This window comes from Taurulus bubalis (assembly GCF_910589615.1).
Source record: "Taurulus bubalis genome assembly, chromosome: 20".
Classification (NCBI taxonomy): domain Eukaryota; kingdom Metazoa; phylum Chordata; class Actinopteri; order Perciformes; family Cottidae; genus Taurulus; species Taurulus bubalis.
Genome location: NC_136608.1, coordinates 6,795,021 through 6,939,199, shown reverse-complemented (window position 1 = coordinate 6,939,199; position 144,179 = coordinate 6,795,021).

The window sequence follows — 144,179 nt, the reverse complement described above, 5'->3', positions numbered from 1 at the left end:
TGCCACCCTTCAAATATAATTCCAATATTTTCTCTCCTTTCAGCTCTGTTTGTCTCCACCAACTCCAGTTATTTAGCCGCGTTATGCACTTCCTGCTAACTTGGTCTGTCTCTGGGCAGTGCTGCACAGAAAGCACTGAACAAGTCCAGCAAGTCAGTTTGGATTCTAGCCGAAATATCATTTCCTTTTCCGGCAAAATATCCTTGTCTTGACGTGTGAAGGTGAGTCATTGTGGAAGTTTTGCTTTGTTTGTTGCCATTAAGTCAGAGTGTTACTCCAGTTCTCTGCAGACACACAATATCTGCCTTTTTGTTTGCTACCGCTGGCAATCAGAAAGCCGGAAGCTACTGAAACATGAAATGCGGGATCAAATCAAACTCCTCTTGTAGTTGTTAGTGAGTGAGCGGTCCTGTAATCATACTTTTCCCCATCTTTTTTCTCCTTTTCTTCTTGGGGAAGACACCTCTTGGAGGCTTTTTTTGTTTGTTTTCTAGACAGGGAAGACGGCTGAGTTTAGGTGGGCTGCCAATGCAGAAGATTACACTGCTTTTGTTTCCCTCTTTGCATCGTTGCTATGGTTTCAGCACTGACTTGAGTTATAAAAATATATACTAGTGAATATTGCAGCAAAGCTCTCCTGCTCTCGATTAGCCGGCTTATCTTGTTTGTAGCTGGATCCCTGTCGCGTGGAGTGGATGTTCTTTTTTTTCTTCCCGTCCGGTACTTATTGTTTACGAGAGACGTGCTTTAAGACGATCAAATTCAGGACATCGCAAACGGGGGTACGCATGTGCAGAGGCAAGCGGGCACTTGTACAGCGCACACACACACACACACACACACCTACACACTGGATTACGACTGGCCCCAGGGGCTGAATAAAAAGATGAATACACTCGACTGGAGCAAAGAATACAGAGCTCTTCTTTTTGTCCTATCACAGAGTACAATGCAGCATAGCACATCCACTATAGAATAGTGTATAGTTCAGATCAGTCTTTTCCATTTAAACACCCAGAGGTGCTGTCAGCCCTGCTCCCAATGGGTGATTTGATGGGTTGTCATAGGAACATACACTGTTGAATGTCACAGAGCTGTTGAATGTTGTGTGTGTGTGTGTGTGTGTGTGTGTGTGTGTGTGTGTGTGTGTGTGTGTGTGTGTGTAAGTGGCTGTGGGAGAGAAGGCAGGCAGAGGGAATGTTAACCACTCGACAGAGTAAGTGAGGCACTTCATGGTTAAATATAACTTCTTTTTTTTTTCTTCTCACCCCGCCCCCTCCCGCCCCTCAAAGCGATCAATATCCCATTTGTGGGTTTTAGGGCCTGTGTGTTCCCCAGGCTTTGTACTCCTCGGTCCCACACTGCATCAATAAATTACATTTGGTTTCTGTGTCCAATTGCTCTCCAAGCTTTGGCAACCATAACAGAGGATTTCTCTATTCCTTGCATTCAAACGGCATTGACGTTCGCTTGATGACATACCGTTGTTAGAATTAATTGTAAAAAAACACTTTTTCCGTTATCAGTTTTCTCGTTATCTGGTCTTTGTGCTGCGCCAACTCACTTAGTGCACCCGGGACAGCCAGGTGAGGATTGTGCGCCTTGAAAAAAGATCCTGTACAAAAAAAAAGGTTTAAAATAAGAACTTAACTTGCTTTCACGTGTATCATTTGACGAAACGCACGACAAAACGCTCATCTCCTGCATCAGTTGTCACGTAGCCGGTGCACTTCAGCTGCAGTCGGGAACAACTTAGGTATCCGGTATAGAGAGATTACCTAACAAGACGACGTGGCGGCGCAACGCTAAGATGACGGCCGTGAATAGACCTGCTTTTATGTTCTCTCTGCAGTCGGCGGTGCACACCGGAGGGTAAATAATATCCCTTTCCGCGGCACATAAAAGCACATCTAAGGCGGTGGTAATTGGTGCTGGTGGGTGAGGTAAAGCAGAAGAATTGTCGTATCATGCAGCAAAAGCGAGAGCAGAACGCACAGCATTAGACTTGAGTGGGCAACAAATACATAGTTTGCTCTGTTCAGGAGGAAGGAGCGCGGCATCGGTGGTTTATGGTGATTATACCGCAGAGTGGGCTAATGGACTGCGGCCGGCTCGCGCTTCCCGTCTGAACCTTCGTGGCTCATTATAGATATGTGCTGGTATATGTGTGATTGCCACGAGCGGTGCCATTAAAAGAGCAACTCCACCAGTGTCTTCTCTTACTCAAAGCTGCTTAGTTCATCACAAAGAAAGGTCTTCTGTCAGGGTGGGAGGACCTGGAGCACCACTTCCAAAAGCTGCCTTCGCAAGTGCCTTGAAGAACTTTTTTCGGAATGTTGTTATTTCTGACCTGACATGGACCCGCATGTCGCAGTCGCCCCTCTCGGCGGCTTCCCTGTCTCTCTCAATTTCGGTGCCAGCAGTCCGGAGTATCAGATATCATTTGGATCAGACCGAGTATTTATTTCCACTGCGGCCATTGCAAGCAACCAGCCTGCCTCCTCGAAACCAAACAAACACCGGCCTCCCCCGCCAAGCGCACCCCTCTCCGTGATTAGCAACAAAAAAAAGATGCGCCGTTGAGACCGGCCTATTATTTCCAATTTCTCCTGGAGAAAGTTAATCTAATGAGCATTATCGGCAGCTAATGGGAATTATAATTAGTCAGATGCAGCAGATTATCTGCGCATAATTAGCTGTGTCTGTCAGCTCCAATTAGCATGACAGGAATTAGGAGACTTTGGAGTCTGTAGCGGGAGAGCCGGAGAGGGAGAGGGGAGGGGCTAGGAGACGAAGGGAGAGAGAGAGAGAGAGAGAGAGAGAGAGAGAGAGAAGGTGGTTGGGAGAGCCAGGTTTTTGTCTCTGAGCTCAGCCGTGTGCTAAGGAGAGGGGTTGTGCATAGAAAGTAGGGCAGAAATGATTCTCAGCGTGCACGATAGCATGGCGTCGATGGGTTCCAGGCAGTGGGGAGACTTTGGCGGCGACGTCTCCAGTTTAAGACACATTTGGGACCTTTCTGATGGCCCACGAGCAGGACACCGAACCCAAATCACTGGAAATCCCTCAGGACGAGTGTGACAGCTGAATGCTGGAAGTGGAAAGGCCGGATGGAAAAATGTGACAAGGTTGTTGTTCAATCCAAAGCTCAACTGTATCACCCCATCTGTCTGTTCTTGTCTTTCTGTGGCATAAAACACTGAGCAAAGAGTTTCGATCACTGGATGAAGTTGCATTGAGTCAAAAAAGTGCTAAAATCCACAGCAACTGTGAGCAATGTGTTATTAAAATCAGCTGATTAAATATAACGCTGTGGTAAAACACTGATCTGGTCTTTATCAGCCCCCAAGGGCAATATCTGGCTTTTTTTATTGTTGTTAAATGTTCTTCTGTGTTCACCAGCTAGTGAACACAGAAGCTAACAGAAGCTAACAGTAGCTAACTTGGTCTGGCTGCTGTTTGGTGCCGTGTCATAGTGTACAATGTGTTTATCGGAGCTTTTTAGTGCCTGCTGCTGGAGACACAGTTGATGAGAGCTGTGGCGGTAAACCTCAGCTGAAAGACGCTATAAAGCCGCCTTGGCTGTCAGTGCGTCGGTTTCACGGAATAATCTGCAATGTCGCCTAAAAATCCAAACAGCCATACATCTTTGTAACTTCAATAGGCGTTCTCTGGGATTTCTTTCACTGAGCCTGTACTTCGTTCACTGTTTGTCTGTTTTATTTATCGAGTCCGTCTGTTCCCGTTATTTTTTTTGGGGGGGGTGGGTTTCTTTTGTTCTGCTAAACTGTAAACATGGCGTTGCTCAACCACCTCTAAATCAGATCAAAAAACAGAGTTCTGTGAAACTGAGGAGACCTGCAGAAGCGGGTGACACTTCTTTGTGGCTTCATCACTATACGAGCGGCACCTTTCCCATTGCACAGCAGTCTGTACCGCCGTTGATATGAACATATCGATTTGGAGCAGCTTTAACCAAACAAATGGAGAAACGAGCTCCACACATCGGCGCGATACCGCATTCGGCGCGCATTAAAAGAACACAAATTTGTCTGGCGTTCTCGCATGCTAAACAAACTACTTTGCAATGTTTTTAATCAGTCTCCTATCAGCACGCCGGCACCACTGGAGGCCCTCCGGGAGCCGCCCCGATGAACACATGCGGGAAGACGCACAGGCAGCTAAACAGCTTTTGATTGAGGAAACAGTGTGTTACATCGGCATAGATTATCTCCAGCTATTTGACCAGGCTGCATGTGTCAGTCAGGCACAAGTCGGTAAATAGCTGCAGTCAACAGAAGGACAGCGCCCCGACAGCGTATGTTGAAGAACACACACACACACACACACACACGGACACAGCTAAGCAAACCTGCCTCTCCGGCCTGCTCACACAGACATGTTTGTGCACATAAAGCATGCAGCAAGCACACACGCTGGAAACAGGGAGGAAGGTGTGGGGACAATAGATTTTGACAGCTGAGAGTTAATGTGGTAAAACCTTAAGCTTCTCTTCGCCTGGGATTATTGATCAGGCTCAGCTCATATTTACCGAAGGATACACGAGTCGTCTACACACACACACACACACACGCCACAATCAAGTCAGGCACACATGCACGCGCAGGCTCTTTGATACACAAACGCGGCGCTCCAATCAGCGCTCGCGGCTGCTTGCCTCCCCATCGACTCTCGCCGCGTCAGCTCGCTTCCTGTTGTCCCCATCTGGCGGTTTTGACGTCTCGCTTCTTTGACAGGCGCACTGATACTGACAGCGCGACGCGTACTCCGGCGCAAACATCGGCGGTGACGTGGATTCCCGTGGCGCGGCCCGGGAAACGCCTGGGAACGCCTGCGACTGTGCGTCTCGCACTTTGAGGTTGAACTGCGGAGCCGGTGAGCCGCCACGAGTTCAACGGCTCACTCAAGAGCGTTTTGTTGAGTGTCGATGATTGTTGTTTTCTACAGTTGCCAAAGGGGGCTCCCGGTGCTCGAGTGCCATTTTATTTTTGGAGCGTCTTGAAGATGACAGTTGAGCATTGGTGGGATCAGTTTTGAGATGGTGTGCGTCTGAAATCCGAATGTTTTTCGGCAGTTTACAGAAGTGGATCCCAACCTTTTCCCTCACAGCCCGGCCGGATGATCTCTCAATTGACACACACTGCCATGTTAATTTGATCACGTTTGAATTCATATAATTGTTCTTGCATTCATTATATCAAAGTGTATGTTCCAATAAATAAGTCGATGTTTAGTTCAATTGTTTTTTTTTTGCATTTTTCCTACTAAACTGAAGATTTCAATTATTCATCGATTGCTTTTAACGAACAATTTCAATCATTTAAGCATGAACTTCAACAATTTATCTGCTTGCCATCTAGTTTGAACAAGAATTCAATCACATCACGTGGTTTAGGTGTTATATTGACTCAGGCTGTCGGGCAGTTTAATTCTTTCAGCTAGTTTAACCCCTAAACACAAGTATATCTATACTTTTTTCAGATTAGATGAGCTACTCCACAATTTTTTCCACGTACCCCACATCAACTGCAGAAGTACCCCCTAGGGTCCATGTGCCACTGGTTGGGAACCACTGGTTTACAAGGGCCTCTTGCAATTAACACAGCTCAGAACATCTTGCAGATATACAAAGTAAGCAGTGAAATGTGGAGGGAATACAAATGAGCTGCTAATTATCCACCTGAATCCCTCCCAGTAAGCAAGAAAAGTGTTTTTTAAATGTGTTTTTTTGTTTTCATTATTGATCTTTTGAAAAGAATCAGATTTACCTGATTTTAGTGTTTAAAATAAACACAGATACTTTCCCAAATAATAAGCCCGAATCATGTGTAATATATAGATTAAGAGCTTAGTCCATCTTAACTGGATGAACAATCCTGATCCACGTTTGTTTTTTCACATCCCATTTCATTTTTTTAAATGACAGATCGGGAGCTTTAAGTCCTTTGGCCTTTGAAACAAATTTACAAAATGAGCCTCTAGGTACTGTAAAGGGGGGATTTGTATCACCAGTCCCAATGTTTAGGCATTTTGATTGGTAGGCGGGAGAGAGCTCGCTGCAAATCGATTGGCGCCTGCAAGGGTGGGCCTGGTTCAAGCTGCACTGAGCCTCCCGGAGTCGAGTGTGTGTCTTCTGGGCAAAATCTGTGGATTAAGGGAGGCCTGAACTTGAAACAGGAAAGGACAGAGCAGTCAATAACACACTGATTAATGATAATGGCATGCAAGCCAGGGGGATAATCTTTCTAAGCTCTTTTTATCTAAGGACCGATTGACTGAAAACATGGAGGACAGAAAGAAAATGCAGCAACCCCCAAGCAAACCAGGGGGCTTCCAGGGGTAAATGTTTGTTTATGTCTTCAGTTTTCATAAGCATGATTAGAAACGCATCCGCTGTCATGGCAGGCCATGGTAATGAGTCGACTGCGAACACTGAACATTTTCACCTGTGACACCTTTTCTTTTGGAAAAATCAAAAGAAAAACAATTGTTGCATTACCTTTTTTATTTATATGCCATCATATGCTCTCTCCAATGTTTTCCTCCACCAACTGTCCTTATTATTCCGCAATCACATCACCCATTTAAGCATCCATCAGCGCAATTTTCTGTCACCTTGCTACAAAGTATGAGCATAAAAGCCCCACTTATTCTAATAACAAATTCCCTCCTCCCATTTTACCCCCCGTTATCAAATGCTTATTGACAGGGATGAAATGGAAATGATGGTTTATCCGGGCCTCTTTCCATCAATCTGGCCCATCTAAGACTTGGAAGCTCTGCTCAGAAATCTAAGAGGCGCTGATCCTCACGCTCAGCCCTCATCCACTTGCCTATGGTTTTTGCCATAACTGCCGGCTAATTTATGCAGTCTCATGGATGCAATTATTTCCTATGTCCAAAGTCGCGAAGCGGCGTGGGGACTCTGACAGTCTCAAGACGGATTGGATGCCGCTTCTAGTGTTTATCTGAGGAGCTTGTCATCAGTATGTGGATTGGAGATGGATGTTCCGCTCTCGCCTTGGCGGGAGAACCCTGCTGAGCTTTGTGAACTCGGGCCCTGTGGGAGGCGCCGCTTTCCATCCCTTCATCTCTTTTTCTACCATTTCTTTTTCATTTCCCACCCTTTTGTGTGGCTTTTCTCAGATCTTGCTGAGAGTTGAGGCTAGTTGCCCCCACATCCTCCTCTTTTAGCCTCCCGAACCACGTGTTTCATCTCTCCCTCCCTCAATTCTTTACCTTCCCTCTTCCGCTCTCCCAATCCTCCGTCCTTCCCAGTCTTCCATTTAAGGGGCCGAGCACCGGCTCTAGTGGGCCCCACGCTTCCCGTTCGATCGGCCCGATAGTTTATTCACTTCACCCAGACACAAAAGACATCAAGCTGACTGATCAGCGGGCAGGAGCCAGGGCACGGCTGATCAATGAGGCCTTGGGCTGAAGGGAGGGAGGTGGGGGGAGCGAGGATGGATGGAGGGAGGAGAGGGTGGGTGTGGGTGTGGGGGGCGGACAGGTAGGCTGACAGACGCACAATCAAAGGGCCAATCGATGGGAACTTTTGCTGAGCTCAGATAAGAGGGTGCAGCCCGTTCAGGACTCACAACCAGATCCTCACTGACAGGAGCTTTTGTTTCCCATGCTCATGAGCTTTATGCTGCTCGAGGTGACACCACTGCAAAAAAAAAAAAAAAGAATGAAACAGCAAGATAACGTCTGATTTGTTTATTTAGGTGTTGGCTCTTCAGATCCTGCATTCCCTGACACAAGTGTCTGGGATCTACTAATGTGGCTTGATAAATGCCCTCTACAGAGTGAAACGGTGTGTATGAGTGTGTGTTGGGGAGGAATGAGGGGGGCATCGATTGGGCTCCATTCATGCCTTTTGTTTGTCTGTCCATCGCAGTAATAGGGCAAACGATATTGATTCGATATATTGGAAGACAATGGAGGCACCTGAGTGTTTTGCTGTTGTCTTATTTGTCCACTTTCAAATTTGACAAATAACGAATCTCATAATTTCAGTAGTATCTGCCTTTTCTCTGTGTTCTGGTGAACCATGTCGACAGAGAGAAATATGGCAAAATGAAAGACATTCGCGGAGAGGGCACAGAGAGAGATTAGAGACTTCACTCCCCGTCCTCCACAGTGCAATGGGGTCATCAGCACAATCACTTTTTTTTTCATCACTGGGGCTTTAACCCTCCCTCTCTCTCCTGCCCTGTCACTCATAGGTGCAGACACACATTCACACACAAACCAGCTGGGAGCTGATGGAGGAATTGTTGTTCATATTGTGAGATTCATTTTAAAAGAAAAATCCCAGAGACACCAGTGGATAAGAATCCTCAAAAAGCAATTGTGTTGCATCTGATATTTTCTGTTGTCGTCCAAAAAATGTATTCAGCGAAAGCCAGGAAGAACATGGAAGTAGCAGTGCCTTCATATAGAAGAAATCCTCACACTCGGCTCATGATCACATCAACCTTGAGCTGTCGCTGTCGTCCATCTCAAAGCAACCTACTTTAAAGATTACGTTTTATTTTCTCCTCTTGAAAATACATTTTCCTTGAATGCATATATGACAGTTGTTTGCCCACGTCTCAATGTAAAAGTCAGGTAATAATGGATGTAACGCACATCAAGGCCAGATTAAACTGAATGCCATCCCAGTATACCTGGATGGTTTCCCAGGCAAGCGTGTCCACCCCCGCTGTGCGGCGAAATCTCAACACTACTTGGACAGAAAGTGGCTTCAAGCCCAGTCGGTGAAAGGCACAGCGCGCCAAGAGGCTTGCAAGCTGATCGATAGCGAGCTAATTGGAAAATAGCCGCAGGAAATGTGATAATGTGGCTGTTCACTCTTATTCCAGCTGCACTGCCCTCCCCCACACACACACACACACACTCTTTTCCCGCTCTTGGGGTCGGGTCTGGGTCCTTCAATCTAGCGGTTCTCTAATATGACTGGAGCCACTGGTCGACCTGAATGAACATCACAGCCGCTCAAACCGAGGCGCACAAAGACGCGTGGAGTGCCGCCGCACGCTTACGAGCACATTCGTTCACACGTTTGTGCGCAAGACGCAGCGAGACAAGCTGGTGGGGTCGGTGGTCGGCCGTTCTGACGGGTCAGGCCGCGAGCGCCAACATGCGGGAAGGGAACCAATCAGACTGGTGGACAGGACTGGACAGCACAAAAAGCAAGGAGAAAGGAAAGCAAGGGCGTCACACCAGCGAGTGACACAGTGGAACTCATTCTAGGGTCCTGGATGAAATAGGTGTTGCTGGAAGCTTTGCGATGCCGTGACTACTCGCACTGACGGCCACTAATGGAACAGGGGAGTTAACTCAGTCAGGAGTTTGCAACTTAAATGGCAGGCCCTTTTCCTCAAAGATCAAGTTGGTTTGCAATTGGTCAAAAGCGCAAAAGTAAATGTCCAGAAATGTTGCTTTTTGTAAAGATTGGGGCCGGTCCTCAGGAGAAGAGTGTTGAATGAGGTGGACAGGAGTTGGGATGATGATGAAACAGAAGGGCTTAGGAGAACAGACGAGGGGACTGGAAGCGGTGTGGGAGGGAAAAGGGGGAGGAAAGAAAGGGTCTCTTGTCCCATTTCGGACTCAGGGGATCTCCACATGTCACCAGAATCCGCTGTACTGCCAGCCATGAGTGACAGTGATGGGCACTGTGGGCTTGGGATCCAGCGTCTTCCACTCCCCCCAATTCCCCCAGCCAAGCCTCTCTATCCCCGTGACAAGATGAGGAGACGCCATGTCAGCTGAAGTACGTCAGTCTTACTCTCTTTTCCTCTTACTCCATTTCCTTGAGTTTTGTGTACATTTCTTTTCTTTTTTTGTTAATGCCTAATTCATTCATGGATTCTTTCAGCCTCAAGGTTTCTTCCTCATTCTTGTCTCGGCTCTCGTAAAACCTCTTTTGTGTTATTCCTTTTATTCTGTCCCTCTTTCTCTCATCCGGTGCTCTTTCGGCATTCCTTAGAGCGGGTGGTCAACACCTGTCTGGTTTCCTAGATTCTGGGGCCGTCTCTTTGATAAGCCACCATTTGTCTGAACCAAAGGCACTGCTTCAGAGACAGGGCAGCCGTGCTGTCACCTTTCCATTCTGCTGTCAACGCCTTCCGCTTTAACTCTGGGTCACGACAGTTCTACATGATTCCAAATGGCACCTTTTTGATGTCTTCAAAAGCAAAAAACGGCTGGTGGAGAGTTTCATCAGATGAATGAATCTTGTGCACGTCCAGGGAGGGATGCCGGGATGCAAGATCCTGACGTATCATCAACTACCGAGACTGGTTTTAAACAGAAAGGCCTGCACAAGAGTTGTTCAGCACTCTGCACTTTGCTGACGTGCATGGGAGGTGGTGTTGTCGGACCACGTCTGAAGGCAAAAGTCTTGAGTTAGTTTTTCAAACTGCCACACTTCAAGACGTGAGTTTTGCATGCCAAGGGCAGCGTTAAGTTAGAAATGAACCGGTCCGAGCCTGTCTGAAGACCATTCAACCATCTGACGGGCAGTTCTAATGGAGTATACTGCCTTTTTAAGTAGACTTGATGAAGAAATGTGGACAAGAGCTCACACCCACAGAGCCTGTACAAGAGGGGAGGCATGCAGACTAAACTGGTGGAAAAGGCGCATGAGAAGCAACAGAGGGGATTATTATGGCAATAAACTCCATCCGAGACTATAAACTCATTGAGCTGATGCAACAAAGGAGAATCTTTGGTTTTCTTCCTTCAACACGCTACATGAAATGTGCTTTTTGAAAAGTGTACAACGTCATTAACGGCTCAGGGCTCAGATGGGTCTTTGCATGTGAAATATCCCAGACTATGTCTTTGCATTTCTATGTCCCGACATGAGCTATAAAGCAATTGCTCATACAGTTTGTGTTTGATCATACTATATGAGATAAAGTATTTGTTGCTGATTGGTTTGTTGCAAAATTGTGCGCATGAATGTACACAACGTAAACTAAAACTATTAATGTATTTTCGGCTATGAGTGATCGTTTTTGCAATTTCAATTTCTATGAGAAAATGACTCGACTTCTCACTTGATTTATTCCCTCAGTAAACATTGTGAAGATAGATTTATGATCTCAATCACTCAATTTAAATTCTTCTTCAATACATCATGATGTTCATTTGGTAAATGATGGTCCCATTTAGAGTAAAATAGATGATGAAGCAGGGTAAGCTTAAGGGAGGGGCTACCTTGTGATTGACGGTTCGCTTCTGGGAGTTGTCCATGTTTTTACCCTTTCAGTGTGTTTTCAGTACATGAAAGTTAATTGTAACATGTTTGTCACCTAAAAATGTCTTCAGCGTTCAGTTGTACTTAGCTCCACCCTATTTTGACACAACAACAAAAACAAACAAGATGGCAACGGCCAATAACCAAATCTTTGATGGCCGAAATCCAAGATGGCTTCAAAATTGTAGTCTACAAACCAACGGGTGATGTCACCGTGACTACGTCCACTTCTTATATACATTGTAGATAACAGACCATCCCAGCACAATTAAAAAACTGCAACCGACGACGATAAATGGCGTATTCCAGATCAATTATCTGTCAACCATGAACAAGACAAACCAATAAATATTTTCAGAACTCTAATATATATACCTCAAACACTTTCTGCTCACAAGTATTCTCCCGTACACCGTGTTAACATGTTTTCAATTACTGAGCATACAACTGCAGGAACCTGACAGTTTTCCATCAGTGAGAGCTGCATTAAGCTCTGCGTTTCCCTTTTTTTAATCACACTGGAGCCCTTATCAAGTGGGCTGCACCTTAAAAGCAGTCTCCCCTTTTCTTCTTTGACTATCTCAGCTCCAACAACACCATTTATTTTGCGGTGAAGACAAGCCAATCTTGTTTTGTGTGTGTGTTCCCTTCCTCAAAAGCTGCCTGGCTTACCTGTATCTTCAGCTTCATCAACCTCCTGATGAAACCCATACTGGCCCTTCTGCTGATAAGGTAAGCCAGGCAACGAGATATATCCATCATTCACCTACTTAACGCTCACACAGACACGAGTGCACACATGCTTACCTGTGAGTGTGTCTGTGTGTGTGGTGGTGTCGGTGGGGGTGGGGTTATAGTCTATCAAGATTAGGATTAGAAATGTGAATGAAATCACACCCTCTGCTGCCACCCAAGTAATCAAACGGCCTCAAACAAAAGAGAAGTTCTTTTAGTGCCACTAATTCCTGCTTGGTGGCTTCACAGCACTGCAGTCTCATTATTTTTTTAACCCATCCCCACACACACACGCACAAAACCTCATAAATTGGGTTGTGGGACTGCTGCCAAAGCGGAGCCTGGGTTCAGCTGGGTAGTTAATCATCTCCTGTAGCATGTAATTCTTGTAAACAATGTTTGTTAGAGCACCAAGAGAGAGCAAAGCCACCGCCCCCACCCTCTCCCTCCCATGCTCTAGTTAGCTGTGATGTGGCGGCGTACCTGTGAATAGTTCGCGTGCGAAAGGGCTCAAAGATCGCAAGGTGTTCATAATTGACTCCCGGCCCCAAGTAGGAGTGGAAGCGTGGCAAATAACTCGCCGGGGTGGACTCGGCCGTCATGGCGGTGCTCCTGGGGGCTTCGGAGTGGCGTGGAGCGTGAATATGTACGGAAATAATTACGCTCAGGAGAAGAGTGTTGGCGCTTGTGTGGGCAGGTGTAAATGTGGACTGTTGCTCGTTTGCCCGTCTGTTTGTGTTGCTGCGGCCCATCTGTGCTTACAAAGCTGTGCAACGCAGCGGACCTTTGGACCACGTGTACGCCGCTTCATCGCAACGCCGCCATGTTAAACCCGCCGAGACCTCCGAATGATGCAATTTCTTCTGCATCTCCCGGTCGGTTTTTCCACCGGTCACCGTGTACACAAGGTCATTTAGCTCCTGATCGATAGCTTGTATCGAGCATACACTCCCCCACACCCTCCCCCATTTCTGAAATGGCCGTTAAATCGATGGGAACAAATGAAATTAAGCTCCTGGGCGACTCGGAGGAGCAAATGATCTTTCTGTGATTAATAACACGCTGTAAACGCATCTGTGCTGGGCACATCACATCAGAGAGTATTTCCCAGCCTCGGCTTGTTTCCTCGGGGTAAGACTGAGAGAATAAAGCTGTGGTAATGGTGTTTATCCGGGGAAGCACCATTTGGTAGGACATTGAAACGAGAACAAATGGTTTTGTTTGTACAGATGTAAGTATGTTACTTTTAGAGACAAAATTAAAAAGGGATTATGAAGTTTGAGTTTTAGAATTAAGTCATATCAGTGGCTAGGATTCACACAACTTGAAGATTTCAGGGGAAGATTTAAATGTTAATGTCAGGGAGTTAAGGAGTCCAATGTTGGATAGCACGATCAGTGCAAAGTTATCTATAAAACAAAACATGAATTGTGCCAATTACATTATGACTGTCATTCATGTAGGTCGGACAACAACTAATAATAAATTGTTTTCATGTTTGGCAACATTCTGTATTATAATAATAATAAAGCCATTTATTCATGATATTGAATAGTGCAGTCCAGTGCTTGCTATGTCCTCAGCAGTTGGCACACAATAATAATACATCGATGGTGCCGAGGCGTGTTTGTGCCAACCGTGAGAATTTCCTGCCAAGGCTGAATCATGCAGAGCCTAGTCAAGCTATGTTGGATTGCTTTTTAGGAAAATTGCCTGCGGCGTGATTAGCGTTCTTTATCATCATAAACCATTCTCCTCTATGCTTTCGTTATAGTGCTTAGGAAACAAGAACTGAACAAGGCATTAGTTGCTCTGTCTTCCTCCGTGGTGGAAGATGTACAATTTGGGGCGTCTGTCCATGGAGCCCACTTATTGTTCCCACTGCAAGGCCGGTTTCAAAGGCATTGGTTAAAAAAAAAAAAAAGAGTACAGGGAGAGCGAGAAAATAGCATGGCGACAGCAGTGAGTCCAGCATTTAATACTCGGACAATACTTGTATTGATACAAACTTAACCAGGACATGGTACATGTGGTATGCAACCATTTCCAGAAGTGATACCTCGTTAGTGATGCAGCCTGTACTTGAACCTTAAAAAAACTAAAATACTCAATCTGTAAAGCTCATCCACTGGAGTCGCTCTCTTCCCATCTTAAAAAAGCCATCATAATTACCTTGTCAATGAATCAGAATGTTATTTTTTTATATAGATATATATATTCACAACAGCTGATTCTGCGCTGGTTGCAAGGAGACATGGCAGCACTAGAGCCCGTGAGGGCTGACACAATGTGTAGTTTGCCTTGCTTTTTGTTTTTTTTATGCCATAGAACCTCTCTCTTTCTGCAGCTGCACAGATGGGTTGTTCTCTTTTATTCATAAGGGCGACACTAACTTTGATCTGGCTTAGCATGTGCGGTGTGTGTCGGATTGAGATGGAGGGAGAGTGGATTCGGGGGAGGAGGAAAGAGTGGGACGTTTTCCTGCTGGCCAGACACCCGAACAGCTCCCCCTTGCCTCCCCTCAGTTCCTCCGAGTGCTTTCTATTATGCATGAGTGTCATACCCAATACAGTCAAATCTACTGGCCACAGACACAGAGCAGACCCCATAGCTGAATTTGGGGGTATACAACAAGGAAACACATACTGTAGTAGGTTTCTTTTAACAATAGTGACAAGTGCCAACTTAAAGCTGGGGAATTTGAATCCCTGAATGGTCATATATGTCATGCTAAGCCCTGCTCCCCCTGGTTACTATTGTTGTACTGCTGTAGTTTCCCAATGTAGCACCACAGTTAAGCTGCTAACAATGCCAATGGTGGCAGATTTACCACTCAAAATTGTTGGTAATTTTGTAAAACAATGGGTCTTTGATTTCAGACGGAGGTAGTCAAAAGCCAGCTTCTTGTTTTTTACTCGCGCACTTTGATTTTGCCAGCTGAAATGACAACACTGGGGGATTTGTTTTTTTTTAGCTAGCTAGCTAATTAGTGTTAGCCTTAATGTTAATTGTGTGAGTTGGTTAAAAATCTGCATTTTCCAGCACATTTTTTCATGTCTCCATCTGAACCCTGAATAGGAATGTAATGGATACTTTCATGATAACTCAGGGTTGTTTATTGATGTAAAATAAAAAAGAAAGCCAATGGCTTAAACTAAAAATAAAGGAGCACCATTATTTTTGTACTGCAGGTAAGACCTAGTTAGACCTAACATTACTGTAGAGCATTATACAAAAACCTGTAAGCTTCTATGTTAGCCTTTCCAAGTATTGTTATTAAAAACCTGTGAAAAGGCTTTGAGAATAAATACGTACCAGTGTGTTTAGCAAATGTAGCCAAGCGGGACAACGCCGTCAACCTGATTTGGAAACTTGAATAGAACTGAGACATTGCTAATGTTAATAGTAGCACCTGTGCTACTATTACTTAAAGTGTGTGCAGTCAAAAAGGCATAACCAATGCTTGACAGCCCTGCTATGCCTAGTTTGCTAAACTATGGAGGTTTAGTGAATGGTCAATTGACCTCAAGTACACAAGAGAGCATGCACAAATAAAGCATTGTCTAAAAAGCCATAACTTATAATTTAATTTGCTTTTATTTCTATAATACATCTTTAAACATGACGACTTGTTTCTACCTTCAGAATGTAAGAGGATGTGATTCAGTTTAAAAGCACTGAGTGTTTCCCCGGACATACATTCTGTGCGTTTGCCTACCTGTGCTGTGGTGGGGCCTGAAGAGAGAAATGGTTTTATTCTCTGCTCCAAGCCCAAGCCCATTTATTAAGGTGAGTTTATCATTCATAGTGACCCAGGTTAAGTGTCCTGAGAATTATATTTAAGGCTGCGGGTCCCAGTCGGCAATTAGGTACAATTCATTACAGCAGACACACAGGCCCTACAGGGGAAACACAAGAGCCATGGCAAAAAAAACACTGTAGCAAGCTGTGGGAGAGAGAAACAGATCTAGAAAAGAAAGGGAGGATGTGAGATTGACATAAAACAGGAGGGAACGGATGTGAGAAAAGAGGCCGGTTGTTTGTTTAGAGGAGATGATTATTAAGGAGGGGAAGAGTGTTAAATATATAAAAAAACAAGACGGAATTGGATCAGAAGGAAGAGTTTTACCAGCGCAGCCTCACCTGATGGTGCGGTCCGTCAGCCTTGGCCCTCCACTCAGAGAGAATTTCATGCCTTTCATTTGTTGTATTTTGATGTTGAGCGCGTAAGATGTTCTGGTGTTTTCTTGCCCCGCAGAGTGCTGATACTTTTTTAGATATGCGACCCCCAGCTGGTAAGAGCGGACTCTTCAAAAGGCTTTTTTCTTTTGGTTTGTAATATGAAACACACCGAAAGCACTTGCGCACACTCAATTACAAATTTAGAGATGTATTGATTTACCTTCGGTACTGTGGTATAAACTTTGTTTCATGTTTTGGAAGTTATAATCCAACTTTTTTTTATCTAGTCACATATGCAGAGTGTGCGCCGTGCATGCTGTTTATCAAACAGGCACAGCAGCCTGGAAGTGCACTTCCTGCCCTCTGAGGTGCACTTTGCATGTTTAGTGGTTGGAGAGATTATAAATCTGAATATGTGTGGCTTTGGTGTTACGGCAAATGCACTCATAGAAGGTCACAGCCAAAATCATCTTTGTTGTAGCTGTATTTACTTGTTTCGTATTGAGATACAGATTCGTAGATGAAGAGATTACATCAACGCACCTCGCAGAAACAAATAATTGCAATTTAAAACCCATAACTTGTCATTTTAAATGTTTCCACATCTTTTGGAAATGGGCACTTAAGCATATTAAAGGTTGCAAAAAAGCAGTATATTTATTTACAGTATGTTAATGAATAGAAATTTAGGCTTAAGCTTTAAATTCTTAAATATTTTAAAACTTCTGTCGATTCATATGCGATGGCAGCTTTGTTAAATATAACAGCTGATGTTAAACATGATCTAACCATCCTAGGGACTGGAGGAGTTGGTCTCGAAGGCGCAAAGTCTCCCGCGCCACCATTCCCCAATTCAGGCCGACATTCAACGTAATACGAACGGCGCCGCGGGTGTAAGGAGCAATTAATTTTACTCAGAATGAAATCAATAACATCGAGCTCCCTTTGAAAGAAGACTTAAATTGTACACGGAGCGCCTTATTGCGCCAATTCAGCCCCAAAGTAAACAAAGCATTTGAATGAAGAAAAATCTTAATTCAATACAAGCCTTGTTCGTCTATTCATTTCACAAACATTTTCTGAATTATTTGAATGCTCCATTGATCTCATTGTGAACAGGTTTCAGTATTAACTCACGGAGCCTTGCTTCTCTGTGAATATCTTTTTCAGAAGAGATGTTCTTGTAAAACTTACTTTAAGCCTCCCTCTTCTTCAAAGGCCCTTTTGGGTGATTGTGAAAAGATCGCTGCGAGCATTATTGTGAGACATAATTATATTGAACCATACACTTCATGAATACTGCACTACTCGTGAATGTCAGACTTTAAATACCTGTTTTTTAAACCTTCCACCCTCCCCTCAATCTCTCCCTTCCCTTCCTCCTTTTGATTCTTTCTTCCTTCCGGCTTCTCCTTGCCATAATTATTCATTCGTTGGGCTTTCTCATTGCATGCACGTTAGCTAAGAGTTGCTGTAATCACTTTTTTGATGGAATGCATTTCTCCCTGTAATCCAGCAGAGCGTATGCCAGGTCTCACTCCGGGTCTTTTCAAATGGGTGCAGAAGAGGCTGTGCCTCTGGAGGCTTAACGCTCTTAATCTGAAAGGATTTTTTTTTTGGTACCTTTTCCTGCCGTGCCTGTTAACACTGCATGGCCTCTGTACAAAATGACACACAAAGCAGACGGTGTTTGCGGTGCCAGAGCTTTCTACCAATAGGTCAATGTTGTATGAGGTTATCTGATCAAAGTGTACTGCTGATATGTAATATAGCCGGTACAGAGGCTTCTTCTTGTCAGTACGTAATGTAACAATGTAGCTAACGGGAGTAAGAGTCTACGTGCTCGCAGCTCTTTCAGGCTCGACTCACTTTCGGCACAGTGCTGCTTTGCGATAAATGCTGACATCAGCATGCTAAAACGCTCGTGCAGCGGGAATGATGCTCGCCATTTCAGTTTAGTGTGTTTCGCATGCCAACATTTTCTAATTAACGGATGGGAACGTCATTAGTTATGCAGGTATTTGGTCATAAAACAACAACAGGACCAATCTAGTAGTCACTGAAGAGAATCTGGAGAAGTAGTTGTTGAGTTTTATCGGTCTGCATCTAAGAGGTGGGCCGGCTGACGCTGCCAGCATTGCTCAGAATTTGTTTCCCTATATTGGCTTGTTCTTCTTCCTTGTTCAAGTTATGACTGCTTTTCATGAACTTTTACTAGATCTCTCCAGGCTGAAATCGCAAAAAAAAAAAAAATAAACCCACGCAGTGAATAAACAATGCGGTGCTTGCATATTGCAGTCCACATATTTGAGACTGTCATTACTGATGGCACGCGCCGAATCATTAATATCGCTTTCCTGCCATGTGATTATTTGCAAAAGGCTGAGGTAGCAGAGGAAAAACCCGGCTAACAGGCGTCTGCTTTTGCTTTTTAAATGGAAACAAAGTAGCCAGTCCAACATTAATGATGTCTCCAACTGTCACAAATGTCTTTTACTTTACCTTTTTTTTGTTGCAAAGTGTGGATAGCTACCCCTCCTAGCTATTAGTCCATCTTGTTGATGCTGCACTTCTGTGTTCAGCTCTCCAGGCTCCACCTGCCTCCTCTTCCTCCTTCTCCCCCTCCTCCTCCTCTTCCTCCTCCTCCTCCTCCTCCTCCTTCTTCTGCTGCTGCCACGCATCACTTCAGCAAACTGATGAACTGCGGCAACCTCAGATTAACCTCCAACCCCATCTTTCTTTTTCTGCAATCCCAGACCATCACTGGAGGTGAGTCATGTACTCACACGCTTGGCACATGGGAACTAGTGCGCACACACACACACGCACACACACATACATCCCTATACGCGCTTACAGTGAAGAGAAGTTGCTCAGTGACAGGGTTATAGAGAGGTTTACAATCCAGCTGCCCTCCACTGTCAGACCCGTTAAGTCTGAAGTTTAACAGACTCAGACAGTCTGAGCTCTTTGAGCAGATAGGAAAATATTTTAGGATATTCGAGTGCAAGCATCCATAATTCGCTCCATAAATATATAACATTCAAGTTTTCATCCTTGAAACCATTCACTCTATATGTAAAAGTGTTTATTTGACGTTTAAGTCAATTGAAATGTTGATTGTGGTCTTCAGTGTCTTTGTTTAGATACTTGCTTACTATGGAGCCTCAATTTGGGTCCAAAAAGTATAATCCCTAATATCATTTTTGAATTGTTCGTAACAATCTACTTTCGGCCGAGGAGACCCGAAAGACTGGAGCAACTGGGTGTGACTGTGTGATAATACACATGCAAATACATTTGCCTCAAGTTTGAATATGAATAAAGCTAATCTGAGTAAAAACAGCGACTTTAAGATTATGATCATTACCCACATCTCCTGTGAGAATGCAGATCAGTGAAGACTCGACATTGGCAGAAATGCAATCTGTGGTTTTGTGTGTTAGCATAGATCATTAACTGTTTCCCCTAAGGGGATAAACAAAATAGCACATTCTTATTACTACATGCTGAATGTATTCATTATTTGCTTCTTTGTATAAATTTAGACAATACCAGATTGTTTATTATTCCCTACTATATTTTTGGTCTCATTTAATCCTGACGCAGCCTTAGTTTATGATATTCTTGTTGAAATCATTACTCAAGGGAACAGATGTATTCTTTTAGCTGTGCTGATGAATAGGGAACACATTGTTTACCGAGGCTTAAATTGCAAAGTTTTGGCATTGGACTTCTGATTTTCTATTTTTAGTTTCTAAGGGTTATGTAGCTGGGAAAGGGAACAATAGTTGAAGCCGTTTCACGAGGCACTTAGCAGTGAATCAGAATTGGATTATTGACTCAAGACCTTTGCTTCCTCTGCTATTGTTTGTGGATTATATACTTGTAGAGCCGCTGTAGCTCTTCCACTTTATTTATAACACACAACCCAGCCGCCAGAATACAGTGTTGGCATTGTGCGTCGAACCACGGGTATGTGGAATCTCAACGTTTCTGAGAACAAAAAACACGTTTCATATCATTTCTGCACATGTGTTCATCAGCGATTGAGCCAAAGCCAAATTCAGTCGCTGTGAACTGGAACACTAAACTGTAAGGATGCCGTTTGATGGCTTTGAATGAAATATTCACTTCATCCACTTCACTTTTCAAGGTTCACCTTTGCTGCTTTCATCCGAACCTTGAATCGGCTCCTTTGTAGCAGTTCAGCAGTTACAAGCCAGCACCTCTGCCAAATGAATGATAGGATAGACACCCTTTTTTTTTTTTTTTTTTCGCGCAGAAGGAAAAAGTCGCATTCAGAGATGAGTAGATAACCTTCACTTCACAAAGGTGATTCAGAACTTCAAAGCTGTGCGCCGAGTGTTGGGTTTCACACACGAGGCAGGCATTTTCAGGCTCTAAGTAACCGATGTGAATTTACATTTTATTTGTTGATGCTGCCACTTTACCTCTGGAGAACTCCAAAGGTAAAACGCTGAAGATCATCCCTCAAGGACAGCGTGCATTAGTTAAACCGAGGCAACGCGCAATAAGCCAGGATATGAGATTAGAGCAACTTTATAATTGTCCCCTAAAATGAAATCTGTCCATTCAAATGTCACGTGCAATATCTGGGATGCCAGTGGATTTTAATAAGACGTTGATTGGCTGGAAAGGGTGATGACTGTCGTGGCTTCGTGGCATTTTACAAATGACACTGATTAGCAGGGAAGCAGCACAACAATTACATGATATCCACACGGTCATCATGGACGACATATTGGTCACTAAAGGTTAAGTTATTGAGGGTAAAAATGTGAATATTGATTACAATATAGTGCAATAATAAATATGCAATAGACTATGAATCACATATAAACAAACTGTACGTAACATGTAAAAGAGACGATATATTGAGTACGACTAACTCTTAGATGGAAACGCACAATAATCAGGATTTTCTAATTGTGTGGAAATTAAATACAAATTTGCAGTACATTTAGATGAAACACTGGCTTATGATTGAAAATAGAAGCCCGTGCCTTCTGCTCATCGTGTCGATTCACTGCGTCTCTGACAAACCGCCAAAACAGAGCACCCAGTGCGAGTAGAAATATATAGATGACAAATCTCGGAATAGCTGAAGACAGAGCATGTAAAGTCTAGTTTAGCCCCCCCACGTCTGCACAGCTGCAGCGAGACTCAATTCCGAGTGAGAGATGCTGCGGCTAATTGTTTTCCACCGGCCTCGCGAGCCGCATTGACCAGCTCCCGGTGGGGGGGGCCGTGACCGCTCGCCGGTGTCCAGGCCAGTGCTAAAAGCTTCCAAGCGGCGCAAAACACGCCCTGGACTCATTTCACACCCTTTTTCAGCCGCGTGTGTCTGATGCTCGGCTGTTTGCGTGAGTGTGTACCACATTGCTGTCAGCGTCTGCTTTTCTTCTTCTTCTCCTTCTGCACACATGTCCCCGTGCTCGTGAATTTGTGTCTGCGTTCAGGCTTGTCACCCCGGCACGGCGGCCGACAATAAAGGCAGTTACGCCTCTCAGCGTGATTAGTGTCGCCCAGAAGTTCCCCCCACACGCCTCCTCGCTCCTCTTTCCACACTCAGACAGAACAGATGTCTTCTCTTTACGGCCTTTCTGTACATATCTGTAGCAATGCTGTATCGAGGGGGAAACAAAATACAACTTTGATTGACAGCTTAATATCTGACTTTAATGCTTTTTTTTTTGCGTCTTCACCATTTAAGATGAGGAGTGCATATTGACAGAGAAACCAAGCAATTTGATGAAAGGCAAAGAGGGGTCATCGGGTATTTAGAGTCATCCAATCTTGCACAAATAACCTGCGTTGGGTCAAGCCGCCATCATGCCGGCATCTTTAAAGGCTCTTCTGTGTGTGTGTTAAGTTAACACATAGAGTCAAGGGTTAATGCCATGGTTACATGGACACGTCCTGTTAACCGCCCGTCCATTTCATTAGAGAGAGAGCAGTGGATCCACGGCACGGTTTAAATACGTGTGTGTGTGTGTGTGTGTGTGTGTGTGTGTGTGTGTGTGTGTGTTTTTCTGGGGTATATAATGCGGGTGCATCAGTGTTGGTGTGCGTCTTATCTGTAAAATAAAGGAGTGTGTCACAGATTGGCTGTAGGCAGAATGGAAAACATGATCTAATCTAATCATATTGGTTTGCCTCCCCTGAACATAAAAGATGGCTTTATGGCTTTAGTGGGCTATAACAGTTATTTTACACGGGGAGCATTTTTTTCTGGCACATTCTAACTGACATGCTGCAGAATGATACACATGGCATTCACCCAGTTCGTTGTTATTCCTGCTCGTGTATTTATACCACAGAAAAAAACATGCGACACTAAAATAATGTATACACAGCACATGCAGAAACTGATACGTTTTATATTTGGGTTTCTTTTCTCAGGGTATTTATTACTGCCAGTCAAAGAAATAAAAAAAAGGCAGTACTTTTAGGATAGCTATTTTTGGGGCCACCAAAAGCTTTGGAGTTGGAGAAGTAAGCTTGCGATCTGTATGACAGCAGTGAAGTAAACTAAATGTCTGGAAACCCTGCAAGACCTCTGCAGCCAAGGCCGCACAGAAATGCCGGAGTGGATTTCGATGTTCTGCAGCGTCTGCAGAGACTTCGGCCGTGGTCGGCTCGTGCAGCAGTCACTTACCCTTCACGATTGCATCATGGCTAACAGGGCGACATCTCCTTGGCACCAGCCAGACGTGTCCTGTCTGCTCCACGTGCTCCGCCCACCTGGCTGTGGCATGCGCCGCTTGCCTTTGAATCATACCAAATTAAATGGTTTCTGTTGCCTGAGCTCTTCTTTATTATTATGTGTGGCTGTGAGTCCCTGAATCAAACACCTACACCTCACCTCTCGGCCTCATCTTACTCTTCACTGTGCGGATGTTATATAATGTGAAATTACAAGCTTTGTCACGCGGTTACTCTCTCTTTTCCACTTGCACAAAATGGCCTGTGACTTTCCCTTCCAGAGTTCAATCGCCTCTGTTATTTATATAGAATACTTTACTTGGGCTCAACATAAACTCCACTTCTCAACCCTCTTATATTCTCTGGAGAGATTGCCTAGCTCATCACATCTTTGAGCCGTTTTGTGCTTCGGACCCTTGTGTAAATATTGCATCTTTATAAAAAACACATTATGATCTAAACTGACTTGTGAGAAAGAAAGAAAGAAAGAATGGTCAAAATCAATGCAACAGAGTGATAATATAAATCGTTATATTCTGTAGATATTCTGCATTTCATTATTCTTATGTCTATTAGAGTGCGAGGTCAGTTTAACAGATACTGTCTGTGAGAAGTTTCTGTGAGAAACGTTCCTCAAGGTTCCAACACTCACACCTGTTTATCAGTATATTGACATTAGAGGAGCAGACTGGTCGTTGCACGTTCCAGTCTTGTGAGAAAAGATGAGGACACAATTCTCCTCCTCTTAGAATTGTTAGAGCCAATAGAAATGTTTGATGTTCATGACGGAAAACCGTGTATTAAAGAGCCGAACTTCCGGCTGTTCGGTGTGTTTTTGGACGGTCAACCCGCGTGTTGACTGGACGACTCCCTGCTATCGCGATTGCAGCGTTTGTTACTTCATTTGTGATCAAGGAAAATTAATTCAGAGAACGAGAGAAGTTGTTTGACTAAGTTCTTCCGGAGGCTACACCAGGCATCTAATAATTATTACGCATTAACGAGAGGTCAAAGTATTAAGACTTTCATAATCCTTAATACGAGCCAAACTTCCCGATTTACCTTTTTTTATTCACACTAAAAAAAGCTCCGTCCAAAGCCACAGAAAACATGATGCAACTGTTTCCACAGGCTGCGTCGAGCGAATTGACCTTCTCTGCTTAAAACTGGTGCAATGCCCCTTTAAAGTTACCCAGAGGACTTTGCCACCATTAGTAGCGCCGTGGAGCGATCCTTGAACGAGCAGGTCCTGACCATGCAAGTTACCTTTTAAGATACAGCAGTGCTATTTCAAAATGTGCAAGCAAGCAGGGCTTCAGCAACTTGTTCTCTTTTCGCTACGGTTGAACACGATTAAGTTGTCTCTTCATAATAAATCACAAAATCGGCAATTACCTGTGGTGAATGTAGTTTTATTCAAAAAAATATCAAGCTAATTGAACTTGATAAATCAATGCCGTCACGTTGAACTAATTATGATCGGTACGTGAGATCTTTAAAAAGTGACTGCACGCATTTTTATTGAATTGCATGCACACGTTGATTCATTCGATTATTAAGAAATTATCATTTAAATTAGCTGAACATTATGGATTAAATCAAGGGCTGCCATGAACACGGAATAACATGTGTGCCCTCAATTTATTATATTGTCGACAAATACATGTTATCATTATTCAATTTTGAAGTATTTTACAAAACCTCACTTAGCTGAGTGTTTGTCCTCCAGCCACATAGGATGACATAATCATACACTGTGATAAAATGCTCATAAGTGGTCGAATATTGCGTGATGACACAACAGTCTGATAGCTTTGCATTTGCACTTCCATTACGAATTTTTAAATCCCCACATTTTGGCTTTAATAAGACATATCAGGGGAAAGCTGGCCTATGATTTGTGAGTTTGAGACACTAACTGTTAATAATTTATGCTCATTAGAAATGTCACAATAGTGGGACATATAAAGAGCCAATCTTTATTCATTCAAATAGAGGTCACCCACACTAGGTGTCTTTCTTCTGGAGATTATAAATTCTCCCTCTCTGTCTCTCCGGCTCTCGTTCTCCACCCACCGCCCCTCAGCGTTTGAGAAAGTTGACTGAATTTAAATGGGATAAATCATAAATCTGATTAGGCGAATATTCTCTGTGATCTGGAGGGCAATATGGAAGAAGGGTGATGAATTGAAAATGATGAGGAGACTTCTTTCATTTTAGAGGTTTTTTTTTCTCCCCCTCTCTGTCTGTCTTCCCATCCCACTCCCTGTCAGGAGTTTAGTTGAATAATTCACTAGCAGGGCAATAATGTGAGGTACTTCATTAGATGGAAAAGCTCTCCTGTGTCAACTGAGATGTCTCCTAATTGAGAAGCCTTTGATGAATCCCAATCAGGACTGTGACAATTCCAACAGTCTCAGGATGCAATACAGTAACATTTTGTCCTACCGCTCCACAAACAAGTCATTGCCTTGCTATTACTGCTGGCTCAAGGTGGACTGAAGCGCACTTCCCCAGCCTAAATTGAGAGGTTGTCTTTCGACTGAAAACTTTAACATATCTAGGTGACACGGGGTATTTTTTATTTTCAAGGAAACAGAATTGTTTTAGACAGAATGACACACAGAACACATTTTAGACCCTTAGGGAGACGAAAATACACAGTACACTACCTCTTGTTGATAAAGGTCAGTACTTTAAAAGGAGTTCTAAATGTCTGACACCTCTGTCACCACCTGTGGTCCAACAGGACTAGGACTTTTTTCTACCTCCCTGTTCTGAAAAACGAATATACTGCAGCTGAACTGAGTTGCCTTTTTTACGTCAAAGAAAATAAAAGACTTGCATTACATCGCAGCAATCCTTTTTACATTAGGCTGAAGATGCATTTCATTACAGGTTGTAAGGTCAGGAAGAAAAATAGCTTCTAGTCTGATGACTTTACATTATTCAGTCTTATACGCCATTAGCTGCAAAGGTTATTAGCCCAAAGTTTGAGCTTCACCAGAGTTTGCGGTTAATGAAAATGAATGACATCAAGTTATTAGTTCAAATGGGTTCTGTGCCGGCACTGTGGCTCAAGATATTCTAGGAAGAATCCGTAAATATTTCATAGAAACACAAAAGGTTTTACCGACTGACGAATGGCCCTTGGTATAGTTTAGGGGCACATGTAGGCACACTTGTACAACAGTTCCTAGGGCCTACGTGAAAACTAGTGGAGGAGATCAAGTCATTTTAAAAAGAACTGTGAGATGATTAAAAGATATGTCCACATATTGAGTCAGCTGTAACACCTGGATGTACATGTTGCAATTTAGAGTGCGTGAAAATTAGTTTGGAATCAAGCAAGCAGGCTGAGAAGTCTAACCCTTTGATGAAAGTAATGGCTCAGCATTTGAATGTATAAATGGTTGAAGGTACGTTTTATGGATAACAGTAGAAAAAGACCACATGAATGTTTGAAATAGCTGAAAGTAGTGGATGAATGGTTGAAATAGTTCAGACTTCACTAGAATTTATCAAGAATGCATTACATATGCATACAATTTGAATAGTGCAAAGTCTTTGACGATTGGACTCCATCCTCAAGTTGCATACTAGAGGGGTAGTGATACGGCAGACTCTCCCTGGAGTCCAGACACTGGTGGTGGTGAAGGGAGTTACTGCAATCCGATGATGAATGAGGAGCGTGACTGTGATGCTGACTGGAGGTGACTGGGGAGGAGGAGGGTCACATCCAATTTGAGCTGAAATGACAACTGACAGCAGCAGAGAGGAGAACATTTTAAAAGTTTGACAGCAATGATGTGATTGGCTTAAGGATACTGTGCAGAACCTGGTTGGTTAATTTAAATTGAATGCCCACAATCAGCTAACAGAGTAATCAAAGGGACAAATAGAGACTCAGAGATTATGAGAAGGAGTGTAAAGAGCTTCATTTAGTTAAATTTAGCAGATGAATGGTTGAAATAGTTAGCTAAAAGTAACGGATGAATGGTTGAAATTGTAAGCTAAAAGTAGTGGATGGATGGTTAGAGATTGTTAGCTAAAAGTAGCAGCGGATGAATGGTTGAAATAGTTAGCTAAAAGTAACTGATTACTGGTTGAAACTGTTAGCTAAAAGCAACAGAAATTGTTTGCTAAAGTAGTGGATGAGTGGTTGAGATTGTTAGCTAAAGGTAACGGATGAATTGTTGAGATTGTTAGCTAAAAGTAGTGTATCAATGGTTTAGTTAGTTTGCTAAAAGTAGCTGATGAATGGTTGAAAAAGTTGGCTAAAAGTCGTGGATGAATCCCAACATCCAAACATGACTTAAAGTTCTTGATGAAGGGCTACTTGAGTTTTTCTGACAGGGCTGTGGGGTACATCTGACATTAAATGTTGGCAACCAGAGCATACAGACATATTCTTCAAAAGTAGTAGTTCTCATTGGATTCAGGCAGTGTTGCAGATTGCTGTTTTGCATCGACAGTCATTCATATTTTCCATCACAAAATTCATAGAATGTGGGCTTATCGTTTATAATAACTTGAACATTTAGAACTCTCAGCACCCCTATTGATAAAAAAAACTTAACACACTTTTTATATACATTTTCATCCAACCTTGGTGACCTTCTTCGCCAGGCACATTAGATGTAGCCCAGACGCGGTAAGAATACAGAGTGAGGAGTGTTTTATCATGCTGGAGACACCGCTGAGGAGCGGGCCATTGATCTGTGAAACCACAGTGTCAAACCTCGGCTCTGTGAACAGTGTGTTGACTGCAAGGCTGCACGTAAAGTGAAACTTTTGATCCCAGAGGTTTTAATACATTTAAACATTCAACTTTGCACAACCTTTCTGCATATATACAAAAAAAGTTGGGTGTTATAGCCTGTAAATTTGAAGTATTGTTATCAGCCAGTCACACTTCTCATCCCATAACTATTAAAAACCTGTAACAGCCAGTGGTGCATGCTGATAATGTAATAAAAGCTCATCTCAAGGTTCAGAAAAAAGCTCACAACTTTGTGTCATTTATCACAGTGCGAGATGATGTATGGGGTCTGTTACTCCGCACACTCGGCATTTGTCAAATGGTTCAAGGTCAGCGCGTTGACAGCGTCGCGTCTTGTTGCTTGTCCTGTTTCTGATTTTTTTTGATGGAGAACCGATCAACCTGCAGCTTTCAAAGTGCACTTGAACAGTCGTCCGCTGAATGCGAAGTGGCTCCAAAACTCAAAGGTTTTCTCCACGACATTCAGAGCATGAATATAGCAGCAAACAACTGTTTGCTATGTAAAGATAAAGTGGAGTAATGTCCACCTGAGCAGAGAACAAAGTCACTCTCCTCCCTCTGTGTGTTTCGTAATCTGAGCTTCTCTGTGCTTTGTTAATGTAGCCGGGCCACTGGCTGCACTGCGCTTTATGTTTAACCTTTATTTATCCGGGTATAAAAAACACTGAAATAAAATCCATTAAGACGGTGCTGTGGTCAAGAAGGCAGCAAAGTTAAACGTTGAGTGCACGTCTATTTTATACATACATACACGCATACAATTAAAAACAAAGAAAAAGGAATCTGTTGATCACATCAACAGAAGTGGTTAAATATACACAGATAGCTTATACGATGCTTACAGACAAAACAAGACATGACGAAACTCAAAGTCGTAGAAGACCGTCCTTATATTTCATCGCATCCCCGGTACTCGAAGCATTACACCCACACTAATACGCCCCCTTTGCATTTTCAACACAAATCAGTTTGCTGAACACCTGGTGAGGCCATGTTCAGACAGAGGAATACGAGGCACACAGACAATACTTGCAGCATTGCACATGGGGACGAGCGAGTGAGAGGGACAGAGAGAGAGAGAGAGAGAGAGAGAGAGGAGTAGTGACTGACCATAATGAAGAAGAACATGGCAGGAATACAGATTGCTTTCCTTGGCAACACTGCTTTGCCCATGCATGTATTAAGAAGACTGGATACGGTGCAGCCAGTCAGCTTTGCTGCCAACTTGCCCTACTGGCCACTCGACATACTGCAACATAAACAACAAAAATCATAATTCTCTGCTGCCCAAAAAGCATTTGCCCCATAGACCATTTTACAATTTCGCCATTCCCAAAGTCTACGGTGCCAAGCGGGTACTTAGCTTATTTGCTAAAATAAGCTAAAGCGTTTGCGCTCCAAGAGGACCGGGGGAGCTGTGCCTCTCCTCTTCCATCTTGAGACAACCCATCAGGAGTCCAGCGGTAAGCGTTCCTCCCACTGGAGGTGTAATGGGCACGGCCACCTGTGAAGGGAACGCCAGGGTTGAGCACGAACGTTGAAGGGAAAATACCTCACAGCTGGCCCGGGAACACCTGGGGATCCCACAGTTGGTGTAGAAGTTGCCCTGCGGAGGCCCGCCGGCTCTGCCCTGCGACACTGCAGCGACACTGCAGCGACACTGCGAAACTAGCGGCTGGCAAATGGAGATGATGTGAATATAATAAATGGATTCCGGGAAAGGGTACCCGATAATTTGCCATCCTCCCAATAACCGTCCATTCCAATACATCTAAAAGCAAGCGACACATGAGCTGCACACATTCCAATTTGTTTGCTCCACCACACACACATCTACACACACAAACACACACACAGAGCCGCCATATCTCCTCCAGATATAGTATCCCTGTGACCGGTGCATTTGAGCCACAAACCCCTCTATTTCTTCATTGCTCACTCTCGCTATCCCTCCATCGCCAGCTGAGCGCGGCGTCAGGATGCTATCACGCCCGAGGCAATCAGAGATACAGTCATATGTCACAAATAGGTATCAACTCTTATTACAGCGGGGAGGGGGGTTGAAGGCAAGTGAAAATCTCACTTATCAGAAAGGACATAGCTGTGACACGCACCCCTCCCTCACTCTCTTTCTCCATTTGCCCCGCGCTGGATGTCACCTTGTTTTTTTTTCCTTCACAGGCCGGCGATATTTGACCAATAACACAAATGTAATACCTCTTCCCACTGCTCCCTGCCACTATCCCAGTTGATTTAATCGAGCTGTGAACTGCAAGTATAGTTTATTCAATGTTTTTTTATAAGGATGGGAAGTGAGCCTGCAGGTACAGGTAGGACATACACGGCTTCATCTCTACTTTCACACGGCATGACTATTATCAAGTTATTTGTTGGAAATTGCTATGATTTATTGCTCTGTGTTAGTTTCGGCCCAGTTTAGCAAAGTTGGTGTGGGAAAAGTTTTCATATCTCTTCTCATCTTTTTCCATTTATTGCATTTCCTGTCGCCTCGAGGTGTTTTTGTGGTGAGACTGTTTTCTGAAACAAAGTTTTCGGGTCATGTTTGAACAAGTTATTGTGAAATTATAGCAAATGTAGTGTTTGATAACAACTTGTTGATGCTTTGTCTGAAGAGCTTTCATAAAGACTAGTTAAAAAAATGTATAGAAGCATTCAGAGCAATATTTGACAACACAGCACCGTGACTTTGTACATATTCAAATACTACTATAAGACCCGTTTGCCCCTGAAATGTCTATAACAGGACGTCATGTGTTTAATCTTTATTCATCAATTGATCTATTTTAATCTATGCACAATCAAAATTAATTGACTCACTCAAGTGGCAAATCTCTATTCTCACAAATCAATTAACTCTCCCCCAAAGTCTGACACGATGCGAGAGAATGAAATCCATATCCAGCCCTTTGTGTTCCAAATATAGCGCTCGTTATTAAACAAAAGGAGCTGAAATAAAGGACTTGCATCTCACATCATTCACGGTTTACGGTGCGTTGACTCTGCTGAGCCACGCTTCAGCCGCTGTAGCCGGGGGTCGTGGTGAACGTGTGATAACAAACATCAGTAGCTGACAAAGGAAATGCAGCTGTGTAGCACTGTCACTCCATATGGGGTGTCCATATTAAAAATTAATGTGGGAATTATCCTGTATATAGCCTACATCTGTTAGTGCAGAAACAATTATGTTAGCAGATAGGAGTGTTCGTGTGCATGTACTGTATGTATACTGTAGAATGTGTGTGCACAAGAATCAAAGTATTTCCTTTATCTTCAAAGAAGAATAAAAACTTCAAAGGGTGCAATCCTATTTCGGTATCTTTTATTTTACTTTAGTAATTTATTTCATGTTATATATTTGCTGCATATATTCTTTAGTTGTTCTCAACTTAGCTATGCATTCCCCTCCCTCCCACTTCAATCCGTTAAAAACAAAGTTTTACAAAGTGCTCTACAGTGAAGCAAAGCATATACATAACGTAAAGGCCGATAAACTAAAAAAGGACCAGACCATAAAGGCAATAAATACAACAAAACCAAACAAATAACCCAAGAGCAAATGGAATATAAAACAAACAAATAAATAAGACAAACAAACAAAAACAGGGGTAAAAGAACAAAAACAGGTTAAACAAAAGAACTGCATAAAAGATCATAAAAGGACGACATTCTATAAAAATGGGAATGAAGTGATTTAAAAGAAGTTATTGATTCTGCAAGCCTCAGGTCTCCGGTCGGTCGAGGGGCCCTACTGGCAAAAGCATAGATGCATTGTCGGTGTAGATTTGCAAGTATAAAAAGGTTAGTATTTATACTTGCTATAAGCTAAACTATTGATACTAATATTACTTAGTATTAGTTTTGATTATTTACTAGTTATTTTATTTTATTATGTCAATTTAAATATGAAGGATTGTTTTGTTGTGTTGAAAATGCAAAAAAAAGAAGTGCAATCCTAAAGATTTCAACCCAGGTTTGTCGTGCGACACCCGTTGTTACCGTGGTGACACCAAGTGTGGTTTAACGCTCACACTTGAGCGAGAAATACAACAGAGGAGCAACAAGTGTATCCGTTTGCAGCGCACACAGCCACAACCTGCAGCTCACTGTGGTGACGAGTACACCACCATGTGTTCACCGGCTGGATCCTTGTAATGTGAGGCGGGGGCTTTAGTGGAGGTCACGGGTAAACATCAAGGACGATATCAGTGAGATTAAAGGACACTGGCTCATGCTGCAGAGTTTCTTGTGAATCCCACGTGTTTAGATGGGCAATCTGAATCCAGCACATGCATGGTGGACCCTGCCACTTAATAAAAGCAACTATACAGTGGAATTAGAGCATGTGAATACGTTGAATAGTTATTGGAGAAAGACACGTTGAGCATAAATAGCATCAAAAATGCCATTTGATTTGATGAAAACCGGAAGGGGGATAACTTTCAACTGGTCAACAAGATGTTTCATACATTTTGTTAATGTGGAGTTTTCAGTACAGAAATCCAGACGATTTACAGTCAGTGCACCACTCACCTAATTATTTCATAACTGATCAATTAATAGATTAACTTCTCTGCTGTCGCTGAGTGCTATTCTGACTGAATATAATGTCAGTTTCAACAATGAAACTGTCACATTCATTGTTCCGTTCTCGTGCAGTAGTTAGATTAAATAATATATTTGCTCCGGAAATCCTCAAATACATTCAAATGAACTGCATATTAGATGGGATCATGCCATTTCGCCCAGTTTGCTGCTCTGTCCTGCACCTGTGGCCCAGAGCCCCAGCTGTTGCCAGATGCATGCCCATTCTGCTTTCAACAAAAAAAATATCAAAAATCATTTTTAATCCTTTTCCCCCCCTGCAAATTCACCATTATTCCACAAACAGCTCTGTGATTTTATCGTTTGTTTTCCCCTCCATCGCCATCTGCCCGTGTCTCCCCTCTGTGGCAGAAGTTGAGGCTCTTGGATGGCAGTTTCGTCCCGTAAAGATGGGCGGGGAAGAAAGAAAAAAAATCACATAGCGAGGACGAGTCAGCCATCAATCTTCCTCTCCGCCTTTCCTTCGCTCACTCTCTCCTGCTCTCCTTCACCATCGCTTCCTGCGCGTCTGTTCTCTATCTCTGTCCGCCCGTCTCCCTGCCTTCCCTCTCTAATCCCATCTTCAGTCAAGGCTGGACATGTGTGATGGCCCTCCTTTCTCTTCCACGCCATCCAGCCAGACCAACATAACCCTCCTCTCAGCCCTCTCCTTATTACTCCTCTGTCTAGATAGGATCTCCGGGAGGCATCCAGCCATTGTATTTTCTCTCTCTCTGTCCTTCAGTGACCGTCTTTATAGAATGGATCCGGATGGGAGATGGCTTAGCTAAAGCCACAGTGGAAATCCTCAACTGATGGTTTCATAACGGGGGCTATCCTAGCTTAGCGGCCACATTTGGCGTAATGACCCTAAAACCCACTGTCGGACAAGACTTGCCAAGCACTAAGATGATGTTGGTTCAACTGTAAGCCAATCAACAATCAAGCTGCTTTTGAAAACAAAATTAAAACTGGCCAAGATCCATAAAGATAAAAATGTGGATTAGGTATAAACCTTGTTAAACACTTAAGGGTCTCAAAAAAAGGGGGACTGGGTTACGGCCTCCCATTCAGTGGCTAATGTCCGTGCACAGAGCCCGGCGATCACAGAGGGGTTTTAACCTACCCTGTCAGCCCAAATTAATGAGGTAATTAAAGGCTCAGGTGGAATTAGCACTCGACACCTTAAGTGCCCCCGGGGCAGTCGGATAGGCAGGCAGGATGTAAAGCGACAGTATGGCTGGAGGACAGATGTTGCCTTAGAAAGCCGCGGTGAGGAGGAAAGGTCACCACGGACAACTGTTGTTCAGTAGGAAGCCATGTAGCCGCTAACGAGTTGTTGCGGTGACCGGGAAATTATTTCGTTAGAAAAATCACTGCAGATTGTTTTCCACCTCAGGTCCATGATGATAAGTGATCAGGTGAACATAAGGAGAATTTAGGAGGCTCTTTTAGGGAGTTTAATGTGATTATATTACATAGACTGCTGCAGTCATAAAATCACCCAATTTAAAGCACCCATAAAAAGACTCCCACTGGAATAATATTCAGATGATGGATCCTTAATACTCACTCTATAGCTCAATGGCTCGTCCCTTTCGCCGGGGTTGTGGGATTTTTCAGTTCCATCTTCTTCCATTCTTCTATGTATTACTTTTAAATGAAAAGAGCAAAAGTAACGTTTACGTTGAGCCCCATGCATGCATCATCTTCGGTGAATCCCTCGTGCATTAGTAGAGCATTTAAATCGTTATTTAATTATGCAAAGAGGCTTATTCGAGGTGTCCATCTTTCCGCAGTTATCTTCCCTCAAGTGCAACCAGTAGACGATGAAAAAGTTGTGTGAGGGGATGCAACTTCATCAGATGGTATAGTTGGAGCACTATGGGGGTCTTTGACATGAAGAGGTTTTCAGATGAGACCTTTGACCGAGGCAGATCATTGTACAGGTACGAGCAGAGCCGAGATGAGCGGTGGGTTGACTCCACATTAGTGATTTAGTCGGAGACACGGGTGGGATTTTAACCTGCCGTTTTTCGAATTCAAAACACGGCGGGGGAGCCCCGAGTCGTTTTCTCAGGCAAACACGCGAAAGCCTTATTACATTCACAGTGATCATTTTCTGTCCATCAGGCAGAGCTAATTAGGTTCCCTCCTCACACCATCTCTTCCCGTGTCAATGGAATCTCACCGGAGAAGTGCGCGCCACACTGAAATGAGTGATTATTATAGAGAACACAGCCGGCGGGTGTTCCTATCAATGACATCCACCATCCATGCATTCATGCATGCGTCCATGAATGTGTCCTCAGAGACGCCCTCAGAAATAGACATGCAGGAGAATTACGTTATTATATTGAAAAGTTGTACCAACTTATTCTCAGCTCAAAGTCAGTTACAGTGGCATCCTGGGAAAGAAGCACCCATTCATTTGGAAATGCATAGTGGGGGGCTGGGACTGTTATCAGTGAGGGTCATACACTTGTTGAATCTATAGCCTCCCCATCATTGGCCTAAATTATGTCTAAATATCATTGTTTCCCTGTTTTTTGTGTATGTATTGTGTTTCTGAAGATCAAAATACATACGGCAAATTTTGTTAAATTCCAGCCCTCCCCCTTGATGCCATAATAAACTCGTCAAACGTTTCTAGCAATACATTTCCTCGCTTCCAATAGTGCAAGATCCATATATATATTTTAGCCATATAGCATAGCAACAGATTCCCGAAACAAGGTCAGAAGGTCCCAGGATCGAAACATTAAAAAACAACTGCCTAATAAAAATGGCATTACATTACTGTAATCTATTCTGTGCAGCGACACGATTCTTACAAAGTTTGGAAAATACTTAATTGTAACCGTTATGTTTTCAACTGTAGGAATATCCTTGAATTCAAAGTATACACCTTGAAAATAATGCTCATTTTTCAACAAAATCTGGTGTTTCATCTACTCAAATCACTCAACTTTTAACATCTCAGATGCAGAGCGGAGCTACAGCCTGCATCAAAAGACATCTAATAATGGACTATTACACATGATAATGAACGGATACAATACAAAGCAAATCCTCTCTCCCACCACACATTCCCCGCCTGTATCTGCATGGGGGAACACTAGTGTTTTAACACTAATGTCTTAACACTCGGTCTAAACACTGTACTGTCTCAGTCGATGAGTCAGTGCTGCCAGGGTGAACCCCGCCTTCGCCCAATGTCAGCTGGGACCGGCTTAAAGCGCCTCCGCGACCCTAAAGAGGATAAGCGCTTAAAGATTATGGATGTATGGAGTTGATGATTCATTAAAAAAAAGGGGGAAGTTATTTTCACTTGCCATTTATTGCTTCATGAGTCTTCTGTTAATCCCTTACTCTGGAAATAAGGAAGCGTTAAATAATCATGAGTAAAATCGAAGTTAATCTGAACAGCTGGTAAAATAAACATTTCTTGCTGTGGGTGTAAACTAGATTTTTTTTGCAATTGCATTCATGGTAACAATTTAGATGTGATGATAAAGGATTCAAGAGTCTGGAGTTTTTTGGTTTAGGTACCTTGAAAGTGCCTGAAAGGTGCCTGCGTTTTACTATTAAAAAGCTGAAAATGGCTTTACATTTAAAGGTGCGAATGGTAGGAGTAGGAAATAGACTAAGAAAGGTTACGGTATTGCACTTGTCTGCGATATAGCGGCGAACTCTCCGGCAGGGGTTGTGCTTGATTGTCCTTACGCTGTGTCCTCTGGTGTCAGTCAATAGTTTGGTTCCAGCAGGTTTGACTCTCCTCCTCTAACACATGACAAGAGACCCGCCGTGCACCCTGTTGGACTGCCACCCCTCCCTCTCTCTCTCCTCTCCCCACTCCCGTCTCTCGTCCCGGGGTTATCCACATGTGACACCTGCTAGGGCGACACTGTGGAAGGAATCTGGCATTTCATTCTCACCCGCAGACGCGACATCCTCTCCTTTTCAGCCGTCCACCTTCAATTTGAGTGTTTACTCTTTGAGCGTTCGCGGTCCAAATCCCCAAAATATAATTCAAATGTCAGAGAGAGCAGTGAAACTAGACCAGTGTGAGACCGCCAAGCAGAAGCTCATTTTTATTTATTTAGTGGGAACTACTCGCTTAAACCCATTTTTTGTCATTCTGGCTTTCCCATGTTTCAGAAATGTCCGGGTCGAGCCCCGGGGGACACAGGTGAATTTGTTGTAAGTGACATTTTCTGCAGCAGGGCTTCTCCACTTCTTCCTCTTTCTCTTCTTTTTTTTTTCAGGCTCAGTGAACTGAGGGAAAATGACATTTAATTACAGGAGAGCAGTCACGCAGTTCGGCTAATTACGATCCCGGGAGTTCAGTCATCATATCTAATTAACTTTCACTTTCATGAAAGCTTAATGCAGCACCGTAGCTAGGCGCTGCATGTGCCACACTTCAGGAATATTGACAACTCTTTGGAAATTAATTTCAAAATAGTTTTCACTCTCCCTCTCTCTCTCTCTCTCTCTCTCTCTCTCTCTCTCGGTCAGGAGAGTTGTTTTTTAAACCTTTATCTTTCCTTTGATGTTTGTTTTATTTATGAGACTACAGAATATATTCATAATTGATCTAACCCTGCATTATGCTTAACTAGAAATGAATATAATCAATCACTCGGATGGCGGTGGCAATTCATAGCCTTATTGATTGTTAAAAGCACGCTGCATAGTCTGATTCACATTCATTATGACACTCAGAGGACAATCAATTCATTATTATGCTTGCCCTTGACCACATTGTTAGTGTGCTTACTGTGGCATAATCCTTGAAGTGCATGTGTACATTTGTTGCTCGTCATTTTTCATAGATGCCGTGAATCTGACTTGAAGACCTACATCTAGCCTGTTTTTGCACAGTTCTTCGTTATTAGTTCTCTTAAACCAAATGTATATACATTACATCAAGGTTAATGCTGCAATGCCTCACCATAGTTCTATATGTAGTTCAAAAGCAACCCAATGTAAAACTACCACACTGCCACGCAATTTACTCATAATACAACGTGACCTCTACCCATGTTGTTGAAGGAATGTGTGGGTCTCTCGGAGACCTGAGATCGCACCAAAGCAGAAACCACAGTGCTAATTGGTGGCTTGAAATCCCGTCAATGAAGCCTGAGCTCTGTAAAGGTCATCTTCACTCATGAAATGGAGTGCTCACTTTATTTATTTTTTTATTAACAGGGCTGACAGAGGTGGCCTAGAAAATCAAATGAAAAATTGTACCTAAGTATTGTAGCCTGTGGCCCTGTTGAAGACACACGGGTTAGTTTTTTAGGACCCTTGTTGCTTGAATAACCATCAACATCTTATGTTTTTAAAGTAGACATTTTTGGGAAATACACTTATACGTTTCCTTGACAAGATTTTTTTCCGAAGATGAGGAGATTTATACCCCTCACGAGTCCGTACGCTAAATAGGAAGCTACCCCTTCAATTTGATTTGTTAGACTGATTTATGGCCCCCTGAGACTCACACTTTTCGTTCACAGACACTTCAGCAGGATGGTGTTTTACTGTCTCAGATTAGTTATGTCAACCGGTCCCACAAAAGTGGCTTGAATAAATGGGGAAAAAGGCTGCAACACTGATTGTTACGACATGCTCTTCAGCAAATCTCAATGATGTTGCATTTACTAACAACAAATGGCGTATACGTCGTAGGATTTTGTTGGTGTTACTTAACGTGACCGAATCCTACTTGCTCTATCAAGGGGAGAGGGTTGAATAAATACAACGTATTTACAATGTAAGTCATTCTTCAAACTGACTTCAACGATTGATTTTGATCATACAAATGCGACATCAAGTGATATTTTTGCCAAAAAGCTCAAAAGAGGCGGTTTGCTTAGCTTAGTATAAACACTGGAAGCAGGGGAGCTAGCATGTCTAAAGGTCACAAAATACGCCCCACCAACCACCGTAAATATCAGTTTAATCTGTCCGAAAACAGAAGGGATTTTATGGTCGGTTATGTGTTGGACAATTTCCTGGCCTGTACCTGTTGCCAGGTGACTAGCTGATTGATGGGTTATACAACGAGATATGATGACAGTCCCCCCTGTTTCGAATCGTTATACTAAACTGAGTGGTGTTGGTCTTCTCATCTAACTCCTAGCAAATAATTGAATAAGCGTATTTAAACGCCAACCTCCTCCTTTAAATGTGAAGCTCCAAGGAGACGGTTAGCTTAGCTTTAGCTAAACACAATCTCTGTTTCTAGTTGTTATGCTCACCCACAAGAAGCTAAATGACTGGTAGCTGTAGCTTCACATTTGATGGACAGATATGAGAAAGTCTTTAAAAAAAAAAGGCTGCATGATAAACAAAGCTTGTGTTGTATTCAAACAAACACCCACCACCTCAACGCTGCTGTATTATAATAATGACACAACATGCCAAGCACATAGTTGTGATTTAGCGTTACACTTAACAGAGACCCCTTTACTCCCCCCGCCTCACACAGCTGAGACGTGACAAATGTTAGTGGCCTGCCATAATGCTGCAGACATCAGCGAACCCCACAAGGAGGATTAATGCCTCGTCTGGCTTTTATTACGCTGTCCTGCCGTCCTTCGCGAGTTGGCCATTCATCCTTGTAAGATGTCCATATCTGCTCTCAGTGTGGGCGAATAGGCGCGTGTGTGTGCTTGTGTGTAGCCGCATTTGCATGCGTTATGTATGCATGTATGTGCGAAAGTGCTCGCTTTCTTCACGTGTGAGATCTTCAAAGTTTATCCCAGAGGGGGTTAAATCACTTGTCCGGCAGCGTGCTCTCCAGGGCCATGTCTGGCTTGTCTTATCAATCTATCGACGTGGCACCTGCGCTGCCGGTCTGCGCCGGGAGCCCGATGCAGTAGACGGCCCGGGCCCCAGCGCAGAGGAATACTAATGTGGATGCAGATAGCTTTTTGGTTTGGCCACCTCAGCAGACATTGATCCCCCTGCGGACTTCCACGGTGGTGACAGATGGACTGTCACCTCTGAATGAGAGGAGATTGGGACACGTCCCCTCACATCTCCCTCAGTGGGGTTCATTCTCTTGCCTCCGCTCGGTTCCGTTCAGCCACCCCTTTCTTGTTGCTCCACACTCGTCCCTCCTCTCCCGCTCGTCTCGCTGCACACTTATAGTTAGAAAGTCTGTGTCCCATCACCGAAAGGCTGCAGGTTAAATCGCTGCGGCTGCTAACTGTCAGACAGACACCAAACCTCTAAGCCTCTTTGAGATGTTCCTGGAGATCTAACACATAAAGTCGCCGAGGGATCATAAAAATAACTTGGCTGGCTTTCTTCATTTGATAACGACGGAGGAGGACGTTCCTTTGTGCTGTTGACGCTCCGCTCTGTCACTCGAGAGGCCGACTGCCCGATAGAGAGGTTCAGAGCGTGAGGAAGTTCATGATGAAGGTGTTTTTAATGCAGTTTCTCCCAGTTGTTGAGTGTGAGCGAATGTGTGACACACACTGACTTAAAGGTGTGTGTGTGTGTGTGTGTGTGTGTGTGTGTGTGTGTGTGTGTGTGTGTGAGCAGTTTAGTGCAAAGAACAATTCAATGTACCATGGGTGAGGATAAAAACACGTCATAAAAAATCAACTTTGCTGATTTATACAACACTTTCACAATGCTTTAAATCCTGACTTGATTACTAAATGTTTTATTTGTATTTTATCAGACACAACTTAATATTTAAAGCAGAGTGTATGGACATGTCCTTGTGTATCAGAAAATGTATCTGCAACTACTTTGATCGCCTGCTATTTATTTTTCAAGCAAAATTGCTTCAATCTTCTCATATGTGAGGAGGCCATTTGGAGTTTGGACAAACTGTGACGTGTTCTTCCCTGTTGTGCAATACCAAAGTATGGATTGATTAATATGGGCCACACTTGTCTGATTCATTCATTATTGAAATAGTCATTGCCTTGGTCAGAATAATAACAGTAAAAATCACTTTTGAATCCATCTAGACGTTTTTTTTTTCAACTTTTGCTGAAGATATCTTGGATGTTTTTTTTAATCTGAAAATGTAATCTAACCCCATAAAGTCTATCCCCTGTAATAATAAAAGGCATTTCCAAGTCACCTGTTGAACAGTCGGAGCACCTCTCCCCTTCTCTCATCTCCAAATTCCACTTATCAGCCGCGAGGCGCCTGGATCGCATTGAGAGCAGCTATGCAAATGACAGTGAGGGAAAGGCCAGATCTAATCTTAAGGTTTATTCTAATTAAAAGCGATTTACTTTCCCCGTCATTCCCTGAGAGGGAAGCTTAATGTCCTGTTCTCAAAGGAAATGGCATCCTCTAACTCAATTAGGTAAGAGACGATGCACTTGGGTAAAGTTTACTCTGGATGGTACTGCTTAACATGCAGCATAGGAGCACACGGTGCAACCTTTAGACTCGCACAAGGGAAGGACAGAGAAAAGTCAAGGTTAAGGATCGCACGATCGGTTCCACCTCCTGTTTGTTTGGGGAGAATTTGACAGTTTAATGTGTTCTTGGTCACCGGCAAAGCTTCAGATCCATTATTGTTCTAGTTGGATCCCTGCAATCCATCAAGAGTTTGATGATTTAATTGAAGGATTGGATTATGCACCCAGATGAGAAATGGAACTTTAACACTTCACAATATATTTATGCTCACTGATTGCTGAAATTAGATTTAAAAAGTATCTTTCAGATGTATTCATCTAACATTTCACTGGAAACTGAACTATTGTCAGACATCAAAACAACGTTGACCCCTGTGATATGAAATCCATTGTATACTGTAGAATGTCTATAAGAATAAGAGCTTAGCTTTGATTTTACATTAGTAGGGACATTTATTTTTGCCTGACGACCACAATGAACAGTTGTGTGTGAACTCTCGCATGTTTGCTTTATATTTTTGCTTGTATAACAATACCAAAACAGGACTTAAGGTATTTTCTTCATGAAAAGAAATCATGTTTTATTTTGGGAATCCAAATCAGATTCTAAAATAAATAAACAAAATTCATTTTATGTTCACAAAATGAACGAAAAAGATAACAAGCAGATGTCTGTTTGGGTCACGCAATTTAAAGGTTTGCAGCTAATAAAGTGATCAAACGATCGTTTTTTGTTTGAATGTGCAACACACAAGATTGGGATTATTTCAATTGCCTCTCAACGGCTCTCAACATGGCTGCTTGTAGCTAACGGTGCTAATAACGCTAAAAGCAAACACACTACAGCGAACGTTCTGACGGCGCACACAGTGTTTACCAGAGGGTGGGTGCTATGATTCTGCGGCAACGCTGTCTGCAGAGACGGTGTTATCAGCCGTAAGTATGAGCGCATGCAGGGTGGCGGCCATTAGCGAGATATATGGTCTTATCGAACAAAAATGGTTTTCAATTTGGAAAATGTTTTAATTGTTTTTGCATCCCATTCTTGTCCATTGAACCGTTACTTAAGGTTTAGTTTGACTTATTTATTTAACGTATTTAAAATACATTGCTAAAAGTTTTTAACCTATCGGTAATGAAGCATTGCATTTGAAGGATTACGACTTTTTTTTTCATGGTGCTGTTTGCCTGAACAATTAATCAGAATTATAAGTTGATTATATAAGAAAATCTGAGTTGTTTGCTTGGAATAAATAGTGTTGTTTTGATGACTCTCAATTCTGACAGTTTAGTTGCATTACCGTGTGCCTCTCGTCGCTCTTTATTTCATTTCAAATGTGCAGTTATATAATCTTGATTTTTAAATAATTATGTGATCCAACACCTCCGCTGCAACTGTCCATTTCTATTCAGCAACAACCCGAAGATAAATTTTTCAGTTCACACTGTCTTTAAAATTAATAACTGAAGTAACACTGACAGAGCTGAGGCTGCCAAGTCTCCATGATCCTGGTCAATAGCTGTTCTTTCCAAGTACAAAAAATAGCCCATTTGCTGTCTGTCGATTCATTTGATGCTGAATAAAAAGGGTGTTTAACCTCCAATAAATAACTTTCATCTGCGAAAACAGTGTAGGCCACATTTCTTGTTTGAGACTTTTATTGTGTTTTTGTGTGACTCTCTTTCTCTGTGTGTGTGTGTGTGTGTGTGTGTGTGTGTGTGTGTGTGTGTGTGTGTGTGAGTGTGTGAGAGATAGAGAGCAGACGTTTTGGTCGCTCATACGCTCACATACGCCTGGAAAGCATTCATGTCAGTCATGACCATCAGATGACATTAACATGTTGGATGAGTGAGCATGCTCAGCATGATCAAGATGAAAGCTGGCATTTACTTTGTGTGTGTGTGATGTTGTCATGGCAGTGGTTTACCTGCATCTTTAAGGCACAGCCATTAGGTAGTGAAGCATCTGTAGCCACCCAGTGAAAAGCAATGGCAAGAAATGGACCGGAGCAACATCTAAAACTCAGTAAATAATTACAACGACATTTCTTTCTCTTATGATAAGAGAAAGAATATGAAAAGAAAAAACAATGGTTCTCAGCGGAGAAAATATATATAAAATATGCAGAGACATGATGGCAGAAGTAAACCAGACTCATCCTTTTTTTATAACACTTTGCTACTGTAACTTATACATAAGCAGTTGCAAATTACATTTTGAAATACCTTTTATGCAGATATGGCACTGTCCCCAGCAATCAGAGTGGTCACTGCTGTTCTTGTGCTGAGATTTGCTTTAGTGAATCATTATGACCAGTTTTGTCAGCCTGCAGTCACTGAATATGAATTACTCTATATTCATTAAAAACATTAAAATAATCAAACGTCTAAAACATTATACTTAGATAATTATTTTAAAATGTAGGAAGACATTTGATTGTAATCAATGTAACAGGTTGTAATCAGAGCATTTTGTTTTCCATGGCAATATTTATTTTTGCTAAAAGAAATACAAATATTAGTCTTACTAGCGCTACTATTATTGGGAATTTAAGCTGATTGTTAGGCCACGCTTTTAAAATATTTCAAATGTAACAAATTCATCAGACCTTTTTTCTTTATTATGCATTTACATCATTCTGTTCAGTAAATCCCCTCAAATAATTTCAAAATAACATCCAAAAATATGATTACATGGGTTTTGTGACCCAAAAAAAAAAATGACACCTGTAAACCGGCAGAAGGCCCCAGACGGCAGAAGTGCCTCCTTAAACTTGCATTCTCACTAATGGCCAGCAGGGGGTGACTCCTCCGGTTGCAAAAATAAGTCTGAATTTATAGAAGTCTATGAGAAAATATCCCAACTCTTACTTGGTTTATTACCTCAGTAAACATCAGAAACATGAGTTTAAAATCTCAAAGTCTTTTTTAATACAGCATGGTGTTCATTAAGTAAAACATGCTTCCAATTAGTAAAATAGAGCAGAGTATGCTTTAGGGCGTGGCTGTCTTGTGATTGCTATCCAGTTGGGGTGTTGTCCAAACTTGAACCCTTTTATAATGTGTTTTCAGTTTATACAAGTTGACTCTTGTTCAGAGTTCGGTAAACCAATATGTCGACTGCCGAAAATGATGGCGACGGACAAAAGGCCAAACTCAAGGCTTCAGACCTTATTCTACAAACCAATGGGTGATGTCACGCAATTATTTTAAGCCTAACACACTTGAATTGAGTTCCAATGATGGTTCAATCAGATTAAGTTCAAACACAATTCAGAACAAGATATTGCATCAAAATGTGTACTCTAACTCCTCTTTACAATTGCAAGTACTTTTGAAGCGATGGATTCCTGAGTGTCATAGGAAGTAGTTTGACAGAGAGTCTTATAGATAAAGAGAACAAACGACTGCCTTCCATTTTCAAGCAGTTTTTACATGAACCGTTCAAACCGCACAATCTGCTTATTATGTAGTAATCATAATGTAGTTGAATGCAAACATGTAATCTAATATGAGGTCAAAAAGAAAAAGACGTCTTTAAGATGCTCAGCTCCAGATGGTACGTCTATCATGCTCATTGTGACCGCTAATAGACAGGGTGAAATGTGCATTTCCAGTGCAGGCCCCTCATTGACACGGGCACCATTTACCGCTGTCACCCCCCCACCCCTTCTCACCACCACCACTTAGTGAATAAAGGTCAGGCAATCAGGCATGTGGAAGGACAGCTAATTTGTCATCCCTCGACAAACGTGTCAGCGTCCGATCTTGTCCGCGGGGCTTGATACTGCAACAAGCCGTAAAGGTTAAGAGATTCAAAGAAAGCTCCCTCTTCCCTTCCCTGGCTCGCCCCGTCTCCATCTCAACGAGCAACATGCGACGGAGCAGAAAATTCAATTTTGGATCTGATACTGTGAGGGTTATGTGGTTTCATGGCTGTAACTCTTCAGAGTCTTTAGGCATGTCGTCCGCCTTGCTCAGTTAAACTCCACAGAGACCCCCCCTTCCTCTCTAGATCGAGCCGTGGCTGTCTTGTACATGTCATTCTCAGCTAGATCAGCATCTCATTGAACTGCTTTTTCTTTTTTACCCAACAATGAAATGCCAAATGGGTGTGTGCTCAGTTGGAATTAAGGGCAAACTTCAATTTCAGTTAGTTGAACATGATTTATACTGACAGTGACTTTGAAAAATTGCTTCAATCGGGCAATTATCATTCATCGCAACAAATATTCCTTCTATTTCTAATTAAAAATCAGACCAGTCATTTTAAATTTGGATTTGAATGCAGCGCAGATGCAGCCATCCCCTGCAATCTGTCGATCTAAGCACGGCCTTTGTGATTATAGAGGCATTACAAGCCGTCCCTGTCGTCCCTGAATGCATCCTAATAGCCTGTTTAGCGAGGCCATCTCCAGCCGCAGGTGTGTGTCCCCTTCTGATTCCCAAGAGTGTAAGTGACAGAGGGTAAGAGCGAGAGAGGGAGACTGAGGGGGAGACATGAATGAGTGACTTTGATCAGGTGAGTTCACCAGACCTCTGTGTGTGTGTGTGTGTGTGTGTGTGTGTGTGTGTGTGTGTGTGTGTGTGTGTGTGTGTGTGTGTGTGTGTGTTGGTGGGATAATGGAGAGTCAGGCTGACAGCTGCATGTCAGATGTGCTTAATGTACATCAATGCCTGGAATTAGCTTTAGCCTAACCGCACACACTCGTGAACACACGCCTGAGAAATTAGGTTGCGTTCACAACTTTTTTGGGGCGGCGGGGGAGTTTCATGCGGCGTTGCCAACTATTCTTTGGAGGCTCTCGGAGGGACCACGGCGACCGGCAAGTAATGCGATTGTCATGTGACAGACCGAGGCAGGTGAAGGCAGCTAGCGGCACATGTTCTGTAAACTTTCCGGTTCTTTTCAATCGTCAATACATAAGTTACTTCATTATTTTTTTAATCTATGTGACAATATTTCCAACAGCTAATGGCGGACAGCTAGCAGTTAACATGCTAGCAGATTGGCTTGCGAGCGCTAGTGAATCCGAAGTTCGTGATTATCGTCAAGCTTATTGTGTGTGTTTACTGTACTTTTTTTGTATTTATTATTTAGGCATTTGTAGTTTTATTACATTTTTAAACAGCCAGGAAAGAGCCGGAAAAAAGTCTTAAAGCTAGTTTTAATCAAAAGCTAGCACTAGCTAACTTCATTTAGATTATTCGACACACAACTTTTGACATGTTGTGTTGCGTATCTATCAGTTAATATCCTTGTTAACATTATGACAGATGTATTTTACAATATAAGTATCGTACTAAACATCGACTCCAAAAGTTTTTTCAAACCCTGCGCTTTCCCTTCTTCCCCGAACACTGTTTTTCTGTTGCTCTCTCACTTCCCAATGTTGCCTCATCCCTCCCTCCACTCCTCTTCTCACCTCCACAGCTCCCTCTCCTCTCCACCTCTGCTGCTTCTTTATGTCTCGCTCTCTCTTATTTCCTGTCTCTCCTGATTCATAGTCTGTCACTTCTGAACTGCCGTCAAGCCGGCGTACGAAACCACACCACTTTATCTTGTATCGCTGTTCTGTGCGCACGTCAAATGTGTATTTAGCGAGGGGATACGCGCAGAAAATATCTTCCTGCCTCCCTCTCAGAAACACAAACAGACAAGAGTTTGTGCATCTGCTAAATATCTATAGATAGCCGATGCACCACAGGGGTTGTCTCAGTTGCAAAGTCACTGCGCTGAGCTAATGTGACTGCAAGCTTACCCGCGAAAGTAAGTGAGGCGTGGAGAGTGGAGCTGACCTGAGAGAGAGAGAGTGGCGAGTTGAGTAGGTAGATGTCATGCTGAGAAGGCATCACACTCATGTGTGAAGCCTAATCAGGCACAATCTGCTTCACCATGATGCAATGTGCGGAGCGACCGTGTGTTTTGTATTTATTTAGAATTAAAGCTGTTGCACGCTCGTTGCCGCATTTCATTATGCAGCACATTAAAGGCATCCAGCGGAGTCGGTGGAACGGCGCTCGCCGGTGGAGATGCGGTTCTTAGAAATGTTTTTCAATCACATGGTCTTTGAATGTGAGCACAAAAGAAGCACAGACATCAGCAACAACTGTTGTTGTCAGATGGGTGCGTTCTCTCATATTGTTTGTGTGGACCTGGCTTGAAATCATACACAGTGTAGTATAGGCGTCAAACTCAGCAAAGCACCTTCAAAAATTAACATTGCAAACATTTTTATGGGGTAAACAATGTCGATTCTGTCTCAGAGTCACCTTGGAACACATGTGTTTTGGAGAACATATGGCTACATAGAAAATGAAACTTTTGGTCCACATAATGCGGTTCAGGGCTGCAACTAATGACTACTTTCACCATTGATCATCATGACCAGTTTGTTTTTTTGATTAGCCGACTAGTTGTTTGATGAATATAAGTTGTGTTTCAATACCCATAGTACCAGACTTTAGTATGCCAGAAAAATATTTATTCAAATGCAGTATGCCAAAAATACCAGGATGTCCCACTGCATCCGGTTGCATTTTTCAGAATGCAGGCCAGTGTGCTTTCCCAGCTCTTCTGCACAGCATTCCTGGCGAAGCAGAAGATACGCCACATGACAGATATCATCATATCAACTATATATGAGCAAAAGGGTTACATTCAGAGCACACTGTCATGACGAAGTCAATTGTGTGCATGAATTGTCTGACCAACCTTCTAAAAACCCAAAATATTCCGTTTAGAATGATAGAAGAAAATCTTCAAATTGGAGAAGTTGGAAACTGAGAATTATATGTGTGAAAAAGACGAACACCAAGGCAGTTACAGTTGCTTGCGACAACATGGTCAATGTCTTTTTGCCATATTATAAGCCATAAAACAAGCCTGAATGTGTTGCAGTCTGTCTGCTTGCGCGCTCGAAACCCATTCGCAGCTCCGGCCCTAATGGCGGTGTCATCGACAGGAAGTAGTACTTCAATGCCAAAAGGTGATGTCGCCCAAGTGGTTGAGCTGCAGCCATCGTCTCCGCGCCACATGACCGGGAGATGAAAGGACTTTGGGTCATCTAGGATGCATTAGAGAGCCCAGCTTCTCGGGCTGTTGGCAACAAGGGCTCATGATTAGTTAGAGGCTGATGTCCCAAAAATAGTGATCTCCCCTCGGTGGGCCCAACCTCTCAGAAAACTGTCTTGTTTATGAGCTGTGCAAGGAAGTGGAGTTGTTCAACGGGGGCTTTAGCGACTGTGAAATGGTGACTAATTTGGGGTAAAGAAGCGTGGACTTTGAACTTTGCATTGAATAAAGCCGACTGTGCCTGCCGCTGCGCCCCTTAGGTCTCATTGTCAGCCTGCCAGAACGCCATCTTTCTCCCATCACTGAGTATAAAGCTGTGGAATACATCATGCAAATAATCAGGCTGGAAACAAACACAAGCAGTGCTTTCCCCCAAAGGAAGAGGCAGCCGTCTCTAATGAGCAGGGTAAAATTGGAATATTCATACCTCTTTCCCTCCGCAGAAACGATTGAGTGATTTCTCCTCCTCCTCCTCTCTCTGCCCGTCGCACTACCCCACTCCTCTTTCTCTCTCTCTCTCTGACTTTTCATTCACTGTGCTGTCTGTCCTTCCCTCTCATCGCTGCTCCCACTTCTTCCTCTTCGCTCCCCGTCTTCCTGGAATGTAGCGATAAACACGAATAGGCAGCCGGTGATGTTGACAAAGCCGTTCACAGATTACACCCCTGGATCAGAGTCACAAATCTGCCAGAGAGGAGACGTTTGTTCGTGGGAGAATCGGTAATGAATGCAAAAAGGGGGAGGGGGGAGGGAGATTATTAGGAAGCAGTCAGAAATACTTTTTTTTTCTTTAAACAAAAATTATTGAAGAACAAGCCGTAAATATCTTCAAATTTATTATTTACAGTCCTCCCCCGCGCACACTGGATGTAGTTGTCAGAAGTGTTTTCAGAGCCTTGTCTCATGGCTCTGAGTTTCATCCCACTCAGACAATGGGAGGTCTAGTGGATGTTGTTCAAAAAGGCCCACTTGCAAACATTTTCAGTTCATGTTTGTTTGGGTTTAAAATCAGATCACAGAAGAAATGTGCCACAGACTGAGCGGGGAAACAAATTAGCTAGCGGAAAGTATCTCTCATTTCATCTCATCCTGACTAAGACTCTTTCAAAAATGTTTCTGTGTCCGTACGCCAAGACCCCAGACTGCATATCTGCGCGGTGGCCGTGTGAACGGCTGTAACTCGAATGAAGAAAAATGTGAGGGAGTGTCGGAAAGAGATAAATAGCATGGCGTACCTCAAGGCCAGAGGATGGATGATGTAGGAGGGGACGGGTTTTATTTCTCTCTTGACCACCTTTTGAGATTGACCTAGAATAAGAGAAAAATGATCCCTCCGATCAGGAGGAAAAGTTTTTTCTATCAATGCAGAAAGAGCTTCTTCTTGTTGAAGACCAAGCGGACGTTTTTCAGAGGAAAAGGCAAATAATCACACACTTACGAAATGATTTGTTCTGGAAAGTGAATGGACCTATAGTGTCACACTATACCCAGATAGCACCTGTACAGTCCCATTATTTCATGCAAAGTTGGAATTATGAAAACACTAAAGCTAAAGTCTGCTGTTGTAAATTCACCGGGCGTGCAAGTTGATCCGAATCAGCTGGTTAACGCCCTGCCGATCCCCGTGAATGTGCATGAGACTACAGGGCCGTGTGCACAAGCAAGTCGAAAGAGGATGGAGCAACGGACCAAGGTTTAATAAAATGAATGTTTCAAAAATGATGATGAATGATGGTGAAATACATTTCTGGGGCGTGGTAATTGATCACCATGAATTATGTTAGAAACAGAATATTCAGAAGGAAAACTGTGCAAGTGTGTTTAAAGAAGAGATTTCTCCTTAAGAACGGTTGGTGAATGAGGACCATTGTTTACATGCAGTTTCTGTTGACGACTAAGACGTGTGTTGGGTGCATTTCCTTTCTCCTGAGAAGCACATTTTAAAAAAAAAGGACCCACTCATATAAACATTGCTCCTTAGCACTTCTAGTGGTCAGAAACAGTGTAATATCAGTAACAACTACTACTAATCACTAAAGCACCTCTCAGAAAAGGAATTGTGCTTAAAAATATACTTTTCCCTCTGACTGATGTATCTTCTCCTCAACTTATTTCCCCCACTGCGCCCATCTCACACGATCACTCTGTGGTCCCAACTCACACAGGTGTTACCACTTATTGCTTTTTATTTCAATGACGTTAAAAAAAAGTGTCACAAAGTAATTCTGGATAACATAATCTGCCAAATTCCTTATATATGAGAGAACACAGACAGGAAGCTGGAGCCGTGTGTTTTTTTCCTTAAGTTGCAGTGAGATGCAAGGTGGGCATCTGAAGGCAGGTGGTGTATTAAAAAAACATATGAAATGCAGGAAGGGCATTTGGGACAGGCAAGCTGGCTGTGATAACGAGGGAACAGCGAGAGCCACGAGGGGTGTTAGTGGCAGGTCGAGTAGCCTGCAGACTGATTAAGGAGGGGCATTTTTAATGAAGTTGTGTCGAAAGAGAGGAAGAAAAAAAGAGCCAAAATCATTTTGTGTCGTACGGAGCGCTGCAGGAGTTCAAGTGAGCAATTGAGAAGTGTCAGTTTTTCCTCCTTTTGTGGTTAAAGTCTTTCTTTAGGTCGGAGGATGGACTTGCTACACGTTCACGTAGACAACCAACCTGCGTCGTGAACGCAATCGCTCAAACAAATGGCGGATTTTCTTAAGCCTTCGCCCTCGCCTGTCCTTCTCCTGATGAAATTAAATACAAATTCACTCCTCGTAAAAAAGAAAGAAACACGTGCATAATGAAAGTATTTTCGCGGCTATATCACACTCCTTTTGAGGATTTAGGTCAAGCGGTTTATTTGAAAATATGTCTTCTGTGAAAGAAATTAAATTAATTCGCTAACCCGGGTCACCCAGACCAGTTGTGATTGTTTAAAGATAAAAGCATGCTGGGAACTAAACTTGTCTTGGCAATCGCTGAATATAACCTTCAAGTATTTGCACCGGAGGGTTTTGTGTTTGGATTGGCATTGAAAATATGTATTTGATCACATCCATTGAGGTGGAGAATAGTCTTGTTGACACTGCTGAATATGAATATGGTGATGATGAAATGATCTCTCCAGGGTTCTAGATTGTGGATTTGAATTGCAAAAGGTTTTTTTCATAACTATTGCATTGGAAAAACTAATGACTTTGTAATATCAGCGATTGGAAGTTGGGCTGGGCGAGTCAGCATTAAACCCCTCTGTGGTGGCGTGCCATAAAATACCGGTGTGATTTAGGATCATGGATCTTACCAGGCTCTCCATCTACTAATGTTTATCCGCAGAGTAGTTAGCTCTGCTCTGGCCCCCGCTTTTTCAGCAGTGTTGCAAGCTGCAATCTTCTAGCAAAAACAAGATTTAACAGCTACCTACTGTTTAATATCTTTTAATATTTGTTAATCAAATGTTGAGCAAATAAAAGCTGGTGGTTTATGAGCACCACGGTGTCCATCAGTCCAACTGTAATCAAATAGTTTAATGATTTCCTATGACTCCTCAGCGGCGTTATGCTGTGTTGGTGATGATGACATTTATCATCGCTTCCTGGCGGAACGGATATATATATATATATATATATATATATATATATATATATATATATATATATATATATATATATATATATATATATGATTGGTGTGGTTCGCCACGCTGTACACTTGGTTGTAGATGAAAAACACAACACGCGGCCATTTTTCTTAACTTTGATCAAATATTTCCTTGCCCTCATCCCACAACACATTTTCTTTTGTATCATTGCCTGGAGGTTACTTCTGATCAGATTTGTTTTGCATAAATGTGTAACAACATCGCCGCATCCTTGATTTCTCAGTGTGAGCGCCGACTCTGTCTCCACTAATAACCATGTGTCTCTTTACGCACAATCACTAATATGTTAAATATGTAAAACAGCTCATCTCCTATTTACCGACTGTCTCTGCAGAGCATGTCTTCATCCCATTATCATATGTGATAATAATGGGCTAAGTGGCATCGGTTAATACAATCATTTGAAGTCAGTTGGCTTATATTTATTCATATACATTGGAGTCTGATTAGGACTTGATTAATCCGGAGGAAGTCAGAGTTTTAAAAAGTCGTGTACCTCTTTTAAGGGAGATGGAGGAGGCAAGAAAAAATACTTTTTGTTTTTTAAATTGTATGTTCTTTAAGTGTCAAAGAGGAACTTTAAACCATGTCCAATATAAATAGCTTATCAAAGGACAAGCATAAGTAAGTACAAGGTATTTGCTCTTGTGTATTGCCCTGTTTTTATTTGCTATGCCTTGTAATTGAATGTTAGCTTAACCCCAACTCCCTGAATAGCACATTTCTGCAAAAAGAAAAGAAAAGAAGCCCCGTTCACGGTGAGCATATACACACTATAGTTTGTTTTGTCCTACTGTGTGGAGGCTGGGCTTCTATGCTGTAAGAGTTCACACAAACATAAGCCGCTCTGTCTCTTTTGCTGGATATGGGGAAGTTACACACCAGCCAACGGCACTCAAGGTCATACAGGACCCACTAGCATCACACTGCAATACAACAACAAACCTGTTTCTTTATTTTTCCTACATGGATGGATGGTGACAATTTTGCCTTTTTTTTTAATTTGCATTTTTAAAAGGGGATGCCCCCCCCTCCCCCCATGTATGTGTGGTATGATGAGTGTTTTAAGCAAGGCTCTCTATTGCTTTCAAATATTTCAACTACTAATTATCAACTATTTTCATTTCATATTATCTCTGCTGAGTCAACACGCATGTCGGCATGATTTACTCTTCCATCCTCTTTTGTGTCTTTTGTTTAGGTAAGTCAATAAAATGTGCATTTGGCACATATTGACGTCAATTACAGTACTACAAACTACTACAGTATTACTGTAATTGACACAATGCACTTTACAGAGGTTAGTAAAGGAATTCTAATTTCTTTATTAACCTCTGGACTTCCAGAGCTCATGTTTCAGCAATATTTCTTCCACATTCAAAACGTTCAGCACATTTGAAACATATTGAAAATATATCCTAAAGCTTTGCCTCAGTTCCTATTTTTTTGGAACAATACCATGTATGTATAGCTGTCACGTGTTTATTTTAGACACCGTTTACAAAATTCTAGTTTTAAAACCAGTCAGGAATAAACATCAGCCGAAACGGTATTTTTTTAACCAACTCAGTCGGCTAACTAACGTTAGCTTAATAAGTTGCTAGCTACAACTGATAACATTTGTCAGCAGCAGTCTGATTTCAGTCAGCATTTTAGCTGAAAAAAATCAACGTTTACGAGTCAGAAATAAAAAGCACACTTGTTTTAAAAAATGCAAATCTTTTCTTTGAAAGGCATAGCTCCCACTTTATCATTGTAAAGTACATTTGTTTCCGTGCAAGAACAAAAAGCTTCTTAGAAAATGGTTGAGCCATTGTTATCAACAGCCACATACCAGAGCTAACATAGAGATGTTCTTCGTCTTGCCTGACCCCTTATCACACAAACACGGCCGTTATTGTGTATATGTGAATGGTATAGGCAATTGTTACTGTATTTCTTTAACTTTAGAAGCAGGAGCACGGGTTTCTTTCAGTAGGCGGACAATAGGAGAGCTTATGCTAGTTCTCTCCAGAATGTACATGTTTTAGTGCTGGAATAAAAAAAAACCTATCCACAGTGTACACTGCTGCAGGCAGGCAGGCAGGCACTGTGATATTGTCTCTTGAGAATGACAATCGAGATCAGGACAATCCAGCAAACAGTTCACTGATAAATGATGTAGACATTCTATTCAATTTAATTTTTAGTGACATTTCTTCATATATAAAGGCTGCCAATGTTAAAGGCAACATTCAATCGCGCTTATACTTGTACTTTCAACTTTTGATGCACAAAAAAATAATCAAACCATAATGCTGAATTGCTTTGCAAAAAAGAAAGAAAAGCCCTGTTATGGTAAAACCCCATTTATTATTATTCTTATAAAAAAGTTGGATAAAAACACCAAAGCACCCTTTTCAATGGTTCATATTTTATAAAGGCAAAAGAAACTGTCTTATTTCATTCTTTTATTGCCATCCCACACAATGGGAACAAAGAATAAAACAGCATAACGGCAAGACAAACGGAGCAGTAAAAGTAGCAAAATAATCCTACACACTCTATAAATATAAGTACTAACGGCAATCCTGTATTTTAGAAGATATTTAACAAAATATATACAGCATTTGACAAAAAAGTTGAAATATGTACAGAAAAAAAGTATCTGAAGCCATGCATTATCATTAAAAGCTGGTATGGGTTAAGTTCATTTGTGATGCCTCTGGTTATTTAAGTCCTGCAGAGTTATGTCTAGTTCAATATCTATAACTCGATGTTCAAAGTAAAGTGCATACTGATACTTTTTAATTAGCAACAAGGTGTACAGCATGACCGGATCTGACTATAAAGTAAGTCTCTGAATATGAATGTTGTATATGAGACACAACAAACAAATTCACTTGCTTCAGATTTGAATATAAATTAAAAAAAAGAAAATGAAATAAAATTAACAAAAGTTAAGAGTGCACCTGGGACAGACATAATATTCTAAAAAAGACCATTCACACGTGTTTTATATGAGTACAATTGGCTTACTGTGTTCTGAACAGCAATAGCCTTGAATTAGATTCTTCCTACAATAACAGGGAGTACAAGTCATATCAATGCAGCAAGTATCTCATTAGATACCTTTAGCTTCTGCATAACAATTCAGTGAAGCGAAGTGAGTTTACTTTTATTAATTACTTTTTACAGTAACCTTCCCCAACACTGTGACCCACAGTGACGGCAGTAATATGCCACTAGTGCATCAGCATAGATCCGGCTACAGCTGATGGTAAGTAGTCCATACTAGTGATTAGTGCTAGATTAATTTCTTGTCCTCTGGTGTGAAGCCATTTACACTGATTTAGAAAATGGCTAGTAGTAGATAGGCACCGCGACCCTATTGGCAGCTAACTGGATGGTCATTACTGATGTAAAGACACCCGCGGGAGGAAGAAAGGAGTGTATGGGTGTGAGTATTTCTGCATGCGAGTGTGTGTGTGCGTGTGTGTATGTGTGGGGAGTAAAACGGTTGTAACGTTGCAACGGGGTCACACGTATAAGATGTTGAGGTCAATGGCAAAGATCAGTCGGGGTCACGCCCGTAATGGGAGCCATTTTTCATACGCCGCATTTCTCATCCCGGCCTCCGAGGTAGCGGCAACAGTGAGGCAGTGAACTGCAGAAAATGGCATTTCAATGTGCGTAACCTCTCGCCTTGCGACGTCCCCTCTTGACAGGCAATGGCAGGTCCTTCTCATCCCTCTCAGGCTGGCTCGTATATCACTCACAGCTCCTGCCCACCTCTCGCCATCCCCGTGAGACGGAGGCCTGAGAGAGCGAGGGGAAAAGTGAGGGTTGTTGTGGGTGGACTGCTCTTCAATCTCGCAGCTACTCAACAATCAGCCATCAGGACATCTATCACCAGCCCTAAAAGTAATTTTGAACCGACTGACATACATGCGCGCGTACCCCCTCGGCCTGTGATATAGATGAATTGTAGATGACAGCCGGTGAGCTGCCTTGAACGTTTAAAAAGGCATATTGACTCCCTTTATGGCGATTCAGTCCAGCACATAGACCAAGCCGCACTGAGATAAAAAAAAGGAGAGGGGACTGCAGTGTTATCCTCTGAAAGGCAAGACAGTCCAGCCACTTGGTGGCACTAGCAGCCAAAATCAATGAGAGAAAACAGAAGGGAGCGTGTCTGTGTATAACAGATAGAGCTGTATGAATATTCTGTTTCCATAACGTAGCAGCAACAACAACAGATAGTCTCAACAGCAGGCATAGGACGATATCAAGATCCATCATGTGCTGTAAACATCTTATTAAAAGATGCATGTATCAGTTTTGGGGAGAGCAGGAGGGTCTGTCTGAAGCACTGTGGGTAACTTCATGGGAGGTGGGTGTAGTGGGAGCCTGTGCACAAACACCATACACCAAACACACGGAGTGAACGCATCTTTGCATCTGATGGAAAAAAAGAAAGCACCTTTGTGTGCCAGCGCAGTACTTTGGCTCTCAGGCTCCTGTTACTGGCGAGGTGGCAATTAGAAGTGGAGCACTTGTGAGGAGACAGCGGCGGGGAGCTAGTTTGTGATTCAGGTCGTGCTTGAGCCTAAATGTCATCGGGCAGAGTGCAGCAGGTTAATTGAAGGCATCTTGTCATCACGGCCCGCTTCGCTGAGAGAGTTCTGGGCGAGGGTGGGGGGTGGTTGACCTGCTCTCAAATCTGATTGGCTGCCTCTTTAACGCTCATATACACACAGGCACCCGTTTAGCATCTATTCGCACCTCTCCCTGCTGGTTCGATAATAATCAGGGCACGTTCATTCATTCTAATCATGAAGGTGAAGTACCACAATCTGAATACAGACTGCTGCTGCCATTATTTATTTTTTGCCCATACATGTGATTCCTCTACCCGTCCAGACTAGAGCTGAAACACTTAGTTGATTTATCAATTAGTCAATTCAACATTTCAAGCCCCCCGTGGTTTAAAAATGCATTTTGCTGGTCGTTTCTTCACTGGGATGTTTGACCTTCTCGTCCAGAATGATGTGTTTGACATCAGAAGGCTGTTCTCTCATTCATCTGCTGGAGGAGGAAAGTTTATCTGTGCTCACCGTAAATCTCAGTTTAAATGACTTATTAACAATACTGTCAGGCTTTCAAATGTGAGGTCACGCTACTTAATAAAATTGTGAATAAAATATCTTTAGGTCTTTCATTGTAGGTATTACATTTTTTTCTACAATTTAAGAGGTAAAATGTATGAAATGTTGCTTTCACATTTTTTGATGGTTAAAGACTAAACAATTATATCAATAGATAAATCAACACTGAAAATAATTAATAGCTTCATCCCTAATCCACACGAATCTATGTCACTTGTCTTGTTTCTTGATGTCTTTTATTTTGCAGGTTAACATTTGTTATAGTGATGATACATTAGGTTTTTTCATTATTTTTTACAAAATATGAAAGACTTCAAATAAGTGCAGAACAAATGTAACAGTCCTTTAAATTGGAAACAAATTATTAGCATGGCTAATGTCTTTCTACCGCAGTCGGTATGTTTTGTAGTGTGGCTCCTTCTGTTCTGGCAATAAGTCTAAAGCTCTTCCTCTTTATGAATATTAATTTTCTCATCTTTCTTTGCCAAAGCCAGAGGCGTCCAAGCACAGGTGTTTAGTGAATAACACAGAGGACAACCAGCTAACTGCAGCAGACACAGGAAGTTGCTTTAATGACTTCTGTCCCTAGTGCACCCTGGGTAATGATCAGCACTCGTTTGTCATAATAGCAGGTAAATACTCAAGTAGTGCTCGCAGTAGGACACTGGCAGCAGCAGCGGCCCACAATCATTTTTCACTTATTTCTATTAAGTGAACAGGCATGCCGGCCGTTCTCTGTGGTCTTTTAGTGTTTACAGACACGGCAGCAGCAATGAAAAGGGCAAGTCATGGCAGCGTAGCTAAAGCCAGACTCAAACTCGGGTCGAAGTACACGTGCGGTTGCGTGAGTGCAGTCAACCAGCAGGGGTCTGCATTAATTATTCATAAGGTAGTTTATAGTATTGTGTACAACCTAATTTTTGCTGATTGCTTGTCGAGGAAAAACAATTTAAATAATAATCAATGATGCTATATTTAGTGCATCGTAAATTAATAAGCCAGGAATTTTCTTATTCATCACAAAAGAGAGAAATCGTGTTTCCCGGAGTCTTGCTGGCTGGTTATGAAATGTACAAAGCCTGAGCCCCGAGGCAAAGTTTCTCTGTTGTGCTTGCCATCTCAGTGAAGAAACTCAGAGATAAGACAAATGGTTCAAATGACCTTTGAAAAGATCACCATCTCTCAGTTCGCCTCAGAGAGGGAAAGCAAGAGGGAGAGCGAGAAGAAAGCGAGGGGGGCTATTTCTATACAGCGAGGGATAAAAGTGGATTCCCAAACTGTGTGAATGTGTGCCCTATTCGTCTTCCCCCTCTGCTTTCTGCTCCATTTACACAAGCTAAGTTTATTTGTCTCTGTCGAGGACTCAAGCGAAGCGGCAGAAGTGGAAAGGAGGGGTTAAAGTCTGTGTTTCATTCCCCATTAACAGACAACTCTTATGATTTTTTTTGACTTGGTTTTTAATAAAGGACTTAAGCGGCCAGCTCACCGTGGAGGGTCTCCAGGGTTTCCGCGCAGCTAGCTGCTAGCTGTTAGCTAGCAGCTAGCTGTTAGCTAGCTGCTACCTGTTAGCTAGCTGCAAGCTGTTAGCTAGCTGCTAGCTAGCTGCTAGCTCTGCCGGCAACGTGGGCCTTTCCACGGTGCTCATTGCGGTCCTCAGACAGTCTCAGCTGCATACGCTCACTCTCACGAGCCATTTATCTGTGTTTGTAAGTATGGGCTTCATCTCAACTCATTTCCCGCTTCACACATACGTAGCCGGCGCTCCAACATGCTTTTAGCAGAGGAGCTCACAGCATCGAGGTCTCTCCTGTCAGGCTACACACAGTGGTGGGGGTTGTTGTGGCAGCGCACAAAGTCACACTTTGTGGCTAAAAATAGTATTTAAACTCCTTCTTGCATGTTTTCTGTGTTCTTATTTACAGTTAATAATCAATCAAAGATGAGTCACTAAATTACATTGCTCTTTCTATATGGTACGCTAACAAGGCCTTAATTATCAAGCATTAGGACACGGTTTCACTGCCAAAACCAAACAAACTAAGTGTTTGAGTGAAAGGGATATGTTGTTTGCGAGACCCTCATAGTATCGGTGGCTTAAAGCTACGAGTTGTGGAAGCGATTCTACTGCCGCTGGGTAACTGCATTAGCTAAATGCTTATTTGTGTTAAATGCGGTGCCACAACAGGGTGTTTCCTGGCTCACAAAATTAAAATGTAAAAACGACTTGTGCCTTCACATGACGTAACCTATTAAATTTGTTGGTGTGTGTGTGAGGGGAATACTCAGAGATGCAGTCCTGACAGCAGCATCAGTTGTGTCCCAATTAGCAATGCAGGGCTTTGAATGGGTCTTTAACCTTAGCACAGCTTAAACATGTAATTAACGAGAGATGGTGGGGGGGTTGTCTCATGCTCCGCTCCCGCTAGAAATATTCCCTCCAAAACATTGTCTAGACTCCATGTTTTTTAGAGACAAGACATAATCAGTGACCTTTAAACAAATTTGATTTATTTATGCTAAATGCATAAACCTGTTTATTGTGTAATTAAAACACATTGGGTTTATTAGTATTACTACATGAATGTCATTCTTGATTCATTCATGTTTGACAAACAAATACACATAACATTAAGTTTATTAGTTTGTTTATTCCAAATTGATGGACATTTTATATGCAATCAAAACACATACATCTTAAATATTAGGCCTAAATATTTCTTAGTGTACCTGTCCCTTTTAAAGTTGATTGATTCAGATTTTAAAACACCTGCTCCCCTACATACTGACATCGCGTTGTTTTCAAAAACTCTTAAATAAACATTTTATTGACATCTAACCCTAATTTTATTATTCCTGTTCTATACCGTCGTGCCCATTTATTTGTTGATTTTACTCTTTTTTTATTTAGATTTGTTGTAGTGAATTTAACTTAATTTTGTATTTCGCTGTTAATTCCCTGAATTTATTTAAATATACAATCCTGTTTTAATCTTGATTTCCGGGGTAAAGCTCCTTGTACCTGATATTTTTGGGAGCTTTTTTCTCTCTATTTGACCACAGCTGAAACACTTTTAATCAAGCATATAATGTTTTATGAGAAGTAACCACCATGTGTTCTTTATCAACAATTTTCAAGATCACTGCTGTCAATATTATGTCTTTGTATACATGTCTTGTATACGTGTCTTTCACTGTAATGGAGTAAAACAACCTTAAAAGAGAATTTAAGTTCAGCCATTTATTTTTTATTTAACATCACGTTAAATACTGGAAGCCCAGCCGACTCTCTCTACGAAGATGAGGAAAAACTCCCCAGATTGGAAATTGGGAAGAAAGCTCGGGGGAGGCAATTCGAAGAGAGATCCCCTCTCCACGGATGGCTGGGCATGCTACACAAGCAGAAGAAGTTCATCACGTTCTCCTTCCTGTCAAAGAGAGCAGCGTTAGTCCTGCAAGTGCTTGTGTAGCATCACCATATGCTGCTCTCTATGTGCTCAGCCACGGCTGAACCCGGATCTGCTTCAGGGATGGACGATGTTTGGGTTCTTCCGTCAAACACTTCCTCATGAAGTCCAGGCAATCTGGAGAGAGAGGAGGAGAAGAAAGGTCAGGGTGGAACTCCAGTGATGAATCACAACGGGAAAAATTCAAATTAACAGATTTGTGCATGCTGACATGTTTGTGAGTATGTTTTTGTTCTTACTTTCGGACAGCGTCTCTCTGATTCCCATCATGTCTTGTAGATACAGGGGCGTCTTAAACTGTTCTCCACGGTGCAGCAGTTCATAGAGGACCACCCCCATCTGCCACACTGTGGTGGGTCCGGCACTGTACTTCCACCGGGTGCTCCACTCCGGAGGTGCGTGGCATTCGGTACCTAGAATATACAGACATAATAATAAGATGGTGAGGAGCTTTGTTTCAAGGTGAAAGTCACAGATGGGTGAAGAGCAGGAGTAAAGGCAGACTTACCGTAGAAGACCTGGTATGAGGAACTTTCTTTAGCGAAGCAACATAGGCCAAAGTCTATAATCCGAAGGCGTGGGACGTCCGTGTCGGTCTGGATCAGAAGGTTTTCCAACTTGATGTCCCGGTGAAAAATGTTTTTCTCTTGAAGATCGACTGCTGCATCCACCAGCTGTTTAAGTATGATCTGACGGACAAAAAGAGAGAGAAAGAGGGTGTTTGACATGTTTTTGACTCTGAGCAGACTACAACGGCAGTTTCTATAATCATAAACAATAGAAAAAAATTGCAAAAATAGTAGCCCCCCAGTTCCTGTAAAAAGTTAAAACATAGAAGGATCCTCCAGCTGCTTACCTTTGCCTCCTCTTCTGGTATGGGGCCTCCTTTGCCTTGGATGTATTGACGGAGGTTCTTGGCATGGAGCGGCCTCTCGTGCACAAGGATCAGCTTCTGGCCCAGATCGTACCAGTCCAGTAGGGCTATTGGTGCTAACGACCCTACTGAACCGTTGTTTCTCTCCTGCAGCCTCAACATGGCGGCCACCTCGATGGAGATCTGCGTCCCATTAGTGTCCTGAAACATCACAACAGATTTAAAGGATGAGAGAGAACCACGATTCAACTGTAAAATATCCAGGAAGAGAGAGCAGATTTTGATACTCACCCTGTGCTTGCAGAAGATTTTGTCTTTGTCTACGTACTTGATGGCGACAGGCACAGGCTCAACATCTGTTTTGGTTAAGCCAGCGAACACAATTCCGCATCCTCCTTCACCCAGCGTATACCAGGCCTGGTACTTGGCCTCGAAGTCAGCTAAAAAGAGAAACACATATTTTATTTTAACACCGTTGTAACACTAATGGAAAGCTGCACAGCATTGAAACATTTAACAGCAAGAGATCAAAGATCCCAGATCTTTAAAAACTATCTGCATCAATTAGTACTATTAGAGGGAAGCAAAAACTAGTTTTCTTTGTGATTTAAGGGAAATGAAGTCTATTTAGATCAATAGTTTTCCTAGTTTTTGATTTTGATGGAAGGTACACACTCCCAAGAACAGTTTCACATAATCAGCTTACCTTCGACAGAGCCTTTGGCCGGACATCTGACTCTTTTCGCCTTCGGTGGTGGTGGTGGTGGTGTTGGTGGTGGTGGTGTTGGTGGTGGTGGTGTTGGTGGTGGTGGATGTGTCGGCGGCGGTGGATGTGTCGGCGGCATGCCTTTGGCTCTCTTAACCACCCGACTTCTCAGGACTAAGTCCGGTTGACTTCCAGAGAGGCTTGTCATCTTGTTGAGGTTCTGACCGTCATCATAGGCCTTCCTCTTGCTGGCTGTCACCTTCTGTGAAGGTTTAGGGCAGCTTTCTACAGGAGAGAAAAAAACACAACAACAACATGAGCTTGACAGTCACAGGCACTAACATGGGCAATACAAATCCTCCATAGTAAATGAGGACATGGACAAACTAAAATAACAATAGTTTTCTTTGTGATTTAAGGGAACTGAAGTCTATTAAGATCAATACACCAACTTCCTAGTGGATTTTGAAGCAAGGTACAAATTCCCGACAACAGTTTCACATGATCAGCTTACCTTTGACAGCCTTAATTGTAGGACTTCTGCTACATCTTGCCTTTGATGATGGTGGTGGTGGTGGTGGTGGCGGCGCCGGCATGCCTGTGGCTCTCTTGATTACTCGACTTTCAGAGAGTCTTGTCCTCTTGTTGAAGTTCTGACCGTCATCACAGGCCTTCCTCTTGCCGGCTGTCACTTTCTGAGAAGGTTTATCGCAGCTTTCTACAGGTGATAAAATAAAACACACAAGAACATTAGCACTAACATGGGCAATACAAATCCTCCATACTAAATGAGGACATGAACAAACTAAAATAACATTAGTTATTGTCCTCATGCTGGTAGTTTTGATTTTTTTTTTAGTTTTAGTTGATTTTGATCGAAGGTACACACTCCCAACAACAGTTTCACTTGATCAGCTTACCTTTAACAGTCTTTTTTACAGATCGTCTGATACTTTTTGCCATCGGTGGTGGTGGTGGTGGTGGTGGTGGTGGCGGCGGTGGCGGCGGCGGCGGCGCCATTGTTGTAGCTCTCTTAACCACTTTACTCCTCAGATGGTAGCCCGTAGTCATCTCAACCTCTCCAGGAGGCCTTTGTCGCTCTACGCATTAGAAAAACAGTCAAATATAACGTAAAAGAGTTGTGAACTATAGTTAATAACTGTATGGTAATCTACAACTAACGCTGCGTTTCCTACTCACCATGCCCTCTGCTGGGGGCCACAGAAGCTCTAGTCCTGGTTTGCATTGCAGAGTCTTTTTCAAATACTATGCTGAGAAATTAAAAAGTTCCCACCACAATCGGTTCACAGCAAGCAATGTGTGGGTCCAAGGCTTTCCTCAATGCCTTTGATTACTGTAGCTATGACGATTGGAACGGAACCCCATGACATGATCTTGTCGGAATGTTGCGCAACACTTCACTGTGATGTCTCAAAGTTCTGTTTAGTTTATTGAATGAATTGTCTGTATACTATTATATATTTGTACATGTGGAGGTTATCCACTGAAATGATTCATAATGTATAAAACACAGGGGCTTGATAGGGCCTCTCAGTCTGGCTGACTCTTCGATTACCTATTAAAATGTCCTTAGGTTGTTTTTCTGAAAGATTCATATTGATATTAGAGTCAAACATTTTAAAGAAGTCTTACAAAAAAAATGTTGTCTATTATATGTGTATATGTGTGTGCCTCACCTGTCATTATGAAAAGTAAAACAACAAAGAATGATGAAATAAATATGAATATTTCTGTATTGATATGTGCATGTCCTGTTCAAACAGAGAGGACTTGAGGGCGTGCTTTTCGCTTTCACTGTAACATCGACACTGTATTATACGTCCTTTCTTTACATAGAATAGGATGTGTATTTCCTGTATGTGTGGAACATATTTAGCCTTGCTGATGAGCTGGCAATCAATTTTGAAGACCTAGCTGCCTTGAGAATTAGCAGAAGGGGTTTAGTGAACTCTGTGTAAAATATATATATATAAGTATACATAAGTACAAGTATATATAAGTATACACAGTGGTGGAGAGTAACAAAGTAGAAATACTTTGTTCCTGTACTTAAGTAGTTTTTTTTATATCTGTACTCTACTTTACTATTTATATTTCTGTTTACTTTTACTTTTACTTCACTACATTTTGCAAAGAAAACTGGTACTTTTACTCCGATACATTTCCCCTGAAACCTTCGTTACTCGCTACAAAATCAAATTTATCTTTAGGAAAAAAAAAATGCACATCCGGGACTGTGGTGGAACACAGACTCCACCAAGCAGGTGTTGCGAATCACAATATTCTGCATTTTCCCTCCACATCCTCTAGTCCAGCAGTCCCAAACCTTTATTGCGCCACGGACCGGTTACGTGAAGACAATATGTCCACGGACCGGGTCCGACCTCGAAGAGAAGGGAGACAACGACACCCGACGTGTGTTCTTATGTCCAGTCTACTCCTAACTAAACCTTTATTCCAGTCTACTGCTGAACTTATAACCCGCTGCACAAAGACAGGATGTTGAAATGGAAGCAGGGTTTCAGAGCTTTTTTTGGCGATCTCAGGATACTCTGCCTTGGTTTTAATCCAGAACGCCAGCAGAGTTGAAACAGACTTAACGTTAAATTTCATTTTTAGGGTAACGTAACATCGTGACATGTGTCAAGGGGTTACGTCTGAGGTTACCACAGACGGATGTATCCGGTCATTTTTCACAATAAAACATCTTTCTGGCTTTGATTTTTTAAATTTAATTTTAATTTTTCATTCATTCTTTCTGTGCGGGTACCAAGGGACCCACGGAATGAGCATACTTATAACCACACTGTTACAACTCCTTCATAGTGTCATATTGCTTTTTGGAGAATTATGATGATAAGTTCATAGTAGATGCAAGAGTATACTTAGGTACAATATATTATGTTGAACATAATATATATGGATGGATCACAGCCAACCCAGTTATTTTCAACACAACTCTTTGTCCTTGGTCCTGGTGGCCACAGCACTTAAAAGAATAAACTTCATTATTCTCAAAATTCTGACCCTTGTACTTTCAATACTTAAGTACATTTTATATCAGAAAAATACTTTTGATACTTAAGTACAGAAAATATCAAATACTTTAAGACTTTTACTCAAGTTCTATTTTAATAGGTGACTTTTACTTTTACTGGAGTAATTTTCCAGTAAGGTATCTTTACTTTTACTCAAGTACAACTTTTGGGTACTTTATACATCACTGTGTATACATATGACACCATAATGTCGCTGTGTGGTGGTACAGTGGCAGTTCTATAGGAAATAAAGTAGTTCCAGCATATTTGAAAGCAAGGGAGCTTTAATTATAACATGTACATACATTGTATGTATTCTACATTTACATACATTTAGTACATTTAGTTTATTGCATGAATCTTATTATGAATATCAAACAAGTGAGCTTTATTAATACTGAATACTAAAACCTATGAATTTTAATAAACGGGGCTACCGCTCGCATAAGTCATTCATTTTGATGGGCCCCGCTCTAAATTGATGTCTTATTGCTATTCTGGGCCCACACGTGTGTTTGTGTGCATGCTTACGCGGCTGTGTGTGGATTTGTGAAGCAGCGAACACCTACAAGCGCGTATAGGCTGTCACCACTTCACCGCGACCCGTCAGGGGTCTCTGCTGACGGCTGATTACCCACCGCAGCGGTTGCAGGGGTCTCGGCCACATTGACGTGCCACACATCAACCTGAGCGGTTGTCTACGACGGCCTCGCTTTAATTGCTCATCAAATTATTGGCGGTAAGACGAGGGAGATTGAAGGGGACGTATGGATTCGGACAGTGGCCATAAAAAAAGCTGCCCACCACATTGTGGTTTTTTCGCGTCCGTAGTGTGTATTAGCTAAACATCGGAGGCCTATTTAGCAGTAATCAGCAGAAGCACTGTGGAAGATAAAGATCCGCCGCGGCCATTATTCTCCCTTCAGCCTTCAAGAGTGACAGGCCCATTATACAGTGCATGGAATTTATGAGATGATCATCTTTGATGGCCTGGATGTCTGTCGTTCGCTGTAATGTTTTCTATGGTAATGATGCTTCCCCTCTGCCTTGGACCACAAAACCGCCATCCGCCTTGTGACTCCATCCCTCCGCTGAAAAGCGATTGTTGACGGCTCCATTAAAGGGTGAAGAAATATTTTCTTTTCACCCCACCCTCCCGCCGCCCTCCCACCCACTCAGAAGCTTTATATTCACTCGTCAACCGAGCTTATTTATGTCGTCTTCCTCCGCCTTGCGCCGGGGATGCATTGGGTTTTGAACTTGTCGCTTTAATGGGGACGGGGGTGATTTGAAACAACCTTGATACAACTTCGGCACACGGGGGATGTGTTGTCGCTGTGGGATTCTACAGGGAATCAAAAGCTGTGGCCTGGAACATTGCGCACTCGCATGTTGGTCATTATGGCCGGCACAATAACCAAGCCACAGATCTCACATCCATCAGAGGTGTTAAACCATCTCATCTGTCTCTTGAAATAAGCTGGATATGTTGTGCTTCGATATTGATTACATGAGTGTATGTACTGCACCTTCAAATGGATTCCTTTGAAGGCCCCGACAAACGAATCCGGCGGACGATTTTGGAATCGTCGCTGAACGTCCGTTGCCCTAGATTTTGTGCCGTTGTCCCCGCCCTTCTCTGCCCTTCCTGACAGAGCCAGCATGTTGAATCGGCGGCACCACGGCACGGCCGTCTGGAATGAATCTAAGCAGTGGGCGAGAGTGGTGTGGTAATGGCGGGCAAACGCTGCTTTGTGTCATGTGTCTAGCTACAGTTTGACCACATGCAGTCCTCGGCGTTCAGGTTTCCCTTTCTGAATGAAGAATACAGACTACCGCAGAACATACGTACTGGTTGACCATTAGCTGTCGTCTTTGCGGTGTGTTCAGGTACAACATTTTGGCCAAGATAAAGGTGACGCGCTGTGACGCAACAGACGGCCTCCTATCTGGAACAGAAGGAAAGATACCTGCTAAAGATGGGGATTAACCGTTAAGGTGGCCAGGGGCCAACATTAGCTCCGGGCCCCCTTTTGATTCACTATCTCATTTAGGTATACATCAGGTACAAAGCTCTTGGCAGCTTTATTATGTTTCCCCTTTAGCCCCAGGCTCCCAAACTATAGCACTCCTGCTATTTTGGGATACAACCCTGTCTCCTGCTATGTGTCAGTCAATTTGATTTAACACAACTATGTTTTAAGTATGCTTCTAAGGATACTATAAAAGGATCAAAACTTTTAACACAGTCTACCTCTTTAAGAAAGAGCATCAAGACCCTTAAGACCCTGAACATTATCGAATTCCATTGTCAATGTCTTATTTTTGGGATATACAAGTAACATGTCAGAGTGTTTAAATGTCAGTAACAGACAAGTCAAATTGAGGTTGTTTCAGTGTTTTGAAAAAAATCTAAAATAAATAACATTTCTCTCATCATGGACATTTCAAACTTTTTTGATTTATTGCAGACTCTAAAAAAACAACAACATAAAATGTGAATTCTGACCTCTGAGGTTTGGGTCTTATGACACCTGTTCTTCACTGTGGGATTTGTACCAGTAATTGCTTTTGAGGGGTCCCTGATCCATTTACACATAAGTCTGCTTTCCAAAGCCGGAAACACGAGTTGTATTTGACACATGTCCTCTTTTCATCTTCTTTTACGTCTGAACAGTCTTTGTGATGATATTTATTTGGGGTAGGCGTTGCAGTTGAGACCCTTGGGGACGGGAGGGTTTGATCTAAAACACAGCATTATTCTTTTTATTTCAGATCTGTTCATCTAAACCCTTTAAGAAAGGCATTTTTACAAATACAATCCACACAAAAAAAACAATATTTTCTTAATACAATGAGCTTTCCAGAAAATATTTCACTAAAAATAATTCGGAAAAAACAACAACAATCAATTCTCCCTGTGGAGTTATGGCACCCTCTTTTCTTGCAGTGTACACACACCCTTTGTAAACATACCAAACACTGAACCACACAAACACACAAGAACCAGACACTATAAACACTTGATTTGCAATCCAATATCCGTTCTGTTTTTCTCCCCTTTGGTTCTTGAATATGGAGGTGTGCATTCCAATTATTCTTTGTTGTTGAGAGAAAAAGAGAAGAATTTGTCTCTTAGCTGCAGGGGATTCATTTAGAGTATATCTGAGAGAAGAATTGGAGAGCGGTGGATGGAAAGGGACCAATCAAACGCGCCTGCTGCCTTGTGGTGGGTATATAGTGGCCCTGTCATTGGCATCCACACAAGAATTGGACTCTGAAATTTAGCAAACATCTCTTTTTCTCATTTGTTAGTGTCCAAGCTCTTATAATTCATTCATCAAAGAGGCCGCTGACATTATTTCTACCCTCTGTTTTCCTTATTCCTCCATATTTATTCCTGCGCCAGTCTTTTTGGATGTTAGAATCAATGCCGAGTCCACGTTTGCGTCTTTGAGTAAAACCTTTCTTCCCAGGGTGTTTTGGAAAAAGCATACTTCTCCAGAATGGGAGCACAGAGATCAAGTACTTGCAGTCTGAAATGTAACCTTGATGTCGCCCGGGTCCGACACAGAGGCCTCCGTTTGGCTGAAGAAAAAAAATCATAATTCTGCGTTCTTTTCTTCTATTGTTTTGTGATTGTACTTCTATAAAAAACACACAGACACACACTGTGGGAGAACAATCCATCGCTTTAATACTGGTGGATTTATCCTCGCGGAGCACAAGGACGATAGCCTCCTCAGGCTGTGAATCATTCTTGCCAGCTGACTCTAATCACCAGCTAATTAATAGTTGATGTGCCAGCTTACAAAAACACGACTGCTATTAACCTGTACATGCTATTGATTTAGCCTTGCTTTAGGTGCTTTCTTTCTGGGGCAAGCAGACTTTTGTATATTCTAGGAAATCAAAGTTAGGAGTGTTTAGTGGCTCAGACTCGCCTCAAGTATAGTTGTGGAAGAACTGAGACCTGGGTATTGATCGACTGCCCTGCGCCTGAATCGACGGTTTGTTTGACATCTGTGTAAATGCTGTGTAAATGCTGTGTCACTGCAAAATCTCATGGCAAAATGAATTCATTTAAAGGGGCAAAGTACATCAAAAAAATGTATGTTTGCGACAAGTTCAACTTTGGTTGTCTCAGACCTACAAATGTGTGCTGTTGACCTTCAAGGGAACGAAGGGTCCACGAGGGTGGGAAGCCTACCAGCTCATTAGCTATGTTGTACCATCCAGTTTTTATTTCCAAAAAGAGACTTGCTGACAGGAGTCGATGGTACAAATACATATTCACTGTTTAAATATGCAATTCCATTAGCAACCGAGCTAACAAGTAGCTTAGTACCCTAAGGTAGTACTTAAGTATCAAGATCAATATATGCAAAAATCACACATTGCAAATTATTCGGCCAAGAAGAGTTTAGGGGCCCAACTCTTAACACAGAGCATATGTAGCCTGTCTGAATCAGTGCTTTGCTACTGTTGTTCCACACACCAACAAACATTTATATAAGTCTGTTTAAAATTAGGTCGCCGTGCTTTGTGCAGAGCTGAGATTAAAATATTGTGTTTTGAAATTACTTTAATAACACAATATCACACCCCAACAAAATAAATACAATTATTAAATAATAATTTAGCAGTTTTCCCCATTGTTGCACTGGGTCTGTTAAATTAGTAGTCTGGCCGAGTGGTAAACACATTTTTATATGTTGAATCCTTATCACACATATTTAACTGAAAGCTGAAACAATCATTATATTAGATGGGTCAGTGCTTTAGCTTTTTGACAACCTAATCTCCAGCTTTTCATCATGACGCTTTATTTGTAGCCGCTTTTGTTCCGCTGCCTTCATCTGCTCAGTTATATTAATAAATGAGATTTCATCGGAAGACACATTTGCGGTTAAAGTGCACAAAAAAAAGAAAGTACAAATGAAACCATCTCCTCGACGACGCGTGTTTTACAGCTCACCGAGAGGCCGCTGAATTAAGCGTGATGCAAACACGGCAAATTGAATCAATTTACCTCCTCTAAGTAGATGTGATGCGGGAAGCCTGAATGCTCAAATGAATAAGAGAGAATTTCGGAGTTTAATGATGTTGTTTTTGTTTGTGGATTTCTCTCCCTCTGCTTGATGAAGGTTCCAGAAGATCAGGCGTAACGAGGGAGAGAGATATCAGATAACAAGGAGGCGCGTCACCGCAGCCACCGGGAATGAAGTGACAGGCCGTGGTGGGACAGAATCAAGAGGTGAGTGGAGCATATTAAACTGATAGGTGGCCATGCGGAAATTAGAGGGCACATACAGACGCACAAATATGACGCAATCCAGATGCGTGTGCACATGTCGAGGTACGTTTGGATGCACGTGACCAAGAACCAGTTTGGACACTTTTGAATGTTTTAAGGAAGGGAAGAAAAGAAAAATAGTTTTATAGGCAAGAAAATGTGTCAAAGGGGAATGTCTCACTTGCATACACATGGCCCATGCACAATATTTCTCAGGGTCAAGCCTGTCATTGTTGTTAACGTATTGATCGCAAATAGCCTTGACGGTCGGCAACACTTGAGGATCAACAAGGAACACAAAGCCGACAGCGTGTGCGAACACACTGACAGGGCCATGATTAAATCAGCCCATTGTTGATGACAACGATGGTCGCACTAAGGACACTTATCAAAGGAAAGGATCAGCGCAACTCATCACCAATGCACACGCCGTCAGATGGACGTTCACGGATGCCGATGGCGGAAATTCATTTGGGCTCCAAAAACAAAGCATTTATCATCAAACTGAGCGGCCATTTTACTCAGACGTCCGCAGAACTCATGAATAACTGTTTCCAAGCGTTATGTTTTGCCTGTCAGTCACAAGTGCTCCGCGTTAGCTGTAATACATCTGAATTAAGCGCCTGGTGGCACTCTGTCACGTACACACCGTCGTAAGCCGTTAAATACATAAATCGGGTTTAAATGAACACACACACCACTTGTCTTAGCTGGTTTGCAGGGTAATTCATCTTCCAACTCCATGATTCTGTTATGCAGTCAAATTGACAAGTAATCCATTGCTGGTGTCCTTGTTGTCAACATTAAGGTCATTTCTGATTGTCGCATTGAGTGAGCAGACTTGCAGCTTTGCAGCTCTTTGCAGGGGGTGATGGGAAAATACACCAGGCCAATGTATCAGTGCATATTGTATGAGTGAAGTGAGCTGTGGTATGACAACCTGCCAAGGCTATAAAGTGGTAAAAACGAAGGGAAACTGCATACTTTTCGAAGCTCTACATGCTTGCAACAAAATAACTTAAAAGTCTCCGCAGTCACTTTCAATCCCAGCATCCCACAAAGATGATAATCCTTTTTTCTTTTCTTTTTCTTTGGCAAGTCCCACTGTATTGGCATCTTAAATCCCTCTGTCGCAGAGACCGAACAGTACAGACCTGTGCAATACCTGTCAGGGGACTGTGCAAAAAGTGTAGTACATGTTTTTGAACAAGTGCGCTCAGGCTTTAAATGGATTACAGCTCATTATCCCCAATTACTTTTCAGAATAAGCTGGGAAATAGAGAGAAAACCTGACATGGTGGTTTGCTGAAGCTGCTTTCAGGAAACCTTCGCAGAGGTGCCGCATTGAGCTATAAAAAGACTCATTCTTTTTTCCTAATTAATACACTTGAGAGGGTTTTTCTTTGAGGACGCTGTTCAGATTTCGAGGTCATTAGAGAATCGCAGGTGGTTTGTAAATAAACTTATAAACAATTAATTTGTTGGAACCAACTGATATTACTGCTTACGTAATTGATATGACTCTTGACCTAGTAAAACATTATACAATATGGGTTTGTTGACGCATTCTTCTCTTTGGCTTTTTTCCGTTCTTTTTCTCTGTAGTTCTTCTTCTTCTTTAGTTGTTTTACAGCACATTTCTAATGTTTGTTTTGATAAAGTTTAGAGCAAATGAGTTGAATTTCAGCCGAACACCACCAAAGAATTTGCAGTCTGCTCTAATCTGCCAAACAGCCACAGAGCGGGGAGCCTTGTACAGATCTTGTTCGGTTAGACACAAACAAGTTGAGAGTACACAGGTAGAAAGGCAGCGCTCTCAAAAGCACCTGAGCTGTAACATCTTGCGTTGTCTCAGAGTGTTTCGGGTGAATCTAAAAATATTGTTCGTGCTCTTCTTGGCTGTCAAAAAGATCATATGCTCTGAAGGGATCACCGAGCGGTTTAGAAACTCAGCAGCTAGCAAATTGTATGAGTGTGTGTGTCCGTGCTGCTGGAAAGATCATGGGTGCCGGCAAAAGCCCTCTGTTTTCAGGATGTATTTGAACAGTCAGCCCGTGGACAGGCCATGGAAATCACAGCGGACCTACACATCAACCTGGACGACCACAATAACACATCATGTCTAGTCCTCCCTGGAAGTTGATGAGCTGAGAAACAACTTCCCTGTCAATAAAAGACAGGATCATGAATATTGATTTCACACACGCTGGTTGCTTCATGTTTCGGTTCTATCCTGCCTTTTAGACTTTGTCTGTCTTAGCACATCAGTAATACTTTCCCTGCACAGACAATGTCTACAGTATCCGAATAGCATCTACTCTTTGCTTACTTTTCTATCTTTGATCAGAGCTTGACTAGCGACTTCCACCTGCTGTACATCTTAGACTAAACTAAGCTAATTGCCCGCTGGCTGTATGCTAAATATGATCTGCTTTACAGTAGAAGACGGTTAGCTTAATTAAAAACCTGAGAGATTGTTATATAAAACTATAAATCATAGGTTGTTTTATGATTTTTTTTTTTTAAATAAAAGCCCAAAACCACTGTATTTGGATGTATTGACCACCATAAGTAACATACAGGTGAAATATATGGTTCGGTATATGAGAACATTCAAATAGCATTCAAATAGCCCAAACGGGCCCCATTAAGACCTCTAATGTTGTTCTACTTCACTTTATTAAAGTCAACCTTTGCAGAGAGAATGTTCACATGTTGTGCTATAATCTAGGAGAAGTTTAGACCTTACTGCTGCATCATTTCAAAGAAATAATCATCCTGAAAGTGCTTTTTTTCTAGGCAGACCTGAAACATTTGAATTTTTGCTGTGTGTCATCTTCATCTACTCTTAACCAGTAACATATAGACTGATAGTTACACATCTGAACAAAATCCCACATGTGTACCATTTATTGTAACATCCAAATTAGTAAAATAGCCTTAGTGGTTGCAGAGATACACCCTTTTTAGTTTGGGTATGCAATTTTCGAGCAGAGGCCTAAAAATAGGTGGGTTTTGATATGGTTAAACTAGCATAAAGACTGGAAACGGGGAAATGGTTAGCCTGGCTTTATCCAAAGTTGAAAAAAAAGCTAGCCTAACACCTCTTCTGAAGCTAACTAATTAACACTTCCATCTTTTTTTCCCCCTTGGACAGAGCCAGGCGACCTGTTTCTCCCTGCTTTTTAACCTTTATGCTGAACTAAGCTAATCGTCCGCTGGCTCCATGTTCATATTTAGCATACGATTATACAATAATTCCGCACATACTGTATTCAGATCGGCAACACACCTGACACCACTGCAGCCTAATTGGGGCTCCACAGCTGCAGCCAATTGAGGGATGATTATCAAATCCAAGAATGCTGCGGTTGTAGTCGCTCGCTTGCCATGAGAGAACTTTGCAATTTACGCTGCGTGTCATCAAGTCATCACTTGATTTCAATGGGCCTCGACCACGACTCGTGTCAGACTTAAGGACTACCCACACTGTGGTGAGCACATTCGGACTGTCGGAAGGGTTATTATGATTTAACCTAGAAAGCCAGAGTGCTCGACAGCAACCCCCTCTTGGCCCACAGTCTGGCTTTACACTCTTTTAACCCTGCCTGACTGAAATGTATCCAGTGATTCACCCAATCAGTTATTTCACAAAGCCCCTCAGGCTGTAGATGTCTTGTCACAACAAATTCGGGTTAATTTTCGTGATACACAGAAGTGTTGCTCCAGCTCTTTTGTGAAATATGTTTGAGATAATGCAAAGACAAATCCAAGACGTTGTTTTCACCCCTTAACAAGGGAGATGACACTAATTGTCAATCCCCTCACCTTCTTCCTTATCATAGTTTTCAGTGGGAATCGCTGGCGCTCTTTTACTAAAAAATCTGCTCGGAAATCATTAAGCAAATGTTTATTATTCATCCTGTAATGACAAAAAAAAAAGAAACATCTGCTCTGCCATTATCATCCATCTGCCTTTGCCATTACTTCGCGCTCTCTTTCTACGGATTCTCTCCTCTTAACCCGCAGCATGTAATAACTGTCATCCGCCACGCCAATGAGCCATGTAGTAAAACCGCCGGTCTCTATATCTATCTCAGCTAATCTCAGACACGTCACGGCAGTCATTACGAAAGGGAAATGGTGCTTTATTTGGTGCGGCTGTGGAGGGGAGACAGGAGAACGAGTGGGAGGGCACTCCTAAGGATGTCATTTGGAAAACCCCTCACCTTCACGGCGCAGAGTCGTCGAGGTGTAGATGGTGGTTGGGCCGCTGGTGGCAAAGGTGTGGTGAACATGGGCTGGATATTAACCCCTTGAAAACTGTGGATCCAATATTGGCTCTAGACCTCTTTCCCCTGTGTTTGAGTCGTCGTAGGAACCCCAAGTGAATTCCAATTATTGTGTTTATTGTATGTATTTGTTCAGCAAAGTCTTGGGAAAAAAAATGTATATCTGCAAAAAAAATCACTTTTAAAAGAAATTTTGATCATAACAATAAACATCCAGCATGAGTGTATCAAAAAGGACTCCTCGAGAGTTTTTAAAACAGAATTGTTCGGTGTTGAGTTTCAGTCAAAAAACTCTCTTCTCACAAGGGTTACGACCATTTAGAAAATCAAATAAAGATAATAAAACAACCATGTGGTTGTGCAGATAATTAAGGGAACTTTTTTTTTTAAGTTCTTTCTTTTTGTCCGAGAATAGGCGCGGGGGGCTTGGTGCGCTTGGTTTCTAAAAGGTCAATGTTCATCATTTTCATTTTACTATCGCACTTTCTTGTTTTACTTCCAGCGCGTGTGGTCTGGCTGCAACAATACCCCGGCTGACAACTGATGGCTGTGGCACGAGCCAAGGAAAACCCGAGGGAGGAAAGGAGGCGCCTTTCAAAATCTGATGCGCTGCTTAGCCATGGAGTCGCTCTCGTATCCTGCTGCGCCGCTTCAAAAGCACCGCTGAGCGGTTTCAAGTGGAATCCGGCATATTGTGCAAAAGCCCATGTGAAATGTTAAGTGAGCTCGCATACATTTGCTCTGTTGCTCCATTGTAATGCCACGTTGGGATTAATGAGCAGTCGACATGTGCGCGTCCACCTCTGCGCAGCAACGATATGCATTGCTTAGCATTTCCCGCAGATTAATCCTGTGGGCTCTGTGTGGGTGTTTTCTATAAAGACTTCACTTACAAAGTTTTCGAAAGTTCTAAAAGTCAGACAGCGCCTTTATTTCCTGTTATCTCATTAAAATGAGGACACAGTCCAACAGAACAAAGCTATTGATGGGAACAATTGATTGGACTACGGGAAGTGACAAAAGACTGAAATTCAACATCCCTCAGACGATCTCGATACTGTCTCCACACAGTCATGGCGGCACATCCCGGCCCCAGCTGTGACTCTTCGCTCTCCCAACACTAATATTTACCTCCCTAATAAAAGTCGTTGTGCGCCTCGCTCTAAATCAGGGGCCTGCTTCTGTCAGTGATGACAAGAGGAAAATATAAAGCGTCTCTCACAGTGATGGAGAGCTCCCAAAGCTTTTATTTGCTGGGTGGAAAAGACAGCCCTCATAAGGTCCTGCTGTATGAATCCAGCAGCGCGTGAAGCTGTACAATCTGTTTCTGGCTCTTTTTTTTTTTTTTTTACTGTTAAGCCAATTAAATGCTTAAGACAAATCATAATTAACATAGATTAACATTTCAGATGGATGATATGGAGACACTGCTTAATAACATAGCTGTGTACTTTAAACTGAAACCATTAGTCCAAGAGTAATTGCAGTTAACGCATCCTCAACTTTTGTAGTGTGATGTTTTTCTCGTTGAAAAACAGTATGCAGGCAGGTCACCAGCTCAAAGGATTCCCACAAAAAAATATTCAGGCTTTTGATTTCATTGCACAACATTACTTTGCCGAGCTTATTTGAGAACCAAAGTCTTTTGAAGCTAGCTATTACCCATTATTTGATTTATGTCGCCTCCACCTACAGCGTCATCATTCCTCATCTCCCACATATTGTTACTTCAGGAGGTGGAGGACAAAGTAGGAGTGAAAGAGCATGTAAATCATGGATTTGCCAACTGATATTCGTCCCACCCCCTCCGACTCACACTGCACTAGAGGAACCCACTGGCACAGGAAGCCACAGCGCTAGCAAAGCGCGCCTTCATAGGATGGGAGGGGTTGGTGGTTTTCCCAGAATATAGTTTAATTGCAAATGCAAACCACGTTTTTAAACACACACACACACACACACACACACACACACACACACACACACACACACACACACACACACACACACATCTAACCTATGAGAGCCACAGGGATTTGGAGCAATCTGGTGTCACCTTCTATACAGTTGTGCAGGAACTGACCCATCAATTCACAAGCTAATGGTCAATTGCAGCTCACATCGTGGGCATGTTGATCAGCCCGCTTGATTGCATATATAGCAACAATTTATTTTCATTAAATATTATTTTATTTCCCTTTATAATTTAGAAAGAAAGTTCACTGGCAAGTTTGTAAATTACTAATTATATGGAACATGTAGACTAAAGTTAAATATTGAGTTTATAAGCAGTTGTTGATTTTCAGAGGAGCTTCACTGAAATCAAATCCAAAAGAACGTCATAAGAATATATTCGGGAAATTAATATAAATTTGTGAACCTGTAACATTTCTCCCGGATGCATTTCTGTTCACGCCTATGTGTGCAGGATGAGTCATTAAAAATATAACTTTTTTTATCAGATAAGGGAAAGATGTTGCCACAAAGATACTCCAAAATGTTCCTTTTTCTCCAACATGTCAGCCGAGATATACATTTAACAAAGAGCGCAGAGCAAAGGGCTCGCAAATGTATATTTAATTTCACCGTCTTCAATAATTAAATCTGACAACACTTCGATGAGTGCATTAAGCCTTCAGCATATCGTTGTCACAATATCCAGTTGCGCTCGCCTTCTGCGACTGCAAGTGCCTGCATATGTCTCGCAGTAAAAAAAAAGAAGCTTGATTTGCATTACAGCCGGAACGCAAAGCACTCAGCGCAGCGTGTCGTGCTGTACATCTGCATCCCACGGATCATGCGAGACAGAGGTCAGAGTGTGAAAGCGGAGTGTGAAAACGTGGGGTAAACTTTTTTTTTTTACTGCTCGTGCTAATGTGTTTTTTTTTCCCGACGAGAGCAGAGACAGAGAGAGACGTACAGTAGCCAGCAGTGAGGAGTAGCTGCTGCCAAATGCACCGAGGGCTAGACGAAGACGAGCCCTCGCCATCTGGGCCGCTCGAGGCGAGGCTGAAAACAACTCCAGCTCCATCACTGGCTTTCCGGCTCACATTCACACATCAGTTTTATTTTTTTTCCCCTCTTGCTCTTTTGGCCTCTCATCCCATTAAAGCGTCCCATCTTGACATCATGTGTCTTTCTCAAGCTGTCTTCTCGCCCGCGCTTTCAAACTCTCCTCCTTCCTTCTCCTGCACTCTCCCCCTCTCATGGATTTATCACTCTTAATTATCTTAACTACCCCGCTTCATACTCGCCTTGTATCTAGCATATTTAATCTAGGATTCAGCAGGGCTATTAGTTACACTCAACATGCAGAGGCTAATTGATTTAAGGAAGCAAGATTTGCTTGTTGGTGCTGATGGGTTTAACTAAAAGCTAATATCGGAGGCCGGAGAGCCGAAATGGATGGATGGGAGTGAAATGAGATGCTCATGCTGCAGAAGGGGACTTTCTGCTGTCTTTGTAAACTTTAGATTTCTTTCACACTCTTTGATGTCCAATTCGGTTTGTTACGACTTTGCCCGAGCGCGAGGGAGACGCGGTACAGCGCATTGGAAATACAGATTCAACTATTTTAATGGCTTGCAGTCTCTTCTGATACAAGTGGGAATATATTTTTCTTTGCCTGATTTACATGGGATAACTGTGTGTTAGGACAAATATTTTTGGTTGGTGGGGAAATGGAGCGGCGGAACAGATGTCTGTTTAAATGTCATGTTTGTCGCCGAGGATGTGCTGACATTTCAGTCCCAGACTTTCACCTCTCGGATTCGCTCGCTGTGAGTCATTACCAGAATCAGGTTGAGTCAGAGCTGCTGTTGTGAATAAATATGATCTAATTGATAGCTGACCTCTCACATTAACGAGCAAATGTGACCAAACCGACGCACGCCAATAAGACTTAACTATGTTTGTGTGCGCATCTGAATGACTGCGTCCATGCTTGTTTTTAGCTCTCTTCTATGTGTGCAGCTCCTACTGCATATGCAGTTAGGGCGGCTGGTGGCCACGGATATTGATAATGGCATTGGGGACACTCAGCTTCTTGTCTTATTAATCACACCAGGCTGAGCAGTGACCTTTCTCCGAGCCCACTGCTTTGGGCCGAGCCAGATCCCCTGCCTCTGCCGCACCCCTGGGAGGAGCAGGCTGACATCACTCACCCTGTGTCCGCTAATGTCAGCCCCGAGCCTGGCCGCAGAGGCTCACCGGCCCCGCCTGGCGCCCCGGACACAGCCTCAGATGACAGAGACATTGATCACTCAGGATGCACAGGTTGTGTATGTGTGTGTGTGTGTGTTTTGATACAACACCAATTGAGATGGGTGAGCCTAATTAGACTTCACATCTGGGCCTAATGAGCGAATCAAGACCCATCGTTGATCAAGGATCAACTGGCCTTGAGCTGTTCTCTGATTGGTTGGTTAAGAGCTGCACAAGCGCTGTGAACTCCCGAGTTACGCTTTTCCACACACACTGTTTGTTTAGAAGACTCCACATCAATCTACATGATGGCTGGATACAATATGGATCGGTAAACCCCCCAAAAAATGAATGATGAACTCAATACTGTTTACATCATGGAATATGGGCATTATTTAGGCAGTAAAAACTGTGAATACGCACAAAGATATGCACTAAAAATAGGCTCTAATGTTTTTGACAAATTAAAACAGCAATTGTGATAAATCTGCTCATGCCTAAATCATGATGGTGTATTGTCATTATAATGATGAGGTATATAATAAGGTCTTTCAATAAAAGGATTGAAGGATTCAAAGGTGTATTTGTCATAAGCACACAAGTATTGTGTATATAAATGTGACATGCATTTACTTTGTGGTAAAAGACGACTGTGAATAACAAAGATACATACAAATTTACATATGCAATGTTCAGAAAACTAGTAATAGTTACATTTTGAGTTGCTATTAAAGCTATTGTTCTTAAAGGGACAGTTCAAAAATAAAATCAATCATATTTTCCTCCTACTTGTAGTGCTACTTATCAATCTAGATTGTTTTGGAGTGAGTTGCTTAGTTTTTGATATATCTGCCGTAGAGATTTCAGCCTTCTCTGGAATATGGGACGTTTGTCTTGATTTTGTCTGGGGACTGATCCATTTGAATGATCCTGGAGTTGGTTTCATGAGAAGAAGCTGTGAGGCTCCGATGGGCTTTGGGAGTGCGGGTGACTGAACATGTGGCTGAACATGTTCTCAGAGTATTATTTTGATTTATTTATTATTTTTCAGCAAAGTTGCGTTTGAAATGCAGACCTTTTTAGACAGATGCTGTTTCTTTACATCAAACATGTATTTTGGTGTCAAATCCTCAGATGCTCATAAAGCTTTGATGCTTGATTCATATACTTTGTCAAAAAGAGAGTAAGAGCTACCTATTTTCTGGTTTCTTCTATATTTCACGGCTCTGCTGACACAATGGAATATTTGTCTGGTCAATGTATTCTTTTATGTGTCTGCTTGGCAGCTGCAGCAGGCAGCGAGAGACCGAGGCCTAAGGGATCCCTTCAACATCCAGGAACATCCTGTCTGGCTGATCAGGATAGAAGAGGCATATGCACAAACACGAGCCGCGGCAACATGGGACCGATGTTGGCCGTGGGATCTGATATTTGGATGCACTAGGCCTCCCATTAAATTCAGCGTATTTTTGTTGTTATTTCTTGGCACCCTCTTTGTGCTCTATGTGCTATTCTTTGAGGAATCCATACAAACTTGACATGAAAAAACAAACATGTGAAGTTGTCAGGGATTACCTTCATTTGTATTTGATGATTTTGGCATTTCTTAGTATCCAGATGTCTTGCCAGACATTAAAAGTAATGGGGGCGCGAGTCATGCTGCAGTCTTTGTTGTGCACCGGAGAAAGAAAAGGACTTGTGGATGAATTTTTCAACTTTTGTTGCAAAGTTTATTTATGCACGCATGTCAGTGCCGGCTATATATCCTCTCGAGAGAACTGTCCGACCGGCTCTGGAAAGAAGCGGCAACAAACCAAAAACCATGCGCACATTAAAGAAGACATCAAAGTGCACGTTGATGAGGGTGCTGCAGCGGCACAGGGGCGCCAACGTTAGGCGAAATAATCTAATTCAAATTATTCAAGGATAAAAGGCTAAGACGGGAGATTGCAAATCAGCAGTTATATTTGTGGCGCTCGCTGTGCTTTTCCACACATTTTTCAGCGAAGATATTTCATAACAAACCGCAGTTGGCACCTTTTATTCTGATCCGTTAATGAGGTCGATGTCTTTTTATTGTTGATTTGGTCCCCGGAGAACAAATGAGTTGCGTTTGGTTATAATGACGAGCAAAGGTTTCACCCTGATGACTTTGCCTTGTTTTCTGTTCATAAACTTTTCTGTGCGAATTCATGGCTAAACTGAAGAAAACAGTGAGCTGGCGGACAAAGCTCAATCAGAGAAGGGGCGGATTGTCCTCATCTGATCAAAGACTTCATTACTAGAATGAATGTCGGCCCATCACATGCACATTTAAGTCAAAAAATAAGAATGTCTTTTGTAGCTCCAGTCCTTTGTGCGACTAGGCAGCTGGCCTTTCGCTTGGTTTGCTGTTATTCTTCATAAAACACCTTTAAAGCCTTCACAATGTTATATTTTTGTTTGTGTCCGTGAGCGTTTGCTCGCGCACGACCGCAGGCTTTTGTTCAGACAAAAAGCACACACAACCCGAATGTGTGTGTGTGTGTGTGTGTGTGGTCTGTTGTGTACTGGTGAGTGTTTAGAGAACAGATTTCTTTGACGTTGACGGCACCAAAGCAATACAGATTTGGCAATTAACCTTGATGTCACTGTAATTACCAAGTCACTTTAGTCAAATGAATTAATTTCCCAAAAGGACTCAGAAACAAAATTACCTCCTCTCTTCCTGAAGAGAGCCAATATGGCGTCTGATAATTAGGGGGAGAAAAAGTGAGCCGCTGCCATATTCCTGTCTCTCATTGTGTGTATTCTGTGTAATCTGCCACGGGGGGAAAGCCACTGATCTGCCCGCCGCTCCCGTAGCGACGTCCTCCGGGTTCACGCCGCCGCGCCGCTCGCCGGTTCATTTCAGCTCGCCACGCGTCGAGCTGCGGGCCTTTTGCATCTCCCTCTGAGCTCTTCTGTCTTCTGTCCTCGTCCGCCCTCGTTATTCAGACGACAGCCACATTGCCCTGTGTCTGTGTGTGTCTGTGTGTGTCTCTGTGTCGAGGTTTTTGTCATGTGGTAGAACAAGTGGTAACCACTCTTTGCCGTTCACCTTGAAGGATGCCACGCACAACATCAGGGAGAAGGGAGGCAGATTTTCCACGGCTCGCTTCCTGAGTCCTGAGGTCTTAATCTCCAATCCCCCACTAAGGGCTGAGGTGTCTGTCAAGCCTTCCATGCCGCTTCAATTAGTATGTTAATTTTTAATAAAATGATTTTTAGCTTTGTGGGATTTCTCCGGTGGCGCCAAATAGGCAATGGTTGCTTTTGCCAGACTGCAAATAAGGTAATTGTAAGTATTGAACTTTAGTTCCCTCATGTGTATCCCTTCATGCCCGGTCTCCAGTGGAGCATCAATCATATTAGAACGTAATTATATGTATCACCTCATTAGATTCATAATTGATGTTTTGTTTAATATTTAAGATAATTTAGATGCTTATTAGATCATTTATTAAAGATTATGAATTATTTTCAAAACATTTATTTGTGTATTTTGAGTATGCACTGGGGTGGGGAGGCTCCTCCTCTCAGGCCCGTGAACTCTGCTATTTCTAGATTTTTAATGAATAATTGCGGTCGTACATATATGAAGCGTTCAGGCAGAACACGCCTGCATTAGCTCAATGGCATCATCTGCCTCATTCATGCTTTACAATCATTACATTATTCACAGCTGTGTGGCTATCAGCTGACTAGGAACGTCCAATCACGTGCTTACATGTGTACATGTGGGAACATTACAACCAGACATTTACTTATCCATAGTCAGTAGTGGAGGAAAAGGGCAGCAGCTATATGTATTTTAGCCACCGAAAAGAAAGGCCCTCCAAGAAAAGATTTCTGTTTAAGTGTACAATATATTTGTGGTATTTTTGACCGTTCACCTTGTCGTGAGCCGGTCTTTTTCAGTCGATGAACTGAAGCCGTTGTATTCATCTATGTTGTCGCCAAAGTCACCAGACTCCATAGAAAAAAAACACTCATTTTAAAAGTTTAGTTTTTGAAATGTATTTTTATGTTTAACCAATGGAGTCTATTGGCTTTGGTGAGAGCATAGATTACAGCTAGGAACTGAAGCTGTTGTCTATGCTCTCACCACTAATACAATGTCGGAAACATATAGCTATGTCAAAACACCAGACTATTAACAAAAAGCGCCCCTCCACCACCCCAACCTTGAGTGTAAGCTCCAATATTATAGTATGTTCAAACATAAAAGTGTACATTTGTGTTTATTAAGGCTCCCCCAGCAGAGTCCTTGTTTATGCTTGGACACTCTGAGCCTGGTCAAAGAACCGAGCCTCTAATCTTATCACAAATGTACAGTACATGTCATCTTCATTAAAACCAAGATTATAATGTATTCCTGGCTTCTCTTCCAGCCAGTTTGCTTTGAAGGCCCAACAATGTATTGGAAGCACCCCCAGGCCAGTTTTGCTGCCATGTCTCTTCTATAATGATGCAGCGGAAATTTGTCTATTCCCGTTGTCAGCAATGTCGACAGAGGCCATTAACGTTAATAGGCAGAGCTAGCTGCTTCATATCTTGAAGGAACATTGTATTTGTTCTTTTTAATCATTCATACAACATGTTTTTGAGCATTATCTCACATGTCAACATATGTGTTATTAGCTCCTCTCAGAGCGTGTCTTCCAACAGCTTGTTCTCAGTATAATGAGCGAAACCGGATGGCGAGCCAATGTAAAAAAAAACGGAGGGCTTGACTTTTCTTCACAGACGTTGCACATAATACGACAGTGGACAGGACATAGCTGGCGGGAGGAGTTGAGTCAATTAGCCGTGAATACAAAACCTTTCAGCCTGCATTTGAATAAAAGAAGAGATGAAAAAACATGTTAAGCGAGTCTTGACCAAAGTCACGGAAGACCCGTCCCGAGCTCCACATCATTAGCCGCCGGTGTTTCTCCGCTGGTTCTGAGCCACGCTCGTATGCGCTGCCTAACCCTGGTGGCATGAGCAGACTAATTGCTCTTGAAATGGTCCAAAAGAAGATGAATTGTGAACGCATTTGTGTGTGTGTGTGGGTGCGTGCACATGTGGCAGTGTGTGTGGCCGTGGCCGAGCTGGTCCTAACATGTACAGTTGTTTCTAATATGCTCAGTTGCCAGCGAGCTGCATGGTTTGTGTGTATATATATATATATATATATATATATATATATATGTGTGTGTGTGTGTGTGTGTGTGTGTGTGCAGCCAGGGAAGAGTTCAGAGCGTAGGGAGAGGTCAAGGCAGAGACAGATGTGAGAACAGGCTCTCTGACAAGAACCCCCATCACAACCCTCTGATGTCCACGCTGCCCTCCTTGTGTGACTCAGGTCACTTCACACCGTGGGAGCGTGTTCATGTACCTGGAGGTGTGTGTCTGTCTCTGTGCTGTGTCACTCAGAGGCGATGGAGAGTTCAGGGGGAATTAGTCTTTGTAGTGTTCCTGAGCACAGACAATGAGACAGCAGGAAAGGAGGCAGCATGTGAATTAGTTTACATGTGGCCGGTGTAATTGCATGCTTCCTTCCGCCTGCGGACATGTGAGAGACGATGTTTGTAGGCAAGAAAGGTCAGCGACGTCTGTTACATCATCCCTTGAGTGCACGGGGTCCGTGCACTGAAAACAGGAAGTTACCGTCTCCTTACGTCCAGGAGACAAGGTCACACATCCACATTTACATTCACAGGATGTGTATTTATTCCACGGGGTCATGATGGCCCATCAGCTATATATTTTTATAGACATTTGACTACAAGGATTTGACCCGCCCCCTGAAAGCCGTCATTGAAACCTCCCTGCCCCTAGTAAAATCCAGGGCAGAATCCAAGCTTTTAGCTGGCTTCTTTGTCTTTAGATTTTACGCGATTGTATCAACATTTATTTTCTGAGCTGCGGCTGTTGACTAGTAAACGTGCATCGTAAATGTTGGATTGCATGTTTTTGGTGTTCGAAAAGACCGACAGGGTGATGATTCAGTCGGTCAGTCTTGTGTCTTCGTAATCCAGTTTGTTAGAGTAGTCAAGTACTTACTGATAGCGGACAGTAATGTAATGTACCGTAAAAGTCGGGTTACAAGCCGCTCATACCTCCGGTCAGTGTCCCGCTGTAGCAAGCTAGGAGCAGCGCTAGCTCGCGCTGCTGCTAGCTCGCGCTGCTGCTAGCTCGCGCTGCTGCTAGCTCCTTGCTGTTGCTGCCCGCGTCCCCTTTGCCCAAGTCGGGTGTCAAGCCGGGGCTGGTCCCGCTACCTTAGTACCATGTGACCCCCCAACCTAGAAAAGGACTACTTGGTCCACCATCAAATCTTTGGCTTGCAAAAAATAAATCTGTCCTGAAGATAATTTCTGCTGTGTGAAGATAGTATCAAGGCAGCGTGTGAAATGGCATCAAAACCCATTTCCCTGTTTAAACCAGCATGATGTTCATTTTTAATGAGCCTCAATGATAGTGAATGAATGTAATTTTTTCTTCTTCCTTGATTGCGCTCCCTCCGTTGAAGAACAAAGGCAGAATCTGTTGCACAGAGTGCATTATCTTCGCCATGCATTGGCACAGTGTGTGCAGTTATCTCAGTCATTAAAACAGCTCTTCCTTGTTCCTTATCGCGTCGCTATAAGAATATACATGCTGTTTACATCAGTTATCTTTTCATGGTATTTTAAAACTAAGTACATTTTAAATACAACGAAAGCCACGACATGTATTCCTCCTTCACAATGGGAAGATGCAAAGAAACCCAGCAGCAATCACAAGCATGAAGGACCATGTATGTGCATTTCACTGTGGAATACTGAGGGGGAAACAAGCGGTCTCCTCCGTGGCAAAGCTGCAGTTCATGAAATGGCCACTGGAGGCTGACTCCGATAACGAGTCAAGCTTTGTTAATACTCACGCAGCTCCGAGCATGAACAGATATATGTAGATAATACTCTCTGTGCTGCATTATTATCCGAAACGCCAGAGGGCGTGAGTATAAACTAAACGGCCTGGTACAAAAAACTGTGTTTGTCTCTATATAGTTTCTGACAGCTGTACAGAGGGGTTGACTGTTTATATAATTCATGTGTTTATATCACATTAAGGTTTAAAGTTCTGCATCGTTAAGGACGTGGCCACTTTGAGTGACAGGTGGGTGTCAAAATAGCCGCTAGCGGTCGGCTAGGTGTTACCTCGGCTAATTCAACATAATATCATTTAACAATAGTCTCTTATTTTAATCAAAATCTTCAAAGCACATGTTCTACTTTCTTATGACTGCAAACATGAAAATACATGTTTTGGAAAATAGCATAACAGTGTGTGTGTGTGTGTTTAAGACGACACTTTGCATCTCCCAAATACCAAACTCATAAATATGTGGTGTTTTACTTTCATATCACACACCATTTAGTTCAAAGTAACAATAATCCCGCAAAGACTCGCATCAGTCTGATTAACTAGCACAAATAGCTAATTTAAACAGTTCCTATGTGTACAAACACGGACAGATTGCATTGTTTCAAAGATAAATACTTAATTACTGTAAGTAAAGGCTGTGACTCCAATTATATTTTTAAAAAAAATTGATGCAATAGAAAAGAAGTTGTGTCAACCTGTCACATGTTGTGGTTTAAAAGGAAAACTGGATAATAATTGATACAGGTAGGAAACATAAATGACTTATTCACATGCTCGTGTGTGTGTGTGTGTGTGTGTGTGTGTGTGTGTGTGTGTGTGTGTGTGTGTGTGTTGTGCTCTTGAGGGAGACAGATGGGACAGACCTCCACCATCCCACACTACTTTCTCTCTGCATGACTTCTCACCACAGTCTGAGGGTGGTTCCAGTGCCACACACACACACACACACACACACACACACACACACACACACACACACACACACACACACACACACACACACACACACACACGTACACACGGGACCTCATGTGACAACAACCACTGTTTCATTAATCATCTGTATGTGTAAATTAGGCATGAAAAAAAGAGTATTTGAGCATAAAGCCTTGGACATACTGTCCTTTGCTGTGTTCTGTGTTAATAAACTGGATGATGGAGTGAAGTTAACAAGCTGCTGTTCTGCTATGTTTTAGATCACAGCGACCTAACTGAAGTTTAAATGACACCAAGGGCATTTATATTTTGACTTTTTTGCCCTTTTTGTTCCTGACAGTTTTAACTGTAAAATAATAATTTAGTGAATTTGCACGCACGTTCAGATGACACTAACGACTTTAACTCAAGTTTCCGTGCAAAAGAAACTGCAAATTTCTTGTTTTGCCAGAAGGTCCACTTCTCACCTTCCCTCTTCTTCATTTCACTCGTTTACATATTCACACCTTTTCTCTCTCCCATAATCACAATTGTTTCTGTGTTTTGCATCTCCATAATGTTGCTCTCACGTTTAATGCCCACACCTCCTCGTGTGTGTGTGTGTGTGTGTGTAAGCAGTATTAAAAGACTTGCTGAATGCTGTGTTTTTCCCCCCAAAGATTAAACAATTCACCAAGCGGCTTATTAGAGCAATTCATCAAATCAGCGGGCAGCGCTGATTAAATCAACTTGGTAATAAATGGAATGATCTAAAGCCTTCTGACGCCCAGAGTCCTCGCAGCCCACCTGCTCGATTAGAAGGCAATTTATTTTGTTGCTTTCCAAAGAGTCCTGCACTTTAATTGTGGGGAGATGTGATTGTCATTCTGTTTGCCTGGTGGCAGAAACTGCAGTATCTTGATGAAGAATCTCTGAGCAATACTTTGGCCCCATGATGAGAAAAACTCCCTTCCTGAAACACAGTGGCATCGCCAGGCCCAGTTTATGAGGCCTTACCTTGCTAAATTCATAGTATGTCCCTAAATAATTCATTTTCCCTCTTCTGACTGATTTATAATGCAAGACCATGATACAGACTCCAGAATTCCTCCACAAATGTGATAAGTGCATGTGCTAGGACCCAACGGATACTGCCATGCTGCAAAACGTGTGACCTTTTGTCCCCAAGATGGTGAGAAATGCTGAGTACTTGTTTTATTTCCAGTGTGTACACCAAAACTCTGCTACATACGGAGGATTGCAGCGAAACATGAGCCGTGGACAGAAAGGTTTGACGAACACGGACACTTAAAAGCCAAATACCTATAAATATGTTTCTTACATCTTTTAAATATGTTCCATTATTTTTATTATCACAGTGGTATTAGTACTGTAACTTTTTTTGGGGGGTTAAATAACCTATAAAAATATCCTAGATCAACCAACTATCCAACCGTACTAACACATAAGCAACGATACCAACACAAAACCAACATGAAATCAACCTCACCAACACAACACAAACACAAATTCCTCATAAAACCAACCATACCAACACTAATGCGACATCAAACCAACCCTACTAACACAACACCAGCATAAAACCAACAATATCAGCAAAATAGCATCTTAAAACAACACACACACCAACACAAATTTAACATAAACCAAAAACACCATCACACCACCAGCATAAAACCAACCATAGCATCATAAAATAAGACAAAAAAGCGAAACAAACTTCATGATTTCGGCTTGGTCCACAAAATGCTTTACAAAAAAAAAGGTCTTGTAAAAGTAATGTTAATTCTCACAAATTCAAATATGTAACAATAACAGCGATACAACAGGATCAAACTTCCAACCACGTGCTCTACTTGTATTGAAATGATGTCGACCCCAGTGTTCTGTCAGTCCATCAGTGATTATACACAAAAGGCATGTAAACAAACATATTTTCAAAGTTTACTTTATGCGTTTGATTTTGATATCTTCCAAGGTCACACAATTGACATATGCCCTTGTAGTGGCACCTTGTTTTTGATTAATTTCACAGCGTTCACCACGTAATCAACCTCCCAACGGACTAAATTAGCTGCTACCTTCAGTAGGAATGTGGAGCCGGCCCGTACGGAATACATATGCTAATGCACATGCGTGTCAGTTTCCGTGTTTGTACTCGTGTGTTTGATACCTACCGCCAGCGTGCTTGCTCGGTCCCACCTTTTTGTGTGATTGTGTATCAGTATGCAGAGAAGTGAAAGTGGAGAATGTTGGCGAAAGCAACTCTCGGCAAGCATCAGATGGCTCGTGATGAATAGTCAATTAACTATAAACTTGTTCCAGGAATGACCAGTGAACGAGGGAGGAGAGGAGAGGGCTGGCTGTTGGAGAGAGAAAATAAGAAAAAAAAGGCATCCATTATCTAGCAGCTAATTATCTAGCCACTGCCATTTCCATCCTCGAGATAGCTGTGTGATTAAAGGGTTTGGTCAATCAAATAGATAACAGGGATTAGAGCTGGGAGGACGGGAGAGGAAGAGAAAGAGGGAAAGCAACTAAATGAGCCAGAGGAGGCTGTGTTTTACCTTTTTTAACAACAAATTAAAAAAAAACTGTACCGTGGACATTTCTACTTTTATTCACTGTTATTTCCTGTTATAATACGGGTAGATCAAATCAAGCATTCTGATTGGTTGAGAGTGAGTCATGAGGTGTAGTTTATTCAGCCATAAAGTACTGTACAGCCTGTTTACATTTAGAGCGTTCCATATCAGTGCGCACTTAAAATAACAGGTAGATTTAAATTGCGCGACCGTTAGCTGTCATTTCAAGCTTGACAGTTACCAAACATGTTCGTGTAAACTTTGATATTGTAATGTCCGCAGTAACGACTCGCAGACGTTGGTTTCCTTAACTTGCAGGTGTATTGCTTGAGTGTTCACAGTATTGCAACGGGGCTCTTCGCTAACAGTAACGTTAGCTCAAACGGAACAGCTAACAAGCTCGCGTAGCATCCCCCACACTAGCATAACGAACGACAACACACACGTCACTTCCTCCCTAAAATGAGATGAGGAATAAAAAGGGTTTGACCACAAAATCATGATAATTTCTAGTGAGAGATAATTACGTCGGTAATTTCCCGACACGAAGCAAGTTCTCTAAACATCATGGAGGAGAAAAATTGTGGAGAAAAGACGGACAGAAGCAGCGAGAGCACTTCTTTACATCGGTGGCTGCGTGTCATCCTCCACCCTGCTTTCAACCGGTCAGTTTTATAGTCCCATATGTGCGTCCCGTGCGTCCTGGGACTATTTTCTCTGTCGCTGAAATGCGATACACAACGTTTGGTGGCTACAACTATTTTGTGCTGAAAGGGAACTTACTATTACTATTTATAAAGTTGCAAGGGAGTTGTTATAACTCCCTTGAACAGTACATTATTGCACTACACATTACTGCCTCTCGTACCTTATTGCTTAAATACGGCGACCTCTGGATTTCATCATCACGTACCAGCAGGCACACACACGCTTTTTATACAAAGTGCTACTTAGTGTAATTTATTTACAGAGCAGCAAATCCGAACAGAAGTTATCTCAAGACACTTTTCCAATGGAGCAGGTTTAGACAGTACTCTATGCTTTATAAAGACACAACATTCCCTAATTAGGGAACACTGGAGTGACAGTGGCAAGAAAACGCTCCTTTAACGGATGGAAACCTTGTTCAGAACCCGGCACTAAACACAAAATCATATGCTCAGCAATCCAAATACGCCCACCACGTATTAGCTCCATGCTTATTACAACCAGCACTGTTTAAAGTCATGTACTGTATTTGCAGGCATTTGTAGAAATGGTAAGATATTTGAAGTCAATATTCTGAAATTCTGATTCCATCAGTGTTAAATAAACAACTGAGCCTTCATAAGATGGCGTCTAGGCTTAAGGTTTCTTGATTTAGATATGAAGAAGCTTTTCATTCCAACAGAATATCCAGAAAATCTGCGAAATTAAATTCTCATTAATGCACCTTTCATCACACTGCCGTTATGAGAATATTACGAGTTGGTGGCTCTGATTCTCCTGTCAGGTACCATTAAATTATTGCAGAAGAAGAGGGAACAATGAGCGGAGTTAATTAAAACCACGCCAGTCAAACCTCAAAAGATGGAAAGAATTCCATGATCTTCTTTTTGTGCGAATAAGAACAGGTTAATGATTTCAGGAGGATTGAGAAAAAAGAGTGAACATCGGACGAGAGCCTTATATATATATATATATATATATATATATATATATATATATATATATATATATATATATATATTATCAGGGAGAGACTGAGTGTGTGAATGTGTGTGCTTGTGTGTGAAATGGATCCTCTCAGATCACTTGGCAGCTCAGGGAGGCTGATTTAATCTCTGCTCAGCGGGCCTTTGTGATTGGTTAGTCCCTGGAGGGCTTCAACCAATGGGGACATGAAAGGTCAGATTAGAATTTAAATTGTGTGACAACCAACCAAGTCATCAGCTTCACACAACAAACACAGTTCCTGTGCATGTAGGGAACCACCCAGACAGAGAGCATGAAATATTAATGACCAGTTTCACAGTTAATACACATACAAACAATAAAACGGTCTTTGCTGGAAGGGAGGAGGAATGTGAATAATCCGCAGGGGGGACACAACCCCTGATGCATACGCGCTGTCCTTTCCCCATAGGACATTAATAGAGACATTCCACTTCCCTGTGGGCCTGGGGGGGACCATTATGTTTATCTCATTTACAATTATAGAACGGCCAGGAAAATGAACTGCTGCGACACCTGTTGAAATCAGTCTCGCCGGGGCAAAGTCACACATTGATCAAACCGAATGGCGTCGAGAATTTACTGCAAGTCCTTGCATATTTATACCCAGATATCACGCGGCGGCAGAGAAAGTCGCTTTTTCCAACTATAATCCGTGGTTCAACGGACAAGAGAAGAAAAAAAAAAGAGGTTTACCGTCGGCGAGTGCACTCGTCCTTTAAATTAGCACACACAGCGCTTTTAATGAGGCAGTTTGTATTTTAATCTGCTGTATTTGTGTTTTGATTGAATGCAGTTTGTAGGCGGATGATGTGTCAGAGGCTGACACCGAAATATGAGCTGAAAAGAGGGGGGGGGGGAGATTCAAAGCGTGCAGATTAACATAGAGAAGATGGTTCTCTCCTTGGCCGACCTACCTCTTGATTCCGACTGTATTTGTAGCGCCATGAAATATGTGATTTCATATGTCTTACTGGTTTAATACCACTGTGTCCATTTCTAATAATTTACTTTAAATGTGTGTTTAAGTGAATTCATATGTTGTTATTCCAATGTTTGAGAACATTTATTAATTGCACACATACTGACTGTGAAGGAAAGACAGTATTGTATTGACCCTGTAGAAGAGAGCGCTGTCTCTTTAAGAGAGAAGTTAGGAAGACGTGCAGTATGCAGGCTGAAGACAAAAACATGTGTTTAACTGTGGATTTCTTGTAATAAAAGTTTCAAACCGAAGAAGGACGTGTTTGTGGACATTTTAAGGATGCAACATATTCATGAAGAAAGTCCTACACAGAAAAGTCCTCAGCACATTGTATCTTTCCCCTCTGATGCTGCAGCTGTATCCTTAAGAAATAGGTCTGAAGTGGGCGATCGACCACCAAACCATACTCACCTGAACCAACTGGTTTAGCTGCCCACCTCACCTTGAAGCTTCTCGGAGCGTTAACATTGCATCAAAAAAACAATTTGCTTTTTAAAGATAGAGTTGCGTAATCGCTCTCCCTCTGTGTGTAATCCAAGCCTCTCTTTGCTTTGTTGACATAGCGGGCAAAAGACACGCTCCGAATTTCCTCTCGAGCATCTTTTTAAAACTCGGAAGAGCGGCTTATCGTGAAATGAGAATTCAGCCGGACCGCCTCAAGTGGGCCTTTGGTCGAAGTTGTCGCTACAGCTCCGGGGCTGACCCTCTTCACTCCAATCAGCAGGTGGCAAGCAAGACACAGAGATCACCGCCACATGGCCCACACTGTACACACACTGCTACATCCTCAGCTATAACGTATCACCGTCACACACACTCTCTCTCTCTCACGCTTTTCTTTCGATTTCACACAGCGGGCACCGACACATCGACGGGCCGAACGGAGATGATGTGTGTGTTGTCGCGGCAGACTGGCAGTTAAATAAAATCGTGTGGTTATAAACTGTTTTTGTAGTTTGGAAGAAGACTAAACCGCAAATATCCCCAAAAGGAAGCAGAGGCGTTTCTTTTCTTCTTCTCTTTTTTTTTTACTAGTCCTGTAGCGTTATCCGCACCACTCATAGTCTTTCATCGAGTCATCCATCTTTCTCAGCTCGGCAGCTCCTTCCACCAGTAGAGACCGACTGGCACGTGCCGTGCACTACAATGCATCACATCAATCTGTATCTGTGACGGGACTGAAAATCCTACCGTCGGGGTTATCACAATACCCTGGTACACTGTAGTACCACTCAAGCCTAAATTATACCTGTGATATGTATATATGAGAGGCCAAAGCTGGTGTAGCGGAGTTGTGAAGACGTTGTACATTTATACACAGGTGGAGGGAAAACGTAAAAACAGCACCTGTTTAATAGAAGCCAATGCAGCAAATACTGCCTTTGTGAAGCATGTGTGATGTCATATTTCTGTAGCTGTTAACATCATCGTATGCAGTGCTGTTATATTACACAGGATTTTTTTTTTATACATTCTTTTTTATTCCGTCCTCTCTCAAGGTTCCAGTTTTCGTGTGCGTATTTGTTGATGAAGTAATGCGGGGTGATCAGTGTGAGCTGGTCACTGGCATGTGAAGGACAACAGTTGACCACCCAGCTGCTGCTGCTTCTGTTTTTCATTGCAGTGTAAAAAAAAAAAAAAAACGAGCAAGAGAGAGAGAACAAGCAGCAGAATGTAGTTTCTATGATTGCTCAGGCACACCATTTATTACCATCACCAATAAACCCATTATACATCTCTATGAAAGAAAATTAATGAATGAAATGAAATGAAGCTGCAGTCATTCTTTGCTGCACACGGCTCAGACCTATGCCATTACCTTTTACTTTTTACCGCTACAATTCACAATGAATCGCAAATATGGGTGGACCGCTGAAGGCCGCGTCCCTTTTGCTCTTCATGTGAGAACTCGGTGTCCCGATTCCACGCGAGTCCATTTGCGGTGCACCGTGACAATGTGTTTCTGCATCAATGTCACCAAGTGAAATTCCGGCGGTTGTTGTTAATTAAGATTAAGGTGATTCTTATTTTAGCTGCAGAAGGTGGCAGACTGCCACGCGCTAAGGTACTGTCTGTCATTCAGCAACGAGCGCGTGATCTCTGATGGTTCCTCCTCTACAAGTCTAGTTTTAATCAGAATATTCAGTCTTGACTTTCATTCAGTAATCAGAACATTACGCCAATTATCTCAGTAATTGTCCTATGGATATAATTAAGCCATTAATGCCAGTCAACTTAAACTAAAAATGTAATAAATGAAGATAAAAGCGGAGACGAGATATGGGAAAGGTAAAGCAAATAGATGGCTACGTGCGATACATTTACAGACGGATGCTCACTAATTGAGACAAATGAACAAAAGCAGATAGGTGTGTAAGAGGGAGACAGTACATTTATCTAGTCCATCTTTTGCCCTTTTACCTCATAGTTTTTTTTCTCTTTTTATTTAAATCCACATCTCGTTTTACTCATGCATAGCTTTGTGTGTGTGTGTGTGTGTGTGTGTGTGTGTGTGTGTGTGAATAACAATATAGAGAGCAGCACATCCCATCTCCCTATTCTCATGCATTTAGAATCTATAAATCATGTATGGCAAACCTCATTGTTAAATGAGGTTATACAATAGAAGTATTGTGAAATTCTCGCTTTTTCCATTTATTCTGCGTGTCACACACTAATACTACAGGGACTTCTTTCTTAAGTATTCTACAGTGCAAACTAAATTTGTTTATTCTCGCACAAAACTCACTGTCTCTTCACCAAGTAGTTACAAAGCCATTCCTTAAAATTTCTACGATGAAGTGCAGAAATAGATTTTCTCTCTAAACACTGACTGTTCTGGATTGTGCCAAAATGCTGCAGTAGCCCAGCAAGTACTGGTTGGTTCCAAAATTAGTTATTTTACAACATAATGGAGACTGGGCTGGCCTAAGATATGAGGTAAGTATTATTGTATTCATATATTCAGTTTTTATTACACTTAAAATACTCTAAATATATTACATACACCGACAATGCTCCGTACAGATCGTTGAATCAATATTTCCAAGTTGCTTCCAATACTTTACAGAATGAGAAAACATGCATGTCTGGCTCTTAACAACAGAGGAGTGCTAGCTGCCGTGTTCTGAAGGGCCAACAGCGTTAGTCTACGTTAGCTAAAAGTAATGGTTTGAATAGTTAGTTTAAAAAACTGTCTAAATGGTTGAAACAGAGAGCAAAAAGTAAAACCCAAACATTACATTTGGTCTGGAAAGGTCCTTTCCATAATGTTGTCAGACACTTGTCATATCAATGTAAGGCAGTCACTTTTAGTGGCCGTAGATTGAAGTTGTATAATTGCCCTGAAAGGTTATACTGCAGCCCGTTTAGCGGCTGCTGGGCTCTCACACAACACTGGACCAGCTTAAAAAAGTGTTGCCCCCAGTAGACACAAGAGTACGGGTGCATGTTGAAAAACTGCGGCGTTAACCTTTACTGTTGCCAACCTAGTGTTGAAGTTTCTCACAAAGCGTCGCCTTCGTCCACAACCTTCTGAGTGGCCTTTGCTCTCGGACGAGCCCATCAATCTCCTGTTGTCGCATCGACTCGAACAACTCTGAAGCAAACTTTTTCCTACTCTCACAAACCCCAAACCTTCCCGTGCCGTGTTCATAAATATAATCTCCCGGCTTCTCTAACTCCCTCTCAAACTGTCCCTTTCAGCGCTCCCCGGGTACCTCTCAGATCAGAATTAACTGTTGCCCATATGCCCTTCTCACGAGCCCTGGGGCCAATTCACTTTGTGTTCCTGCCCATCACTCCTCTCTTTCCTCGGCTGCCGGCTCGCACCACCTCCCTGGCCCTGCCTCCTTCTTCCTCCTTCTTCCTCCTCCTCCTCAGTGGCAGAGATGCTGATATACTCGCTGGACTTCCCCCGACTGATTTGATTGACTCCTTCAGATGTACTGATCAATGCAGGGACCCTTGCCACTACCCTCTTCACCTGCTCCCAAGCTAAGTCCTTTTCCTGTTGGTGTAAATACATGAGAAGAAAGAGCTCAAAGTGCTGGACATATGGTTGAAACGTCCTGCCTCGGCCATGCTGAGTGGCTGCAATCTGAATGCCGAAACAGACCTAAACATTGGCAATTCAACTGCATTATTAAAACATATGATAGTTCACCACTTTATGTCGTAAATAACTATACATGCATTGATTTTCCATACCTGCAACTATGTTAATAATGCTTTTGCAAATAAAAACAATACACTCACATGTTTCAGGGAATAAATCAAAGCATTTGCTCTGGATTATCTTCCAGCGAGCTTTTACACGCATCATGATGAAGCACATACTGTATCTGATAGCCAACAATCCTCTTTCTTTTTTTGTGGTCCATGTTCAGTATGTGTAGCATGCTGGTGCACTGCAGTGATGTTCATACTATGAAGCCTTGATCTCTGCTCCTGTATAAAAGAATGTTGTGCGCTGACCTTGTTAGTAGCACAGTACATATTGTGTTCACCCCGTGGCTGTGTGGCTGTGATAGAACTACTGATCTGGGGTCAAGAGCTGCTGACATGGGCCTTGAATTACTGCGGTGACATAGCGTGCCAAACCCTCTCATGGAACCACAAAACGGAGGCTCCGAAAAACATATAAATGTGCCGATTTTGCGCTTTTCTCTGAGAAAAGTGGGTCGCCTTAGCTGACCATGAGAACTCGGCTCTCACAAGGTTTTTTTGCACTTTCAGGCATTTGTCAAAACCTTCAACTGTCTTTTTTTGGGGGGTTTATTTAATTGAAGTAACTTTGCCCTTGTGCTTTTGATTTCACACACATTTTCATTTAATGAGAAACTCAACTGTTAGTCTGCAGTGTGAAGTGATGGCACTTTATTCAAAGATAGTAAGCATGTACAAAATCTTTTTAGCACGCCGTACGGTATTTGGTTCCCGCTGTTTCCACACACTCGCCTCCGGCTTGTTGCCGAAGCCGGTCCCCGTCCATTGCGTGATTTGATTTTTGATCTGCATTGACAGACAATTATTCTGCACTCTGAGATGAGTGCTGAACTGTTTTGAAGAAGCGTTGTGATTGGTTAATGAGTCGGAAAGAGAAAGCTTCTTGATCTCATTTCCAGAGCTTAATTAACCTTGGAGTTGGAGATTTCCCCCCGGTGCCGGGGACAAGGCACCGTAACCTCACTCTTTCTCTCCGTCTTTGTCTCTGTCTTGCTAGTGCTGCTCTCGCCTGCAATGACAAAAGGATGCTCGGCTCTCCGCTCGTGTCCTTCTTGAGGCGACGACCCTTTATTGACTGATTTACGAGCGCGCAAATATGCATATGCTGTACTTTAACATGCACAGATGTCCAGGCGTGTGCCGAGATGTCTGTGCATTGTGCTCGCATATATCTCCTCTTTCTGTGTAACATTTATGTGGAGGATAAAAAATGATATAAATAGCACCACTGTGACTCTCTCCCCGGGCCAGCCCACTTCTGTGGCCCCGGGGGTATGAACCCAGTTCTGACAGAATTGATCTCTGTTTCCCCCTCTCCCTCCCCTCGTCCGTCTGCACCCTTGGGCCCGCAGAGACTAGCCCGACACCCAGCCTCCACAGCCGGCGTTGCACCAGGCCAGTATGTCTTGTCTCCCGCCCTCCTTACTGTCGTCTCCTATATTCTCCCATCTCTCCCTCCCTCCCTCTCTCCCTCCCATCTGGCCCTCTCTACTCGATCCTTTCCCCTCCAGTATTGCAATTCCAACAAGTAATTTCATTATTATTTTGGTCTCAAACTTAAAAGTCAAAAGTTTGACCAAAGTTGGTTGAAGAAGGATGAATACTAAGAATTCCGTTGCATGTTGAAACATTGGAAACTGTTTAATGGTTAATAACGGATGTGCTCAGAATATGATCTCACATTAGATGGACCCATTAGTGTTGGTATGGATCCTTTTGATGCTAATATCAATGTCCAGAGCAAGACTTCTCTGACCTTTTTTCTCTTAGCTTTGTTGGCTGGCATCGATTCTCTCTCTCCTCTCTCTCCTCGTTCTCCTTTCGTCCCTCTCTCCTCTCTCCCCTCGTTCTCCTTTCGTCCCTCTCTCCTCTCTCCCCTCGTTCTCCTTTCGTCCCTCTCTCCTCTCTCCCCTCGTTCTCCTTTCGTCCCTCTCTCCTCTCTCCCCTCGTTCTCCTTTCGTCCCTCTCTCCGCTCCCTTGTTCTTATGAGCTCCGCTCGTCTGCCAGGTGACCCGGTGCCTTATGCGCACCTGCGACCACCCGTCCCTCCCACCGTCCTCCTCGCTGTTACCTCCAGATTAATGCCGGGTAATTTGCTCCTCGCCTCGCACCTCTGTGTTCCTCCTCCTCCTCCTCCCTCTTCCAGGTGAGAGATCCACATTTCCTCCCATTTCTTTTTTTTTCTTCCACCACTTGAGTTGAGCTTAGTTGTAACAACCCCCCCGTTTGTTCTTTTTTAATTCCGCCAAGTAAGCTTTTCTCCTTCTCTCTCTTGCTCTGTCCTACCCCTTCATCCTTGCCCTCTTCGTCTGTCTCTCCTTCCTGCCCCTTCCCCCCTCCCCCATCCTTCTATCAGAGACAGAGCCATATGGCCGGGTGCGGCCCAGGCCGGCCCAGCTCTCAGCCTCGTTTAAATTCACCGCCTGCGGGTCACTGTGCCTTTGCGGTGGGAGGACAGACACGCCACGGAGGAAGGGCGAGTAAAGGCCCCGGCGATGCGAGGAGACGGGGACTCTGCTATAGGAGAAACATGCACCCGGAAATTCTTAATTATAGTTTAAACATAAATTGTGCACACATTCTGCGCGTTAAAATGAAACAGAAGGCGGAGTCACATGGCTGACACAGGTGGTAGTTTGACATTGAAATAATGAAGTGGAGAGTAAATGGGGGTTGGGTACATTTGTATTCATTTGGATGACCCAGATTTCAGGACCGAATATATGGGAAAGTTTAGGAATTGTGAGTGAAATTTTCATTTGCAGCAAAGGGTTTTCTTTTGGCTGTGGGCGCACAATGCTAATGTCAAATACATTTGTGATGCCTATGGGACTGTATGAATATGTGTTTGGCGCAGAATTAACCTGAATGTATTGTATTTGATAAGAAAGCAAGGCTGTCCCCAGCATTATCAATATGTCCGTTAACAAGGCTGAATCTATTTTACATAATAAATAGTAAATCTCACAAGGCAAGATGGAAAATGTTGTTTTTTTTTTAAACTACCCTACAGTCCCAAAAAAGTCAGACTACACTCCCTTACCTTAACTGAAGTGGTTGTATTTCAGTGGTGTTGCAACTTTCTGTGCATGGATGAAACACAAATCAAGGATGATACTTTAAGACGGAAGAAGAAAAGAAAAATGGAAGAATCAGCTCAAAGGAGAGGGATAACTGTCGAGTGCAGTCGAGGAGGAGAGAATTAGGCAAAACCCAGCAGGAATAAAAGACGAGTTTAGAAGGAGTGGAACTCAGCAGCAGGTTGGGGAGGACGGGAGGAGCGCGCACAGGAGAGGAGGTGTGCAGCAGAACAGCGGGCATTAACGGAGGAGAGGTGTGAAATTGAAACTAATAAATCCAGAACAGATTCCGAGTGGTGGGAGCCACAGCGGCCGCGACACATGGCCTCTCTGGTGTTCTCTTTTTAATTTGAGCCGGGCCTTTTGTTGTCGGAGGACTGCGTGCACCGATCTTTAAATGACATGACGTTACATTTGCATTGCCCTGAGAACGGCAACCATCGGGGGAAAGCATGGCGACGTCCTGGACATTGAACTTCAACCACCAAAGGATGCTAATTCCTATTTCAGCTTTTGTTTTCTCTCCTCTCATTCGTTTCTTTATGGACCAATTAAGAATAATATGAACGATTCCTCATAACCCTTCTTTCTAATTTAACTCACGACATTAAAATACAACTAAAAGTGTGCGTTCAACCTCGATCACAGCTTCCCCTGAAGTCCTTGCATGATATTTAAAGAAAACTCAAACATGTAGTATTTAGCCATGCAACCATATTTTGAGATTAGTGTTAATGATTCATAGAGTATTATATATACTTCAGGACTCTGTATAGAACCATAACATGACGCATCTATTAGAATAATGCATTAATGGCGCCGCTGAATATCTTGACAATGCAGAGGATTTATTTTTGAGCAACATTGTAAGCGGGAATGCATTTTCTGCTGCTTGAGAACGTCATCACTTTGGCAACGTCAGTCTTTGGACTCGGATGATGTATGAACGCAGCGCGGCAACATGGCACACGCTAATTGACTGAGACGCAGCGCGTGGACAGTTTTTTTCCACGCATCCACCCAAGATCTGGAATACCAATCACCGACTCGACCCCCTTACCCGCCCCCTGCCTCTATGGTGTCAGCGAAGTCCGCCGCGAAGATTCTTTTAGAATTTAGCGGTGGAATATGCTTGTTTATATTCCACAGCTGGTGATCTCTTAAAGATATATCTGATAAATGATGGCCGGGCCAACCGCTGACAGTGGGCTCCGGCCCGGCATACATCAGAGTCCAAAGCCCCCTCCCCTGCTTTATAGGAGGCTATTAGAACGAGCTCCCAGGCAACACACCATAAATAGCAAATGTGCCTCTTTAGTAATATGATAATTTCTAAAAGGCACAGAGTGAGACTGAGTGAATATCCTGCAGAATTCCCCCTCATACTTTGCGCTTAATAGATGGTGTGCCTTGTGCCAGGACTGCACCAAATGTGGGAACTCCTGGGGATGATGGAGTGAAGGCCGGCCTCGGTTTGACAGCTTTTAATAACGAATGAAAATACCGGAGGGTGAATTTGCAAAGAGAGGATTAGGGAGCTTCTGGCGATGAGGAGAGGCCGATCGAGAGAGGAACGGAAAAAAAGAAAAGGTATACGTGACTGAGCTCTCCTGTGCCTGTCGAACTTTAGTGGAGCGAGGATGTGGCGCAAGCAATGGCAGCGCCATGTTCCCAGCGTTCACACTCAGAGCTGATTGATCTGTGCTGTTTGGGTTGAGTTGTGTCTTGTTCCTTTCATATGAAACACTGATCTTTGTCTCCATCTCTCTCCTTCTCCTGCGCTATTAACACCGGCTCCCCACTGAGCTGCATATCTGAATGGATAAGAGACACACACACACACACACACACACACACACACACACACACACACACACACACACACACACACACACACACACACACACAAGCCTTGAGGATCAAACACTCGGAAAACATTGATTAGGTTAAAATACAAATAAAAATACAAAAAGCCTTGATGCGACTATACCTACAGTCATCTTTGATGCCGTGCTTCATTCATCAGATGCTACTGATGAAGACAGTCTGCCTGTGTGTGTGTGTGTGTGTGTGTGCGCGCATGTGCACATTAATTCCCCTGTAACCACAGAGACTAGTACAATCAGTATGCAGTTGGCTGACATGCAGGACTTATTTCATGTCAGCAGAGACAAGAATAGAGGAAACTTGTTCTGCTTTGTAAATCTGTCATCATTCCTGTGGCAAGTTTTTTCATTTTCAATTTAAAATAATTTGGAGGTCATGTTGCTGACATTGTACTGTGGTAAGACATTGTGTATAAAGTAACAAAACGTGACCTGTAGTAACCTCTAGATGGGTGTATTAATGATCTAACTCTGATTTGATAATAGTCTGAATTCTTAAGCCTAGTTTATGGTTCTCCGCCGTTGAGCATTCGAAGTTCTGCGTCGAGGGAACGCGTTGCTCTGCAATTAACCGCCACAGGCGACAGAGAAGACGTTTGCGGAGGTGGTCTGTTCGACCACTAAACCGGTCGAGGCTGGGAAAAAGCAACTGCCGGAAATTACGTTCTGAGCGGACCAATCACAGCGCTTGCGGTCCGCGTCAACGCGACGCGTAGTTAGGATTTTTTGGAGGTGCGCGTGAGGCTACGGCGTAGGGGTCTGCGGGGTCTGACGGAGAACCATAAACTAGGCTTTAGTCTGTGGGTTTTTCAGAGTAAAACTTTCAGATTCTATGAGCCAATCACATTAGCCCCACGGGTTGGTTGAAAAATGTCTTCTCTGGATGGTACCAATTCTCACGAGTTGACCTTGAGACTTTGAAAAGGAAGAAAAATATACTAAATATCTGTGTTTCGCCACATTGTCCATACTAAATCTAAGTACTCTGATAGTTTTTCAGGTAATGGGGGTATAATTTCACCCTGTTCAAAACTAATGACATTTCTCTCAGCCTCAGATTGACTTAGTGTTTAAGGCTCATTAGCCAGTGTTGGCATGTTAACATACATATGGGTACTGTGGATGAGGATTCTGTATTAAAAAATGTTTAATGTTTTTTTTGGGGGCAGTACCCATTGAAATCATCACGTTCTACCTTGAGCACACAATGGCTTTTAAATGTTAATTAAGTCACTGATTTGCTTTTAACTCTCGCCGTTGTGTCATCTAAATTAATTGCATTGTGTAAGCAGTTATAAATCCTTTATCCTTATTATCTATGAGTGAGAAACTCTGCTCCTCTGTTTTTTCTTTTCCAATTAATGCGTGCCCATGTCCAACACCATAATCATAGCATTATGGTGGATAAAGTGTCGGCTGCAGGCGTGAACACACATACATGTATTTGTACATGTGTGTTTATTAAGAGGCAGAGACAGACCCAGAAAAGACATTATCACCTTTCTGCCAAAGCAAAGGAATCCAATGAATTATTTACGTTGCAGCAGGCAGGCCTCTCGACAGCCGAGGGACTGAACAACACAGGATCCAGATAGGGAACCTTGAGGGCCAGGGGCCAGCTCAGGAACCTGGGGGAGGGAAATCAGTGGGGAGCCCGAGGTAACGAGCGGGCGGGGAATTAAATGGCACAAAAACAGAGAGGAGGTGTAGCATCAGGGGAATGGAGCGCACCTTCATACATACATTTGTTGAATGTGTGCATGTTCATGCAAACATTTACACACATATAACACATGTACACAAACACACATATAAACTCGCATACAGGAATACATATTTATCTCATTACCGATTCACGTTTCCTGCAAACATACACACCTAGTGTACACACACAAATAGATATCTAAGAATACATATAATACGTTGCTGGATTCTGCACTCGCACATGCACACGCACACCCCGGCCATCATCAATCTCAAGCTTCACAGCCGGTGCCCCCTCGAGTCCGTGGCTCTGTTTTTGGCTCAGTCTCCAAGCAGGTAGGAGGTCTCCTGATACTCAGCGTTGGGTTAGCCGGCTACACATTAATGCAACACACTCCCCCATTAAGAGCCCTATATCTGCCGCTGTCCCTTCAGCACCACAGAGTCCGCCTATAAAGCTAAATCCAATCTCTGCGCGTGCACCTAAAGACTGATGGTGAATAGAGTCGCCACATCTTTTTTTATTGTTTTATTTCAATAAGACATCAGATGTATTGTTTGTGACTGCGCCATATTTTCATCTAAATGCAGACTGACTCAGAAGCCAGTGGATGCATATTCCATGTTTAAGGACCACACTCGATATCCCCTGTGGGACTTTTCAAAGGGTTTCTTTTTCTCTCTGGGTGTGTATACTGCTGGCCAATCTCCAACGCTCTCACTGCCAAAACAAATATCAGGAATTCAAATAGGAGGGGGTTTGAACTGTTTCCTATCAAAAATAAATAGAGAGAAGCATGTGATGAGCTGTTTGAGTTTCCACTAAAAGCTCCCGTTTCTTTTGTTATTTTGTTTCCGAGCCAAGCTCAAAAACAAGGTGACCTGCAATGTTTGCTTGTAGTGAAATCAGGACGTAAAACGGCATCTAAATGTTTGTAAGAGGTGCACTGAAGTCTATATTGTGCCACACTCATTTTAAGAAAATGATTTGGAAATTGACTCGCTGCCAAGTTCATCACTCGGCTAAATGGGCAATCCTCGTATTAATTTCACAAAAGTCTGTCCACAACATGTAGCAACAGAAAACCAGAGCGCAGGTAAATGTCTCCAGGATAATAACTCCTGCGTGCAAGTTATAAAAAATAGCATCTTTTAGGACTGTAATTTAACACTTCTGTGATTTATCAAAAATAATTCTGAATCCAGGACTTTTACTTGTAGCAGAGTATTTTTATATTGTCTTTCTGCTGCTTTAACTTAAGTACATGATCTTCTTTCAGCCCTTATTATTGCAATTTGGGTTTTGCATTCCTGAACAAAGCTCATAATGGAGCAGTACACACATATGTAACCTGTAATTGTTCCCAAATTGTTCAAAAGGTGTTATCGTGTCAGCTTCAAATTAAAGAAATGACACAGTTCAGTGCAGCAGGTGGCTTCATTTGTATTGTGGCAACATTTATTTTAAATGCAAAATGTTGTCGCACACTTTGTATCTCCATTTTCAACGTTGAACGTAGTGTGTTCAATTAAGTAGTTTGTTAAATGTGCCACACCTGTTATAAACACATTTAGGGAGCACATTATACCACCAGGCTTTTCTTTTCTTATTTCTTAGTGTTTAATGCTATTTTGTGCCGTTCTTTTTTGACTGAAGAAAAGTAAAAGTTTTCTCCTCCTTAATAGGTGATATGAGGACAGATATGACAAGTAATTCACATTCATGAATGTGTTTCATTTATCATACGGGGGACATTTATTTTTGTAATCTTCTTTTTAGTAATTAGAAAACGTGTCACAAGGGAACTGGACTTATTTAATGTTTTTGGTAACACAACTTGATTTTTATCGATGGTCAAACTCTCTTTTCATAACTCAGCCTCAATATGAAGGTCATAACATAAAAACACTGGAGCAGGGTAGGTGGTTTTTCCAACCTGAACACCTGAACCCCAGAACCCTTGATTCAAAGCTGCTCTCCTCACTGCACAACTGCATTTTGAGTGAATCAAGGTCCACAGGAAACGGGGCCGGTGAATAGCAAAGGGTGCAGTACGAGCGTGGCACTTTGTTCTCCACAGCTGAGGCTTTCGTCCTGCTTTCAGGAACTTATTCCCAAATCAGGTCCGTAGTCTCCGCTGCACTTTTGTCCAACTAATGAAATGAAGAAACTTTTCTTTGCACTAACTTTATGCATAATATATAACCTGTAATATAATTATTAACTGGTTGTTTGCTACGTGAAAGAAACCTTTAATTTCTAAGTTATATAAAGCTATAATACAGTATGTTTTGTTATAATTACCAAGTATAATTGTAGATTGTATATTGTATTGTGGACAAACTGAGCCAGATGTTCAGTCAGCCCCATCAAATAGATGATTTATAATAACTAAAACCTTTCATGGTTTTTATCGGAGTTCCTCACACTTCCTCTTTATGATGTTTTAGTGCACATTTGATATTGAAACTTATGTTTTAAGTGCTTCTTGTGGCAAATTGTACTCACAGATATGTCAATTTCCCAAACTGCCTTTTCGCTTGATTTTAACCATCTGTTTAATTCATGATTTTGATAGAAATTGCTTGTTCACAAAGAGCAATCATAATCATGTCAGAGGCTAATCTACGGTGGCCTCGAAGGAAAGTCAAAGCAAGGACATTTCATTATATCACTTGTTTTTAAATTCAACTCAAATTAAAAAGAGAATAATTTATGTATTATTTCCTTAAGTTATTGTACTGGAAGGAAAAGTAGATTTATTATTGAATTAACATACAATATCAAAGGTGAACATTGTTGAATACACACTGGCATATGAACATATTTCTTCAAACATTTCTTTGTACTTCATCATTTTTCATAACCTTCCACCTAAAATCAATTCCTAAGCCTGGCCTGTGAAACTAGGGCTGGTGGTCGGGGAGCTAGTAGTACAAGCTATGCATTTTGTTCCCTCCAGCTGAGGCTCCGTCCTGCTTTCAGGCTATTCCCAGGCCAGGCCTGCCTGCGGTGCTGCACTCCCCTGCCTGTCTATGATTTGTGGAGCCCACTGGGGAAGGAGCTAACTCTCCCATAGGTTAAAATCTGCAAACAATGAGTCCCGTGTCCATGACGGATGGCCTACATCCCTCCCCATTTGTCTGCTCTTTGTCCCCATCTTAGAATCAATTGTTAAACCCCAAAGTTTGCTTAACATGCACTCCCTGCTAAGCCAGAGGAGGAACAAAAAAGGGTGTGGGTGTGGAGAGGTGTGCAGAAAATAGAGGCGAGAAAGAGATCAATGTTGTCCCGAAGTAGAGGAGTGGATGAGAGGGACTTTCAGTATGACTTTCAGGCTCCTAATTAGGGACAGGACAGCGAGCTACCTCTCTCGGTGACATTTAGCTGGACATACTTGATAAATGTCACACTGCTGGATACAGCCGCGACAAATGGATGCATCAACAACGGCTTAATAACCTTTACTGATAGTCCTGCCAGGAATTCAAATTATTTATCCGCTCTCCCTTGCATCCCTAAAACACCGGGCCCTAATAACCGACATTGTGTACGGAGTACAGGGGTGGTGGCGGCCGCGTGTTTGAGAATTTGCTCGTGTGTGTGTGTGTGTGTGTGTTCGGGCCAAATGAAGTGCATCGGGAGGCTGACGGGCGGCGCGTACCCGCGGTCGCGTTCGAGTGCCAAATTATCTTGGCCAAGTATCTTGGCCGGGATAGCGGCAGCGAGCGGGAGACCATTGTAAGCAATCAGAGAAAAGAGAGCTGTAGACCTCCCTCGTATCTCTTCTAAACTTGTATCTCTGCTAGACATGGAGAGGCCAACTGAATTAATCAGCTCCCGAGACAATCGGAAGAGAAGAAGCAGAAGATTGAGCCGTTTCTCAGTAATAAGATCATTCAGGAATAAAATGTCAAGTGCGTCATGTGTACAAAATGCGTAATGAAATAATTAAAACGCCGCCTAAATGGGACAAACAATGCTACTTGGGACTAACAAAGTCCCGGAAATCCTCAGAGGTGTTTTTAAGACTTATTACCAAACGCGCCTGTCAGAGCTTTCACTCCGTTCGCCTCATTTTTAATGAAGAGCACAGTCAAACTTCGACTCCGGCATGTCAGTGTTTGCTGGATCTGTTTTAGTCCCATTTGGAACTTGTAATTGGCCCGTGATTAGAAGTGACATCCCAGCAAGGAGCTGGGAGATTTGATAAGCGCTGAGTGTTTACGTGAGACCCGGGCCAGTTGTGAGTCAACTGACAACTACATGACATAATAAGGGCAAAACACAAATAAGCTGCCATTGGAGTCTTTTGGTCCACCGTCTCGGAGTTGGCACCACAAACTTCCGCGATAAAAAAGTTGGCAGCTTTTTACAGAATGAAGCGCTCTCTTGTGTCTTTTTCCTCGCTTTTCTTTTGTATTACTTCTGCTTAGGCCAGTGATTATTTTTAAAATGAACAAACCCCAAATGGACATGCTAAGGCTGTCTTTTCTTTTGAAGTCTGTCTTTGATGTGGAGAATATGTACATAGATTTATATTTATAATTTCCTCTGCATGTAAAATAAAAAAAATAAGAAACATTTATCTGATTAAATTAACTCTCTAAATATATACTTCTTGGTTTGTTTTACTGAAATGCACTGTGATCTCCCTGGACCTACGCTCCTGAGTGATTATGCCTGCGTGAGAGTGTGTGTGTGCCGTATGTGTGTGTGTGTGTGTGTGTGTGTGTGTGTGTGTGTTAGCATGTGTTTGTGTCTGCCTACGTTTGCATGTATGTGTGCATTATGTTTCAAATCATGCAGCTGTAGCTGCTGTGTGGTGGCTAATTGTCTCTCCTGAGGAATAATTATGTGACAAAAGCCAACGTAATGGTGCCTCGGCTGCGGGAAAAGATGTATGTTATGTCTTGTGTGTGGTTCAGCGTGCGCATGCCATTTGTTTGCCGGTGGTAAGGATGGGGAGGAGAGAACGTAGCAGGGGCCGTACGTTTGGAGGCCAAAAACCTGGAGAAACAAAGATGGTGCAACGATTAATTACGGCTAATTAGATGTATCCGTTATATTTACTGGGCCAACAATAAATCAAACGGTCAAGCTATTTTTGTCCTAAAAGACTTGTAACTAACACCCAGCAAGCGGATGTGTGTGTGTGTGTCTGTGTGAATATGCTGATGAGGGTATGCTAGTGTTTATGCACCGTGTGTGTGTGTGTGTGTGTGTGTGTGTGTGTGAGCTGCTATTTACTGTTTGCTTTCCAGGTGTGTTCAGAGCTGGGTCGCCACTGACTCCCTCCTCTTAGATTAATAATCCATTAGTAATCCATTTCACTAATGAGCACTCAGCGGACAGTCGGGACCGAGGGGGGACACGGGGACGGTCAAGGGAAGCCAAGTGCATAATTAATGTCTCAGCCAATAAGATGTGCCATTGCAGTCGCTCCCTGCTGGAGTCATCTGTCCAATGAAATATGTATGTTTCCGATCTTTACGTATCCAGTAAAAATATTAGATTATGAGAGAAAGTATTCTAGTTACTGAAGGGATGAAAGTAGTCAATATAATTCCAGTGAAGAGGCAACAAAATAAAACGACAGCACAGAATGATTTCCTCTTTGATTCCCACGAATATGATACTGCACATATTGGCCATTTTGGCACATATGATATCGCACATATATTAGTCTTTGACTGACATTTGAGTTGAACTGTGAAAAATAGTTAATGATATAAAATAGTTAATTTTATGGGCTATTTTTAAGGCCCGCCTACACATATTGGACCAATCAAATGATATAATTGATTGGGCTCTAAATAAAATTGTCCTGTTTTGCATAGTTACATTTATGACCAAACATCTATATAAGTCAAAACAAACATGTTTATACGTGGCAATTTATTTTAATTTTACATTTATATATTTGGACTTTAATGATTCTCAGACTCTGCTCCTCCACTCATACGCAGACTTGATAAGTGTGTGGCTGTGCGGGCAAAGCGCTGTTTTAGCATTTTTTGTGTATACTTCCGGAGGTGGATGGGATGTTTATGGCCACCTAAAAGCTGTTATAAGGTCTGGCACATCAAAATGAGCTGGTAAACACGGAAGATTCCTCACAGCCGGCGCCAATCCAGCACGACTACACCAATCTAGATCCTGTGTTTCAAGCCTAAACACAAGATTTCCCCAGCGCTCCACCTGGCTTCCCCACGGATCTCCGCTCTCCTGTTTAGCAGTCAGAACATGATGGAGCCTGACAAAAGAGGCCGTTAAAAATTGAACGCCGTAAGTGGGGAAATGTGGTAGGCGGGCCTATTGTTACCTCCACCCACATGCGTGGGGTGAAATTTGACACCCTCTTCTCGTCTCACTCCCTCTACATCTCCTCTCTGCGTTTCTCCTTGCTCTCCCTGGGGGAAGCCCTGTATCCCATTCATTCGATTGCCCTACATGATGGATGTGCAGTGTGAGGAATGGGGCCGTTCCCGGGGGCCACGGCGTCATTTCTGGGTTAAACAGCATCCTATATCAAACCCATCTATACCTTCACAAGCAGGAAGCCTGTTTACTGGGGCGGGAAAGCACCGCAATCCATTTCCTGTCAGGGCGTCTCGCAGATGCAACAAAAAACTTGGACAAGCGGCAGCTTTGAGGAGCGCTGTGAGACTGAGCCGGTGATAAATATGTACCGTTGCATGCGGAGCTTTGAAGCTTAAGCTCAGCACACGTCAATGCTAACATCATCTAAATTAACCCTCAGATATTGTTCAGCGAGTGTTCAAAAATGAATGTGGCAGTTTCATTTTACTTGATTAACCTTGATAAATAGATGGAAATATATGCTTCATTTGGAAAATAAAGACTATCCAGCATTTTTTGCACGCTTTAGCTTGAGCTTGCTATTCATCCATCTTTGTATTTAATTATTCAGTTGCTACAGCATCTAAAGTCAATCTTCTGTGTCCTAATTGATAAGCCATCGGCTATTGCACTAGGTGCCGTGTCATCTTATGAAAAATAAAAAAAAACAAATGTGCGGTGAGATGACTGCTGATGGTTCTCTCGGTTGAAATGCTACTAATTAAATGAGAGGAGAATGCATTTCCTGTCTGGATACCCAGTGGCTTAATGCCGTGAAAGCACCCTCTGTTATCAACACATATTCAATAACTTCTGTAAGCCATAATGGAAATCAAGTCATGCCTTGTTATGCGAGTATATATTATGAAGATCTTTCTGAATCTTTTGATATCCTACAGCAGCCTGGGAAATAAAGTCAGGAATTACTCCTTTCAAAATCATCTCAACAATGGCAGCCCGGGGATCCGTAGTGTATAATTTTATTTGTCGCATGTGCTTTTATCTGAATACTTGAGATAATGCAGTACACGCCGTGAGACGCCTATACACGTCTGCCTCCCTTTGAAAATCTCTGCTGTTGATTGCACTCAGGTTTTTTCTATTTGCGCGTCAGGAGGATTGACATGTGCACGTATGTACCAGGGTGTGTGCTCATGTGTTTATGTGGCATGTTTCCTCGAGATAAGACCGCAGTGCCTCGCCCTCTGAAGTCTTCCTCCCGGGCAAACAGTGATTAGACAAATCTTAATATTCTCTGCAGGGCATCCCTCTGCAGTCACAGCCAGCAGCATGACACCCTTAATGTTCACACTGAGGTGCAAAGGACCCGCAGTTGGTGATTTCAGATTTTGCGCAACTCCTCGGCTGTTTGAAAAGTATTATGCGCATAATTGTCCCCACGTCTTAAGAGAGATAGGAATAAAAAGCGATGATCAAATGACAGCCCACATCCAAACTCTCTTCTGCCTCTTTTTTAATTTGCCACGTGTCAAGTCCTTTTTATCCCACCAATAGAGGGGAAGACCTGAGAATTTATGGTGATGTTTCGCTCCACATTGTGCGTTTAAATCCAAGCTAATGCGTTGTGGGCCCACCTGTGCGCTGTGGGAAGATCAAGAGTCAATTAGTGGGATTGGTGGGCAGTCTCAGCCGGAGCCGTCCGAGGAGGCGGTGACAGTTTGCGGTGGACCACCACCACGCCGCCGCCGCCGCCGCCGCAGCCAGGTGAAGAGCAGGGGAGCCTAAATGAAATGCTAATGCGGGCCACGTAAGTCAGGGCTCTCTAATTGGAACACAGCTGCTGCAGGGACCAAGTATCCCATGAAGCGCCACAGAAGCAGAGGGAACCAGTGGGTCACCGTGATTAGGTCAGGTTCCCTCTCTGTGTGCAGCTCAGAATACCTGGCCTAAAACGCCTGGTGGAAACCTCACGGAGAGAACAAAGAAACTCGCAGTAAACATCGCGTGGCATTGACCGGCAGGGTCTCTATTTTTCACTTTTTAAACTAGGATAATATTCCTATTTATTTCTTGCTGAGAGTTGATAGCTGTCCGTTCCGTTAGCGTAGCCGAGCAGCTGACCTGGCTCTGTCTAAAAAAGGCGAGACGTGACCCTGAGCTCAGTCTGAGAGCTAAATATCATATTGAACAGCGAGGAACTCCCAACGAGAAGATGCGCATGAGCCCAAATGTTATAATTTTTTTCCTGTATACAGTGTTTAAGCTATAAAAAAAAATGACAAAGGTGATTAGCAACAATTTATGGGGAGTAATTTGGCTCATGGGGATGTGCTAAAACAGAGACAGATGTGCTTTTAAAAACCTCCAGCTACTTTTAAAAGATTTACACAAAAAGAAAGGGGGAAAAAACAAAAACCTTTCCTTTTAGGCTCTAAATCTGCAGCATGAACGCCAATTTTCATTCTTCTTTGCTGGGAGAAATATATTTTTGGAAGAAAGGATGTTGCTGAATCAGAAGCAAAGCTTAAGCAAACCTATTTCTTAGATTCTACGCATCTTTTTCATTGCAAGTGCTGATGTCAATGCTGCACGACACGGGTTCAAACGAACACATGATTAGCCGAAAAGGGAGTGTACTGTATTTCCAACAGGATGGCATAAGCCAAGCTTAGAGGGAGACGGACCAAAAGAAATTGGACGAACAGAGAGATAAAGAAAAAGACAGAATTGGAGAAAAGTGGAAAATTCAATAGCCAGTCATCTCTCACTGCATTCCACGTCCACCTGACTCCACGAGCTGTCTTCTTCATGTTTCAAGGCTCTTCAAACGGAGAGAGGGAATTTGCCTTTCGAATAATGCATGAGCCCCATCGTGGGCAACGGACAGGAGGCTCTTGCCTCAGAAGTCTGCCAACCTTATAGACGGCGAGGCGATTGACACGAGCCACCCGAGAGGGAAACCTCAGGTGGCGAAGAGTGAGGCGAGCCTTGAAAGCCCGTTGCCTGTAATAATGAGGCCATCTCCCACAGTCACATGAGCTTAGACACAGCCACTGAGAACATTCTTTTAGGTTTAACATTTCAAAATAAAGCTTGTTAGCTCTGGTAAAGTCAATAATGTGCTCATATCCTTGGACGACACCTAACACACGCCTGCTTTTCTTCAAAGACGTCACACCAGCCTATGAAGCCTGCAGTGAGACTAATGCAGAAGCACCAGTACGCCTACAAGACTCACAGTTGTCCTCGGCCTGGAGCTATTCTTACTGATTCGAATGCAGTTTCCTGAGGGGAAGAATTGCTCACATCCCACCCTAAAATTCCTAAACACAACATCCTTTTGCTTTTCTTGTAAAATGGAACAAAAGTGATGCTGGAATAGATGTGGCAGAGAACAAACTGTAGCGCGTTTCACCGAAAAGCTGTCACGCTTCTTGCTTGTTTTCTCTATCTCGCGTATACAGCACGCGTCGTCCTAAAGGAACTGTCCCTCCCTGTCATTTTCCTCCCGACTCAATCATGTCGGCGTCTTCTCCGCTGTCAGTGTTTATCAGCCGCTTACAGCCCCTAGACGTACCCCGGCCTGGACACCTCTGGACGCGGGACACAAAAACATTGGGAGTTGATTCTTTACAAGTGAGGTCAGAGGACTGTATCCAAACCGTCTGGCAGAGTACACTAATATCCCCATGCTGAGCAGCGTGGTGCTATTGAGCGCGACCATGTGCATCGGTCTCACTCCGCTGCACCCAATGAGCCAAACCCACGGAATTGATGGGCAATGGGAGGGAAATAAGAGAAAAGGGGTAGCGAGAGCGACCGAGAGAGAGAGCGAATGATGTGCCGCACTCGCTAATGCACATTATTCCATCACATAAACATCAAGATTCTTTGGAATGGAGGGGCTGGGAGATTTGGCTTTATTGGGCAATTCGCGGTCCTGGATGGGAAATGTGAAAAGTGTTGCTGTCGAGCGAAAAAGAAAACACTTCTACCGGCTGTCAGCTGGAGCTCCGTCTACCTGCTAGAACTCGTTCATTATAACAACAGCCCGGCCGCTGCATTACCACACTCCTCTCCTTTGCCCCGCACGCCTCCTACCTTTTCTCTTTTCTTTGAAAAGCACAGAAGTCTGGCGTGTTGTGGCATCAGCCTCCAGTGACGTTTGATGGACTGTTGGATTAAAGCAGCTGCAAGTGTCTGCGGGGAGAAAATAGCGGGGAGTGGGAAGTCAGTGTACCCAGTCATGATGCGATGTTCTCTTTCCTGCCACGTTATCTAGTCCGCATGACTAACATGCAGTAAAAATGCAGCGCTGCAGCTTTCATTAGTGCACAAAGATTATGGCTCAATGCAGGGCTATGCATTATGCATGGACTATGCACTGTGCTACGGCGTGCAGCCCACCCTCAATGTCCCGGTTCATCCGAACACGAGGAACACATCCAGTGTGAGTATTGCTCGTGTGATCACGCATGCACATTCAAATTAGCTTATTGGGTTCAGGAATACACTCGTGGAGCGAATGGATGAAAAAAGGCCCACTTTGGCCCATTTTTGTCCCTCGAGCAGGAACAGCTCATTCATTCTTTACCTGCCGCATCTCACGATGATGTATACTTCATTCCTCCTTGAGGCATCCTTGTAGACTCTGCTCAGGTAGAAGAGCCCTAAGGGCCTCTTGGACTGCAGTGGTAGGTTCAGGTTAGCCGACTGCACAGCCTCATCTGAGGTTGCCCGCACACAGAGAGGCTTTGCAGTTTCCGACGCATTTGATGCGTTCCAACATCAATGCAAAAACATGTACACCTCGGAGTGTTAGAGTAAATCAACTTGTTTGCATTACGGGGAGAAGCCCCTGAGGTCATACCGTAATACCGTCCCTCCACAGCGCTGGATTTTACCTTGACTCTCAATATCTAGCTTAGAATGTTTTAAAATAAGAATACAAAAAATATGGTTTTAACTGGATAGTTAACATTTGCTTTCTCTTTGATTTCCATCTCAAACCAAATTTTATTTTGCCCACATTTAGCCGTGACAAAAGCCTTTCCTGAACTTTAGGGCTATTAAAAAAAAATTGGCATACAAGTATGATCTCAAAGGTTGTCCAACTGCTGTTGCGAGCAAATGGCAACGGATATTTACTGCAGCTCTAAGGGTCTGCCTGTTTAATGACATTTAAATCTCCACAGCAGATGGTGGACACGACAGAACCAACAATATTAGTGAAATGTAAAACAAAGACCGCACATAACTGGGATGAAGTTACACATGACAAATGTTACAGGAAAGGAAAATTCGAGCAACAATAAACAAGACAAAATCAAAACTGAAAAGATGTGTCGTGTTTGTCCTTGTAAACAAACAAATTCAGTTGCATGAAATGGATGAAGAAGAAGGAGGATGGTGAGAAGGTCCAATTTTGGTATTGAAAAATGTGTGACCTCTTTCATTAAACACACACACACGCACACAATAACCCACAACTGAGGGATTTAACCGAATAATCCTTTTTTTTTTAAAAGCTTAAATACCTGTATGAACCTTTCAGGTGAATAGGGGGAGAGGATTACTAGCAGTCACATTTAGCATGTACAGAACCAGTGGTGACTCAGACCGGTCATGGCTCAAACTAAACCCTAACCATGCACTGATTCATTTATAACAATGGTACGGAGGATTACATTGTGCATAAATCAAGTTTATCTGCTGTCAATCACGAAAACTGCAATTACAGTAAGCGTCGCCTGTTCCAAACTCCTAAAAGCGTTCATAAACAGCGAGGACTTCCACAATCATCACCCGAACACCCCTGTGTTGTGGCACAACTGTAAGAGAGCGATATGAATCGCAAATTTGCAGAAAATGTCAGTTTGAAGAGAAGCTATCATTTTCAAATTGCACCCTCTATTACCTTGCTCTTGACTCTTCCTGTGCAAACATTGTTGATGTGAGCAGGCATGGTTTTGAATGATAAGTGCTTTCCTTAATCAGTCTCTCCGTAAACCATCAGCGAGTTGTTTACCCCACCTTTTCAGCCTTTGATACTAAATCAAAAGCTGCCCCCCCCCCATGTGACTCCTGCAAAGCTCTTTGTCCGTCAGCCTTGTCACCACTAGCAACACAAAGCATGTGCACCTTTCTCTCTGGCGGAAACACACATGTACAACACACACACTGCTTAGATAACTTAATATATTGCTGCCACCATCGTTTCCTCATCGCATATCAACCTGGTCTTTAAAATGTCCTGACTCGGTTTACATTGCAGTTTTCTCACTTCCAGCACATTTCACTGTGTTTTACGCAAGTGGTTATGAGGTGGCGATAAATAAGAAAGTGAAGGGAAGTGGGAGAAGAAACAACGTTCCTTCAAGATTAATTTCCCCCCCCCCCCATTTCCTCCGTTGCGTCCCGTTGACCCCTAGGCTCTTGGCAGGCTGGCCGGTGTTGATTTTTAGCCCGCAATCAATTCATTTTAATCACAATGGGCAGCGCGGGGAGCGGCGCGCTAATTGATTGGCAGGTATTTGCATATACAGTATACAACAGAATGTCACGACCGGCCTTGGTGGTGACCTGTGCGGGCTGCCGGCAAAACAAACTGATGAGGGTAATTTATCATGCGTCTCCGCGCTTTGCTGAGCAGGGGGCAGGCCGCGCCCACTATTGTCAGCGACGCCAGTCACCTGTCACGCCACGGCGAGCACGAGGAGAGGAGAGACGAGAGGGGCAGACGGGATGGGAGAGAGGGGAGAGATGATGCGCCGAGGGGAGAGGCAGATGAGGACGATACTGTCCATGGAATGTCAGACATTCACTGCTGCTGCCGGTCAGCGGATAGAGCATGCATGGATGCTCCACGCGGGCCAAAATAGCATGAAAATATGGTGTTGCGTTACAGATGTGTGGCTGGTTGAATGGACGGATATATATGGATGAATAGATACAATATGACCATGAATCGCTCGCATCAGTCCACCTCGGTTATTTTGATTTCAAATATCCTGAAGACAAGAAGCAGTGTCATCATGCTTCTCCACTCGGCCTGAACGATTTTCTGAGATTTGGGGATCAAGATTTTCTTCCAAGACGCTATTTAATGAAAAAATCTTCAATCGGTATTCATGCAGAGCTAAATCTCTTGACCTGCACCTTTGGATGTTTTCCAAGATGCATGTGGTTTAAAAAATTTAACTAATACACAATTTAGCCAGATGTTACCTGTGGTCTAACACAGCGGTCGCTAACTCTGGCTCACTTACAGTTTTACTGTTGATTGGTGTGCTTTGTTCGTGCAAAATAAACTAATTAATAAATGAGGAAAAAGCAGTGGTCTTTGGAGAGCTTCTTTAGAAAAGGGTAAACGACCCAATGAGGAGACAGAAGAAGAAGCGCCTACGAGAGAAGATCTCTCAGGAGATGAGAGTCTCATCATTACTCTCCGTGAGCCACGCGCCCGCATCACCAGGTCTTGTGCTGCCATGGTATACCTGGACCACAGAGAACACAACATGAACTGTAATCCTCAGGATGTGAGGTTAAGTTATGTCAAGTCACTAGTTTGTCATTATACCGTCCCCACTGTATTAGTCTCATTTTGCCTCAAAGCACCATCTTTAGACTTCACAAGATGCAAAGTTATCGGACCTCCTCTGATTTTGTATTATAATTAAAACGCGTGAAAAGTATGAGCGACACTGGTTGGTGACCGAAGGTGTAATTCATCCTTGAGAGGGAAACAGTGCCTGTTATATAAAACAGTTTAACAGTATATGATTAATATATGTATAATGCAGATAGAGATACTCAACATTTACTTGAGAACTGAGAAGAACCAGTCTGCAGGTTTTGCAGAATTAAAGCAGTAAACCTGTTATTAAACAGAAAGTCTCATAATCAGCTGCTCTGAAGTTAAGTTTTGTTTCTTTTCATTCGTTCATTCCGTTTCCCGTGTTATTTTTCACCTCGTCTTTCCTTTGAAAACCCTTTGTGTTTCCCGCCTGTGTGATTGCCCTGATTAGTTCCACCTGTGTCTCATCAGCCTCCTTTCTCTGTGCAGTTAGTGTTTGTGCTCTCTGTCTTTTGTCAGTGCGCCCACTTTATAGCGTTCAGCCTTTTCCCCCGTTATGCTAGTTTGTTTCGAGTAGTCAGAGAGGTCCATATATCCAAGACTGTAACTCTGCAGTGGGACGAGGAGAAGTCTTCTCTCAGAGCAGAGCTGAAAACAGGAACCTAAAGACCAGCTGAAGACCATGCTCTTAAAACCCAGGAGGAGCAGGTGGACCAGGCGCTGCAGGGGTTAAAGGAAGCGCATCACAGCCAGCTGAAACAGTGAGCAGAGACCAAGTGACTTCACTTTTCAGGTGAAACATTTAAACTAGTCCTCATAAAGAAACAATACCTAATGCAACCCCTCGCACAACTCACCAACCATCAGACACGACCAGCCGCCCGAGGAGAGGTGACCTCTATTTGGCCTTTCCAGAGGTTTCTTCCCATATCCTAAATAGTTCATGGGGAGTTTTTCCCTCATTTTCATCGAGATCTTTGGCTCGGCACCTGTTGCTGATCTGTTTCTATTAGGTCACTGAAACACCTTCAGCAACATACAAATAAAAATCATAAAACTGATGTAATTCTTGGAAGTCGTTGTTGTTGAAATTTCTAAGTTGTACTGCTGTCAGGTTTAATATTTTAATGTGTAATAAAACATTGTTAATGTATGAACTAACACACTTTCACAGTATGTGATCCCTTGTTGTTCGTGGTACAGTTATCATACAAACAGGCTCATGCATGACTCCATAGTTCAGCTTGACAATAAATCTGATGTGGCCTCACTTTTTGCATTATTTCTGACTCAACTGTTGCTCGAAACAGAACCACACAATGCGGGTGACGTTGTGAAACGATTGTTGAGGGTGAGGCACCAAACGTACTTGCTTAAGGTTAGAAAAAACATCATGGTTTGTGTTCAAATAATACATTTGCCAATGTAACTTCCGTAACATGTGTTACTACCGTATAACAATGTAACTACCGCACTACTGTGCCCTGAGCAGACTTCACGTATGAAGCACAATAATGATGATGAATCTCAATGAAATCACACGAATCAGGATGCGACCTTAATACAATATTTTTTGCCACAAAAGTTGCGCCTGCATATCAACGTAATATGCATGCAAAGCGTCTGACGGGGTTAAGGCTTTGATCCCCCTCTAACACCATCATGTCCGGCAAACACTAAATATTGGTTGCCCTATGAGATGAGAAAAGTCTGTCACTTTGGATTCTCTTCCACCATCTTTATAGGTATATAGGTGAATGTGAATCAATGTTCTGCTGTGAAACTAGCGAGCAGCTGAGACTGCGGCCGCATCATTACTCTCACGTTAACACAACTGTACAGAGTCTGCAGAAATCCTCCTGAGTGCAGACTCTAGTTATAAAGTAAACATTTGGTCATCATCACCATAATTATGACCAAGTACAAGTCCCTATGCACAGCATGAGCAGAAATACATAGTTAGGGGGCTAAAGGGAGCCAATGCAACTCATTAATAGTGTGCCAGACACCCCGTGATAACATTGGATCCAATTCCTGGGAGAGATTTTATTTTTTGACCAATTAGCTGACTGAACAACCTATTGGCCATGAAGTGATCTCTGCAGGGACTTTATCCGACCATGCTCTATTAAATCAGCTCTCTGGCTGAGCAGTTATGTACCATCACAGTGCTTAGAATGGCCGGCTCTGATTGATGTCACTGCCAAATGCCAAGTAATAACGGCTGTTATTGTATGTCTCGATGCTGTCGTTTCCTTATGGATGCTTTGTGTGCGTGTTTTGTGTACTTTCAGATCCAGACATAATGGGTGATTTTATGTGTCTCTTTGTGTGTGTGTGTGTGTGTGTGTGTGTGTGTGTGTGTGTGTGTGTGTGTGTGTGTGTGTGTGTGTGATAGACCATTTTCAGCGATATGGCTGGTTGGGAAGATTATCATAATGCTCCAGGGTGGGAGCTGTTCTGAATGTGAAACAAAGTGTAAGAGTATTCACAGTATGTCTCCAGGCAGGTCAAAAGGCCTGGCAATAGGTGCTGTATAATTAAGGCATGTGGAAAGAAATCGTAATGACTTTGTAAACTCTGCATTAATGCACCACCTGACACGTCTGAGTAACCTCAGGTTCCGAGACATGTGTGTGTGGAAGAATCCACAGTGTAGAATCCCCGAAAAAAAAGGTATCTTCCAGGAATTAATGTGTTTGCTGAAGCGGTGCTGTTGTCGGTCTGAGTCCCAGTCCGGACTGGTCACCAGCTCCTCGGTCGTTTCCGGGTTTCTCCCTCTTACTAAACCACCTCGGCTCTTTGCTCATAATCCCAAAGCCGAGACCAAAGCAAGCCCCCTCTGGCTATACAGACAGCAAGCCAGCCTTGATCCTTCCATTTGAAACTGGATGAGAGGAGGCTGGAGGGGTTGGATGGGGTAAACATTTTAACCCTGAAACCCAAATCACACCGAGGAATGAGAGAACACAGAGTCCTCATTTAACACATCTCACTGTCTTTTCTTTGTCTTCCCTTTTTCGTTACCTATGCTCTGTGCGTTGTGTCATGTGTAAGGTTGGGGTTGGCACTTATAAATGCAGACGGTTCTAAACTGCAATCATTGTTGTGTTGGCAGTGTGAAGACGCACTGATCCCTTTGAGCAGGATGATAAAAATCTGTCACAGTCCCCTGCATGGAGGAGCCCATTGTTTTGGGGATTAAGGAGGATTAAGGGCGGATGCTGGCGACCCAGGGGTTTGAGCAGTGTGACCCTTTCATTAATCATTATGAGACAGATACAGAGCACTTAAACTCGTAAAGCCAGAGATCTCATTGGATTATCAATTATTCATGGCTGACAGCAGCAGAATGAGTATGGAAGAGAGGCACAGAGTATGGCAATGTGGTGACAATTGAAAAGGTCCCAGAGCGAAGTGAAAAGAGTGTCCAGAAATAAGATTTATGAACGACTTCAATAAATGTGGCTCTTCGTCCGCTGACAATAGCAGCCTGTGTGCATCATTATTTCAAGCTTTTATTCTGATCAACATGCTGGGTCGTAAAATAAAAATGACCATTGCAGCAACCCTAAGCTGTGCCAGGGCGAGGTCAAATCGTCCCTTTGGGTGAAATGAAGAAAGAAATAATTGAGTGAAGTGGTTAGGATTTATTTAAAATGCAGCACTACCAGCAATACTAGAAATTATAAGAAAAACTCTCAAATTTTGCGGTTCTCCTCATCTATTCGGAGTGTTTTAGTGTCTTTCAGCTCATGTTTTGGTTTCGCCTTTACACGTAAACACTGACCTCAGCAGGCTCAAAATGCTTTGCTAACATGCTGATGTTCACCATCTTAGTTTAGCATGTTCACTTTTGCTAATTAGCACAAAAGCGCAAAGTGCGTTAACACTTTATAATAACTACACACTATTTAGCATTAGTAAAGCATGAGTAAACACTTAATTATTCATTTATAAAGCATTGCTCCAACATGAACAATCATTAGTAACTCATTAGTATGCAATTCATAAACACAGATTAATAAACTTGACTATTATGCGTTTCATGATTGGGTTTTCATACTTTATAAATTTGTAAATTAAGTAATATATATTGCAAACCAATTATTAAGGACTTATAGATGATGCACTAATGCCAAAGTGCAGCTAATACAGTTTTTCGCTCGGTCTACGTTTTTTTTTAAATATTCATAAATGTCATAAAACACAGAATTGGATTTATGGTGATTCCCCTGACCTCTTTGAAAGGTCACCAAAAACCGTGGGGCTAAAGGAAAAGTCAGTAAGTCCGGCGACCCCCGATGCCATCAATAAGTATCGCCTGGACCTTGTTTCCCTCCCAAGTGATGAAGTAAACGGAGCTCTCGTCTTAATTGAGACAAATGTTTTCCGTGTCTATCAACAGTGGCAGTTTGACGACAGTGGTCTTTGATCACAATCAGTTAAAACAATGGACTCAAAATGGGAAAGCAGCCAGATGAAGCTCATGGTTCTGCTCTGTCTCGGGTGTGGGGGGAAGACTTGAATAGCATGTTGCAATCTCTCCCCGTTGTGAATATCGCTTTTCATTCCATCATAAACACTGGAGCGAACCGTTTCTCAGTGGAGTTGTGTTAGAGCCTCGCTGTGCTTTCAGGATAATGTTTTACAGTCAGCAGAGTCTCGCAGGATAGGATGCACAGGGCCGATTGTTTCTGTCAGAGAATCAGTTTGGAAACTGCTCTGCAAGCTGAAACGTCTGCATTAGAAATGTTTATATTCAGTTAAAGTCACTGCAAGCTTTTTCAGGCTTCGAAGTAGTAAGGTTAATACCAGTAAAGCAGAGAGTGCAGTCACAAATGTATACCTGTTATCCACAAATGCTTGCTGTCTGTATGAAGGCTCAGCTGACTCGATCGCTACATCTGGAAGTGGCACAACGGGGATGTGTGTTCTTTAATTAAAGCACAGGCAGTAACTTGTCAAATTAATGGTTTTAACTTGGTAGTCTTAATTGAAAAATGATTTCAAGTTGTTAAAGTTGATTGTATTTCCTCTCTGTAAATACTTCTCCAAATACTTTGTTGCCAGTGGGGAGCCACAATCACCAAGTCTGAGAAGTGATTTTTTTTTTTTTCCACAATTATAGTCTGGATTTTTTTTTTAACTGTTCTTTTCTCCTCACAGTTTTGGCAGCAAAGGCATGATATTTGCCAACACTATCAATATAATTGAATGCATCACTGATAACCACCAAGTAAAGCTAATTAAAGGCAACAAGCTAAACAATGTAATGTAATGCTTGTATTATGCTTATTTTACTGAGCTGCAGAGACACTATCTGCAAACTAAAAGCACACATCATCCTCACATATGAACAACATGGCCCCTCACCTGCGTCTATGGTGTTATATTTGTGTTCTGACACCTCCTTTTCCTTTCACCATGCGTCACTGTGATTGACGTCGTTGCTAAAGAGAAAGAAGTCATCACTAATGGAACTGACATAACCATTAAACGCACAACCCATGTGTTTGTATTCCACTTGATCTGACCTTTTTTTGCCCATGTGTACATGAATGCCTGCTGCACATGCATTATAAATAATAGCTACTTGGATGCGGCAATTACTCTGGTTGTTGGGATCAAAATACAGCCCGCTGTTGGAAATAAAAGTTGCGACAATTTAGAGGCACCTTCACCTGAGTCCTTCAGAAGGTGTCAGGGTGCCATGGTGCTGTGAATTCTGTTGCTGGTGAGGGGCGGCGGGGTCACGTCCTCCTTTCCGTCTCTGTCTCCTCCCTCAGAGAATTCCCCTCCTCCTTGTGTGAAGCTGTTAGTGTGCTAATCGCTTCAGCCCCACTCCATTATCAAGGTGTAGTCTGCGGTCCCTCACTTCTCACCTGCTCTTTTGGGAACAGTTTGAATAAGTTGATGAGGGCTGCAGGAAAGTACAGTGGAGTTGTGACCGCCATAACACAACCTGCTGAATCATCCACGCCGTGCACGCACATACAGCAGCAGCCTGCTAATCAAGCAGGTTGATTGGTTTAGTAAACTTCTGTTGAGAGCTGGGATCAAAAGAAGTATTTTAGAAATTCCCTCCATTCCCTCTATCACAGCTCAACACAGAGACACTGTCCAAAGATGCACAAAACATACCCAAACGACGACACACAATTCATTTGATTGACTCAGGCTGCAAAAGTCATTATCGTTGACGTCAGATATACTTATCAATATGTTCCTACAGAATCAGGACTGTGACTTCTGTCCCCCATCTCTTCCATCAGAAGCATATTAGGAGAAGAAGAAAAAAACAAGCAAGCAAAAGCTATAAAATGTGAACCTATTCTTTGACTCTCTCTGTCAGGGAAGACTAATTCAAAAAGGAGGGAGTGGGGAGCTTAACTTGGACTGTCATTCCAACGCTTCAGATAAAAAAAAGCCCAACTGACCTGCCCACTCTCCATTCCTCTGATTGCATGAAAATGCCATAAATTACATTTAAAGAGTAGGCAGCCCGACGCTGCTTTATCATTTTACCAAATGGAATTGCAGTCATATAACCAGTAAAGCAGAAAGCAATCAGAAGTGAAAGGGATTGCAGAGTACACTTCAGGATAGGCATGAAATTGTTTAACATATAGGCCCCATGTTTTTCCATATTGCTGCCCGTCTCCAGTAGAGAGGGATATGATGATGATGATTATGATAATATGGCTATTGGATCGCTATCTATCATTTTGTCAAATGAATACCCTAAACCCCGTGGCTTTCTCTTATCAAATTAGGATAAAAAACATACATTACATTGATAGAGCATTTCACCCTCAAACGTCCAGAGGGCGACGAGTCACGATGCTTCAACCACAAACTATCCAACTGAGTGAATTAACGTCAGATATTACATTTCCTGCGCGGCACAAAAAAAGAAATGCAAAGAAACGTGTACTGAATTATTAAGATTATGGAACACGGACTGCCCGTCGCTGCCGCCGAAGACAGAAAACAGGCGGGCTGACGGGGCCGTTCTTTCCCATCAGCCATTACAAAGACAGAATGCAGAGATTCACTTCAATGCGGTGACACGCGCCATGGAAATGACGAGTTGACGCGAGGCCACGCTTCTTATATAATTAAGATGGTTTGACAACGCTGAAATAGAGTTGTCAAGCTCCTGACCCCATTATGGCGTGACATTTTTTAAACAAACTTGAATCCTTTTCAAACACTGAAGAATGACAATGTGATTTAAAACGCTTTGCCCTTGCTTGTGGGGACTATTGACAGTAGTTGAAGCTTGAATTTACAGACTTCTATTGAAGTAAAGCGCTCATGCTGTAGCTCCAGGTCTGTTATTATATATTACTCCTTCCATTTTTACCATTTGTGTTGCTCTCTTGTGTAGCATTAGGTCATTAAACTGGGCAAAGGTATTTGTGTGTGTCTGTGTGTCTGTGTGTGTGTGTGTGCTCCTCAGTTTCTGTACCTGCAAATATATAAATAGCTCATCTTCCCACCGTGGCTAATTCCATTACAAAGGAGCCAAAACTAAATATATGTATCATTGTTGCAGTTATCTGAAAGAAACAATCCAAATCAGCTCCAGAGGTTTTGCAGTGAGACATCGAAACTATTCATGAAAGGTTGTCACATAATGAGATCCAATTAGAGCAATGCCTAATCAGGTCACCAATACAAAAAATAAAAAAAAGTACCTGCTATCAGATGACTGCACCGATGATAACAGACTTGATTAAAGGTTTCAGTGAAACTATGCAGCAATTTGTGCTAGCTTTCCTCCACAGGAAGTTTTTCATGATCCTCAATGACTTAGTTATTTCTATGTGTGCAGTCACCTGAGAGATGACACCGAAAAACACCTGAAACAGGTGAGGGGGGATTGCACAGTTTGTTTTTTTATTTGTAATTACATTCTTGATTATGTTCACTGTAAATGCTATTTAAAAGCACAAATTGAACCGAAATGTGTTTTCGCTGCTTTATTGATCTCCCAAGCTGCCTGCAGTTCTGGGATCGGTTCTGTGTGTATATCTCTGTACAATATATGCTATGGGCAGAATTATGCATACACGGCCTTTGCGAGTTAAATCAATGACGTGTCGTTAATTAATCACACATGCTCCTGTAAAGCATCATGTTAACACAAAAGACATTCAATGGGAGCCTGGTCAACAGCAGTGGCAAAAACATCAGTGATATTGATTATTAGTCATTTATTTGGTACAGTTCATTGAATGCAATGGTGGCCTGAGCCTCATATTCAATAGGATTTCGGGCCGCGGCAGAGGGAGACTTGGTATCAGGACAGGGAAAAAACTATTCTCACTTCTGTTGGTCAGTTATTTATGTACAAGAGTGTAAGCTTAAGCTGCAATTTCGCTGGATAAAGACATGTTCTCGGGAGCTTTATTCAAAATTAATTGACACTAAGTATGATTGTTGCTGTTAGTGAAATTTCATTTTAATATTTGCATTAAAAAAAGGCCTAATATTATCACTATATTAACTATGTAGAAGAGTACGTTGGAGCAAAACTAACCAAAACCCTGTGCTAAACTAAGGAACTTAAATTGACACTAAATTGACAAATCATGCATATAAATGTATTCGATTAGGGACGTTTGCAAACTAAAAAGACATTGTATCTATTTAAACCAAATCAACTAACATAATCAACGTACCTTGCTGTCACTTGAGTTGGTCTGGTCACTTCCAGACATGTTTGTTCAAAACTTTGATGATTCAGATAAATACAAGTTTTTAAGGTTTTTCAAGAGCCCTCTCTAGTGTCTCCACGCAGGTCGAATGTTTGCATATTTGCTTTTGTTTTTTTTTACTGTGGACTACTACTGCAACACCAAGTTGATTCTAGAACTGTTATTATCTCATAATAATAATATAATAATATTTATAATTTTAACATACCATCATTACACCGCTTGTTTTAATTAGAAATATTGATACCATCTCCCTACATTCATTGTCACAACCATAGTGGGCTACTTTTTATTTAATCCCCATTAAATATATAAAATTGGATTTGTTTGGCATGCGATATTTTGGAAGTTATTTATTATTATTTTTTTCGACACTCAGTGACAGCAGACATAAATGGTTTTACAAAAAACCTGGGGGATTTAACTTTATATGCATATGGTTTTAGGTTTGCCTACTTATACAGAGGATTTACGACTCATCTTCAGACTCAACACTGAGATGCTCTGAGGCTTCCGGTTAAACCCAAAGGCCATTATTTATTACTGATATCGTGATCATTATTAAAGTAACAAGGTAACTACAGTTAGATAACCACAGTCAGCAGCTGTTAAAGTACCTTAAACACCTTATATTACTATATAACATACAATGTATTGCTTTCTAACCCTCAAATAATACATATTTAGGAAGACTATAAGAACTGCACTACAGTCACCTTGGCCAAGAAGCACTCAACGCCCACTGATGTAGAGCTATTCCAGTACACACGCACATCTAAGATAATACAACAATGTAACACATTTCCATTTTTGGCAGGTGGGGGGAATTAAGATTGTTTATACACAGACCAAAGCCACACCTCAGACCATCTAAACAGGCTGGTGCTATATAAATTGGCATCTTAGTCAGCGCACCTTATTGTAACATGCAACATTTCCAGCATGCGTGTGAACCAGCACACAATAAACAACTCCAACAAATAGCAGCCAGCAGCTTCAATGAAGATGCTATCCTGTGAGCAGGGGTGTAAATAGTGCAGTGGGCTCCCATGGGGTCCCATAGAGGGGTTCCAATGAGAGAGAAGTCCTGCCAACAATGTGTTTTATTGGGCATAGAAGAGGCCCTTGTGACTAATTCAGTTTGCCATCTCTGAAATATGCCTGTATTTAAAAAAATTGCACATTTCAAAAAAAATCTACCATTTGCTGTATAGAGCCTCGAAAAAATAAATCATGGTATCATTTTTTTTGTCTTATCAATCTCTAACTAAATGTATGCTTATTCGACCTAATCTATAAAAACAGATGTCATTTTTGTCATATACAGATATGCAATGATCACTGCTGGGTAATGTGTATGTTTATGTTATCCAATGTCGAGTCTATTTGACTGACACAATAAAGAGTTAGAGATGGCTGCTTTATCCTAAAATCAAATATAGTTTGGGCTGTTAGTGTTTATCCACATGCAACAGGAGATTTGTCTGGCAGCTCTTATTGTTTTTATTTTATTTTTCTATTGTTTTTGTTTCCCCGATACTCTTTTAAAAGTTGGTATTTATTGGATGAAACAGCCCCACAATAGTCTGCTACTTTTTCCCCATTAGTGAACGATGCATTCCTATCTTACATCGGTATATAACTGTATACTACAATGACAATTGATTCCAGTTGAAAGACCAAATGAAGAAGCCACACTTATCTTGAAATTTAATTTTGTGTATATTGAAAAGCTGAAGGTGGCTTTATCGAGTTTACAGCGGTGATAAATCCTGCGCAGGTGCCTCTGACAAACGTTGTTCTGAGCCTATGAAATCGAATCGAATTTGATTACATCACTGACTTTGAGTAATACGGCTCATGCTGGTTGCAGTTTTGCAGTCATCAGTAGGCTAATACAAAAGTTTGAGAACCAATCTATTCTCCCCCACAAGAAGAACAGACACCACGGCATTATTTACCACAGAGACACACTGCAATGTGCCATGCTCAATGTTTTAAATAACCGGACAACTGAATGACTCTAATAACCAAATAAAAAGCAGGCTGTTATCTTGAGTTATGTTGAAGGATGGGTCTTATGTACCTCCACTATTATGCCCGGCCTCCATGTCGTCAATCCTGCCTATAGCAGTAAATCCTGGCCAGGATCTATGAACCCCTATTGGTATTGGATTCCAGAACAGCCATGAAACCCTCAGTCAAAGCTTTAAAGCATCATCTTTGTCTTAATCCACTGATCGATAGGTCTGACGGGTTGAAATAACACAATAAAGTAGATTTAGTGGTCGAGCAATGTGGGGACATTTCATACTTCAGATTAAAGGCCGGTGCATTGTGTTCTGAAAGAAGAGGTAAAACACTGTCACTGCTATCGAGAACATCCTGAAATAGATCGTCTCAGATGTCCACCCTTGATGATTAATGGATTGTCATTAAAGAAGAAGAAAAGTGGATGTATACATACAAACACGCTTTTTATTTGTATTACTACATGCATCATGCGACAACTCAACTTTATATCTTGAAGCAATTGCCAGTCAATACGTGATACAGCGAAGATGGGATAATGGGATCCCACACAACCACATTTCTTTCAATAATATTTCCCCATTTGTCCTGCGCAGTTTACTGTGATTATATTTACAGAGAAGGTGCTCCATCAATGTCAACATGGTACATTTGCATTAAAAATGTGTTTTTGAGGGTCATTATTATGGGGACAGTGCTAATGAATAGATCTGTTTAAGATTTATTTCATATGAATTGTAATTGCATGCCTAAGCTGATTAATGCCAGAACGTTTCATTTAAAACTGGATTTATCTGTACGCTTGTGTCGGAATTTGCCAAAAAATAATAAGCAAGATGAGAATCCTGCTCTCTTAAATTAGAACTAGGTGGGGTTGATCCTTTTCAAGGTGCGTCTTTAGTGTCCAAGCTGAGGATCAGAGGACATTGTTGCCCTGAGGTCACACCAAAGTCAGAAGATTCTCAGTAAATGAGTAAAAGTGAGTAATTTATTGAGGACCCTTTGTCTTCACACAGGGGTACATACAACATTATTGATTATCTATAGTCCAACTGTGTCGATATTCTGAAAACGGTTGACCTTTGATAAGAACAGGGAAAGCAAAGGCTCAAGAGGGTTTTTGCATGACTGGTCCTTGGTTTATCGTGGCTACATTGGAAAAAAAGCATTTTAATATGATCATGTAAATCGTGAAGGCTTTCATTACGATAGCATTTGCTTGACCCCATAAAAACTATTTAATATATGAAGAAATCAGAATGCATTAACAGTTGCAGAATGTAAACAATTAGCAGCTATAACGTTAGCACACATTTATGCCAGTGCATTAGTTTATTTCACAAATTTGTGGGTGTCATGGTGAAAAGAAAAATTTACATCTTACAGGAAATAAAAACCGGTGTACCGGATGAATCGATATACCACCCAACTCTATTCCGACAGCTAAAACATAAACATGTCGATGCTACGTTGTTACCTAAACCTCCTTGAAGCACGAGGGATTTGAGCGGCGGCACGACAGGAAAGTCAAAGGGCTTTACGACACTTAAACTGATATATTCGATCTTAATCCTGAACAATCCCACAAACAATATTCTTGAGAGTCACACTTGAGAAAGCCTTTCCTCCGTGACAGAAAGCCACAGAGATTATCTGAAGCGGTAGTCTGCCGCTATTAGCATCAAGCTGTCTGTCACCTGCGTCTACTTGATCAATTCCACATATACATTCCGGGCGACATTGCGTTGACATGTAATCTCACATAGATGTAAGTGCCGCTCAAGAAGACAGATTGAGACTGGAACCCAAGACGTCCTTTTCCACATAAATTACCCCGCATGACAAGCAGCCACCACTGATAAAGGCCCATTTAAATGTATAAAGGGGCGTCATGTTGAAATTTGTCGCCCGGAGGTTAGGGAAGATACTCTATCAGGAGGGTTCCCCCGGGGGCAATAAGAAGCAAAACCACTGAGCGCTCAACCCCATGAAGCCTATTGTTAGTCTAATGAACAGACAGGATTTGATTAAAACATTTCAAACATCATTTGGCCCGCAATGCGGTGCCGAGAGGCTCCCCCACCAAGCGCACTTAACACCCCGATGATCTGAGGCGGGTGGCCTCTTCCTCCCCGCTCAAAGGTGAGCCCACAAATCACTGTAATGCATTCAGCAGGGGTCTCTCGCGCCGCCTCTGTTTCCCCCCACTCCCTTTCTCTTTGCCGCTCGCAAAGATCGTCGTTAAAAATTCATTAGACGCCGTTTGTATCGCCTCCTCGAGGATGTCACCCTTGATGGCCGACTGTGTCGGAAAAGGCAGCTTTCCGCAGGCCGGAGGGGATTGGTGGAGCGCCCGCTGTGTGCCGAGGTGGCTTTGATGTATAAGATCACACTTTAACATACATGCTCGGAGTTGGAACGAAACACACAAGTAGTTTAATGCATGGCCACAGACTGTGACCCCTGCAAGTTTAGCTGCTGTGCAAGCTCTTGCCCCCAAAGTGCACTTGTAGAATCTTTGTATAGCCATATTTGTTGCATGACTTATGCCCTAATACTGGACCATACTGTGTTGTATGTATTGTTAATGTGTGCAGATGACGAATAGATGGAAAATGTGGAGTACGTGATTTGAAATCCTAATTGGAAACACTTTCACTTGTGAGAAGTAAAATGAGCTGGAATTGAAGGGCAAGTATTTTTTTTTTGGAGAAGCTGAATTCACTTGCCTTTTTTCGTGCCCTGCCTCACTTCCCATCTTTCTTTTAATGCTAACCCCCCAGCAGATAATTTATTCAAGGCTCAGCATTTAGCAGGCCTAATCCTTTCTGCTGATGCTTTTAGGTGCACATACTGTACAGTAATTGTATAAAAGAGTAGAAGTGGGGTTTCAGGCACTCTGATAATCACCTACTCTTTGCCAAGAGCACACCAAAGGTAGTGTGGAAAATAGAGTGGGAGAAAGAAAAAAAAAGTCGGAGAAAAGCCAAAAAACCTTGACACGGGAGAATCAGCCGTCTACTGGACCGGTGAGCCGGGTCAGGCTGATAGGAGCTTGGCCGGCACGGTCGGTGCACTCCGGCTCAGTCCTGTCCTGCAACTCCGGTGCAGGTCCCCGGCCATAATGGAATCTGACAGGATGTAAATGAGTTTTTAAAAGAGCTGGTGAAAGCTGGTCATTTTTCTCATTTAGTGGTCCAGTGTGTTGGCCCGATCCCCAGCTGTCACCTTGCATCCCGGCCTTTTCTGGGGATACGGAGAGGCACTCGGCGTACAGTAGCGGACCCAGATTACTAATGCCGTGTCGGGGGGAGGATGCATTTCACATGTTGTGTCTTTATTCGATCAGTCATTATTCATCTTCTTTCTTTCTGCTTCTGTATTGAGTGTAAAGTAGCATAAAGCAGTGGTTTCATACCTTTTTAATATGATATATCTAATTATCTATATACCGTAAAAGTCTGGTTACACGTCGCTACTACCTTCGGTCAGTGTCCCCTTTTGCTCCCCGCAGTAGCCAGCTGGCGCTCATGCTAGTTCCCCGCTAACTTCTGCCAGCTCCCCGCTAGCTCCCCGACAACCAGGTAGCGGGACCAGCCCCGGCTCGACACCCGACTTGGGCAGAGGGGACGCGGGCAGTAGCAGCAGCAGCGGGGAGCTAGCAGCAGCAGCGGGGAGCTAGCAGCAGGAGCGGGGAGCAGCAGCTAGCGCTTGCTACAGCAGGACACTGACCGGAGGTAGGAGCGGCTTGCAACCCGACTTTTACGGTATACGTATTTACTCAAGTTCCCTTTCGCCACCACTAAAACATGTTCTTATGAATGAATTGTGTGGTTATTATTTAACACTGTTAATTGTATAAAAGGGAATTTTGTTCCAATGTTTTCACACAACTATTTATCCATGTATTTTACTTAACTACTCCAACTGTATGATCATAACGTTTAGCTACATATACAAACAATGACATTTATGACATACGCCATAAAAAAAATCATAAAGAATTTAGTTTAGTACATAGAAGTAGTTTATTTTATAAAGTAGTCTTAAAAATGTCATAAGAAGTCAGTATATTGTGCCATACAATTGTGTGGTTACATTAAATGTATCCATGAATAAACATGAATGGTTTAAAATGATGCAAGAGTCCTCCTTTTACGACCAGGATTATGTTTATGCTATTAATTGTGTCAATCAATACAAATCATGAAAAGCAAACGCACAACCCTCGCATGGTCTGCACAGTTCTACGCAGTCACCTCATCCAGATGCTCTCAGGGCTGCTCAGCAGTACCAGTGCAGCATTAATGAGCAGCGGTAATGACTAAAGGCAGTTAGTTAGAGTTAAATGGAGCTTGAACACCCGGCTGACAATGGACCATCTACCACAGAGGTTGATCAGGGGGAGTAAAGGCAGAGCTCAGGCCTGGAGCTCTGGAGCTTAACCTGAGACTTCACGTGTCAAACTCCATGCCAGTGAGGCACTCGATGGAGCAAAGCGTGAGGACAGCACTGCTGCTGGAGACGGACACTAATTATGGTTTGACTTGGTTGGCTAGGATTGGAATGTTCTTGATCGTGAACCAGCAAAGTATATACTTATATTTAGTTTGATGGATCTAACTATAATTTGAACATACTGGTTTTGAAGGTTTAAGAATTATTTCTTAGCTTGATTTTCTCGAAAATCTTATGTAAAAATGTGTAATTTTCTAACTTTGATAGAATACTTATAAGGTGCCTGTTGTTTCGACCAATTAGATCATCTTACTGCATGTCAGTTTTGCTAAATCGGATGCGAAAACTTTGAACCTAAATAGTTAAAAACTGCCAGATTATATATAGAATCTCATAGTTTCAGAGTCAGGAAATTGTGACATTTTGGTGAAAAAAGTGAGAGAAAAAAATGGCACTTCGTTCCGCCGATAGCGGCTAGCACTCTCAGTCTGCTGTTTGATGTTGTGCCATACAGCTAGCTTTATCAGAGCATTTATGCCCAAAACAGCTGCTTTTGTGGACGGGAACGGTGAGAGTAAACCAAGAGCGTAAAGCTGTTGGCTGTAAAAACCAAAACATAGCAATAAACTGAAAAAACAACTAGAACACTCATTACAGCTGAGAACTGCCGCGTTGGGTGATGGTTATCTGTGGGATTGTCTCTCCAAGTGACCCCTTTCACATGCTTGCAGTTATATGGTAGTAAAACAAATATTGATTATAGCAGCTTTAAAGCCTTATATGTTTCTGTTAATTAGCATTCAGTGCAAAAATCAACTATAAAAACACAGACGAAACCTCCATTAACTGCCATTAAAGGAAAAGAAATGATGGATAAAGCCCGTCTTAAAAGCACATGACTCTGGTTTGGTCATTGGTTCTTATGTAAGCCGGCGTCGCCCATGAGGTAATGTTTTGTCTCTCATTGCCTTAACCTTGACAGATTATTGGCCGCGCTGAGAAAACCTGAACCGTTTTATAGGTAGAAAATATTGGCAGGGTAAAGCATCCTCGTGAGGTAAGCAGCTGTGCCGGCCATATTGTGTATCGATCCACCTTGTGCCGTGATGGCTGCACTTAATTAGATTTATATTGTAAACAAAGACTCACAGTATGAATTTTGAATTAGCAGATAAATGCTATCCATCAAAGCAAATAATAATATTGTCTGCAGCGTGATGCAGTATTGGTATTTCTGAGATTTATCTGGGCTGTAAAACATAGGGAGCATCTTTTACCCCTTAGGGTTTACTGCAGGCTGGAGAGCTGCATGCAGTCTGTGTTCTCTCTGCAGGCGATGCTCTTTGACTGACACACAAACCAACAAATAAACACAAACATGCTGGAATGCAAACACAGGGGCGTGTTCTGCTGTCTTTCCCAGTAAAGAAAATACAAAAAATGCAGATACGTGAGGCTTTGAAGCCTAAGTAAAGGAGGAAAAACCCACCCGAGGCACCAATCTACTCACTCCATAATAGTTGCCGCAATCTGAATCCCCAATTGTGTTGTCATATTCTGCAGGGCTCCTTCTATATACTGTACCTGCTTATAGTCATGGCTCCAGGATACTCCGCATTGTCCTGCCCTAATCAAATTAAAACGTGTAGAGGCTTGACTCCAAACGCTGTCAGAAAACCTCAAGGATATGGAACAGATTATTGAAATTCAATCTGATGTAATTAAACACTCCTCCCCGCTCCCCCGCCCAACATCCAGTCTCCTACGGAGAGAGAGAAAGAGAGAAAAACAACAATCCATGGTTACTTTAAGGTCAGATCTTTCCTCTGCATATAAAGTTCTAGAGGGTATGCACAGGATGATGCAGCGAGATGGCTGTTAGCTCTCAGAGTAAAAGTCAAGTGAGGGTGAGCGTAAGGGTTCACGAGAGAGGAGCTGGGGTTAAGACCTGCTCAGTGTTTGTAATAGAATCATAAGACTTTGTTTCCTGCATGAAGTCAGAGGGGATTCAGATGTTTTTCTGCTTCACACAAATCCCCATATGGTGTAATGTAGGATAGAACAAATACCTTTGGCAAATACTTGGCTATACCTGCTAGTACAGTCTTTTCTCTGTGTGTATATCTGCTGCGCTACTTCTGAAGAACCCCTGATGTGTAGATCTGCTCCAACATCGCTTGATAATAGAGTTATTGTGCACAAAGTAGTTTGGTCCTCAGTGTTGCAGTGAAAGTTGCATGTTCCCTCTGCCTGACCTGGCTGACATCACCAAGTAGCTTGACAAAAGTTGTATACGCTGCGTCTGCATCCATTGATGTCACCATCCTGGCCCCAATACGGCTTCTCATGTCCCACTCCGACCCTGAGTCCTCTGCAGTGGTGGAATGTAAGTACATTTACTCAAATACTGTTGCTTGAGTCTTTTCTTTTAGAAAAATATTTTAAATATTATTAGTATTTTACACTGTGGTATTAGTGCTTTTCTCTAATCCACCACTGGTCCTCTAACTAAGATGACTCTAAATCAAGGGTTCTCAACGCTTTGATTACTAATACTATTTCATGGAATGCTACGTAATGACAATCGTTATAGCATACTATGTTATGATTAATTTCAATATTATTCCTATTATTGTTGTATAGTTTTTTGACAAAATGACAAATCCTGCTGCAGGCACATTTTGAGCTTTTTATTTGTACTATACGACTACTTTTCAGTGATGTATAATATTATTACTTTTTATGGCATACCCTACGATGACTTTTTATTGTATAATATACTGTAACTTTTTATGATTTATTGATGACGTATATTACTATTTTTTAATAACCTACTATACTTCTTTGAAATACTATACTGTGACTTGTTATGGCATGCTATATGAGGACTTCTTATGGCATACTAGACTTTATTTATTGCGAACTATACTTTGACTTTTTTCAGATTTTTATGGCATACTATATTATGATGTTTTATGACATAGGAAACTTTACTATCGATGATGTTTTCATGGTACCGCCACTGATTTCCCATCTGGCCTCTGGTGTGTTTCAGGTCTGCCACGCCCCCCTTCTCAGTGCCGGGTTCACCTGAATGCCAGACCCCCGCCACACCTGAAGCGCATCGACAATCAGCAGAGCCGCATATTCACTTCCCGAACATAACCGGTTTGTGCGTTGAGATATTGTTGCACCAGGCAGCTCATTCGGCATGGGCTTCAACCACAGCACTCACCTTGTCGGTTAACGATACATGATTGGTCAGCGATGGTCGCTGTTAGTCAGATTTAATCAAACAAAAACTAATTTGCAACCCTAAAAGGTTGGGTAAACTTGTAATGTTACTCCTTGTGTTTTAACAGGCATATTATGATATATTTTGTATGACATATTGACATATTATACTATGTTATTATAAATCATACTATGCTATGACCTTTCAAGGATATTTTAATGACGTACTAGACTATGACCTTTTAATGACAATGTTATGACACACCTTATTATGATGTTTTTATGACACACTTTCCCATGAGATTTTTATGACCTACTATTGACGTTTTATGAAATACTATACTATGATTTTATGGCATATTCAGTATTTCCTGTAATTACACCGTGTACTATATATTTTATACGTATATGTGTACTGCTTACTATGTTCATACTGTATATAATTATTGTAATATTACTGGTCATAATGCTCAACTAAATATATCTGGTGTATTCTAGTGTTTATTCCACATTATATTTATTTCCTATTTTATTCTGCACATAGTCTGTGCATTGCTCTGCACATTAATGCTTTTTGCACTTACGGTAAAATGCTTAACAGCTTTTTGTTGAGAATAAATAAAGTTGAACATAATTTAGTGTCATGTCACATTTTTAATGAGATTCTAAACTATGAAATATTGAAGACATACTGTACTGACCTCTATATGGCACTTACCATCATGACTTTATTAAGACATACTATGACATCTATATGGCCTACTATACAATAATATGTGTATGACATACTATATTACGATTTTCTTCTGACATACTGTACTATGATTTTTTTCATGACGGTATACGTACACTTTTTTTTAACATACTATGCTATGACTTTATTCAACATAAAATACATTTATTGTTTGTGACATTTTCTGCCATACTATATAACGTTTTATGGGGGTTTTCAACATAATAAAAAATGACCTTTTATTGTTTCCTATACATTCCTATTTTAAAAAGGTCTAGAAACACTGTACTATACATTTGCATGACTTTTTACAAAACAATACTTTTTAGACTTAATGTACTTTGACTTTTTATTACTTTTCTGACATACTATACTATTATTATTTTATGACTTATTTTGACAAAGTGCTATGACATTTAACATGACTTCTTTATGGAATATTTCTGCTTAGTATCACATTTCTGCATATCATTATGGCATAGCAACCCTGTGCTCCAGGACCAGCAATAGCTTCCTCCCCTCAGCTGTCTTCTTTATTATGTATTCAATGGTCTGCTGTCAGTATTACCTACGTATACTGTGCTATATAGTTCATATTTATACCGAGTCAGAAGGCCTTTTGTTCTGGTGTTATTTATTCTTTGTAACGTGTTGTTTTGTCTGTTGTGCACTGTGGACTGTGTCTGTTGTTGTCTGTATGAGTTTCTGGTGGCAAATGAGTTTCCCCAATGGGGATTAATAACGTTTTCTAATCTAATCTAATGCTCATACTGCATATAGCGACTGTATTAATACCTCTTTTATTGCCTCAGTGCCTGTATTCTGTGCAATGACAATAAAGTTGAACATAATCTGACCTCATCTCATCTTTGATTGCATAATATACTCTCATTTTTGTTCTGAAATAACAAACTATTACTTTGTATTGCGTACAATACTATGGGATTTTCAAAAACGTTTTTCAAAATGCTTTACCATGACTTTTTTCCTCTAAAATGCGATACTTTTTAAGGGTTTCTCTGACATTATTACTTTTTTAAAACCTTTTTCTGAATCACTATACAATTTTTTGATATCTATTTTGTCATACTTTACGGTGACTTTTTTTAATAAACTATACTCTGACTTTTTAGGACGTCCAGACCTACTGGACTTTTTTATTTTTATTTTTTCTAACATACTATTTTATGAAATGTCTTTTTTAAATACTATAATATGCCTTTAACAAAATACTACACCATGAAGTTTATTTTTTACTTTTTCGAAATAGTATAATATGTTTCTTTAAGACATCCTACACTCTGACTTTCCCTAAGCAATTTTCAATGACTTTATTTGCCATATTATACTTTTTCAACATCCTATATTGTATATAGATTCCCAATAGTTTATTTGAATAACAGGTGTTTGGAAATTTGCTGCAATTGCTCTCAGACGATGGGAGAATCGCTCTGGGGTGCTTTGAAACCGGCCCGGCAGTGGCTTTGCATACATTAGTGAACCCATTGTGTGAAGAGTCTGCTGCTAGTGAAATCATACTTAATGTATCTAGCACTGCCAAGCGAGCGCCGCTAAGGCGGCTGGGCCTGTCTTTGTGGAGTTATAGTTGGCAACAGTTCTAATGTTATTAATCAATATGGCACAAACGTACACAATTTGAGCTGAATAGCATGGCGAGCGGCGCTGTTCCTGTGTAGGTTTTCTGCTCCTGCTATTTGGGGAAGTGAAGAGATCTGTTGTAATGTTATCCATAATCCAGCTTTATCCAGCATCCAGCAGCCAAAGGAAACTGCAGTAACTGAGCCAGCAACCTGCTGCCAACGACAAGTTGGAGCGCAGAGCCATGAAGCTCCGCCCCCGCTGCTCAACAGAGAAAGGTGTGTCTGTTTACCCAAATAGTGTGAAATGAGCGGTTCTTGAAATATGTGAAGAACGCACAGAAAGACTTTTTAATTATAATCTATTCTGTAATCTATACGCTGACCTTTTTATTGTATAATAGTGTGACTTTTTATGATATTTATGACATACTGTACTATGGCATTTCTTGGTAGACTATATTACGTCTTTTTATGGCATACTATTCTTATATTTGTACTACTTACTATAGTATGGTTTTTGATAATTTTTTATGAAAAACTATAATAGGCCATTTTTTTTATCTACTAAACTGATGTTTCTTATGACACAGTAGTATAACCTTTTATGACTATTTATTACACTTTATATGTATATTTATATTGTGGCATTCTATACTATGACATACTATGAAATTATATTTTACCATGACTGTTTTTATCACATTTGTAAAGTGGCACTAATAGCAATAATGATTCCTACTCAATTATGGAGCTTATACTGTTCTCATCATTATTATAGCATGTGTCATTGACTGAAGACTACTCAATAGCTCTTGGATAATGTATTGGAAAACCACATGACAGCAGTCGTCATTGTACAGAACGGTTTCGTACAATGCATAATTGCATGCTTATATGGATTAACGCCTTCAACAGACATTTTCTTTCATTGATATGACATGTTTTTTCATCATTCATGTCTCATTCATGCTCAGTAGGTCCAGTCCGCATTTCGAAGTGTCCCTGAACCCATATTACTCCCAATGGGCAGCCCAGCACCTTGCATGGCAGTTCTGCCACCGTTGGTGTTTTCATATCTGCGTAAATAACTTAATGATTGAAGTGTTTTTGTCTGGTAAGGTAGTTCATTATGGCAGTTCCCATTTATATTTATTGGAGAGGGATTTCTTAATTTAGTTACACCTTTATCTTGTTTCTATTATTGACATTTCTCACCTGTGTCACACAGTTGTTTTATATTGTGCCTGGTCAGGAACCACTGCTGATGCACACCTGTAAAGCATTCAAAAATGAAGGAATTATTTAAAGTGCATGTATACTCTTCTTGTCCAGGTGTCTCTCTCCAGGTGCGTAATGGGATTGGCTGAAGTCCACAGTGATCCACAGCAGGATGAGCCACTCAACCCTGCGAAGGTCTTTTCTGCTGTTGGGGAAGGCACATTTTGAGTTTGCAATACCTTGTTGAGAAATTGTTATCGGATTGTAGAACAATGTTAGGTCCAACACAAGAACCAGAGCTTTTCATGTGGCTTCCTTCTAAGAAGCTAGAATAACTAAAATCACCCTTGGCATGTGACCTATTTACGATGGCGTTAAAAAAGGTAATCATTGGTTTTAAGTATAGTTTAGCTTCAGGATATTTACAGTTACTCCTAAAAAAAAAAAAACAGACAACTTTGTAATCTTTTTTAGAAAATATGGTCTCCTAATCAGTTGAGATGTCCATGCTATAAATGCAATCATATACCACTTTATTATATCATTATAATGGTAGTAGCTAACTAGGTGAATTCAGGGATGGTGGTAAAAATTGATTAAACAATGCAGAATGTTTGCACAAAACCACTGTGGACTTAGAGTGTGTGCAGACTGAAATGAAAAGGAAATATTCAGTTTTCTTGTGTTTGAAAACAAGTCAGCAATGCTTTTTAGCATGTTATAATATCACACTACAAGTTACCTTTTTGTTGTCCTTTTGTGGACCCCCATTTACGTAAATATTTGAAAATATATTTGTAAATTGTTGGGTTATTGGGGTCAAGACATTGCTCTTGTTCATATAAAGATTTAACTTTACTAAAGACAAAGGTTTGCACATGGTTGATGTTCACTTTTTCTGTAAATCTCTCTGATGTTTTGGTGGAGGCAGGATTGAAAAAATAAATAATTAATTGTCATAATTGATGGCTTTCCCAACATACCTTCTTATTGAACTTTAAGCCAGAAATGATCCGGTCATACAACCATCTGAACACCCAGGAAAGGAAAGGATCACTAACTTTGTTGTCACTTTCGGAACACATAGTCATTTCAAGTAAAATCTGAATATGATAATTGGAATTTTCCTTTGATGACCTTGAACACCAAGACCATCTCAATTTTACAGGGAACGTTTCTTTTTATGTATTTAATTTATTCTTAAAATATTTCATGATAAAAAAATTATGTAAATGACTAATACTTCTGCAATGCTTTGTCTTTCTCTCGATCTCCTTGTTGTATCCGCCAAAGAGACGCCAGATTTGTGCAAGAACAAACACAAGCACAAAAATAAATTAAGAGATCAAAAGCCATAGAGAGGAAATGAGTCAGTATTCCACACCGTGTACAATACAATATCATAGCAAATTAGCAGATTTCAATGGCTTCCACTGACTACCATAGATTTACAATGTTCAGTTGGCTGCAGATCAGTACTCAATAAATTGTCACTTTCCTTTTGTTTCATTAATGGTTCTGATAGACAGTGACTTGTAGATGACCATGAAAAGAAAGCGGCTGTGTGAACAGAAAACCTGGGACTACGAGCTAGCAGTAATGAGAACAACAGCATTTGTTCACATCCTACTAAACTGCCATTGTGACCACACTTTAAGTCCAAGAAGCTTCTCTACAAAGGTACAACATATAAAACTGTTAAATATATAACTTTTTAGGGCCTTTCAAAATACATTTAATGACATGTCTGTTCTCCTTTTCTTCAGACTCAATCACATTTAAACTCTCTGTAAATATCCATCTCTTTAATATGATTTGCGCTCCATGATCCATGACCAACTCGACAATGCTTCCTGCAGGCTGTCCCAACTGTAGCTACTGAAAAATGCAAATCAGAATATTTTTTTTTGATACACAGTTATACGTATGTAGTACCTATATCTCCAGTTCCAAAATACAGTGGTGGGCTTAGTCTGAGAAAAAAATGTCTGGAAAGTTTTAAAAGTACTCCTTTGATTGAGTCCAGTACATGTGCCACCGGACGCCAGTTCCCATTGGCGTTGGCCCATTTGTGCACCGTGTCTCAGTGGAGGCAGTCGTTGGTCGGTGGCAACAGAAAAATCAAGTTCACAAAGTCTCTGCGTGTCTTTGCCACATGGTCCACTTTGTCATAATGATCGTATTTGTTGTTTTGCTCTTTGGTCTATAAAAATATGGGAGGTTTACTCCAGCAGAAGGCCTATTCACAGCAGAGAGCGCTCAGTTTGGTTTTTTGACGGCTGCGGGAGGTGGTCCGAGAAGCAACAGGGTCCGGTCTGTAATGATCCCGTCTTCGCTCTGGAACTCCTGCTCTAGAGGCTAGGAGACGGATGTGGAGAAATCCCCTCTTCAAAACAGTTAGCAGTTTCAAACAAAGTACTTCCAATGAGGCAAAAACCATCCGTGGGATTAAAAGGGTTCGATCCGCCGTGGAACGAGCAGATGCTGCTAATTTCACGGAGCAGGCAGATAGAGTGGAGAGGAGGCGGACACAACATTTTGACCCAATGACAGATAGCAGGTGGGAGCAGTCAGAAACCCGGAGGGGCTTTTCACAGGAAATGGAAAGGGTTTTACAGCAAGTAGTTTGTCCAGTGTCCAGGGGAAGCTTGCTTCCTCAAACAGTCAATCCCTGGGTTTACCTTCTCTAGTGGTGTTATGAGACCTGTGAATCAACAAGAACAGAACAAACATCAGCTCAGTGTTTTGTACACTGGCATCATCACACTTTACAGTCTTACAGGCAGCACATGCATTTTTTGTACTGCCTGTAATATTGAGCACTCTGGGTTTTTTAAATATAAGTGAAACTACTACCATGTTCTGTAATTAATACATGCAGCAGGATAGTAGATATTTTGTATTTTGAAATTTACCTTTGGAATGAAAGTTTGTCTTTGCATAATACATGCCTCAGCTCGTAATATATCCTCCTTTCAACGTAAAAAGTATTTGTTCATTATTTTGAGGAAAATGCTTGTTCACTGTCTTGCAGTAAGAAGCCAGAGCCGCGTGACAGTTAGCTTAGCACAACAATTGGAAACAGGGGAAGCAGCTAGAAAGCTCTGTCCACAATTCAACATTCATCAACACTTCTAAAGGTCTGTATATTTTTGCATATTTAGTATATTTGTTCACCTTTTCAACCCTATTTTTCCATGTTTTTGTGTCTAAGTGACTAATGATAACAACTTAGAAAATTGGTCTAGTAAGTGTACGGCTAACAGCAGACGCTAACGGCAGACGCTAACGTCAGACGCTAAACAGGCTGTAATGTAATCGTGAGGAAATTCCTGACCGTCTATTAAAGGTGCTTTTTTGTGCCACTGACAGGCACAGAGTGTTATCATAAGTGTCTGATAATATTATGGAAATAAAACATTTGACTTCAGTTTCGCTTGATAGAGTCTGTTTATTGTTGAGTGGCTCAGCCAGTGGTGCAGCCGCATTGTCGAAATATTTCAAATTTAAAAAAGACTAAGCTAAACTTTCTTTACTTCAACACAACAACAAACACAACACAGGCACTTCTCCCTCCAACTCTCACTCACATTTCCACGGTTGTCTTACAGTAAAAAGTCACATGACACAACTAAAAGAGCCCATTAGTCACTTGAACCCCAAAAAGTTGGAAATAGGGTCCAGCTTGAAAAATACCCACTTCTACTTCTACTCCACTACAACTCAGAGAGAAATATATATATTTTTGTATCTGACAATATTAGTAACAAATTATTTAGCAGAATCTGATTATTTACCCCCCAAAAAGCATATAATTAAGTATATAAAGTAGTCAAAATTAGCTCCGTCTTTATCAGACGCAACATTAAAGTGAGGGACACATTAATGCATCAATCATTTTTATAAAATAATATACTATATCATTCCTAATTGGGGCCATTCATTCATGAGTACTTTTACTAATTATTGTTTTGAATGCAAATATTGTACTTTTAGTACAGTTTGAATGCAGGACTTTTACTTGTAACCTGTATTTTTTTGAGAACTCAAAATGGGGACTAAGCTAGCCCTATCTGAAGGTAATACAACCTGCCTAATAATAATAATTCTAATATCTATGAAGCTTACAGGTTATATCTTGAAACCAAAAGGCAAAGTTTAGCCTCTCACAAATTCCTCCTATTTCCAGTCTTTATGCTAAGCTAAGCTAAGCCAACTGGAGACATATATTATGATGCCATCAATATGCTCATCTAACGCTCAGCAAGAAAGTAAATATTAATGCAAAATGCTGAACAATTCTTTTAAAAGGAATAATATGTATTTTTAGGAGAGAATTGTTGCATACATTGGGTGATACTAAAAGCCTTGTGTTTACCCTTTGATCCTACAAAACAAAATAGAAGTGCTTATTACAGCACTTTGGTAGAATTGTAAAAATAAAAAGTCAACAGCTTACTCTCTGTCAAAGTAAGTGTTTTACTTGTCAAATATTTATAGTTCGGCAGCGGGTGTAACCCAATAACAAAGCGAGTCTTGCAGTGCACAGACTGAGAAACAATAAATCTACCAAAAAAAAAGACACATTTGGAAGCCTCCTCACCATCTGGCCCCTGCCAGTCACGCAGCCAACTTGATAGAGGCACTGATGCCTTCCAGGACTGCTGAGGTTTAATTCATAATGATGGACTATTTTTGATTTAACAGGGTGCAAATTGCCATGAAAGGGGCAGGTGTTGGATGGAGTACTCGCATGTATCACAGATGACAATTTCTGATGCTCTGGGAATAATAAACATCTCAATGTGCTCAGCGCTTAATAGAGATAATGTCATGGTTTTGTTGATTCTGGGGCATGAAGTGACCCAGAGGCCTAACAGCTTAAAGCAGGGGCATGACTGTGCCAACTCCTTCACTGTGACCGCTGCCCAAACAGGTGTTTAGTCCCAGTGTAAACACACTTCCTTATCGCAATGCCTCCTTGTGGGCACACTGAGATTACAATGGCGTCAAATGGTCACGGAGTCACAGATAAAATAGAAGCGAGACAGCATTATTGCATCGACACATCTCCAGAGGAATGGAATGCAAATTAATTTAAATGGATGGCCAGGCATAAGCAATACAAGGTCATTTTCCTATATTCTCTCCATGTTTCCATCCTTTTTCCTCACACCCACACTGTGGCAAATGGTTCCCGATAAATCTCACACACAAATCTCATCTCAGGGAAATGCAAGCCTTCTATTAAAAAGAGGAGCGAATGTGAGATGAATATGAGATGAAATTGCCCTATGAATAAAATTCACAGGCCCTCAGTGATTATTACCCCGGGTTTATCAGGAAACGACCATATTACTGTATTTTATATCTTATAACAGCAAGAGAATATTTTATATTCTTGCGGCAGAGGAATGCAGAGTTGAGGGAAATGTGATGAAGAGCCTGTCTGGCTATTGAACACATGGACCAGCTGTTGGGGGTGTGGCTATCTAAACAAGACCAGAAAGAGAATTAGACAATTCGAGTGAGACTGATAAGTGTCATCGTTACAGAAGGGGACAGAATCCATATGTGTTAATGTCCAATTTAGACAGGATTATATTGTTATGGAGCTAGCAGCAGCTCCCCTAAATACATATTGATATGTACTCAGCGGCATTTAATCGCAGATATGGAAAATATTAAACATTTGATTCCAGGGACGTTACTTAGACCTTCCTGTCTTCGGGCAATGCTGAAA